The following is a 144179-nucleotide window of genomic DNA, read 5'->3' as shown; positions in this document are numbered from 1 at the left end:
CTGGTGGTGGGACCATTTTTCAAGAGCCTAATTTTGATTAAATCTGAAACATAATTTAAAGCAAAACAGACCCAAAATATATATATAAAAATATTTTTTTTTTTCTGGCCAAAATATATATATATAAAAAAAATAAATAAAAATAAAAAATAGATATATATAGACCAGATTGATTAAATAATAATAATGAAAATACATTTCTGTAAATGCATAAAAATATTAAAAGAAAATATTATGCTATAAATCATAATAAATGTATAATAAAATTTATAATAATAAAAACAAAGTAAATAAAATATAAAAACAAAGTAAATAAAAAATAAAAACAAAGAAAATAAAAAAACACCAAATAATATAAATCATAATACATTTATAATAAAATGTATAATAATAAAAATATAATTTTGAAAAGATTATCTGAAAAAATATTTTTTATGGAAAAGTTTGGACCAGTTTGATAACGTAATAATAATGACAGATTGCCCTTGTCCTATATGTTTTGTTATATAGAGCAGTATTATTTAAGTATTAAATAAAAACTATGCAGCCCATTTTAACTGTCATTAATGTCCTCTCAAAGAGAAACCTGTGGCTGTTTTACAGCTTTGCCACGCTCAATGAAAAACAATCACATCCTTTGAAATCTGGGATTAAGAGGGATTAAGCAGGCAAATATTAATTCCCACAGGGCCGGTCCGTGGGAGAGGCTTGTGACTTCAGATGCCCGCTGATACACACACAGCCAAGTGAGTTTCCTTTAAATACCATGATCAGAGAAAAGTCTGTCCGACTCCTACATGTTCTCTCATGAGGCTCGAGCTGCATTTCAACCAAGTAACCTTTCAATGCTATTACTTTTCTTTATTGAACAATGCAGTGCTGTATGGCTGTTCTGTGTTGTGTGTTCTTTTGGTGATGTAGTTGTGTAGTTGGAGCAGATGTAGGGCTGGAGTGCTGAATCATGAAGTGCTGTGTAAAAGGATGAGCCATGCATCTGACTCAGTGAAGGCCATTGGGGAGCAGTGTGAACTCGAGAAGAGACGTAGGTGTCTGTTCTGTAATGATAGAACAAATCTGAATGTTCAAACATCTATTATTAGACTCTTTCTGTGATGTTTGTATAATTTTTTCTAAGGAAAAAACAGACGTGTTACATCAAATTATGTGGATTCACAGCACAGTTTTGCACAGGCAAACACCACTCACACTTGTCCTATATGCCCTTGCAACTATACTCAGAACACTATAGCAACTGAATAGCAATGCCCTGTTAACCCCCGACAACACCCTAGCGTTGTGCCATACAGTTTTGCATTGGCAATCACCACTCAAATTTGTCTTTAATGCCTTAACAACCAGTAGAACACCATAACAACTGCATAGCAACGCACTACACACCAATTATAACACCTTAGCAACTGCATAGCAATGCCCAGGTAACCACTGACAAACACCACAGAAATGTGCCAGTGAGTTTTGCACAGACAAACATTACTCATATTTGTCCTTTGTGCTCTAGTAAACAGTCAGAACACTATAGCAACTGCATAGCAACATCCTGGCAACCACCCACAACACTATAGCATTGTACTGTTGAGTTTTACACAGACAAACACCACTCACATTTGTCCTTTGTGTTCTAGTATACAGTTAGAACACCATGGCAACTGCATAGCAACACACTAGAAACCACTCAAAAGACTTTGGCTACTGCATAGCATCACCCTGGCAACCATCCATGACACACTATAGCATTGTGCTGCACAGACAAACATCACTCATATTTGTCCTTTGTGCTCTAACAGTCAGAACACTATGGCAACTGCATAAGCACTAGACACCACTTATAACACCTTAACAACTGCATAGCAACACCCTGGCAACCACCCACGACACACTAGCATTGTGATGGTGAGTTTTGCACAAACAAACATCACTCATATTTGTCCTTTGTGGTCTAGTAAACAGTCAGAACACTATGGCAACTGCATAGCAAAGCACTAGACACCACTCAGAGCACCTTAGAAACTGCATAGCAACACCCTGTTACCACAGACAAACACCACAGAAATGTGCCAGTGAGTTGTGCACTGACAAACACCAGTCAAATTTGTCCTTTATGCTCTAGCAACCACTAGAACCACTAGAAACCACCTTGGCTACTGCATAGCAATGCCCTGACAACCACCCACAACACACTAGCATTGTGCCAGTGAGTGCTGCACGGAAAAACACCACTCACATTTTGTCTTTTATTACCTAGAGACTAATGTCAGAGCAACTGCATAGCAATGCACTAGAAACCTTGACTAACAAAGTGAAGTAAAAGTGTAAAAATTAAATCTATCGTATGCTCACAAAGCAAACAACCACAATATTAAAGTTAACAACCCAATAAAAACCTCTGCACAATCAAACACATTACATTTGTGTATATTGATATGATATGTCCACCGTCTCGTCTCATTCGTGCGGTAGATTGAGCGCAGTTATTTATGCGAAGATGTTTGCTGCGTTTATGAGACGTTGCTGCAGTCATGGCTTCTAATGACTGTCATAGCGCCGCAGACCGCCTGTTCTCCTCGTTAGGGCTCGACATTGACAAAATAGGTCATTGTAATTCAGTATATGCTAAAGGACACAGGAGCACTGGAGCGAGGAGAAGGGAACCCATGAGAGAGAGAAACCAAGATCACTGCAGGACTCTGGTTCACATTGGGTTTGAAAGGAATCTGAACTCTGGCTTTGCACAATCACATGCAAGCTTCTGAGTTATTATGAATTTTTTAACAAGGTTTTCTCTCTTTTTTCTTAAAGCAGCCTCATTTTCTTCCCCTTTATTCTCCACTCATTTTTGTTATACAGAGGAAAAGGTCATTGTATAAGTAGCACAGAAAAATATCACTGCAGAACTATTTTACCTCTTATGAAACCAATATTCAGACACTAATTAACCGTGCTGTCTCAGGCTTTTCAGAGACCTGCTCAAAATGACAGATTAATTATTACAGAATGAACCATTTCAAGAGATTTCAAATTGATATGGTGATTGGGTCATTTTCAAGAATTGGTGCCATTTGTGTCCCCATGACTTACTACTGATATAATTACTGGATTTTGAAATTTCCCACTTACAAAAATCAGTCCAATTATATGACAGAGTTGATGCTATTTAACCTAGTGTTTAGTGCAAAATAAAACATTAGTTCGTTTTTATATCAGCAAATGTTCAGGTCCCCATTTATCACAATTACATTTAACAGATTAAATACAAATTTTCATAAGTCATATTTTTTACTTTATTGAAAATGGTCATGCATTTTCTCCCTCGGTTTCTGATCAACCCCGCTTAACTGTGGCAGTCCCTTTTTTCTAATCGTTTTTGACATAATGTTTAAAGTCACCATGACATTGAAATGGACAATTTTTTTTATTTTTTTTGAATATTGCATCATTTATTTTAAAAAAATAGCTTAAGGGATAGTTCACCCAAAAATGAAAATTTTGTCATCATTTACTCACCCTCAAGTTGTTCTAAACCTGTATGAACTTCTTTGTTCTGTTGAACATAAAGGAAGATATTTTGAAGAATGTTGGTAACCAAACAGTTGCTGGTCTCCATTGACTTCCATAGTATGAAAAAAATAAATGCTATGAAAGTCAAAACCTGTCACTCACATGAGACTGACCAATGGCAAACCACAACAATTCAATGAACCAATCAATTCCTGATGCACAACATCAGGTTGTGTCCTACAAGCAACAAGGAAGAAAAGACTATTGGAACTTCCATTTCATGCATTTCACTTTAAAGGTCCCATTGCATGGATTATTTTATTATTTTAGAATGTTTCCTGGGGTGCCCTTATAATGTTAGTATGTTTTTTAGATCAAAAGTTGTTATAATTTAGAAATAAAAGGCATATTTCCTAGCCTGATTTTAGCCTCTGATTTGAACGCTCTGTTTGAAGGGGCGTGTCAGCTGTGAGACTTCAGTGTAAACGCCCACTGCTGTGATTGGCTGACATGCTTGCATATTAAATATTTAGCATTACATGTGGAACTCTCTCGCAAACTTTTACTATTACAGCTATTATACGTTTTTACTATTACAGCTATCAGGATTAATGAATCCCGAAGTTTTTTAAGTATTTAGATCTATTCCCATCACATAAAAGGTTGCAGTGATGAGCATTGAGCAGATGACAGCCATGTTGATCGCGTGAATGAAGATCTTATCATTGCAACGCAGTTTCTGCACTCTCACTGATGATTTCACCAATGCAAACATGAGGTAAGTACAGTAAGAGCTTCGTTGTGCAGCGTAACAGCGTCATTGATTTCATAACGAGTTTTGGCAAGTGTCCAGATAAACTCGTTTATTTTCATCCTACAAAGAGAAACGGCTTGATTTACTGATGCATAAACAGTATTGAACGACTTTGAGAGAAAGATTATCTGTCTGAACTTGAACATCAGAAATTCACATAACCCACTGGTTCTTCAGAGGTTCGGATGAAGGAACTAAAAAAATACTTTTGTGTTCATTTGTACATCCAAACACTGAGAAACTGCCATGTCTCTCGAGGGGAAAAAAACATCGTGCTCACGCAGCTCATTTTCTCTTGGGCGGGCCAAATTCTCTTTGCGGGCAAAGAAGAGAAAGGGGAGGCGACCTTTCCCCTTATGACGACACAAGGGGAAGATTTCTAGATTCGCCCGTCTGAGCTTTCATTTTCTCAAAAATACCCAGGGCTTGGTTTACACCCATCAAAACGTCTAGCAACTGGGGGACCATAGGCAGGCTAGGGAAACTCTTATTAAGGTTAAAAAACCTCATAAAGTCACATTTTCATGCAATGGGACCTTTAAGGTAATGATTTTGACCACATGGTGTGAAAAACATATAAGCATATGAATTCTAAATGACTGTAATAAAGTTAAAATAGCAATTTAGGATTTGGCTTCAAACTACAAAATATACTGTAACTATTATAAAGCTATTCTTTGACTGAAAGTCATCTGGAGTTTTTAGGAAACCTGTTTGAAAACAATTTCGTGTAGTGCAACTTGGAGATATAACGCACAGCATAAGGTTCATGCCATGTCGGAATTACCGTAATTACTATCACATCCTTGTAAAACTCATACTTAAAACATGTAAACTCTGAACTTTTGGAGAACTTCAACTTGTAGCCTACATCTCCTGTACTTTGGGCCTAAAGTGAGAAAATATGCTCTATTCAAAGTTCATTTTCAATGATAATAATTTCAACAGTAACCTTTTCAAATGAAATGCCCCAAAACAACAACAACAATTGTAATACACAAAAAGGCTTCTAAGAACAACCCAATTATCAGGCTTTCATATCTACACGGATAGTGAGCTGTCAGTTCTTAAAAACTAAACATCAGCAGTTAATAAACCAAACAGAGGAGTCACGTATTCAGTCCCCTGATATGCGTTTAGACACATATTTTCATCTTCCACCCTGGAGCGTGCTCATTTAATCTACAGGATTATTGTTGCTGGAGTTGTGGATCCATGCTGAACAGACATAAACCGAGAGCACTTACAGGTGGTGGCTGGGGTAAACAGACTGTTAATTGGGAGTTAATGAGCCTTACTGACGATCTTCATCTGTGGGACCTTGGGTGAGGTGCAATTAAAGCAAACCTGCAGCGTGAAGCTATGAAGTCCATTCATAGCGCAATAAAAAGCAGCGACCCGATGCTCAGGTCTCTTATGAGCATCTGCAGCTGCGCCCAAGGCACCAGGGCAATAAAACAAGGCCTTATGCTCTCAAATATCATTTATTCTACAGTCTCTGCTTTGTTATTTGACATTTACAAAGAAGAATCGTTTGATTTTGGTCCTGCACTTTTATTTGACTGTAACTCTATTCAGTTATTATTCATTGTTATTCCGTGTAGTGATACCCTAGTGTATAGCCTATACTTCACATGCAGTAGGTTTTGATGTAAAGAGAAGTAAGCTGCTATCCTGAACACACAGCCACAGTTCATGAACTAAAAGTTCTACCTGACAAACTTTCTAAAACGTGCTTTATCTTCATGAGGTTATTCCAGGTTCGTATATGCTGCATCTCTTCATATCAACAGTTCTTCCCAGTTTCTCTGTAGCTTACGGCGCCGACATCGTCAACACGTTGAAATAAGCCTGACGCTTTCATCATTCTTTCTGTTTGCATTTCAGCAGAAATGAAAGTGAGTTTTTGGAGGAGTATTGTGGGGTTTGGTTAATCAGCGTTGTCTTCGGGTCCTCCTGCGCCTGAGTCTTATAGCCTGACTTTAATTAATATCTGTTCTCTGCTTCCTGAGGGCTGCTGTCCCGGAGGAGGCATGACATACAAAACAGAGTCCCTCAGGGATTTTTCTTTGGATTTTTGTGTGTTAATTTTCAGTCTCACACCAGGAAGAGGCGTGTAGTATCATCCAATTTTTGAGGTTATGAAAAAAAAGAAGGATTATTTATGGATATCTTGCTCTCTTTGCTCGATCAAGTTTTTTTTGGCAGTTCATGTCTTTGATTTTATCAAGCAAATGACATTTTAAATGACAGTGCTTGTATGGCGAGACCAATAACATTAAATTGTTGTTATACATAATTTAGTAATCTTTTTTGCTATTACTCTACTTGAGGCCTGTGTGTGCGTGTGTGTACCTTACAATCAGTTATAGCCTATACATTTGTGAATAACTGTGTATACTCATTTAAGACATAATAATTCCAAAAAAAATATTTTCTTTAAAAGGTAACCTTTAAAATGTCAGTATTAAAATGTGTGACTATATATTCACACACACACACACACACACACACACACACACACACACACACACACACACACACACACACACACACACACACACACACACACACACACAGAACGATAGATACATTGATTGATAGATAGACAGACGATAGATGATAGAATGACCAATAGATAGATAGAGACTGACAAAATGAATATTAAACAAGGTAAAGAACAAAATAGCCTTTTATTCATTTTTCATATTAGTTCCGAGTCTTTTTTTGTCTTTAGAAAACAAGATTAATATCTATCACATAAACAAACAAAGTAGAATGTGCAGATGAAAAATAGTTTTGTCTCTTTCCAGTACATATAATATAGTATTTAGACAATTCAGAAAAATAAAAGCCTCTCCGTCCCTTTATGAAATAAACTCCCAGAGAGAGATTCTCATCCGGGAAAGGGAGCTCAGGCCGCAGAGATCTGCTTCCCAACAGTCCTTCAGGACCACGTGTTCCTTCTTCACAAGTAGCATACTTTTTTCTTTTCTTTTTTTTACACAAATATATGCGGAGCGCAAGATTTCCCAACACATTATTGAATATAGAATACATGAACAGTTCCCACGTAACATTTCAAAGAGGAAACAACAAGTGAAAAGACTTATTACAGCATCTGGCAACCGCAGATGTTCAAATTCAGTAACTTGAAAAGCAAAATGAGGCAAATGTCTTAACAGTTTCGAGCCACAATCGATTCAACTCCATCTCCAGTTTGGTGCTTGGATTTGTGACTTCATAAGCAGGTAACAAGCATTAAACAGGTTTTCTCAATGAGAAATATTGAAATGATTGACTGTCTTACAATGGAAAATTGTACATGGTACGAAATCTGTGCTGGTATTAGGAAATAATTTAAAGACTCCTTCACAAAGGAGAAAAACCGTCCCAGCCACCATCTCTACGGTCCAATCAATTATTCAATAAATGGCTTTATGTAATGTCATTTGCATAAAGGTTTCAGTGACTAGAACATTTACACATGCTGGTTACCAACAATCATTTACATTTTTTATAACTTGAAAAACTTGCACAAATACAATTTCGGCACAATTTTGGTTCTAATGAGGAAATAGGATAGGGGGGAAAACACTTTTTAAATTAATATTCAATCTGAGCTTTTCTTGTTACAAGCACAATAAACCTTACTCCGCATTAAAATATTCTGGGATGACTTTAGAAAAAAAAAGAACAAAGCTTTTAGAAGCAATTAATACCAGTAAATAGTTCGTCACTGGACGAGCACATACCCAGAAATCCCACTTTAAGGCCTATTTAATGTGGTATTAAGATCTTAAGATCCAAACAGTCTTTGTAGGTTCAGAGACATGCAGCATTAGATTCATTATCTCAAAGGGGGCAGCGATTTCATCAACATGACAAAGGCTCGTTAATATTACAATATTAAACATTGTCTGAACTAACACAATGATTTTTAAATCATTTATTTCTACATTTGTAGAACAGAAATAGTTTTAGATATGGCTCGCTATTTCTGTCTTTTAAGCTTGCTAGTTTGTAAACAACCCAAATGAAGTCATCACTATGTAATAGTTTGATTCGGGGAAGTGTGCTGTCACTGTATTGATCGGTGCTGATCTACGGTAAAGGTAACAACAGCATCATAGCAGGGGAAAGAGGAGGAGGAGGAGTCTAGCTCAAAGACACCAGCTGTTAAAACGCATTCGCAGTGCATTACAGAGCATAGCTGCACAGACATTCAGAGGCACAAACAATCCCAGAAATCCAGACAAGCTTGAGAAGACGGCTGGAAGCAGTATGCAGACTCACCACACTGCGTTAAAGATCACGAATGGGGAAAGTACTACTCGCAAATCACTAAATTCATCGTCACAGTGAGTTATTTGATATTGCAGGCTTATTATTTTGCCCAATGCATGGCGTAAAAGAACCACAAGTAACTCACCGATGAAAGTCAATTAGTTTTGTGTGAATCTGATCACATTTAAGCTGATATAGCAGGTCACTGTGCTTAACACGCGAGGAGGCGGCGACTCCCGAAATGCCTCCTCGAACCGAACATTCAATGTGTCGACTTCAATGTGGCGCCCGTGACATCATATGTACACATCATAGCCCACCGAAAGCTGTGGTGAACAATTACTGATCTTCGAGGCCTTTCTCAAAAGCTTTATATTAACAAACAGTCATTCACTGAGATTAGAACAAGTTCGCATTGGTTCCGCACGTAACAAAATCAGTCATGAGTCGCACAAAATGCAAGAGAGAACAATCTGAGGACACGTATAGGCAATTGCAGCATGCTACGAGAAAATCCTCCCGAATTGATTACAATTACGCAGATATAAAACAACAAAAGCACCAAATTAAAGAGCTGAAAGACACTGACCATCCAAATGTTTTTTTTTTTTTTTAATTGAAAAGAAGTATGTTATGCGTGAGTTTAGCAAACTCAGGTCAAATTAAACGACAGAAAAGGCTGCATGGCGTGGAGGCAGTTACTGTCCATAAACACTGACTACAGCTTTCTGTAGAACGCTATATATAACCACCATGATTTCCCCACAGGAAACTTGAGCTTCATACACAAACTACAGGCGCTAGAAAATATGCAAATAATCGTTGGCTTTGTGTGTCAGTAGGAAAGAGTCGCAATGTATTTGCGTGCCAGCTTTGACGCGTCGAGCTCTTGACAGCTTTGAGGTAACAACCGTGAGTGTGATTTTAACACATCAGACGAACATAGCATTAGAGGCCTGCACAAAACTACTAACCATATCAAAAGCAGCTGCATAAATTACTTTGACTATTTACAACGCTTATTGAGTTTCACACTTATAGCTGGCCAGTCGATGTATCAGTTATATACAGTGTCAGAACAAGAGAGCGTTTTGGTTGTGTGAAGGTTCTTATAGCCCTTTGATGTGGCAGAGTAAAAAATAGAAACTCAGCGTGAGAAAGAGACTGAGAAAATGTGAAACGAAAGAGAAAAAAAGGATAGAGATGCAAAGATGGATTGTATATAAACAGCTGGTCTTTGGTCTCCTCTGGCATTTTCCTTAAAAAAAAAAAAAAAATGAAGCATGAAACTGCAACGCTTCGCCATGACACTTCTGAAACCTTTGCCTGCTTTGCCAGAGAAAGGGCTCCTTGAAAAGAAATATTAAAAAACCAACAACAAAAACAGGAAAATGAGAACCAAAAATTGAATCTGTCAAATCTTGGAATGGGTGCAACTTATATTTACAAGAAGGACGTTTTGAAACAAAGGAATGATTTCATTGAAGAAAAAGATTGACACATTCCAGATCTTGATATCATTCTGAATCTCTTTTGTGTCCTTTCCTCCCTGGTTCCACCTCTTCAAATCCCGGGAATGGCCGTGACATTCCTCTGGCATTTTCAATGCCTCTTGGACTCCTTTGTCCATGGAAAAACACAAAATGTTTAAAACAACAGTGTGTCATATCCTTTTAAAAACTGATTTGTGTCTTTGTAATGGCAAAGAAAAAAATTATCTTGCACTTTAATCTGTCAGATTTCAAATGCATGCTTTCTATTTTCACAAAAAAGAAAGAAGTTTTTAAGAAAGCAATGCTCCGTCTGTAAATGGCATTTCATGCCTTGATTCAATCAGAGGTTACCTCGTCTGGTCCATAACTCATAATGTTACGGTGAGAAATCAAAAAATAAAGTGAGTTCCAAATTCACAATCTGAGCATTCCGGAATGCACATCACATGATGCACCAAGAAACATCAAAAATAAATAAATAACCGTTGATGATCATCATATAAAAGGCAAAGGGAAAAACAAAAGAGCAAATAGTCTATGAAATACCACCATGAAGCCCAGAAGCGGGCTGCTCTGTCAACCAATCGTAAAGGACAGCTGAGAGCGCACTCCTCTTGTCGAGTCGTCATTGGAGCAGAGGCTCCGCCCAACTCGAAGCAGAACTTGTTATGGAGTGTCTCATCTTTCATTGGTCGTCCTCAGCGTCTTATTGGCTGGGGAGTGAGCCAATCACCACGGCAAGAGACAAATGAATTAAATGGCAAGTCAAGGTTTCTGTGGTCCAGGGGAGAGAACGACAGGTGTGGATAGGCCGTCCACGCTCAGTGCCGGGATCTGGATCTGATTGCTTCCGTTGGAGGGGAACTGCAAGAATAACAGCACGGCATTAATTAGGATTTAAGCTTGAAGACACTTTTTAATGTACTGCATTCATGGCTTGCTATCAATCATTTTTACTCATTTACAGTAATACATTTACATTGGAACATCTAATCAGTAATTAAACTGGACAATATTCAAGAGACTATAATAAAAATGCAAAACTAGGTGATGTAGGGTTAGGTTTAATGGCCCTGTTCCTGTAAAACTAACAGCGTGTAAACCTTCCAAACTCTGCACTGCTGCTATTGTCCAGCAGAGGATGCTCACATGTTTCTCTGAGCAAGAGTCCAATAAAACCAAAGCCTTCATAAAATTAAGCACACTAGATTTGACATCCACTAAAGGAATAAGCAAAAGACAACATGGTGAAATCACTACAATGCAGAGCCTTATTTAAGGCTTAGTTCATTTCTTTTTAAATGGGAGCAATATGATAAAAGACAGTAATAGTAATTAGTAATAATTATATTTATTGTTATTATTAGTTATTGAGAATGGTAGTAATAATAATAAATTAATTTAATGAACTAATTAAAAAAAGGGGGCAACAGAAATGTGATAAGACACCAAATTCAGTAACAATGACATTTATTATAATTAAATAGCCTAATAATAATAATAAAACTGTAATCGACAATTAAGAGTGATGAACTGTTATTATTATCATTAGTAGTAATAATAAGTTAATTAGCCTAATTGTAGCTTAGTTTTATTGTATTTTATTGTAAACAATAATATAAACAACACATAATTCAAATAATGTGTGATCATAAGTGTGGGAATCGCTGGCTAACTTACAACAGCTTGAAACTTTTCTCATCCATTCAGAATTTACAGAACCATTTATCATCCAAAAAATCCTCCATGTAATGCAGTGGTTCTCAGAGTTTTTTGGTGACGCCCCCCTTTAGACTTTTATAAAATCGGGGGCCCAACCCCACTTCTGACTACCAATTTCACTAAAAAGTATGAAAATTTTAAGATTTTTTTTTGTGGGAAAAACTGCAATGAAAAACACCTGCAATTGTTTCACTTTGTGTCGCTGTTGAAACATTAAAAAATATAAAAATAAGAGAGATTATTAGACCAGAACTAAATAAAAAATTCCAGTGATGTGGTGTTGCATGAACAATACATAACCGGCCGCCTCACAAGCTCAGCTTCTTGTATGTCTTCCAGCCAGAAAACGGCAGGGGAGCGGAGAGTTCATAAAAAACAACTAGTGATGCCGTCCGCTGAAGCGGTTGCCACGGCAGTTTTTTTTCCATCTTTTTCTTCCCCCACCCCCACACACACACTTTGAGAACCACTGATGTAGTGACATTAATTTCCTTGTATTTCAGCATAAAAAAATTATCAAAAGAATATTTTAGGGTGGGAAGTCATCTTTTGGCTCTCTTTATTTCTCCTCTGCTCCAGCTCGTTTCCTAATCCAGCTTTCTAATGAACCTGCCATTGGATGCTATGAATATTGCAGGCTCTGTGACAGTGCGTATGTATCTCTATTGCAAGTAGCTTTGGATAAAAGTGTCAACTAAATGTGTAAATAAGATATCGGGTACCATGACAATTAGAAAAGTTTAGAAAATATGTCATATGTTGTGATGCATTTGATGGTTATGATGAATGGAGTGGGCAGAGAGTAAATTCTCAGCCATGCGATGAGCCGAGGGAGTGTGAGGAGACAGATGGTGTGCTGCTGCCATGCTGTGGACAGAAACTGTGTGGACAGGAAGTCTCACCTGGAAGGAGAGCTTGGCAGGGCTGCGTGGAGCGATAGGACTGAGCGTGCTCCAGAAGTGAATGGTTGATGGCAGCGGACTCGGTGTCAACAGCACTGGAGTCTAAGTGAGAGAGAGATTTGAAGAGGTTGTGTGTGTGTGTATGAACAATTTTCCAAGGTCATTGTGCTGTATCTCTTTTGTTCTTGGTTATCTGGTAACACAAGCATTCGTATCTCTCTGGCTTTGTTAAAATCACATAGAGACTGTGTGAGTAAGAGCTTGGTACATGTGAAGCATCCATTCATACCACGCATATGCTATTGTTGCCTTAAACAAAAAAAAACAAAAACAAGATATTGCTGATAATTATAAAAAGTTTCACAAAAGCAAAGATCTAGCTCTTAAAGCACAATTCCACTGAAAGACTAATATAATGCTAAAGCTCTGTGATCACTCATTTAAAAGTCATCTCTTTGTGCCTTGTATGTGGTAAAAGAGGGCATTGTGTTGAAATCATGGCTGTCAACTGCTTAAAATAACTATTTTTATATTTTCTGAGGTGTTCATGTGGGTTTCATCTTAACAATGCTATTGCAAGCAGCACTAATTCAATTCCATCAAATAGCGCAAATGAATTTAAATTTAACTCAATTAAATGCATTAAAAAACATACATTTACATGTAAGCACGTTTTTAAACAACCATAATAATGAACTGGATGGCTCACCAGGGAATGGGAGGTGATGACTGTGGGTGTTAAGGTGTTTGTGGCACTGCCAGAGGCCAGCAGGCTGTTCACCGCAGCATTGACCTTATCCAGTGAGAGTCCAATAGGCAGCAGTGTAGACGAGGATGGCAGCTCCAGCACACGTGGCTTCTTTGATTTAGGAGGCTGGACTTCCTGCATGCTCTCTGAGAAGGAGGCTGATGAAGTATTGGTGTCCTCTGAAAACAGTTTTGAATGAAGGGCTGAAATTGGCAATTGATTTTTAAACACTGCGGTCTTTGTTGACCTATAACTATGTTGAATAACTGTAAAGCATTCCTTGAAGTTGTTCATTGTTTTTATAAAAATGCGGAATCAGCAATATGATAAAAGATATATACATTTGATAAAGAACTAATCACAATAAATTCTTCCACCAATATACACTACTAAGAGTTTTTTTTAAAAGGAAATGATGCATTGAATTGATCAAAAGTGACAGTAAAAAATGTATTAAGATACAAATGATTTCTGAATAAATGCTGCTCTCTCAAACCTTAAAATCATTTTGAAAACATTTATCATGGTAACTGTTTTTAACATTGATAATAATAATAAGAGATCTTTCTTAAGCATCTAATCTGCATATTTAAAGCTACACTGTATTTTTTTTTGTTGATTCTTAGCAAAAAACACTTAGTTCTTTCAAAAATATATGTGCTCATTAATGTATATTTACTTCTTTCAAGTAATAAAGTATTCTCGTAAGTTTATAATCTGCCATTGAAAGTACATACGGGTGAGGGGTTCGAATGCCGGTCGCCATGTTGCCCCTCCATCTTGAAACTACATTAGCCAAAGAGGGACATACCTGTAAATTCAAGCTTCGCCTTTCGCGCTTTACACTCAGACGAATGCGAGGGGGAGATTACTCGCGACTGCCGGCAGATTTGAAAGATTGCTGATGAAGGATCGCGCCTATTTTCGAGGACATGTAGCAGAGTCGCCAAGGAAGCGAAAGAGAGAATTAAAACGTCAACGCGACAGGCAAATCAGCAAGAACAAAGTCAATACTGGAGTAACTTTTCCCAGATGGAAAGAGCTCATGAGGAGCAAAGATTTTAAAACGGACGCCGAAGTTGCCTGCTTTCTTCTCGACAGGTAATTCAGCCTATTTGTGTAAATTCAAAGTTTTATAGTTGCTTGTCTAACCATAGCATGGTTGTACCATAGCACGCCAGAATGACCTCTAGTATAACTTGCGTTACTTTTCCTCACGTCAATGGTGAAAAAGTATTGTTTACCTTGTAACATGAATCTGTGCTGGATCACAGGTGATAGTTTTAAAGGCGCAATTGGACGAAGTCGAACTGAAAGCCATGTTAATCTTGGAATAATATGGCCACCGTAGGAGTTAAAACGCCCTCGAAATTGAAAGGAACAGAAACTAATATTCACTGGGTAGTCATATATAATTTCACCGCTAGATGGGGGAAAATATCAAACAGTGTAGCTTTAAATGATTTCTGAATGATCATGTGACACGTAGGACAGGAGTAATGATGCTGAAAATTCAGCTTCGTCATCACAGGAATAAATTACATTTTAAAATATATTAAATTAGAAAACAGTTATTTTAAATTGTCATAATATTTTACAATATTTCTGTTTTTTGATCTATTTTTGATCAAATAAGTCAGACTTGGTGAGCACAAGAGACTTCTTTCAAAAACAGCAATTAATTAGCTAAACACCAAGCTGTTTGCAGTTGCCAAGCCATCTGAGCTCAACGTCTTTTTAACAAACCAGAATAAACCAGAACATTTAATCAACCAGAACTTTTGACTAACCAGGTAACTCAGGATTCTCTTCCACTTCCCCTTCTCCAACCGGCTGGGCCACTGGCTCCACGCAGGGTGACGGGGCATCCACAGGGATTGGGGCATCTGTATCTCCAGGGTCAGGCACTGTGGACACCGACTGAGTATGGCAAATAAAATAAATAAATTACTCTTGCATTTCATTCCAACCAAACACACAGAATAATTCCTAAATGACTGTGACATGTCTGTTCACCTCATCATCTGTTTTTTCATCCAGATTGACAATATCCAGCAAGTCTTCGTCATGCGGGAGACTAGACTCTTTGGGCAGCCCGACAGAAGAAGGCTTTATGACCACAAACACAGGCTGAGAGGGGTTGACAACACATTCGCCATGAGCCAGAGGAATTAGCGAGGTCAGAGAGCTGGGATCGGACAAGTAGATCTGTGGTGGGTCACCCAAACTCTGGCTCTTCTGTGCTTGAGCATTCTGTGGGATGGATGGATAGATTCATTTAAAACAGTGTTTTTATACACAGATGTCTTAATAACAACAGTATTTATCATGGGTGTTGGATTTCATGCTGATTAGCTGAAATTTAGGCATTTTCCACTAATCATAATACATAATCTTTTATAAATCTGCCTAACAATGTCATGTTGACCAGGAGGCTACAATGAGTGCTTCAATGAGCAATGGATAAAAACTAGTTTGTAACTCTTTTACATCCAAACTGTGACATTTTCAAATGCCACAAACTATTTTTTTTTTGTGTGGGACTTGATTTTATTAATTGGGAAAAGGGCTTGCATGAATGCAATGCAATTTCTGACACTATCAGAACTTCGTCAGAGGGTGAGATACACTGTAAACATGTCACACAAGGCAATCAAAGACTGACGATTTTGCCCAAAACAAGCCATTCTTACTGTGGTTGCAGTGGCTGAGCCAGAGGGTGTCTGGGGGCTGAGAGCGGGTGTAGCACATGGCGAGGAGTGGGTCACTATCACCTGCAGACTGCTGCTCTCCACAGTCGACTGGGCCTGAACCGTTCCCTGCTGCCCTTCTGTCTGACACATTCGTATCTGCAACATACACATACATAATCACTGTGAATCAAACACCTGGTTTTACAACCCGTTGATGACTCGTTTAACTACCGGTAATAACTTGTGGCATCAGAACAGAGACAAAAACATGAAATCCAGAATAAAGCTGACCTCATGCACTGTGTTGTCCAGAGGGGCAGGTTTGGGGCTGCCGTCAATCAAGACGTTCTCTGTTTTGATGAATTTCGAAGTGCTTTTGCAGGGTGACTGCAAGGACTGGATGGTGAAAGTAGAGTAGAGACCAGACTTCATGTAATCGTTGCGGGAGCTGCGTTGCACCGAGCTGGGGGAGGAGCGCTGAACCTGCAGGCTCTTGGAGAGACACGGGCTGGTGCTGTTAGCAGCACCTAGAGGTTTGGTCTGAATGGACAGCTCCAATTTGTCTCCCGCAGTGGCCCTCTGTGAATCCTCAGGCCCTCTCAGACCATCAGCAGAGTTGGGGTCTGGATAGGTCACAAACTTGTAGACGAACTTCTGGCCGCTAACTTTCTTAATAATATTCTGTGGGAGTATGAAAGCAATAATAATATTCACCATATATTAATCCTTCCTCTTATCTTTAGTGTGTTTTTTAAATCTTTTTTTATTGTGGTCATACAATACAAAATTCCAGAAATGCATCATTTATTCATGGGAAAATAATAGTGAAAGATTGAAATATTGTCCAGGCTGATTAAATGGTTGAAATTCATGAATTTTGAGTAAATAATGTCAATTGTATGTTTAATTCCATTTATTTAATCTCATTTGCAATCATTAAATTAATATATAAAATATACAGGCTATTATACTGTTCAAAAGTTTGGTCAGTAAGGTAACAGGTTTTTTGAAGGGAGTCTCTTATGCTCATTATTGCAGCATATATTTGATCGAAAATACAGTACATACTGTTTATAAACAGTACTATTGTGAAATATTATTACAATTTAAAATATCTTTTTTATTTGATTATATTTTAAAATGCAATTTATTCCTGTGATGCCAAGCTGAATTTCTAGCATCATTACTCCAGCCTTTTATTCCACAGGGATGCTTTAAAGTGATCATAGCCGACAAACTTTTGACCACTTTAATGCATCCTTGCTGAATAAAAGTATTATTTTCTTATAAACAAACAAAAAAAATGTTTTTAATAGATATAAACAAAAATTATTATTAGGTCTAAGGCTGGGTGGTATGACGATATATCTCGTGGCGACGATATAAAGAGATTTATTGAACGGTCAGATGCACATAGTTATGTCAAAACGTTGTAGTATTGTAGTATGTGTGTAGTATTCACTTAAACACAGTTGGTTGTCTTAAGTGAACTTAAACATTTTGGCGAAAACCGGATATGAGTCAGGACTCAGTTGATTAGATCTGTGCATTAGGTCTTAAAGTGATATCAGCTTAATAAACCTGCTACTGTGTCATTAATGTTAATCAAACAACAAAAGACAAAGAGAAAAGCACTCACTACTCTTGACTGAATGAACTTATGTATCTCTAATAAGAATCAATTTATATTTCATTTATACAGTAAAGACTATGCAGTGTTTTATTTGTACATTTCTTCAATTTCTGTAGCATTTCTTACATCTTAAATAAATCTGCTGTACATAAAAAAAGAGTTTATTTATTGTATTTGTCCTATATCATCTTTAATGTCTTTTAATGTCTCTTATTTTTAATAACAAAGATATCTATGGTCATACCACCCCGGATAGGGCCAAATGAAACCGACCAAATGCCTTATTCACAGTCATAGTGATTCCTATGCATACCTTGTCATAGTAGTAACGAAGTGCCCTGCTTAGTTTATCATAGTTCATGTTGGTTTTGTTTTTGCGAAGCCCCCAGAGTCTGGCCACCTCCTCAGCATCCAGCAGTTTGAACTCCCCGTCCCCAGACGTCCAGGAGATCAGGTGCTTCTGACTCTGATCCTCCAGCAGGTGTAGCAGGAACTGCCACAAAGTAATGGACGGATCCATCGCTATAGGGCACAGAAAACACACTATGTTAGCCAGGTAGTATTTGTAAACTACTGTTTAAAGTTTAGGGGTGCTAAGTAAGTGCTAAGTACCATGTTAAGATTTGAAAAATCCACAAAGGACAATGCAATTAGTTCTAACTAAATGTAAAACAACCTGTGACTACTAACTTTTTACTGAAATATATGCCGATATCTCACAATCAAAGTCATATGTGCTGTAAAAACAAAGGCACTGGTTTCACTAGCTATGTTGCGAAAAATACTGCATCTAAAATACCTAGATTTCACTATCATGGTAAATAGGTTCTGGAACTGCAACCATGTTAGAGAGAAAAAACAGCCTTTTGGGATTTAACTAAGTACAGTAAATTACAGTAAATTAAATCCTTTCTTTAGGCATTTTTTATGGTTGGATTGAGTAGATGAGTGTAAATGGAGAGTGAACATTTTATCTGCAGTGACATCGAGGGAAAACAGGCATGAATTAATGGCGCTACAGTCAGCAGAGGACGTGTATCACAAGTTCAGGAAGAACATGTTGAGAATGCAAATGAACCCGATTACCATTCCCCCCCTTCATTTACGTAACTCATAAGCAACACCTTAGAAACGATCACCATGGTAAAAGCATTTAAGCAACAGTTTCTAAGGAATATAAAAGACCCCGCCACCTTTTAAGCACACTGAACCAAATAAATATCAGGGAATTGCTGATGACAATGAAGGGAACCGTTTCCATTTGAACTCAGCACACAAAATCTCATTAACTAACACATTAATTAATTAAAATGTCATTAAAAATGAGCTGTAAGTGATTTAGTGAGTGCATTTATTTACAGTAAAATGTCTTTAATAAATGGTGTCATTCTAGGCCTGAAACACCAGAAGAATATCCTGTGGGCAGCTTGTGCAACCACACACACCAAGGCAAACAGAGGGTTTTACAAAGCTGTACTTCAGGATTTAAATTGTCATATTGTCCTGTTAGCCTATTATCTACACTTACTAATCAAATCAACAACTCATTGCAATACTGCTGAAGTTACTCATTTCCATACAGGCTGACAAAAAAGTGGAACATTAAAAATATGTTTTTTGAAGACATTTCTATTAGCACTTTTCATAATTGTTCCTGCTAGAAATATACACATTAATTATGCATTGAGAACATGTAGATTGGCTTGAAAGTCGAATTAATTTGACCAATAATGGTGAAAAAGAATAGCACTCAATGTTATTCATCCATAAAATATTACATGAAAGATTTGTCTGAATACATATCACTTTAGTTTTAAGCAATAAATATGAATAGATCAATTAAAAATGTGTTAAATGTAGAATTACGCCATATACATATAAAATATAATAAAAGTGCTTGTGTAACTATACTGTAAAATGAACACAAAGAAAAAAAGTAATTTTTTTATAGATGAACAATCTGTACCATACCAGTTATTTGTCAATATTATTTGTCTAAATAGTATTAGTCAATATTGTATATTTTATATTACAGATTTCTTTAGCTGCTATATAATTTTAACATGAAAAGACAGCATTGAATTTCAACAAATATTTAAGAGTCCCACCTATATTATTATCGGAATCTATCATCTCCACATTTTACATTTTTCATCAACTATTCAGCTCAAAATTTATAGTTACCAATATTTTATTCTGTACTTTATAATATTGTGATGTCTAAATTCACTTAATCATCACAACATTGATTTGACATTGACAAGAATGACTGGTTTTAGTTTATAAGTTTAGACTTGTTAATAGAAAGTGCAAATAGTATAGATTAGAAAACAGTATAGACTTAACATATCAGACAGAATTTTTATCTAGTTACTTCCCTAAATAAACAGCCATTGAAAAAACAAAGCCAGTTGTTTACAGTGCCCCTATTCATATTTGCATAACGTCAGTCCTTGGTCTTCATTGGCTGCCTGTGAACGTCTACTTTGACACTCAAACACTGTAGTTGTAGCTGAGACTGGAAGAGTTTAGTTCGTGTTGTCGTCATGTCGAGTAGACGCTGTTTTTCAGCACTGCGAATCCACTTGCACGCACCTCCAAAAGATGAGGACTGGGTTAAAACCAACATTACTGTTCCTATCAATGTGTATCAAGTGCTGAGGAAGCCTCTGGAGATGAAATTCAGATATGGGAATGGGCATTTCATTTCCGACACTCGCTGTAAGTGATAAACCAATCACAACAGACTGAGTCGTCTGACCAATCAGAGCAAGAGTAGGCTCTCGGTAAGGAGGGGTTTAGAGAGACTGAATCTTCGAACGAACCGTTTTCAGACTCTTTAATAAATGAGGTGATGCTGCAATTTATATTATGAGGAAATTAAAGTGTTTTTTGACCTTGGATGCATGTAAATCTATTGCAGGAGATCTCCAAAACAAAATAAGGAACCTTTAAAATAGCATAAAAGGGGCACTTTAAAAGAATGAGTACCATCTTGAGAAACTCCTCTGTAATGCAGCAACATAATAAATAATGGTATAAACATTATAAAGCACTAACAGCAGAATCTACTGAACTGTTTAGGCCAGTAAAACAAACAGCTTCGGATCTTCCCAAAAGCACACTAACACATTGAAGCTGTCATGAAAAACCTATACTGCTATGTTGATTTAACCACACATCTACACCTTCATTACTAAATTCCGCCATCCAAATCTAAAAGCAAAATTTAACCATAGGGTCACTGTATTTAAGATAAAAATGTCATAGTGGTGCCAAAACCAAAGAATCAGATGCACGTTTGTCTTATTTACACTTTGATTATTCCCTAATTTTCCTTGCAGTGTTACTTTCTAGCTGAAGAGCTCCAGCATGACTAATCAAGGGACTAACACTGCACAGCTTGCCTTAGTCTAATGCCTCTTAAATCAGCCTGTACATCTGAGAAAAGCAAATAAAAACCGGCACTGAACAACACAGATCCGTTTCCCCCCGCCTTATTGCCTTAAGACTGTTTGGGGACCTCAATGCTTAATAGTCAATTATCTTGAGTTCTCAAGGCTGCATGATGACTTATAGCCAATGAATGAATTGCCATCAGAAAGGAGGAGATAGCCAGACAGGACCGTGATGTGTGCAGAATTAATCCAGTGCTAAAAACCAAACAAATCCCCAATAAAAATGTACTCTTGTCTTAAGAAGGGCTTCATTGCAGATCCTGGAAGGTTCAATGTGCCCACCCTGTCTCCTTGGGTTAACATGCTGTCTGCTGGTTAATATCAAGATGACACTGGTTTTATTTACACAAACAAACACAGTAGAGACAAGCTGACAATGTGCATTGCACAATCATGTTCAATGCACGTTTGGAAAGCAGCAAGTTCTTATGCATTTGCATCAAAGTTGTCAGAGTAATTAAACGCCTTGTTGTACAACAGGAATCGAATAATAGAGCGATAAGGTAATACTTTTGTTTTATATATAGCACCTTTACAAATACAACAGGGCACGAGCTTGTTTGACAGCTCTGGCACTCAATATCAAAATATTTAATATACAACAACAATTGAAACAAATGCAATTCTGTTCAAATATATCCTAAATCTTTTTGCTGGTTAGTACAGAAATAAACACGGCAGCTAAACATACTGTATTTGATTCAGAAAGAGCGGCATGTGGAGACACTGTCAGACATTTGGATTTGAAAACATGTACTCAAACACAGTTGAAGTGCATCAGGCTTCCAACAGGTTTTGTTAACCCACCCTGACCCAAAGTAAGGAGTAAATGCCACTAATGTATATGGTCCCTTTAATACTTTTTGGACAATTAACGTTACGTTGATTTGAACACAACGTTCTGGCTCACACCAGGATTAAGCACCATCCAACTCATGGACAAATTAACCGTGAATAAAACAGAGCTTGTTGTGAATATATGTCTTTATTTGACTAACAACAAGCACTTTATTAAACTCGAATGCAATTAACGTTACTCCTCCATGTCCAACCTCCTTGAAGTGGAATAAAACTTACCGCTGATCAGCGGGTTGGACTCCATCTCTCCCAAATAAATGTCTCTATGGGCGGTTTTATTCTTTGGAGATTAAATCACGTCCATTACTGTGCTTGCTGGGTGTCAGAAGTCGGCGATTTAATTGCGTTTGGTTGTTATGTAACACATGCACCTCTCCCTCCATGTTAGTTGACATTAGCAGCTAAGTCGCTAGCTCTCGTTAGCTCACGCTGCCTGCGCGTGCACCGTTCCTGTCAGACGAACTGAAGACTTCTTCAAACGTCAAAATACTCCAGTAAAATCGACTAGGGCCGCGGTTTAAAAGGAGGAATGTCACGCCCTGCCTTTAAAGTAATTAAGAAACAGTAATGTGGGGTTCATTCCAGTGTGGTGGACGGTCAGGGAGGGCAAATAAAACGAGACTCCTGATCAGGTAGCCGTTGCTCCGTCCACTTCGGCGCGAAGCGCGCGATCTTCCCTCACTCAGCGGTGTCCAGGCAACGGACGGAAAGTCAACTAGCCAACCGCAAGCGCGGCTGCACTGTTGGACCAAAGAGCTCAAAATAACGGGGTAGTAAAAGACAGAGCGCTCCCTTCCGAAGTTTTTTTTCTGTAACAACAACAACAACCTCCGCTCTGCTTTCCCCCTCTTTGCTTCCTGTTTCCACGAACGCCTCGACTACTTGTTTCTTTTTTTTTTTCCACCTCTCTTTGGTCCGCGAGTCCCCTGTGCGGCCGTGACGTCACTGCTCAGGCATGACGTGAGTCAGCTGTAGAGCAGAGCAAAATGAATGAAAGGACAAACTTTTATGTGTTGCTTTCTTCTCGGAAAGAGAGACTTTTTATTCAGCACCAAGGTCGAATGAAAATCTTTGCACAAAGAAAATGCGTAAATTCTCTCTCACCCACACACGCACACACATATCAACTAGGTTTTATACCTTTACGTAGACGTAATGGTTTTTATACTGTACAAACTGTATATTCTGTCCCCTAACCATAACCCTACCCCATAAATCTACCCATTACAGACAACTTTCTGCATTTTTACATAGAAAAAACCATCACTTAGTATGATTTAAAAGCTGTTTTCCTCGTCATGACCAAAAAATGGCCCCACAGTGTCAAAATGTTCACATTTTACTACCTACCTACACACACACACACACACACACACAGGTTGCTGCTGCAGGATTGCCCGGAAATGTTGCATGCGGGGGTTTTCCAGGGGGGCCGCAAGAGAGTGCTAGGGGGTCCGTGGAGAAGTTTAGAGAAAAACAGTGTTAAACATTTCATAAATACATTAACTATACATAAATAAACGTGATCAAAAATAAATAAATGATTAAAATAAAAAAATAATGTACATTTGATTTGAGTAAATAAATAAATAATACATCTAACTGTACAGTACTATAGTAAGTAGAAACTAAATTAATAATGTAACAATGTAAACAAAATATTTTCCATATATATTTTACACAGATTTATGATAATTTTTCACAGTATAAAATGGGTCTTTAAACAGGATAATTTATAAGCTGCCAATTTAATTTTAGGATTGGGGTCCCTCGCACAAAGTTGATCATATTTGGGGGTCCGTGACATCTAAAAGATTAAAAAACCCTGACATAATGTATGGCCAAAACAATGCATACTGCATATGTAATAGAATAATATAGGAAGCATAAATTATCTTCAGACACTGATTCATAGGAAATCGTGTGCACAATAAAGGTCTCTGTAAATACTGAATAATATATAATCAGTAATTCCACAGCCAGTGCTGATACTGTCACATTATAATGATTGTCATTGTGCCCAAATGCGGCAGTGAGTCTTTGTACAAAGAAAAATAATCTATTTCAGGAAAGCAAGTCTTACAGTGCTGCCACAATTCAACATCCAGTTTCCATGGCAACTGTTACTAGTGTGACAGGGTAGCCATCATATGGATGCCGCAGAAACTTAACATTAACCACTGTCTTCGTCAATCAGAACAGCTAAAATAAAAGTTGAATTAATAATCAATTAATTTCAACGTAATTCTTGAATCCCAAATGCAGCCCAGAACTGATTATATACAGTTTATCCTCTTATTATTTGTAGATACAACCAACAAATAAATACTACTTGTATTTTAGATTCGATATTTTTAGATTGATTTTAAGCTGAAGTTTTTTTAAATCCAGAAACAGCTTGTACTCACATTACCAGGTGTTTCCCCAAACATATTTTAATGTTATATATACATACAGTATGGAATAGCTGCATAGTATAATGCTGAAATTACTGGTAGACTCCATTACATTCTTTTTTATGTAAGAAGTCCATGAACATTTATGAAGATTTGAACAGATCACGACATTCTTCATTTCCAATAAAACAATTTTAATAATAAATTGCTTGTCATACCTAAACAAGGTAAGCCTAATTTTTCTACATCATATCTATTCACATAGATCATCTCATCTTATATGAAGGAACTTATTTGTTTTAGTGTATTGCATGTGCAAAACAGCGATATAAATCTAAAATGATCACAATGCCACAAAGTTGCACTGAAAATGTTACAATTTATTCAGCAAAATTTTCAAAACAACAGTATAACCTGTTAAAAGGCAACGTTCCTCTGAACTGATTGCCATAATGTTCACATTGTTTGAAACAAACATTACAGTCATATGTGCAAAAATAATACACTGTGTGTGCTGTGATTGATTAATGTACTACAACACCTCCCTCCTTCTGGTCTCTGGAAGATCCTTCAGACCTTGCAATTCCCTCAATCCCTGTGAGAACAGATCATTTTTTACTCATTACAATAAACTGTAAAAGGAACAAAAAATAAATAAAGCAGAATAATTTGTACCTCCAGAACCATGCGGATGTTGGCCTTTATCTTTGCTGCATCTTTGGTAAGAACCTCGGTATACCTAAAGAATTAAAATAATGATAAACATCTTTGGGCAAACATGCAAATTTCAAAACGATCAAAAGATAAAACCAAAAGTCTTACTCGGTTAGCTGATTCGTCTTCTTTTCTATGAACTTCAAAGCCTCTGCATGGGTGAATTCGACAAAGAATCCATAACCAACTGCCACATATATTTTTGATGCATCAGGTCTAAAACAAATTAATCATTTATGAGTTTGCTCTTTCAAAATATTAGACAGAGGCATTGAGGCACAGTGAGCCGACATCAGACTTGCAATACTTACACATGAGCCTGCACATAGAAATGGCAGCCAAGGTCAACATCAGTTTTGAGTTCTTTGCTGTCAGTTTCCTAAAGATTAATAAAATATAGCAAAACAACATATTATAAACACATAATACAGAATGAGAGCAAGAAAACACTCATATATATATATATATATATATATATATATATATATATATATATATATATATATATATATATATAGAAACGCATAAGTGCAGGACTTTAGAACAAGCTCAAAATATGGTTTAGTGGATTTAAAACTACCTGAATGCTTTGTATTGTATTCTTCAGCTGAAGATATTGTGCTATTTTCTCATATACAGCATCTCTTTGCTCCAACACTTTCCTGTAAGAATCGAAATAGCAGTAAATAAGCTTTTAACATGTAAATTTTTAATATGTAGAATAAGATATACATTAAGATATACATATAATAAAACTACAATAGGTTATAATAATATACATTATTGTGCACTATGGGAATTTATTTGGTACTCAGTGGTACCACAAAGAATACCATGGTATTACCATGCTACATGTAAAAATATGGTATTGCGATTGAACTCATGGGATTACCATGGTACAAACATGGTAATACTATGGCAGCCTTTGTACGTGCAATACGCAAATGTATTTCACCAAAGACATAATCAAGTGATGATACTTACTGTAAGTCTTGTTTCAACACTTCACTGATAAATGTCTCATACTGCAATACTTTTTCATCAATATCTGGCGTCCCAGAAGTCATGATGTAACCAGAAAGATGGTTGCAGATAGACTATAATACAGAGATACTTTCTTGAAGAATAATCAACGTTTATATTATTAATCTACATCAAACATCGGGGCTGGCGCAACGATTAAAATCGTATAGATGACAGATTATTTTGTTTTAGTGTGAAAATACTCGTCTGTGCAAAGCTAACCCGTCCTTCTGTCTGTCACGTGGCTCTCCACTTGTTTACAAGATACACACGGAAACGTACTCGAAACCGGAAATGGCGTTAGCTAACTTTTTCTTTTTCTTCTTTAAAATATATAAACAATTTTTAATATGTAAGGCATATTTTACCTATCGGTTAGTGATATAAAATAACTGAATAATAAAACATAAATGCATACGTTAATACGTCATAGTTCAAAGTAGTGATGGGACGACGGTCCGATTCATTTCTGCGAATCGGTTCTTGGAAATAGTTCGTCTCAAGGAACGGGTTGAAAACGTTTTGATCTCATGATGTGATCTCTCAGAGATCCTCGCGTGGCATATTACATACTCAAAACGTCAGTAAAGCTATATATATAAATATGTATGCATGTACACACATAACTATTTATTAAAACCAGCTCTACTATCTTAGTAAAACTGTCAAGTTCAAAAGAGACTCGGTTCAATGAGGACCCGAGAAGCGACGGACCGATTCATTCCAATTCGTGAATCGTCAACATGTTCAAGATCCGACTCAATTGAACTCGTTCACGAATCGCACATCGCTACTGGTTCAAAGGTTAAACAGCAGCTGCGCAGAAGGCGCATGTAAATGCAGCAATGTGCCGTTTCTTTCGTATAAAAGTGTAATAGTTTTAACATAGTTTGAATTTTCACCGTGCTTTTATCTCAAGCATTATAATAAACTTAAAAGTGTCAGTGTTTTGAGTTTAGACAGTTGTAAAGGATAGTTTTGGAGTAGTCAGTATAGGAATGGCAGGTCCAGAGCTGCTGCTTGACTCCAGTATTCGCCTGTGGGTTGTTTTGCCCATAGTCTTCATCACTTTCTTCGTCGGAGTTCTGCGGCATTACGTCACTCAACTGATTCATAATGAGAAGAAAGTGGATCTGCAGCAGGTGTCTGATAGGTGAGATCACTGATGCAAATCTTCAGCCATAAACATATTATCAAACTCACAACATTTACATAGAAAATAGATAGTAAAAACATTTGCAAATATAATCTTAGAATTTACTTAACGTAAAAAAATTTTTTTATCTCTGCAGTTAAAATAAGTAAAAGTTGTTATTGCTGTGTATTCTGCATTATCAGGGAATAAACATGTATAATTAATTATGCAAGATACAACTGAATTGAAAAGGAGACATTTCCTAAATTCAGAACTTTGCCCAGACCTGAACATCAGAACTTTTTAATTCATCCCCATTACGAAATATGGAAATGGAAATGCAATGATTCAATTTAATTTCTTGCAAGCACATTGAATCCTAGAGAAGTTATTTTTAAGAGTTTAATAACTTAGTGCTGCAGGAAACATTTTGAGGGAAGTGTGTTTTAATCTCATTGGAGCTGTTGCAGTTTTCACACAACACACATGCATTTATCTAATAATAATCAAAATTCAAGCTTTTTAAACTACTTGAAACCTTTAAACTTTAAAACTATTTAAAACTTCCAACTGCTTCAAACTTCACGATTTTTAAACCACTTCAAACTTCCTGGTTAGGCATTCTCAAGCCAACACAAAATTTGTCTCGACTAACATTTTAATCTATTCTAATCTCATTACCAGAGGTGTTTAAGACTTTAATTCATTTGTTGTTTTAATCCACAGCCAGGTGTTGCTACGCAGCCGCATTTTGAGAGAAAATGGAAAATATATTCCCAAACAGGTATTAATTACTTTAATTATGAATAAGAGTTCCCAGGATATTTGCGTGGAGTCAACTTTTAAAACTTTCCCCTGGTTTCACAGACAAGGCTTAAAGGATTAGTTCACTTTAATTACTCACCCTCATGTCGTTCCAAATCGTAAGACTTACGTTCATCTTCGAAACACAAATGAAGATATTTTTTAATGAAATCTGAGAGCTTTCTGTCCTTCCATTGAGCTACGCAACTACCACTTTGATGCGTCAAAAAGTTCATAAAAAGATTGATACTAATCCATATGAATTGAGCGGTTTAGTACAAATTTTCTGAAGAGACTCGATCACTTTATATGATTGAATTTAAGCTTTTATTCCTATATAAACATTGATCAGCGAACATAAACAGAAGCCCAACCGAACCTGCTTGACACAACATGAATGAACCTCATTGGTTCTTGCAGAAGCTCAAACGTGCTGCGTAACACGAGAATGAACCTCATTGGTTCTTGCTGAAGCTCAAACGTGCTGCGTAACACGAGAATTAACCTCATTGGTTCTTGCTGAAGCTCAAATGTGCTGCGTAACACGAGAATGAACCTCATTGGTTCTTGCAGAAGCTCAAACGTGCTGCGTAACACGAGAATGAACCTCATTGGTTCTTGCAGAAGCTCAAACGTGCTGCGTAACACGAGAATGAACCTCATTGGTTCTTGCAGAAGCTCAAACGTGCTGCGTAACACGAGAATGAACCTCATTGGTTCTTGCAGAAGCTCAAACGTGCTGCGTAACACGAGAATGAACCTCATTGGTTCTTGCAGAATCCCAAACGTGCTGCGTAACACGAGAATGAACCTCACTGGTTCTCACGCATCAAGCGAATATGCTTGAGCTTCTGTTTTTTCTGTTAATCTAAGCCCTGTCTGTTAAACCAGGCCTTTATTTGTTGATTTAATGTGTCACTGATAAGCGATGCTGTCCCGTTGCAGTCATTCGCCATGCGAAAACACTATTTCAATGACCCTGAGACTGGATTCTTCAAGACGGTCAAAAGAAAAGTGATCCCCAAAAACCCCATGACCGGTGAGATGATACTCTAACATCCTAGAACTAGAAGAAATGACCTTCTATGCTTCATCACTATGTCTGAAAACCTGTCCCTTTTTCGCTCCCAGACCCCAGCATGTTGATGGACATGATGAAAGGGAATCTGACCAATGTGCTGCCAATGATTCTGATAGGAGGATGGATCAACTGGGCCTTTTCTGGTTTTGTCACAAGTATGAGCTTTTGTTACTTGCTAGAATTAAAATGCTAAACTAGAAGAGAAGAATCGAATGATCATGTGCAAATGTGGTCTTATTCCTAAAACAATCATTTGTCAATGTGATCGAATTCAGGGCTGTAGGAAGGATCTGAAATGTTAAGGGAGTCATTCTAAACCTTAACAGCCGGCTCATGAATTTTAATTGGGTGATGTAACGTTTGCCCAGTACATTCATAACTCATTTTCTGAAAGCCAGACGTTGGTAAGTGGGCGCTAACCATAGTAGGATTACTTCATACGTGCCTATTCAGTGCACTGCTGATGCAAGCGGCTGGCGGAGGCTTGTGTTTGGTCTTAAAGTGGTTACAGTTAGCTTTTTCTCAATGTTACCAAGCAAAACTGAACTCTTAAAGTCCCACTGTAGTCAATAATTGTATCCCTTAAAAACTCATTTTTGATCACTAAAATGACACATTTCAAAGTTTTTTCCTTTAAAAAAAATTCTTCGTGACTTAAAATAGCTTGAATGTAACTCTACACCCTTGCCCCATTTAGTATAAGTGGTTCCTTGAATATGCAAATGAGCCCCGCCTCCACTCACTCGCACCAGCTCAGAGATGCACTCGTTGACCTGATTGGTTACAAGGTAGTTTGTGACGTCAGAAACACCAGCGATTTCATATCGCATTTTTTGAGACTGGTTCTCTGCAGTTTTAAGGAGAAAATACTCAGGAATGGTGTTGACTTATGAATTTACGCATAGTTTGTCTTAAAGCATATTAAAAACACCACATAGACATATAAACAACATTAAAATATTTTCACCACAGAGGGATTTTAAAATGTAACTATTTAGGCAGAAGGGGACGACTTTAAAAATGTCAAAAAGTTATAGTGGCTGATTAAATTACAAGAGAATGTTATTTTATCAAGAAGCATTTTTTGTTGCTTTTAATATTTTTGTGTAAACTGTGACCATTCAAAGATTTGGGGTAAGTAAGATTTTTTTAATTAACTCATTAAATTGATCAAGATTTCTATTTCACATAAAAGCTGTTCTTCTTTTGAACTTTACATTCATCAAAGAACCCTGAAACAAATGTATCACTGTTTACTCAGAAATATTAAGCAGCACAACTGTTTTCAACATTGGTAATAATAAAATAGCCTATTAGAATGATTTCTGATGGATCATGTGACACTGAAGACTGGAATAATGATGCTGAAAATTCAGCTTTGCATCACAAGAATACATTTTACAATATATTCAAATAGAAAAGTGAAAAATATAAATAGAAAAATTTTAATATTATTTCTCATTACGGTATTCTATGATCAAATAAATGCAGCCTCGATGTTGTTTTAATGTTGTGCCGCTTATTTCCTTTCAGCTAAAGTTCCGTTTCCTCTGACTCTGAGATTCAAGCCCATGTTACAGAGAGGAATTGAGCTGCTCTCTCTGGACGCCTCATGGTACAGTATTGATGTGATGTTTTTTTAATTTGTTGATAGAAGCTGAAAACTATGCATAAAATCTGAATTTTTTCGCTCTTAGGGTCAGTTCAGCTTCATGGTACTTTCTCAATGTGTTTGGGCTCAGAAGCATGTACACCCTCATCCTTGGACAAGACAATGGTTGGTTGTTTTTGTTTAAGATATTTAGACCTTTTTATGACATCAACTACATATACATATATATATATATACATATACATATATACACATATACATATATACACATACATATATACACATATACATATATACACATATATACATATATACACATATATACATATATACATATATACATATATATACATATATATAATATATACATATATATATATATATATATATATATATATATATACATATATATATATATATATACATACACTTCCCGGCCAAAATAAGTCACTGTTTGGATTTAAATAGGCAAATGCTTAAGAGTGTGTAGCTTTTCATTTCTTAAACATCCATGAAGGAAGACACATCATGGCCATATTCCAGGATGATAATGTCAAGCTCAAATTGTGAAATAATGTTGTTCCAACCCTGTAAGACTTTCGTTCATCTTCGGAACACAAATTAAGATATGTTTCATGAAATCTGAGAGCTGTCTCACTCCTTCATAGGCTTCTACTGTATGTAATCGATATCTGCCATCCCAGAAAAGTTAGTAAATACATCGTTAATATAGTCCAAGTGACTACAGTGTCTCAATCTTAAGTTTATCAAGCGACGAGAATACTTATTGTGCGCAAAAAAACACAAAAATAACGACTTTATTCAACTCTTCATTTTCTTCTGTGTGGGCCTCTGACGTGAGTTCACGTAATGTAACTAACTTTTCTGGGATGGCAGATATCGATTACATAGATAGAAGCCTATGGAGGAATGAGCCAGCTCTCAGATTTTATCAGAAATATCTTAATTTGTGTTCCGAAGATGAACGAAAGTCTTACGGAGTTGGAACAACATGAGGGAGAGGAATTACTGACAGAATTTTCATTTTTGAGAGAACTATCCCTTTAAGCATTTGCCTATTTAAATCCAGCTACTTTGGCCCAGGCAGTGTGTGTGTGTAATGTGTGTGTGTATGTATATATATATGAAGAGTTCAGATGCAAAAGCCTCTAAATGCCATCTGAAATTTTCTTATAGAATGATCATTTTTATTAAGCTTGTATATTTAAGTTCAGTAATTTCACTTAAATGACAATTAATAGGTAATCTTCATTGCCATTTAAGTGAAATTATTGAATTTAAATATACAAGCTTTATAAAAATGATCATACTATAAGAAATTTTCAGATGGCATTTAGAGGCTTTTGCATCTGAACTCTTCACACACACATATATATATATATATATATATATATAGAGATATAGAGATATAGATATAGAGAGATATATATAATATATATTAACAAAAAAAAATGTAATTTACTTTTAATCTTAGTTATGGCATTTGAAATAAGCTTTAGATCTTAGATATTTGAACTAAAAGTTGTTCATTTTTAGCTGCAGATCAGTCAAGAATTATGCAGGATCAAATGACGGGGGCGGCGATGGCGATGCCCCCTGATCCTAACAAAGCATTTAAGGTGAGTAGAACATGATTTTCGTCAAGTAAACCTGTTATTATTATGTGATGGACATCTTTGTTTTTGTTATTTTATCAATATGAATTCTTTTTCCATGACAAACATGCACAAACCAAAACTTTCACAAAAAAAAAATCCCAGCAGCAGTTATTTGTGGTTAGCACAAATTTAGTTAAAAGTACATTTTCTTGGGAAATCACGCCTACGCTCCCAGTGGACGGATTGATGTATGCAACAGCAGCCTCAATGTGGAAACGTGCTCGCTTTCATTTCATAACCTTATCATCTTAAGATAATTGTGAAACCTTAAACTTTGCTGTTTTGAAGCTCGCATAATTACAGAACTACTGAAACCCATTTCTTGTGGAACGCAGATTGTATTAAGTGCAATAAGTAGATGCAGTTCCATTACATAATATATATATATATCATACACAATAAGATCTTTTGGTCTTCATTTACTCACCCTCATGCCGATGTAAACCTGCATGGCTTTCTTTTCCATGTGGAAAACAAAAGGAGACGTGACGTTTAGCAGGATGTGAAGCTCTGCAATGCTCTGAATGTCTTCTCCTTTATGGTTGTTTCAGAGCGAGTGGGAAGCCCTGGAGATTGTGGAGCACAAATGGGCCCTGGAGAACGTTGAAGAGGAACTCATGTGTCAGGATCTGAACTTCAGAGGACTCTTTAGCTAAGATCTACAGTAAGAACAACCATGTTCTGACGTCTGCCTGATTACAAACCACCTTTTGATATGAAACAGTGCTGTGCATTTTGAAACCAGCTGTTATTTCTTAATATTATTCAATTGTTGGTACTTGTTGACTGCAGTGATCCTGATAGTGTTGAGTTTCTTTTGGTCACCCATGTGAATATCCTGCAAAGAATCTACAATATGTTTGAAATTAAGTTTTTTGTGAACTGTGAACACTACACATTTAATTTGATACAGTCACAGTAAAGATCTAAATGATAGAAATTAAGCCAAAGAAATTAATAAAGAATTTCTCATGTTTTATGTCTTAATAGTTTGTGTGAAATGGTGCCTTGAAGAAAAAAAATATTATATATATATATAATTTTTCTTTCTTTTTTTCAGTTAAAATGTCAGTGCATTAAATGGTTGCTATGCAGTTTTTCTCCTTTGTGGTTGGTGATCATCACACAGTTCCTTATTGACAAGCCATTATTTCAGACACAGAGATATTATAACAGCAAATTGAATGTAAAAACAGATTCTATTTTGGTCTCTGTGCTAGAGAGGAATGTAATAATTTAATAAACATTATATGGAACCCTAAGGTGAGGAGGAAATCAATTTGTGCTCGTCTCTGATTGAATCATTCGAGAGGAAATTGAGCCGGAAGATGGTTTGTCTAATATTGGTGAATCATATATTTAACACTTGCATGACTCCACGTTTCAAACACAAACCTGTTTGAAATTATCATATTCTCATCATGTTGTAATTGGAGAAAACACTACATGTACTCAAAATTCAAATAAGCTTTTATTTGATCACTTTTTTAATTTCTATACAGAAAATGCCTCCACAATGCAAAATCATAAATATGAAAATTTGGTGACTATATGGTGAAGTCTACTGTGAAACGGGCTTCAGAATATTGAGAAATTGTGTGTTGCATTGACTGACTAATTCTGAAATTAAACTAATTGAATCACTCAAGCAATTCAATTGTTCATACACAGCGGACCATCTCATTAATTTCACAAAAACATGAAACGACTGCAGGTCAAACAGTAGCTCTAATAAATATTTGGATTTAATATTTGAAACGCTTGCATTAAAAAATTAGGCTGTATGTGACTTTTTGAAGCTGCCTTTTCCAGAACTAGCTAATTATTTTAGATTTAAATACTAGGATTAAGCCATTTAATTACTATAAAATAGTAAAGCTGAAACTATCTTTAAATAGATTGTTGCATTCAGTAAACTTTGTACAAAATGGAAGACTATAGGTGAGAAATAAATGTGCTTAATCTTTGAGGAATTATTTTAAAAACTGTCCATTTGTAAAGCAGATTCTCACCATTTTTTGTCACAAGTTTTTAAATCTCACAAACCAAGTCAATAACATATCCAGGTCATTTTCAATTTACTGCAATACATTTTTTAATATTAAATATGCATAAATTAAAAGGAGTAAACAAATACTACCATAATGTATAAATGAAAAAATGTATTATATAAAAATATAATTTCATATGTTTGCCTGGTTTTGTGAGATTCCCATGTGATATTATATTAGATATTAGAACATCCTGAAGGTATTAAGTGCTCCTGTCACATACAGTGATATATTTATAGAGCAGTGAACTGTGTACATTATAATCTGAGGAATGCAATAAAGCGCTCACTTAATAGGAAGTGCAAATGAAAAAGCATTTTCTATAAGATCGTTACGCGGTGGGCCAAATTAATTACAACGCTGCTGAGAAGTGTTCATATGCAGTCTGGTACAAAACAAATGAATGCATTTCCCATCGCCAAAGGATCTACGCGTCCTTTCATTCAGAGGTAAAACAACGTAAATGGAAGCCAAATGTGTCCAATCTAACCTCGACTTTATAGTCATTTATTCATATCAAAAGATTGTGTATACAATTATATATTCAATCTATAATTATTAACAAAATAAAATGAAAGCGCCCCATTCCCCAGCATCTGATCCAAATGATCAAAGATAATACAACATTTATTACAATACAAAAATACTGTACATAGGTGCCTTAAAAATCATCATGTAAAGAGCTCTATCCAGAAAGCACTTTGCTGAAATATTCTCATCGCTCCAAAGAGTTTATAAATTCAACACAGTTAGTCAGAAAGAATGTAATGTTTAAATCTTGCTGCGCATTTTCCTTTTCATTTAAGATCAAAAAAGAAGCAAATTCTCGCTGGAAAACAGGCCTCCGTTTGTGTCCCGCAACAGAGGGGCTTTTCCCAGACCTTACGACAGACGGAAAAAAAAGCATCACGTGAATGAAGATTTCTAGAATTATAACCATCTCTGTTTCTCACTCCACATCAGCATCTGGCAATTACGAAAATAAATAGATCACGAGTGAGTGGACAGACTTTACTAGAAGATCTCAGAAATCATAGTGAAAAAGGATTTTTGATCACGATGTCCCTGATATGATAAACCACCTCAACCATCCCTGCTAATAGCGCCCTCGCTGAAAGCCTGATGGAATAAACAGGAGGCCTGATTCGTGATGCTAAACGGTGCAGATTTCCCCAAGGTTGGGCGTTCAGACATCACCATTGTGGACAGCAGCTTAGCTAGCTCAGAAAAGCAAGCTTAGGAAAAAATAATAAAGAACACAGTTGGTGACGATGAACAGCGCAAACCTCATTCTCCGAATTCTAATCATTGCTGAAGCGATGCAGACAAATCGGTATGCGATCTATGCATCCGCCACCACCAGCTTAACCCGTTTCCTTGAGTTCGTCATTAAGAAAAACACAAAAATTTGCATTCCCACCCCATGATGCTTGTGCACCAGCCTGAGAGAGTAGCCCCGGCCTCGCCAACTTCCTGTCGGAGTCAGAGCAGAGGCCGAGGTTCAAGTTTCTGTAGATTAAAGATTAAAGTTGGAAGTGATAAGAGTGAGAAAGAATGAAGGGGGGAGTAGGAAAACGGCAGAAATCAGTCCGTCTCCATGCTGACACAGGAAGAGGCTCCGTCCACGGCATCATGGGTCTCGGACGTGATGTGGTTCTCTGGGACGGGTGGAGGGACGGTGGGCTGGCGGATCTTGTCTTGGCGCTGGTAGAACAGGAGGTAGGCGGCACTGGTCTACAAGAGCAGATGGAGATCGAACGTTTCAGTGACTGCTTTTCAAGGCTGCATTTATTTGATCGAAAACAGTGAAAACAGCAATACAGTCAAATATCATGACAAATTAAAATGTGTTTTTTAATTTTAATGTTATTAAAAATGTAAATAAAACAGATTTTTCCGCATCATTACTCCAGTCTTCAGTGTCACTTTATCCTTCAAAAAAATCATGCTGATTTGCTGCTCAAGAAACATTTATTGTCAGTGTTGAAAACAGTTTTGCTGCTTAACATTTTTGTGGAAATCGTGATTCTTTTTTTTTTCAGGGTTCTTTGATGAATGGAAAGTTCAAAAGAACAGCATTTATTTGAAACAGAAATCTTTTGTGACATTATAAATGTCTTTACTGTCATTTTTTTTTTATTAATTGAATGCATATTTGCTGAATAACAGCATTAAAGTCCCCATGAAATCAAAATGGACAATTCTTATTTTAGGGAATACTGCAGTATTTATTATAAAATGATTTATCTGTGCACATAATTATATATATATATATATATTTTTTATTTTTATTTTTTTTTTTATTCCTCATCATTTTTAATCAAAATAACTTCCCCTTCCTTTTGCAGAGACATCTCTTCACCGATGATGTGTTTACTGGCGGGACAACGTGTCACTCACATGACATCACAGCAATAGAAATCATCCAATTAATTCCAAAATCAAGTCCCGCCCAACATTTTTGCTTGTTTGAGAAGCCGTTACACTCTGATTATTCATCACGTTAGGAAAGAAAAGACTATCACAAGTTTCGTGCCAGCTTTAATTACCTTTTTTTTTATTACCTTTTAATCATCTTAACCCTGTAAAAGCATATAGTAAATTTACAAATTGTATTTTTTTTAATGATATTAATATTAGTCAACTCCCAAGATGTGGCTGGACGACATGTGATCTCAATCTGGAGGCCACCATGAGTTTATTATGTAGAATAAACCAGCTCTAGTCCACTGATATGACCATTTCAAAAGGATATATTTTTTTTTAAACAGATCTGTCTTTTTGGACCCGTGCGGCCATGAGGCAGAGAAAGTTATTGTGTTTTGAGGAAAAACAAACATTTAATTTTGTCTAGGAGAGAATGCACTGATGAATCATGTACAGCAAGGCCGAGAAAATTTATTAAAAAGTAAAAAGGGTCTGTTTTGATTTCATGTTGACCACTCAACCCACAGAGAAGCATCAATCTCACCACAATCTGTTCCTCCCTCGCAAAGGTCACCTTGCTGTCGTCAAAGTAATACCACTGGCCGTTGTCCTTGTTCTGGGCATAACTAGTATCTAGAAGGGATAAAAAGGGACATATTTTTGTAATGTTATCACTAAACAAAAAAGCTAGGAATGCACCTATACCACTTTTCTCAGAGTGAGTCAGATACTGATACTTTCATTTTTGGCACTCGCCGATAAACAAACAAAAATAACGACTTTATTCAACAATCTCTTCACTTCCATGTCATTCTCCGCCAGCTCATTATTGACCGACTCTGTTCACGTGAGCACCACGACACATGCGTGTGATGCTGACGCAGGAGCTGGCCAATAATTAGCCGGCGTTCTGATGTAGAACCAGGAAGCGCTGCACTGTTTACATTACGTGAATAGCGTAGGAGAATGACATGGAAGAGAAGAGATTGTTGAATAAAGTCATTGTTTTTTTGCACACAAAAAGTATTCTCGTCGCTTCATAACATTACATGTGAACCACTTTTTCACATGGGCTATTTTAACAATGTCTTTACTACCTTTCTGGGCCTTGAAAGTTGCAATGATGTTGCGGTCTATGGTTGGTTCAGAAACCTCTCGGATTTCATCAAAAATATCTTAATTTGTGTTCCGAAGATGAACTAAGGTCTTGAACTAAGGAACTAACGACATGAGGGTAAGTAATTAAGTAACAGAATTTAAATTTTTGGGTGAACTATCCCTTTAACTTGTTGAGCAAATAGATGTTTCCTTCAGTTATTTTCTTAACTGCTTAATTATGCCAGTTAAAATGTATAGTATGAGCTTCTGTTATTGTTTGTTCTGTTCATTCTATTGCTCTATCATATTTCATCCACAGCGCCGCACATTTAGAGCCGCTCCAGTGCAGTGGCACTGTAATAATCACGGGTTTCCTGTAATAATGTAGGGAACCATGTTATACATAAATCATGTAACAGTTCATGTTTTTACTTAAGCTACATATACTATTTAGTTTTAATCCAGCTGTCGCGTGTTCTGAGCAAGCGATCAGCAATCAAGCACATGCAACACACTTTACTTTCTTTGCTATTGACACATCCGACTGAACTACAAACTTTTCAGCGATGTCTATGCCACTGCGCGATCAATCCACTTAGTGTGCTTCACTTATCAGCTCGTGCACAGCAGCTATACAGGCGTAAATGTTGAATCTATGCTTTATATTAATGCTATTTATTTAATAGACATCTTTAATCTCTGATATCTCTGTTTGTTCTGTTGTCTGGACACAAACACTGTACTGTACACATGCTGCATGGTTTTGGTATCGGTGCATCCCTAAAAATTGCATACCATTTTTGGCATGACATTTTTATTTGCGGTTTAATAAAAGCTGAGAAGACTGATGCTTACAGTGTCCATCTCGGAGTCCGCCGTAGTGGTTCGACACAGAGATCAGGTCATATCTACAGGGAGGTTCAGTACTGTTCATGGTCTTCTTTAGGAGGAAACCTGAGAAGTCCAAATCCCTGCAGACAGAGAATGAGACATATGAACCAAATGGAAACAAATGCAATAGTGTAAGAATCAACCATTGAAAATAACATGAATATTAACAGGATGTGAAGGAACATTTATTACTCACTACGCATCTATTTCCACTTTGAGTTATCGGCACCATTAAAACAACCAGAACTATACAAATGTACACTTCCGGTCAAAATTTTGGGGTCAGTAAGATTTTATTTTCCTTTTTTTGAAAGAAATTAATACTTTTAATCAGCAAGAATGCATTCAATTGATCAAAAGTAACAGTAAAGACATTTATAATGTCTCAAAAACTATATACATTTAAAATAAATGCTTTTGAACTTTCTAATCAAAGAATCCTGCAAAAAATTGAACAAAAATATTAAGCAGCACAACTGTTTTTAACATTGATAATAAGAAATGTTTCTTGAGCAGCAAATCAGCATATTAGAATGATTTCTGAAGGATCAAGTGACTGAAGACTGGAGTAATGGCCCCACATTTTTGAATGGTAGTGTATGTACATCTTAATCTGACAAAACAGTACTTCATCTTACCGTAAGGGGAACTCCACAATAGTATCCAGTTTCTCTCGAGAGTACTTTGTGTAGGAGAAACGCTTTAAATGGATGATCAGAACCTCTGGCAAAGACCACAGATCCAATTTCTTAGTAGCAAGCTGATGCCTTTTACATGTCGGACAATACCTACAAACCACATAAACAAACACAAACTTACATGTGTGGAGGATTCAGTCCTGTTCTTTAAATACATCACTAGAAATTATAAAACAAATGATTCTGGCTATAAATTCTGCAACAAACAACACAAGATGTTCCCCTTCCTTCATAAAGTTTGTAGTTCAGTCGGATATGTCAATAGCAAAGAAAGTAAAGTGTGTGGCATGTGCTTGATTGCTGATCGCTTGCTCAGCACACGACAGCTGGATTAAAACTAAATAGTATATGTAGCTTAAGTAAAAACATGAACTGTTACATGATTTATGTATAACATGGTTCCCTACATTATTACAGGAAACCCGTGATTACAGTGCCACTGCACAACTAGTAAGCTTTCTTGTAAAATGTGTACCTTGAAATGCAATACAAGTCGTTTTGGATAAAAGCATAAATGTAATAAAGGATAGACTGGAATTAAAGCCTAGAATCGGTGATAGGTCTAAGAAGAAAATTACCAGGGGTTTTCCTCTTCCAGTGTCTCTACCGTGGTAAAGAGCTCTATACATTCCTGTAGCTGCACTGTCGTTTGCAGGTGAGGGACGTCCATGCTCTGATGCTTTATGTATTTCTGAATTAACACAAAAACAACATGTTTTTGCAATAGAAATGATGCAGTTTGCATAACTTCAATCACCAAGACGGAAACAAAAGATCATTAAAAACAATGAATTTTCATGAATGAATCAATTTCATACTGCATTTAAGCAAATTAAGCACATCAAAAAGCTTTAAGACCAGTGGTTCTTGACTGGTGAGTAAAGGTTTGATTGAAAAACCATGCTAAATGCAATTAAGAGAATGTTCAATAATTTTTTAGGATTGCAAAATAACAAGGCTATTACCTAGGGGGTAAGAGACACATTTTTATTTTATTACGTTATTACTTGTGCCTTGATGCCATTTTGGGTTGCTGCAAAACCAGTTGAAAACCACTTGACAAAGACATTGAGAAAAACTAGGTAATGCATACAACATTATGAGGTTTTCATATTTATAGCAGTGACACAATACAGATCACACATCACTGCAATAGGAGCTATACTTTAAAATGAGCATGAAACTAAACCTCGAATAGAATTTACTGTATTGAGCTTTGTATGAGAGGTTACATTCATTTCCTAGTGCAACAACAGACGCAAAGCATTTCTTAAGGATCAAAGAGCTCATTAGCAATCTTACCTCGGCTTCATTCTCATTGTAATACTTCTTCTTTATATCAGGGTCCCAGTCGATGGCAATGTATGGCTGAGCTAAACAGAAACAGTGAGTCACGCCATTTGGAGAAGGAACATTTACACTTTTGTATTCTCTGATTTAAAAGACACCATGACATCAGCTCTTCAACTTTGAAAAGGTGTGAATTGAGCAGCCGGATAAATAAGACATATGATCTCACTTTGTTATGACCCTCGCTTGTGCGCACATGACCCTGAAGTTGTACAAAGGCATCAGAAGTAGAGAGGTCTGTAATAAATTGAGTTTCTCATTAGTCTACTCACAGCTGAAAGAGAAGCCGCTGCCCGCCTCTGCCATCCCTCGCTCCGTGGTGCCATTAGAGTTCACCGCCTGAATGGTGAAGAGGGCTTTTTTCCGTCTCTCGGTGTAGTGCCGTCTGCCCGGTACCCTCTTATTTGCCTGCGCACAAGTTGCTGCCCCTTCCCCGTCTTCCTCCTCCTCTTCTTCATCCTCTTCCTCCTTTCCCGCAGGTTCTGCGGCAGCACTTTGGTCCCCATCATTGGCATCTTGGGAGTTGGTGTCAGTGCTGCCGCACGCTGATTGGCCCTCTTCTGTACTGCTGGCCCGGTCCGGTTCACTGCTCGACTCTTCCTCCTCAGCTCGCTGCTCCCCCTCATTGCTCGGGCCGGCTTCTAACGGGCCGTTGTTCTGCCCATCCGCCTGATTGCTCTCTTGAGTCTGTTCCTCTTTCTTGGCTGGCCCCGCCTCCTCCGAGTCTTCCTCACCCTCATCTGTTCAGAAATGAATCATTATAAGTACCATACTGTTAACAAGTTTGGGGAAAGTACAATTTCTTTATGATTTGAAAGATGTCTCAGTAACATTTTACTTAAAGCCTTTATATATAATTCATTATAAAAGTAATTTTAATGCATTAATTATGCCTTGTAATGCACTTTATAATGCATATCATGAAAAATTGTAACCACAGCTATAATTCATTATAAATACTTCTCTATTCGTTGTTACACCTTTAGAAAGTATAATGCATTAAAACACGACAAACAACCAATTATTAGAAGTAACAAGGAATCTGCAAATATTATAATGCATTTTAACGTTGGTTACGTTTATTTATGAAAATATATAATGCAACCATCTTTATTATGCATTAGACACAAAGGCTTTAAGTAAAGTTACCAAAGTCTCTTATGCTCACCAAGGCTGTATTTTTTTTTTTTTATCAGATGTACAGAAAAAACTGAAATATTATTACAATTTAAAATAACCATTTTCTATTTGAATATATTTTCAAATTTAATTTATTCCTGTGATGGTAAAGCTGAATTTTCAGCATCATAACCTTCAGAAATCATTCTAATATACTGATTTACTGCTCAAGAAACATGTCTTATTATTATTATCAATGTTGAAAACAGTTGTGCTGCTTAATATGTTTGTGGATTTTGAAGAATGTAAATTTCAAGAACGAAATCATTTGTAACATTATAAATGTCTTTACTGTCAATTTTGATCAAATTAATACATCATTGCTGAATAAATTAATTCTTAATATTGTTACTTTCTTTAAAAATAAAATAAAAAACCTTACTGCCCCCAAAAATGTTTAACTTTAAGAAAATGCAGTCATACCATCACTAACTCCGTTGGTCTGTGCCGTGTACAACTCTTCATCCTCATCTTCTTCTTCTAATTCTGAGGGATCTAGGGGATGGACATAACGCCTGTGTAGGGATATAATCATGACACATATGAATGGCAACCCAACTCTGGCTAAAAAATATAAAAAAACAGATCAAGACAACTTTACTTTAACTCAAAAAACAGTGATACGCCATACGATCACAGAAGTAACAGGAAGTGGTTATTTATCAGATGCAAAGGAACTTAGATAATAGAATGCAGATACAGATGCAGTTTTGCAGTAAAAATAACATCATATAAGTACAGCACATTGAAAACTAAATGATCTCGAAAGTCTAAACTAGCTTGTGACAAACCCTGTATGACCGGTTATACTTACGCCAGTCTTTTCAGGAGGAGCTGGTAGAGATCTTCCCGAGTGCACTGGGCGCGTGGCACAGACATCAGCAGCGGGTGGCCGAACAGGGAGGTGCTGTAGCTGTTGCTGCCTGAGCCGTAATCTCTGTAATGTGAGCGTTCACGCATGTAGATGGCCAGAATCACCTCCTCATCAGCCTGATCCATACAGCCACTGTTCAGCTGATACCTGCAGAAACACACCAGAAAAAACACAGTCAGACACACACACACACCTACCTCTTCCCCTATAACCAGTTTATAAACAGTTACAGTATACAATATTACCTGTAAATTATTTCATAAACAATATTGCTATAAGTTAATTAATTACATCTGTGTGTGTTGGTGTGTTAGTATTATTAAGGCTGTTTACTCAATCCTCTCTTACACAAATATATCGTCCCGGTCCAGTATACAGCTTAAGGACTCCTCAGCTTGGTATATCCTATAGAAGCGATGATTGAACACGTCAGCGACAGCCATCTGTGCGGAACAGATCAATTATTAGCTCAGAACAAATGACAGGGTCATATGATTGACCAAATCTAATAACTGAATTGTCAGAACAATTCGACAATGTTTCAATAGTTGAAAGAACTTGTTTGAACCTGGCTGGGTGGGACGTCTGTTGCCTGAGAGAGGGCCGTGCACAAGTCAATCACTCGGCCAGCTTTAGGGACAATCAGACGATACTGCAGAGGCAAGTCACACACATTCATCAGTCATCAGGATGAACAAAACTCAATGTAAAGCATCCTTACTAAGCGCTGTTCAACAGAACTCTCAGACTATTTTGCCCTTAGCAAAACTGGTTCTGATGACAACATCACACACCACCAGCTGTCTTCCTGTTTACAGATGTGCAGCACTACATCATTCACATCTGCTAAACTCATAGCATGGGCTCACTCATAATGAGCATGTCTGCCGTGCTGCACATATGCTGCGTTTCCTGCTAGAAATGACTGAGCATTACGGTATTTTGCTGGGTTTTTTTTGTGTATATAACATAATACACACCTGTGTCGGTTTGGCCATGGGATCCAGTGAGACATAGAACACCTCCATGACCCTCTCCTTACTGACTGGTAAGGGCACACTTAAGTAGCAGAAGGGGTCAAATGTGACAGAGACCTTGTTGCACTCAGGGCACACCAATGTCGACTTAAACAACCCATGGAATGTGTCGACAATGACCGAATCGTTCCGCCGCAGATGGTTGCGCCACGCTTCCTCAGCCACTTCCTGTAACACAAAAATAAACATGTGATTCCCATAGTAACACTTTGTTTTGTTTGTAGAGTTCTAAACACGTTAAGAGGTCAACCAATAGTGGTTTTACAGATATTGCTAAACTAAGCTGGAAAACTGGCCAATAACAATGTTTTTAAAATCATTATTCAGGCTGCATGATTAATCGAAATAAAACCGAATGCGATTTGGCAAAGGCTGCGATTATTTTATGCGCAGCTTGTCAGTGCAGCACGGCTTATCAGTAGTATATTCTGCTCCATCTGAACGCCAGAGGGCACTCTCACGCAGACACACCAAATATGCCCCACCGCAGAAGTAGACAGGGCATAATACTATTGCTGTAGCTGAATAAACAGAAGATTGAAACGCTTTGATTGATTTATTAAATGTTGTTTTTTGTTGGACAAGAGGTTCATAAATGCATTTCATGTTTGGAAAGATGTTTGACAACGTGTTGCTTTTTCAAAAGCACGTTATATGCTCAAACTCGCAGTGCTTTCCGATGGAGCAGCATTTACAACTGATCACAGAGCCGTACGTCACTGACAAGCTGCGCATTAAAAATATTCGCAGCCTTTGCGATTTCAAAAGTGTAAACAGTTTATTGTTATATAATTATATATATTGTTATATGTTATAAATGGCATGAGGTACACACTATGCGAGTTATTCTTCGTGTACTACAGTGTTCATGTGTAAAAAGCACCTGGTCAGGTCTTCCATCAGCATCCTTGAGTTCAATATACTCCTTCTTTTTGACCCGGTTGAGGTCTTCATGAAGACCGTCCAACAGGAAAGACAGCAGCTCCTGAGAGTCGTGTTGCTGGTAACCCAGAAACTGTGACGCAAAGTGGCCGACCTTGGTCTGCACAGACACACAAAGGCAATGCTGGTTAATTTCTGCACTACTAATGGAGAATTAGCTAAAAACAGAACTCAAACACACATAATTACCATGTTTACAGCCTATAAATGACTTCAATTGATCAAAAGTGACAGTAAAGACATTTAAAATGTTACAAAATATTTTTGTTTCAAATAACTGCTGTTCTTTTGAACTTTCTTTTTCTTGAATCCTGAATAAAAATGTATCATAGTTTGCACAAAAATATTCAGCAGCAGTTTTCAACATTTACATTTACGCATTTGGCAGACGCTTTTATCCAAAGCGACTTACATTGCATTATCCTATACATTTATACATAAGTATGTGCAATCCCCTGGGATCGAACCCACAACCTTGCGTTGTTAACGCAATGCTCTTACCACTGAGCTACAGGAAACATAAATGATAATAAATGTTTTTTGAGCAGAAAATCTGCATATTAGAATGATTTCTGAAGGATCATGTGACACTAAAGACTGGAGTAATGATGCTGAAAATTCAGCTTTGCATCACAGGAATAAATTACACTTTAAAATACATTCAAATAGAAAACAGTTATTTTGAATGGTGATCACGTTATTGTAAAGTTTGCATATTAAGATTTTTTGATTTACCTTAATTAATATGAAAGAAGGGGGAAAACGGACTGGGAATTGTTGCAAACCAGATTCGAAATGGACAAAATGATTTCAGCTCTGCTGGTGTTCGCAAACAAGTTTTGCACTAAAAATGCTAATGCAGAGTGATCACTACAATTACGTTACCTTAAATACCCGAGGAACCACAGAATAGTGCCTCCCTGACCACATCTGTTTGATGACATCTGCGTAGGCTTCTGCAATTTCCCCCTTCATGCCCAGAGGGTTAGTGAAGTTCAGCTCCTCCAGATACAAGTTCATCAGGAAGTACTCCGTCAGTGGCGGCGTGTTACTCAGACACTATGGGAAAAAATGCACACTTCATTTTAAGAAGAGCCTTATAGATATTTTTGTAAAAGATGATCATGACCTCTGACCTGTAAAGCTGAGTTCATGAAGCAGGTGTTGCCCAGGTTCGTGAGGCCACACACTCCAGGAGGCCCTCGATACGAGTCCTCGTCAGCAGAGTTCCGCCTGGAGACACAAAATTCCATATTAATTCCAAATATTCAATAAAATGTTTCAAAGCCCAGTGAACTGGCCATCTAAAGAGCATTTCTGGTTATGATAGCCACATACCAACTTTTGATTTGAAAGTTCTCTACGAAAATGCTAGCTAGGTTAATTCTTTTTGAGTTTTTTTTATGACTATTTTCCCCTCTCTTTGATGACTAGAATAGGCTAGGTTTGATTACCTTTAGGAATTCAATGTAAATGCCATCTGCTATAATTTTAGCTGATCTAAATTTATACTATGCATTACGTTTTTACTATTTTTATATATATTATATGACTGGCTCAACACCCAATATATGACTATAATATAGTGTATTTCTACACTGAAATAGAGGGTAACACTTTATTTAAATAGTTCATGTCAACTTCTTTTACTAACCCTAACCTAACAGTCTACCAATACTCTAATGAGATTTAGTTGGTATGTAGTTGCAAATGAATAAAAGTTAGTTGACATGTAGTTGCAAAGTATAGTAAGCAGAATGTCTAAAGTGGACTATCGAAATAAAGCGAAACCAAATACAGCATTACAATATAAGGTTTAGGCAGTGCAGATCAAGAGATTTTTGCAGCTTAGGTTCAATATTTAGGGATAACTGGGGATGAATAGCACATTAAGCTCCTTAATTCCAAAAAAAATCATATCAAATTTGATTCCTCATGATATGACCTCTTTAAAACATGTCCCATATCTTTTTAAACTGATCTGTATTGGACAAAATCTCCTTTGCAACCGACTACAGTTGTTTGTCTGTTTATAATTTAGCACCATGCCAACAACTATGGCTATATTCATGGTTAGAAACAAGTGAAAAATTTAAAAAGTAAAAAATAAATAAATAAAATCTAACCTTTATATAACCAACCAATAAAAAGACAATTTATAAAAGATTTTTATTTATTTTTTATTAAGAAAAATCTAACACTAAATCTGCCCACACTTTATTAAAAATATTTTAATAAGAATGAATCGAAAAGTAGAGGCCTAGAGGAGTTAAACCATTACAGTCAATCAAAATATGCTTCAGAGATACTGGACTCTGGCATAAGGGGCATATAAGAAGATCTTTGTCACTCTGGAGATAATATGATCCCAGCCATTTTCAGAAAGGACATGTTTTTCCCAAACTACGAGATTGATCTTGTAAAGTTTATTTGTGCTATACTGATCCCATTTTCCTTGCCATTTTTGAAGTGTCTAACCTACTACTACACCTAGTTACAGATTTAAATAAATGCGGCTGATGAAACCAGTTTGGATGACTGTGTGTTTTGTGCTTTAGACACGTGACTTTCCATTTACCTAAACAAAAAAAGAAAGTAAACTTGCGCCAGTGCACGAGAGAAGGAAGCTGGTGCCTTCATACTCACATGATCTGAGGCCTGGATGTGGGCCACGTACCGTCCACATTCCTGATCTCCATAATCACCGTCTGTGGAGTGTGGGTAGAGCATGTTAAGACACAACACACCCACAAACACAAGCAGGGAAGCAGGGTGGCCCATGACAAAGCATTCTTCTTCTTTTTTAAGTACTAGTGGAAACGTTTGTCTATATGACAAACCAACCGGGTGAGGTGGCCGACAGTGCTTATTGCATAACCGTTTGGTGACATTTACAGTAATATGATGGATGATCAGAGTTAAGGAGTGTAAATGATAGGTGTGTATTTTACCATGCCGGAACTGAGGCAGGCGTCTAGGACAGTCATGTTAAGGTTGCGTAGCCTTTCTGAGCTCGTATCCGTACTCCTCATCCACAGTCGGCTCTCAGCAGTCTCTGACACAGTAAAATGCTGCCGTATCTTTTGATGTATAGTGTCTATGAAACACAGATACACACGATAGTGATTTACACACAGGAGAAAACACATTCACAGATCTGCAGCTCAGGCTGCCAAAGTCCTGAGGGGTTCCACACATCCGTTTACAAAACATAATTGCACACCAGATATAAAATAGATCTGAGAGAACAACATTCTGTAAAACAAGTGGCAATCCAGAGCTTGAGCTAAACCTTTGATGCTTTGATGAAGACATTTAGAAGCAGTTTATCAGGCATAATTCATTGTTTATAGCTATGAATTAGTATGAGCAGAAAAAATATGGTGTAGAGGCTACTGTCATCTAGCTTGATAACATTACATTTAACAACATAGACTAATTGTTCAAAAGTTTGAGGTTTGTAAGATTTTTAATGGAAATAAATAAATACTTTATTCAGCAAAGATGCATTAATTTAAGCAAAAATTACAGTAAAGACATTTGTAATGTTACAAATAAAATCTATTTTAAATAAATGTGGTTCTTTTGAACATTCTATTCATGGAAAAATGTTAACCCTGAAAAAACTAAATGTAGAACGGCTTCTACAAAAACATTCAGGAGCAGTTTTTAACAATGATAAATGTTTCTTGAGCAGCAAATCAGCATATTAGAATGATTTCTGAAAAATCATGTGACACTAAAGACTGGAGTAATGATGCTGAAAATTCAGCTTTGCATCACAGAAATAAATTACAAAGTTTTTTTGATCAAGTAAATGCAACCTTAGTGAGCAGAAGAAAAAAAAAGAAAAAAACGTTTGAATGGTACTGTATGAATGTCATTCAATAAAAGAAAATATAAAACCATGATGAGTTAACTTAAAGAAAGATCATAGTACAAGCAGCTTTACAAGCAGAAGATTTTACTACAAAAGATTATCTATTAAATGATAAAACAATGGATGAACACTGGATCTGTGCCACCCGCCATATGCATGTGAATGCATGAGAGAGGAAAAAAAGCACATGCAAAGAAGTTTCTTTTTTAAGTTTGGATAACTCTGTGAATTTGTCTAACAAAACATACACACACCAGTAGATCTAAACGTCACAAATTGAGCTCAATACAATGAATGAAGTGGACTAAACTCATTAGAATTATTATTATGATGTTCATTGCAGTGATTGGACATAGCAAAAGCCTAGTGAGACTGCATCTTTAAATGTCCAAATACTTGTCTATACATTAACAGCCGTTACTCACGTATCTTGTCTGCTCGACTGAACTGTCCAGCTACGGTACTTTCCAAGTTACTAGAGAGACAGAGGTAGACCTCCACAGGGTACACCTCTACTTTAACAGTGCTGGGAAGATCAACAACCTGGAGAAGAGAAAGATGAAGACTTTCACATCATATTCAGTTAATGGCAAACACTGCCTAATTGGACTGACTTCAATACAAAGAAAAGTTAACACTACCTTTCGTTCCAAAGGAGGCTGATCATCCATCAAGTCATACCATGACAAGAGTTTTTGCCAGGCTTCTGATGGGACCAGGATGAAGTCCTCATTCTCTGACAGCCTCTCTTTCAGGTGGTAGGAATCCAAATCTACAAAAAGCATACAAAGTATTTCAAACATATTCTTCACCCACAGTTATTAAAAGGCAGGGTAGGTGATTTGTTCCATTTGTTGTGCTGGTTGAAAGTCTCTTCACATCCTGATAGCAATCACTAAGTTAAGTGATTTAAATGTATTTATATGTACATATATCGTAGGACCATAAAATGTTCGTCCAATCATTGCATTCGGTCTAAATGCAATGATACAATGTCCAAGCTGCCTGTCAACATGTGTATCTCCATACCTCCGGAGACATCAACATCAGTCACCGAGCACCACAGCCGAAACATCAGCTGCTTTTTACAGTTCCTCCTGAACCAAAACAAGCTAATGCTGCGTTCACGCCATAACTACTGTGATTTGATAGATGGAAACCTGTGACGTTATACTCGGAGCGGTTTGTGACTCTTATGCGTTTCAGTGGCAACTTTGAAACGCTCTTTAATAGGGCTAGGACGATACACCTATCTCCCGATTCGATACTATCATGATACTTGTGTGCTGATACGATATGTATTGCGATTCAATATTGGAATATATTGCAATGTTTTTAACACTAGACCATCGGGAAAAGTTAAATCATACACTTATACAGACTGTACATGATGTAGGCCTATATAAGATGAGTCACATTTACAAAAACAAATCATCACATCTTTCTGACTTTTATTTCAGAAGCATCATACAATTCTACATTCTATAGAATAAATGATTCAATAACAAATAAAAATTTTAACGGTCACTTGTCGTCACTTTAGTGGCAGAACAATGTAATCGATAAATGCGTTATTTTAAGCACCAAGTTTCTATCAAAAGCTGATTTTGATCGCTATAGTAGACGTCTGTGTTCATATTTGAACTTTAAACTTTTATCCAAGTACTTCTTTGATAATTTTTAACTATTGTATCTCAGAAATAATGATACTATGAGGTTGAAAAGACTGTTTGTGAAGCCGTTTCATGACAACTCTCTCCGGGTCAGCGGCAGCGCCAACACAGATCTGATTTCGTCAAAGTTTAATAGACAGACGAATTGAAAGATCGCGTGGGTGTTTGAATCGAGATCACAGTCTTTTAAAGATGAATCGTGCAGCTCTAATGTCTTATCTCTCTCTCAGCACATGAGTCGCGCGAGGGCTTTTCAGTGCTTTCAGTCTCACTCTTCCACGCGTCCACTTGGGATATTACGCCACAAAACACTCATAGATAACGACACATTTCATCCTCTGTTTTTGGAACGAAAGTGGCTAACTTCTGTCAACCTCATCCACAAGCAAGGACAAAAATAAAACAATTGAATTTGAATTAATAGCAATTCTGGAATAAAAAAATCGATTTTAGAATGGTAATAAAAAAATTCTCCCAGCCCTACTCTTTAAGTTGTTTACGTACATTATTATTGTAATGTTATGTGCTTTGAGACATGAGGTAGTTTAACGCCGTCTCTCGTGACGCTTTTTAATCCCTGCTGTACGTGCTCATGTATTTTGAAGGAGGCGTGGCTTTGGAAACGCTCTGAAGGAATCTTATGTTTTCAAAGCTAGCTTACTATTGCTAGCCTCTCTGAAAATTGCCTACCCTGCCTTTAAGGGAACAGATTTACAGAGAATGAGACATTAAACATTTTCATGGGGCAACTATTTTCGTGTATGTGTGTGTGACACTGTTTTATGTGTATGCTTGTTTGCTGCAACCAAATTGCCTTCGGGAAATGAATAAAGATGAACTGAACTGAACTGAACTGAACTATGGTATCGTGTTCTAAAAGTCAGAATGAACCGGAAGTTGCAATATTCTTTTGTTTCATATTGTGACATATATACAAATGAAAAAAAAAAGAAGTAAAAAAAAGTCGAAAAAAAAAGTAGAACAGGACTTGATTTCGTCCATCAGGAATTGATTGGTTAATTTTAATGGTTGTGATATGATATTGGTCGATCTCATGTGATTGACAGGTTGCCCCGCCCTAACTCCAATTGAGGGCAAAATTATTATTTTTAAATAATGATGTGCACAGATAAATTATTTAAAGAAATACTGCAAAACTCCATATAAAAACAAGAATTGTCCATTTATATTTCATGGTGACTTTAACATCTCAGAATAGCAAAACGTACCTTCAAAGAGCTCAGTGTTATCAATCTTTCCGGGATAAGAGGAGGAATTTTGGTCACCGGTGTGCACATACTCTTTCCACTGATCAAACCATCTCTTGTCCAACAAATACCTGCAATACAAGACACTTGCACCTGTCACACATTCTGCACTGCTTATTTATATCAGCCCAACATCATTTAATGAGCTTTAGAACAAATCTGTTTAATGTAAACTGCACAGGGCACCAGTGAAAGACACGGATTAAGACACCAAACACTTGTCTTTCAGGACGAGAATTACTTTATGGCTGATCTGCCTTTCCTTTCCAAGGAACGAGCAGAAACCGAAAGTAACTTTCCCACAACAGACTGACATACCTTCCAGAGATGGAAGTGAAACTTAAAGCAAGTGTGTTAATACATTTGCTAAATGAAAATGAAATGAAAGAGTTTAAAGCAGGCAGAGTTGGGAATGTGGTCAGACAACCAACATGTCAAAACGTAATGATCCTTAGAAAGCTGTTAACCGGGTTAACAGATCTATCAGGCCTGAAACCTCACCTGGATGTTAGTTTCGCCCTCTTATTTGATCTTTAAATCATTATTAACTGTCTTAATCATCTTGGCAAGGCTACTACTGAACATGGAAACCCTCAAACAACACAAACCCAAACATGTTATTAGGTTTATAGAGTTATGTTAGAGCTTTATCTGTGTTGATGTTGTTTATTGAATGTTTGTTTGTTTGTTATCTAGGCTGAAGTTTCTCTTACCAGCTGTCTCCGGCCCGGAGCTGCTGCTGGTTCAGGTTGTCGATCTCCCGCCACTGGGTCTCTAGTCCCGGAGGCTCCGTAGCCGAACCGGTGCTGCAATTCGCAGCCATAATCACTCATAAAATCCGAAAAAAAGCGTTAGAGCCGCATAGACACACCGGAATGTTTTGACGCAGGAAGTAGGAAGCGGTTAGAATGACAACTTCCGCCTTGCGAAAGGGGGCGGAACTCCAAGGGAGAGAGGGCGTGTGTGATGGAAGAGAGAGTTTAGAGTTTGAAACCAAATAAATAGATACATAAATGACCAATGCGATAAATACCTTACCATTTTCATAACATTTACACTGAACTTATGTTGTCATATTAATGTTGTCTTTTATTGAATTTTGCAATTTGTAATATGTAATATACCATCCCTAAATTGCACATAACACGGTGACTTCACATTCCTTTTCCTGTGTGTGAAACAGTTCATGGCCAAAAAGTAATTCGGCTTGCCACACCAAATTGTTATAAATTGAACAAAACCTTGCAGGTTTCATAATTCGCGATATCATCACAAAACGAATTAATAACTTGAATTAATTATCGAAATTAATAATTAATGCATTAAACAACTACAATAAAAGTATATCCAACCTTACTCAGAGATTTCTAAGTCACGTGAAAATTCTCACCACTAACAACATATGAAGAGTTCAAATGCAAAAGCCTCCAAGTGCCATCTGCAATTTTCTTCTAGAATGATCATTTTTATCAAGCTCGTATATTTAAGTTCAGTAATTTCACTTAAATGCCAATGAAAAATACCTATCAATTTTCATTTAAGTGAAACGCCTGTATTTCTTTTTCTTCTGTTGAACACTCTTTAAAACATCTTATTTTGTGTTCAACAGAAGAAAGAAACTCATACAGGTTTGGAGCAGAATGAGGATGAGTAAATGATGGCTTTTGGGTTAACTATCCCTTTAAGTAGCTTTTATAAACATGCCTTAAAAAAAAAAAACATTACTGATGTGCATCTTGAGACAAAACAATTGGACTGACATATTTTAAGATACATCAGTGCAAGTTGCTTTCAGTTAAAACAGCTCAAACATGCATTTTAATCTGGGACTAGGTTTAAACCTTGTATGTGAAACCGGGGGTTAAAGTTTTAGCTGTAGGACAATGCAAATGGCACAAGGTGGCAGTGTTTGTCAAAAATACACAGCCACCAGTGACTCAAGTCACAGAACTAATATAGACAACCCAAATTCTCCTGATATAGAGGGGTTTTTTTTTTATCAATCAAGGACATTTTAATCTGATTAAAACTGTTAAACTGTTCAAATTTGCCTAGAACACTTTAAAGATTTTTTAAGAAAAGTCATTTAATAAAAACAATGTAAACTAAAATGGTCTAAAGCTGATGTTCTCGAGGCTGCAGTGCTTGGGAATTGTTTCTTTCCTTCTGATTCTAAAGTGATACAGTAGGCCTAGGTCCTGTGGTCGTGTTGACAGTAAAATTGATGTGTAGACTGGACAAGTGGCTTTGAGAACACACATTCCCAGAGTCTCTTATTTAATACAATGAAAGTAAAAAAAATATTTTCTTTTATTCTATTCTCTGGCACAAAAACAACTTGAACTTCTCATTACCCCTGAATCTTTAGGCCAGCAAATGTGTCATTGTCATAATTCCTAATATTTCATATTTCTGACTGACGACTGATTGATTTGTGAGCAGCTGATAATTTGGTGAATGTTCACTCTGTAGAGCAGTCTGTGTTTAGTCTTCTGTTGCTCCATTATCAGATGTCATAATTTCTTCACCTCCAGCGCACATGTCTGTCAACTGGGTTTAGTGTTAAGGCACTCAGACTGAGTAAACTGAGCTGCAATAGCCTAATGGTTCCTCGTCAACATAGAGAAAGAGAGATCACATGTTGTAAAAGATAACAAGATCCACCGTCTTGCAGGTCCATTAGGTGTTTTTTCACCTACATACTGTCGCACATGATTTGAGCACTTATGTAAATAGGGCAGAATGATTCTCTTTAATGCACATTAATATTTATACCTAAGTAAAGTGGTTTGTGCATTGCATGTGACAATGCAATATAGTAGTGCATGCAAAATGCATGAGAACTTGGACTCTTAAGTGTTAGCATGCATTATTATTATAAGTGATTTTTTCTCTAGTCTTAATAGAGAGAACAATACTGTTAGATCATGTATATTTAAGATCTAACTTAAATCCAGCTAAAAGGCAATGTTCTCAAAGCTTTGGCTATTTTTCTGGCAAGTGTCACGGGTGGCTGTATATAGAGCACATGAAGATGAAGAATGCAAGAAAATAGTCGGTTTATTTCGATAGTCCACTTTAGACATACTACTAACTATAAGTAACTTTGCAGCTACTTGTCAACTAACTGGTATTACTGGTAATAACTAGTATTAGTAGACTGTCTGCTTAATATCTGCTAACACTTTATTTTGTTGGTCCCCCAAAAGACATTCCACTGACTATAAGTGTAACGGTCACCAGCTGGAGTGCCCTTGAGAACCACCAGAGGGCACTCCACACCAGACTCTCCTATTCACTCACTAACATTTCCCATAACACACTGCCCGGACTCATCATCTCTGATTGCATTCACCTGTGTCTCATCACCCTGTTAGTCTCAGCCTATTTATACCATGTTCACTCATTCACACACTGCGAAGTTCTGTATGTTGTTGCACTGCACTTCTGAGCGTTTTTCCCTGGTTTTGGGTCTCTTGGTTTTTGGATTTCTTGCCTGTTCCGTGGATTACTCTCTTGCCTCTGACCCCTGCCTGTTTTGTTTTGTTCCTGCGTGTTTTGTTTGTTTGGACTGCCTACCTGTGTTTTGACCCATTGCCTGTACTTTGGATTACGCCTTTGGATTGCCCCTCAAATAAAAGCTGCATTTGGATCTCTACCTTCGTGTCTCGGAGCAGTTTGTAACAATAAGTAACTTGGCAACTACAAGTCAACTTATTCTACTAACCCAAACCCTAACACCTAACCATAACCCAACAGTCTACTGACAGTCTACTACAGTCTACTAATACTCTAATGAGAGTTAGTTGACATGTAGTTGAAAAGTTACTTATAGTTAGTAGAATGTCTAAAGTGGATATCAAAATAAAGTGTAACCAAATAGTCTTTCAATTCAATAATCCACACAGGGCAGAAACATGGGGTAACACATCCACATCACAAAGACGAGACCGGACAAAGAACTGAACGAAATAGGGAGTATACACAGACTCAATGAGGTAAATAACAAACGACAGGTTAACAGAATCATTAATCAAACACACTAGGGCCCTTAGTCATCCCCTATTCCCTTAAATAGGGAATTATTTGAGGGGACTGCCATTTGTTTCTGGTGTCCGAAACTATAGTGAACGTTATCGAGTGCACTCATTCAATCCCACAATGCACCGCAATAACGAATGTACAACCGATGTACGCTCAACGGCTAGAGAATACCCATAATTTAATCCCGCGTCTGACCAGAAGATTGTGCCTGCAGCTGAATCATGCATCCATCCATTTTCCAAACAGCTGGTCTAATTTGGGTACAGCGATGTATAATACAGGTATAAATAAATGTTTACTTGATTAATAAATTGTTTAATTAAGATGTATACATGCAACTTTCCATGACAGAGTTCAAGATGAATCTTTTCATTACTGGAGCTGCCAGTTTGCTAAATTTCAAATTATTATTAAACAGCAAGCACAAACTATGCAAAAGCGGCAGCTCTTCCGGCGCACTCAGTGTCTGAATTCCCTCCTTCAAGTGGATTATGTAAGTGAAGTAATGCAGGGAATAGTAAATGAGGATATAGGGGATGATTTTGAACACAGCCTAGGAAACTGGGTCAAATTACAGGGGCACACAGGCAAACAGGAACAGAACTAAAACACAAAGAAACTAAGCCAAAACAGAACATATATGTGACCGTACACCCCCTCCAAAGAAAGAGGCGTCCTCGTGCCGTAACAGTCCAACTGAGGAGGGTTGAACAGGAGAGGGAAAGACACCGTCCGGGCAAGCAAAACACTCCATGGTGTAGCAGAAGGAGGGAAGAGCCATGGTGGAGAATCACGTGATGATACCATGTGATGCCTGATGGAGATGGACGAGTCCCAGGAGGAATGGAGGAGATGGAGACCCAAGGTGAGGGCCTAGGTGGAACTGCAGGCTCACGGGACTGAGGTGGAGGCGGGTGTTCGGCAGGCCGGGCGGAGCCGGAGTAAGCGAGGACCAAGGCTACGCTGGAGGGAAGGAGGAGCCCGACATGGCCAGAGGGATGGAGGGATGAGGCGCAGCCAGAGAACTGGAAGACTGTGGTGTAGTGGAGTTGACGCCTGACCAAGGCGGGCTAGAGGGACGAGGGAGCCAGGTGGAGTCAGAGGACTGATGGACACGTTCCCAGTGGAGCTAAGGGAACGTGGAGCCAAGGAGATGCTGAAGGGTCGTAGGGTTGAGGTGTAGTCAAGGGCTTGGAAGACTGATATAGAGCAAGGGGATCCCCTTGCCAGGAAGGAACTGGTGACTGGAAGCTCAAATGCGCATTCATGCAGCGCAGCAGGGTGGATGGATAAGTAGGGGAGCAGGAGGGGATCAGCGAAGGTGGGGAAGATGCACTAGCTGGCTTTGGTAGAGGAGATGGGAGAGGGAGGCTGGGTGGGGACTCGGAACTGGACAGAACCAACAGAGATATAGGAGAACTGGGGCTGGGTGGGACCAGAGGGAAAGGGAAACACAGGGCAGCATCCTATTTAAACTCATTCATGCCATGAATATCCACAGAGACTGGACTCAACATTCCCTAGACTGCGGTGGTGTGTGCGGGGCTCCACTCCATGCCCTCGAACTCCACGAGCAGCCCCACGGGAACACACCTGGTCAGACTCTCTGTGAGACCTTGGCTCTGTAAGGGTGGATTTCCTGCAGGGGTTCAAGCTGCAAGACTGTCGAATGACTAAAGAAATGTTATTAGCACGATGGTAGAAAACTGTACGTTTCTTGTCTATTCCACCCACTGCTACTTATACCAACGACGGAAATAAGCAGTTACAATAGCTTAATATGTGGGAGAGCGTTGCTATAGAGAGTGACAATATATTGTATTGCAATGTGGATACTTCAAAGTCAATACCAAATCAAAACTATTTAGCACATTATTTGTAATTGAAAAGGTTTAATGACAAAATATGGTTATGGTTACACTTAAAATAGTTACAAAATAGGTGCATGAGATGATGATAACTTATACCATTAATCTTACCCAGCATGTAAAATGTTACCTGAGAGATAGATAGAGAAAGAGAGAGAGAGAGAGAGAGAGTGTGTGTGTGTGTGTGTAGAGAGTAAGAGGAAAGAGGAGGTAAAGAGAGAGAACCCCAAGAAAGGGACCCAGAGAATAAGAGAGCCAGAGCACCAAAGAGCCAGAGCAATCTTCTTTTATCCCTTCCATGACCATGTGACTAAACCCAAATTAGACATTCAAACTGACCAATCAGATAATTACAACTTCCCCCACCGTATTAAAGGTGTGAAAATTCATCGACCCCCAAAGTACACACATCTCGGCCTACAGGCCTAGATCACTATCAGCCCATCTGTGCCTTTAGGAACTCCAAATGGTCCTTGTGGTATAAAAGGGGGTGGAAAACAGTAAAGCAAATGTCTTGGTTCATTTCAAATATATTGGATTATTTTCAATACTACAGCTCTGACTTCTCACTCGAGGCAGACTCAGGCACTCAGTCTGCGGTGGGCTCATGCGTAATCTCTGTCACGATCATGGTTGATGGCTGGCTGGTCTCTGGGTGCGGAGTGGGGCTGGTGATGTCTTCCTCGGCCAGGCAGATGGTAAAAGCTGATCCGTTAAATGCCAGCACCCACTCCACAAACGTGGCGAAATCTTCCCTTGGACCGCTCGCTACGGCTGGTGTAAAAGAAAGCAGAGAGCGAGCGGTCTGGATGGCGAGTCTGGCACGCCAGGTCCTCCAGTGGACGGTCCCTTTGCTCCATGCAGAGTACTTGAACGGCAGGTAAATCCATGAGGGGGGAAAAAGAAATCAAAAGGTGAGAAAGAAAACGTGGCAAAATTCACTACTGTTTTGGTCCGGTCTTTTGTGCCTGATGAAGACCTGAGGGTCGAAACGTTATGCTATTAATAAATTAATTTGAAGCAGCTATTCTCAGTGTTCGGACTTCACGCTACTTTTTTCGTTTATGTTACTTAGTTGTCCTGCACCTGAGCCCAGTCTGGGTGTTTGGGATGTGCACACCAGTTTTGCATTGACCAGTCCGGTCTTTTGTCACAGTGGCAGTACATAGAGCACCCAAAGACGAGGAAGGCAATGAAATAGTCTTTTAATTCAATAATCCACAAAAGGGCAGAAACACAGGGTAACACACCCACTTCACAAAGACGAGACTGGACAAAGAACTGAACGAAACTCCGCTATTACCTTAAACAGGGCATTATTTGAGGGGACAGCCATTTGTAGTGGTGTCCGAAACCATAGTGGACGTAATTAAGTACATTCATTCTATCCCACAATGCACCGCAATAACGAGTGTACATCCGGTGTACCCTCAACGGCTGTCAGAATTCGCTCACTTGTTTTCATTCACTCCTTCAAGTGAACTGTAGTAGTGGAGTAACCTAGGGAATAGTGAGGGTTTAGAGGGCAATTTCGGGTTCAGCCACAGATTAAATTAGGTAATTAACGAACGACAGGTGAACGGAATCATTAATCAAACACGCTAGGAAACACAAATAATCTAAGCCAAAACAGAACATATGTGACAGCAAGTTTCTCTCAAAGTTATGAACTTACAGTAACATTACTGGAAGAAAATTGGCCAGTAATTGCTAAAACACTAAACCCCATTCTCTGAGTCAAATCTTCAATAGCCTCAACCAAATGGTCAAATAAATCCCTCTTTTTTCAAGTTCAGGCAGTTAGACACCATTTGCAAATCTCATGCACTCTTTTTGCAAAACTCTAAACAGATTCTCACTCACTAAAACATATCGCACTGTGATGCACTTGTGTTGCAAAACGCTAAACACACGGGCAGGCAAACGTTAAACACAACTACAACACAGTTGTCATCGTTTACACACAACGACTCAAAACTGTTCACACTTATTTCTAATGTTGTGATTAAACCAACTGTACACAATAAGCCAGCTCAGAGTGCACAGGTGCACTGAATGTTGATATGAACAATGGATGGAAACAATCTGAGAGGGAGAAGAGGAAGACTGTGCAAAATGTGGTGGACGAGGAGGAAGAGGATGAGGACGAGAGAGAGCAAGATGTGGACAGTGTGGTCAAGGCTGGATCCGACACACAAGGGCTTGTGATGTGGACAAAGTCCTCAGGCTGGATCCAGAACAAAGACGTGATGCTGAGGCAGAATGAATCTCTCACTGACTTTGATTTTGCAGTCGCACAACTCTTTTGAGTGGACTGTAACACTTTCATTTTTTTAACCTTTTGGGCTTTTGCAGTTGGACTACTGTATTTCTACAGTATGCATTGCTGAATGTACAGACATTCCGTAATATTCAGTACAATACTATACTTGCAGTGCATAGAGTATACAATTTATTCACCTTTTACTTTTCACCAAGTTACTTTTTTTATGTAATTGCAAAATTAGTTTACTGTTACAATTTTTTTTTCTGTAACTGCATACTTTGGATGCTGTGTTCTCCATTTTTTTATGCATTGTCTAATGAGAGATCTGTAGTATTTATATTTTGACTGGCTGTGTGTATAAGATCTGAAAGCATTATTTGATTTTGAGCACAGATAAAATGTTTTTAAGGCAATTGTTTGTGCAAAAGTCAGATGTTCTCTGAATGTAGTTTGAAGGTTTGGTTTTGAACATTCAGAGAACATAAAAAAAAAAAAGTTTCCTTTTTTTCTTATTTAATATGAACATTGGCAAACGTTCTTAGAACATATTTTTGTTAGCTGGGATATTGTTAAAGGAACAGTTCACCCAAATAATGAAAAGTCACTCTTTTCCACGCAATCACAATGAATGGGAACTTGAGCTTTCAAGCTCCAAAAAGGAAAAGCATCATAAAATATCATAAAGGAAGTTCATATGATTTGTGCACTAAAGTCTAAGTCTCCTGAATGGCATGGTTTGTGAACTGGATTTTTTTGTGGATTCTCCTGTTGTTTTTCCATGAAAAAGTAACAGCATATTGGTTTGGAATAACATGAGGGTGAGTAGATAATGACTGTTCATTTTGGATGAAATATCTCTAAGTCAAACAGCTTTTGCAAAATATAATTTATAGAAAGTGAACAAATGTGGATGTTGCATGCACTGAAATAAACAGAAAAACACACCTAGACATCCTTAAAACAATGATATGAGCAAAGAAAACAATATTAAAACATTTCTTTTGTTCTCAGTCTTGCGTGGAAAGAACACACCGAACATATTATTTTCCATGTATCAAACATCTTGCTGTAGGGCTTTATTGATGGATTTTTGAGAACAGAAACACTGAACTAAGAAAGATTCTCAGCAGCGAACCACTGTTGTTATTTCATAAAGGAATTCTTGTGACTTTCTGACACCAGCATTCATTTTAATTACAATTGATTGTTTTGCTCTTTCTGTTATGGATTGTACCATTCAACATTTATACTGCTTCAAATATGACATATTCATATAGACACTGCCAGTGTTGTAGTGTTGCATGTCCTAAAGCAATGCAGAGCATAAATGAACCCAGCCGAATATATGTACATCCCAAAAACATTGATGTAAAAAACTGAAAGACGTTAACTGACATTTAATTAATGTGACGTGGGCAAAACACACAGCAGTCATGTTTACTCATGTAACACAATAAGACTGTTCAGATACAGTTTCCCATGCATGTTGTCAGTCAAACACAAAACAACCGCTTCAGAACACACAAAATAATATTTACATCCATTAAAACTCCAGAGTCCTCTATTTACAATGTTTAACAAGTTGAACTGTACATTATTCTTTAATATGGTGCATTCCGGATGCTCTATTGATATTCAGTTCTGAAATCTTCTTATTCTTTTTTATATCTCTTTATAAAAGCACCAACATGTCTTTGGCCGAGGAGATCAATCAATCATTAAATAAATATACATACATTATATGAAAATAAATAAAAATGAATAACATCTACTTAGAATCGTTTAAATAAATATGAGATATATAAGATGCACAAAGCTATCAAATGCACAACTGCCTCAAATAGTGTCTAATTCATTCTTTGAGCTTACAACCTAAAATTAAAATTGTGTATATTATGACACAGTCGGAGATGATAAAACAGTGACTTTGCTGTACGGTTAAAGGTGAGGAGAGTTTTTCTTCGGTTTCTTCTGAGAGGTTTTTACACTGTGTGCACGTCCAAAGTTGCACCACTGTAAACATCTCATGCTAAAACCTTAACACAATGACCACACAATAAGCACGTTCTGAGGTAAAAATGGGATTTTTCCAAATCGCCTTGTGCTATCCGCAAAAATCTTCTAGACGAGAAAGGCTTTTGGACACATTCTATCTATGAAGCATTTCAAGTGTTGGACAAAGATGCTCAATAAAGTATTTTCGGTTCGCAGTGTTAGCAGTTTGCTCTTCACAGTCAGTAACATCGGCTTTATTAACTTCCTCACCTGGCATCACAAAATACAACACAGCAAAACTCTCCCTTTGACCCTGTTCCTCAGTGATTTGAGATCCACACAGCTGTTCCAAGGGTCATCTGTAAGTACAAAGACAGATCTGTGAATATATGAGAAACTCAGCAAAACTCAGCAAAAAAGTAGGTTGGCACTTTATGTGCGTTTGTGCTTTTTAAAGGGTTGCTACAGAGACTGCACATCAAAGCAGAGACAAACTGTCTGCAAAACATATAAAATAGCCTCAAACCAAGCAGCAAGGATTTCCTGGTAAGCATGATATTGGCAAAAAAAGAAAAAAAGCATCTTTTTTTATTGATGGCCATACACTCACCTAAAGGATTATTAGGAACACCTGTTCAATTTCTCATTAATGCAATTATCTAATCAACCAATCACATGGCAGTTGCTTCAATGCATTTAGGGGTGTGGTCCTGGTCAAGACAATCTCCTGAACTCCAAACTGAATGTCAGAATGGGAAAGAAAGGTGATTTAAGCAATTTTGAGCGTGGCATGGTTGTTGGTGCCAGACGGGCCGGTCTGAGTATTTCACAATCTGCTCAGTTACTGGGATTTTCACGCACAACCATTTCTAGGGTTTACAAAGAATGGTGTGAAAAGGGAAAAACATCCAGTATGCAGCAGTCCTGTGGGCGAAAATGCCTTGTTGATGCTAGAGGTCAGAGGAGAATGGGCCGACTGATTCAAGCTGATAGAAGAGCAACTTTGACTGAAATAACCACTCGTTACAACCGAGGTATGCAGCAAAGCATTTGTGAAGCCACAACACGCACAACCTTGAGGCGGATGGGCTACAACAGCAGAAGACCCCACCGGGTACCACTCATCTCCACTACAAATAGGAAAAAGAGGCTACAATTTGCACGAGCTCACCAAAATTGGACAGTTGAAGACTGGAAAAATGTTGCCTGGTCTGATGAGTCTCGATTTCTGTTGAGACATTCAGATGGTAGAGTCAGAATTTGGCGTAAACAGAATGAGAACATGGATCCATCATGCCTTGTTACCACTGTGCAGGCTGGTGGTGGTGGTGTAATGGTGTGGGGGATGTTTTCTTGGCACACTTTAGGCCCCTTAGTGCCAATTGGGCATCGTTTAAATGCCACGGCCTACCTGAGCATTGTTTCTGACCATGTCCATCCCTTTATGACCACCATGTACCCATCCACTGATGGCTACTTCCAGCAGGATAATGCACCATGTCACAAAGCTCGAATCATTTCAAATTGGTTTCTTGAACATGACAATGAGTTCACTGTACTAAAATGGCCCCCACAGTCACCAGATCTCAACCCAATAGAGCATCTTTGGGATTTGGTGGTACGGGAGCTTCGTGCCCTGGATGTGCATCCCACAAATCTCCATCAACTGCAAGATGCTATCCTATCAATATGGGCCAACATGTCTAAAGAATGCTTTCAGCACCTTGTTGAATCAATGCCACGTAGAATTAAGGCAGTTCTGAAGGCGAAAGGGGGTCAAACACAGTATTAGTATGGTGTTCCTAATAATCCTTTAGGTGAGTGTATATTGATATATGTATGCTAGTACTGATCAAACGTTTGGGGTCGTTAATTTTTTATTTTTATATTTTTTTTTATATGTCTCTCATGCTCACCAAGGCTGCATTTATTTGATCAAAAACACAGTAAAAACAGTAATATTGTGAAATATTATTACCATTTAAAATAACTGTTTTCTATTTGAATATTTTTAAAAGGTAATTTATTCCTGTGATGGTAAAGCTGAATTTTCATCATCATTACTCCAGTCTTCAGTGTCAAATTATACTTTTATTATTTATTTTACACACTTAAAGCAATATCGTATCGAATATCGCATTATTTAACGTTATCGCATATTTCTTCAATATCGTGCAGCCCTAATATATATACATATTGTGTATATAGGCTATATATATATATCTATATATACAGACCCTTTCCAAAAAATTCGAATATCATGGAAAAGTTTATTTATTTCCATAATTCCATTCAAAACGTTAAACTTCCATAGATTATAGATTCAGGGCCCACAACTTAAACGATTTCAAGTATTTAGTTGTTTATTTGTACATAATTTGGGCTTCCAGCTCATAAAACCCACGAAAACAGGATTTCAGAAAATTAGAATATTACATGAAATCACACAGTAATTACACAGTAATACCATGGTCATTGAACCAGGTTTTGGTTCTTTTGGCAGTGTGGGCAGGTGCAAATCCTGCTGGAAAATGAAGTCAGCATGAAGTGCTCTGAAAATGTCCTGGTAGACGGCTGCGTTGACTCTGGATTTAATAAAGCACAGTGGACCAAAGTCCTCTTTTCTGATGAGAGCAAATTTTACATCTCATTTGGAAACCAAGGTCCCAGAGTCTGGAGGAAGAATGGAGAGGCACACAATCCAAGATGCTTGAAGTCCAGTGTGACGTTTCCACAGTCTGTGTTGGTTTGGGGAGCCATGTCATCGGCTGGTGTTGGTCCACTGTGCTTTCCACTCAACGCAGCCGTCTACCAGGACATTTCCAGAGCACTTCATGCTTCCTTCAGCAGACAAGCTTTATGGAGATGCTGACTTCATTTTCCAGCAAGATTTGCACCAGCCCAAAGAACCAAAACCTGGTTCAATGGCCATGGTATTACTGTGTAATTACTGTGTGATTTCATGTAATATTCTAATTTTTTGAAATCCTGTTTTCGTGGGTTTTATGAGCTGGAAGCCCAAATTATGTACAAATAAACAACTAAATACTTGAAATCATTTAAGTTTTGGGCCTTGAATCTATAATCTATGGAAGTTTAACATTTTGAATGGAATTATGGAAATAAAAAAACTTTTCCATGATATTCAAATTTTTTGGAAAGGGTCTGTATATCTCTATATATATATATAGTATGTGTGGACGGACGGAGACGGACGGAGACAGACAGACAGACAGACAGACAGATAGATAGATAGATAGATAGACAGATAGATAGACAAATAGACAGATAGATAGATAAATAGACAGATAGACAGATAGATAGATAGATAGATAGATAGATAGATAGATAGATAGATAGATAGATAGATAGATAGATAGATAGATAGATAGATAGATAGATAGATAGATAGATAGATAGATAGATAGATAGATAGAAGTAAAGCAACAACTATGGACATGAAAAGTGTGACTTGCTGACATGTTGTTTATCTCTCTTAACAACTTCCTCTTGTTGTAAGCGACACCCACGAATGACAGATCGGGAGAGAAAGCAAGATGTGCCATCACATCTACTGTGTCTGCTCTGAATAGATCTCTGCTGTTTTTTAACATCACGCTGCTGAATGCTCCTTTGACAAACCCCCCCCCCCCAAAAAACCACACACACACACACACACACACACACACACACACACACACACACACACACACACGAACGCTTCTTGTGGCATATGTGGGTGTTTTTCCTTTATTACTCAAGTCCTGGAGGGTTTCGGTCACATTTCCCATGAATGCAGTATGGCAGTTATAATATGCCTTTTTGATAGCAGTGAGGGAATACACTCAAAATTGTGCCTCAGGCAGAAGAAATATTTCTCAGGGATGACGTGCGATTCATTTTTATACCATCATTTGCAATCGTAGTAGGATAACAATGGCAAATCTGAATATTACATTTTGCCCATGCATAACTCACCGACACTTTTGGTGTGAAAGGGCCTTTAAATTTGCCAATTTTTTTAATTCATTTATTATTCATTAAGCTATTCAAAAACAAACAAGCAAGCCCAGGTGAGAAAAAAGTAACACAAAAGTAACATAACACGTTACTTTCCATAAAAAGTGACTACGTTTTTAAAAGAGTAACGCAATTCTTTGTATAATGCATTACTTTTAAAAGTAACTTTCCCCAACACTGACCTTTCAATAGTAACAGTTTAAGAAAAATTATTTATCAAATAACAGAAGATGCAAGAGCCTGTAAATGTATATACAATGAGGGTCGTTACTTTAGCAGATGCCTTTTTGTCCAGTGATCTACCCTGCGCTGACACGAGTAACTGTCTGTCTGTAGTAGCCGGGGGGGAAATCTCTTGTTTGACGGCGCAGGAGCGATAGGGCAAGTGTGAGACAATGCTAACTCTCCTCTTCAGGGATCACTGCAGCTAACAGCACACACATCACTGGTTATGACTGTCAATCAACTGTCCAGCTGATGATTTGCACTAGCATTTGTTTCTGCAATGACTGAACCACACATCTCAGAGCTGGTGCTTTGCAAACTGGTGTCTCCTTTTAACCAGCTTTAAAAATGCAAATACTAACACTAGCACTTTTTATTCAGCAAGGACACATTCAATTGATCAAAAGTGACAGTAAAGACATTTATAATGTAACAAAAGATTTCTGTTTTCTGATTTATTTCAAGCTTTCTATTCATCAAAGAATCCTGGAAAAAATTTTTTATTAAGATTTCCACAAAAATGTTAGCAGTTTTCAACATTGATAATAAAGAAATGTTTTCTGAGCAGCAAATCATCATATTAGAATGATTTCTGAAGGATCATGTGACACTGAAGACGGGAGTAATGATGCTGAAAATTCAGCTTTGCATCATATTATAGGAATGAATTACATTTTAAAATATATTCAAACAGATATTTTAAATTTCAATAATATTTCCCTGTATTTTTGATCAAATAATTGCAGCCTTGGTGAGCAGAAGATACTTCTTTCAAAAAAATGTAAATTAAAATTAAACATCTAACCGACCCCAAACAGTTAAACTATTGTACACATAATTAAACAAAGGCAAAAATGTAAAAGAGAAAGGAAAAGTGACACTGGGACTAATTGTCACATGGCAAAATTATATAAGGTCTATATCTCAGTAAGGGGAGAGAGGAGAAAAAGAGCACTCATAATATATAATTCAGCATTTGTTTTATTAATAAATGCAATCATTAAGTCCATAAATGAATCATATTCAATATTTCTATCCACATGCTTTTTATAATTCATTTTCTACTTCCAGTTTCTTCGCTTGTGCACCCAAATATTGTTGCAATGCCTAGAAATATCCATTTCAACGAGCATCATTTCAAGAATTTCGTGCAGGCTTAGTGATTTTTTGCTTCCAAAAGCTCAGTAATATGAAAGTAATGAGATGTGCTGCTTCAAACTGCATGTGTTGAGGAAGCAAATGTGTGCTTGCAGAGATAGAGAACAAGTGGAAAATAAACCCAAAAGCATTTCACCGCAATTTAAAAAGAGGGAGAGAGAGAGGGAGATTTTATGGATATAAAAATGTGAGGGGGCACTCATTTCAACTCACGTAAAAAGATTCAAGGTACCTTAAATATTGGATTTAAAGCATCGAGTTCCCTAACAATCCCATCCTGGAAGCTTTGAGGTTAGTTTATTACAATGAAATATATTACGGAGCAGTATTTCTCAGCAGATCTCCAGGTATAAGTCATTCAAAGGCCATAAAAAATCTTTTCAGCAAATATGAATTCACAGCAGAACCTAAACACAGTATAAAAACACAACGCTAAAGGGTTGTTGGCAGGGCTTTATGATTACAGTGTTTTTAGTGCATTGCTATGCAGTTGATTGGTGGTTATGGTGTTGCTAGATGGTTGCTAGAATGATCAGACTATAATATTCTAGTCTCTAGAAATGACTCGGTTCTCTCCGTCAATAGACGCCAGGTTAGAATTAACCATGGAGTTTACAGCAGGGCTCAGACTACAAGAGTTTCAGGCCGACATCCAACCTCGCCCACATCCAAGTGTGACGTCAGAAGCCATGTACTAATCTTAGTATTGTTAATCTCAACATTTACTAATACATTATTAAAATCAAATGTTGCATTTGTTAGCATTAGTTAATGCACTGTGAACTAACACGAACAATCAATGAGTAGCTGGATTTGTATTAACTAACATCATCAAAGATTTACTGTAACAAATGTATTGCTCATTGTTAGTTCATGTAAGTTACTACATTAACTAATGTTGACAAATGAGACCTTATTGTAAAGCGTTACCATAAAAGCCCAGCTCTGAAGGCATCAGTCATATGACCTTTTTGGTTCTAATTGGAGCCTAAAGAGTGATTTTATGTCATTTAGACAGGGCGATTTATTTGTGTCATTCTTCCAGGCTTTAATGGCATCTCATGAGATTCAGAACAGACTTTTCCAAGGGTCTGAGAGAGGCTGTTACCTGCTACTGTGACCTGTCTGGCTCGATCTTGGTCTCTCCGTTCTGCTTGTCATTGATGGATTTCTGCGAGAGGCGCGAGGACATGGTGGCGGCTTGCACCACGGCCTTGAAGCTGCGCTTGCGCTTCTGCACGTTCTGCTCCGGGTGGAAGATGATGACGTAGACTTTCGGTATGTAGAGCATCCCCAGAGACACGGAGGCACTCAGACTCATGGACACGGTCAGCGTCGTCGTCTGGATGAACATCTGGATCAAACACGGGAAATGAAACGCCAAGAGTTATAGATCACAGGATAGAGTTATACATCACTTTTTGATAGACCCATATTATAAAAGAAAGACAAGATCTCACTTTAAATGAATAGTTCACTGAAAAAATGAAAATTCTCTCATCATTTACTCATATGACTTTCTTTCTTCAGATAAACACAAACGATTCATTCACACAGACATTAATTCATCCACTGGGGTCGTATGGATTACTGTCACGATCGGTGCGTTCAAGCGTCAACCCAGTGGCAGCCATTATATGGACTCACAGAGATGGATTATTTTCATAAAACAAATATTGTTTCTGAAGAAAAATATACATATTGGGGATGGCATGGGGGTGAGTAAATGATGAGAGAACTTTTGGGTGAACTCTCCCTTTAGACATAAGACTAAATGGAGAAGAAATGGAGAGTTTTGTCGTCTTTTTCTTCTTGATGTTTTTCTGACAAACAGATTCTAGTAATCTCAGAGCTACAGAAGAGATCTCAACAATGCTAAGACTAAGCTAATTTGCAAAACTCAAAAGTCATTTCAATATAGTCACGCTTGGTTGCACAAATCGCACAACGCAGGAGAATTACTAGAATAAGCCTTTAATCGCTATTCAAGGAACGCAGGAGAACACAGGACAGTTATAAACAACAACCAAGTAAAACTAAGACGACACGGAACAATGAACAGAGGAAAGGGTATAAATACAAAGAGAATACTAAATGAGCAACAGGTGAACGTAATCCAATAAGAAACCATAAAAAACGAACTAGCAAACAGAACTCAAACAGAACTCAAACAAAACCAAAACAGACCGAGACCATTACAAATATGAACTCAAACATTTCTCATCAGCTTCTTCCAAGACCAAAGTATATACTTTTTCAATTAAATTATATATATATATATATATACAGTACAGGCCAAAAGTTTGGAAACATTACTATTTTTAATGTTTTTGAAAGAAGTTTCTTCTGCTCATCAAGCCTCCATTTATTTGATCAAAAATACAGATTTTTTTTTTAATATTGTGATATATTATTACAATTTAAAATAATTGGTTTTCAATTTATTATACTTTAAATTATCATTTATTTCTGTGATGCAAAGCTGAATTTTCAGCATCATTACTCCAGTCTATCACATGATCCTTTAGAAATCATTCTAATATGATGATTCATTATCAAAGTTGGAAACAGTTCTGCTGCTTAATATTTTTTCATAACCTGTGATACTTTTTTAGGATACTTTGATGAATAAAAAGTTTAAAAAAAGAAAGGGAAAAAAAGAAAAAAAAGAAGCAAATATTTTAAAAATAGAAATCTTTTGTAACAACAATATACACGACTGGTCAGTAATTTGGGGTCAGTAATTTTTTTTCTTTCTTTTTTTGAAATAAATCAATACTTTTATTCAGCAAGGATGTGTTAAATTGATCAAAAAGTGATAGTAAAGAAGATTTATATTATTAGAATTATTATTTTTTTGAATAAATGCAGTTCTTTTTAACCTTTTATTCATCAAATATATTAGGCAGCAGAACTGTTATTAACACTCATAATAAATCAGAATATTAGAATGATTTCTAAAGGATCATGTGATAGACTGGATGTCCCATGTGACACTGAAGACTGGAGTAATGATCCTGAAAATTCAGCTTTGCAACACAGAAATAAATGATAATTTAAAGTAGGCCTATACTAAATTGAAAAACAATTATTTTAAATTGTAATAATATATCACAATATTACATTTTTTTTCTGTATTTTTGATCAAATAAATGCAGGCTTGATGAGCAGAAGTAACTTCTTTCAAAAACATTAAAAATAGTAATGTGTCCAAACTTTTGGCCTGTACTGTATATATATATATATATATATTTTTTTTTTTTTTTTTTTTTTTTACACATTTTAAAGACAAAGAAATAATTATTAATTCAAATGAACATAATTATAAAAATAAAATTAGAAACAAATTACTTAATTATTATAATTATTAATTAAAACATTTATTATACACTACCATTCAAAAGTCTGTTTTCTTAATGTTTTTGAAAGAAGTCTCTTCTGCTCACCAAGGCTACACTTATTTGATAAAAAAATACAGTAAAAACATTAATACCGTAAAATATTATTACATCTGTTTTCTATTTTAATATATGTAATTTATTCCTTAAACAAAGTTGAATTTGGTGCTCAAGAAACATTTCTTATTATCAATGTTAAAAACAGTTGTTTTCTTTCCAGCATTCTTTGATGAATAGAAAGTTCAAAATGAACAGAATTTTTCTGAAATATAAAACATTATACTGTCACTTTTGATAAATTTCACCATCCTTGCTGAATAAAAGTATTAATATTTAAAAAAAATCTTGTAGACCCCAAACGTATGACTGTTTAACTTATGAACTGCATCGCTCTATATACTCTATCATTTGTTTTTCTAAAATGAACAGAAGAAACATCAAATGTGATGCTTAAATAAAACATCTAACGCCTCCTGAGCTATGAAAACGCTACCTTTGAGTAATAAAATCCTCCTTTGGACAGGCCATGGCAATGCATCAATATAAACATTCACAATGTTCATCACATGTGGCTGCCAAAGGCAAATAAAAGAGCACCTGCCCACCCAAGAGTGCTCACCAGGAAATGACACGTATAGTATTAGCGCGGCGCATTAAACGACATGTCAGTGGGAAGCTACCTGGGTCGTTTAATCTGTGCAGCAATAACTAATGCTCTAATTCCTAATTCCCGCTGACGAGGCTTCTGGCTTTATTAGGATGGGTAGACATTGTCTTTCAGGCTCCCAAAGACTCTCGTTATCAACCTCCTCCCACAGTCAAACCCCCGGAACCTCATTGGTGGGCGGAAGAGTCTTTGTCTCTGTGTCATGGTGTGTCTTTGGCAGATAAAGGGGAGAAATGAAATGTTGTTTTTTCTCATCTCATCCCTTTCCATGTCTGCCATATCAAAGGCCTCTTCAAAAGAGAAACTGTGAGCAATTCAACTTGGACTTGTTATCGTGAGCCTGGCAGGTTGTTGCTTACTTCAATGGCTTCATATTGAAATGACTTCATTTCACATAATTTTCTACTTAAGGACTTAAATGGTAACTAAGCTCTGCTCTTTTGCTGCTGGATTGGAGCAGAACTGTGCTGTAAATACTGGAAGTTGTTTCAAAGAGAGATGGTGTTGCATTTCTATATATTGTGTTTTGAAGATGGAAAAGACGACATCCGAATATTTCATGTGTAGCATTTGCTCTCCGTCCCATTGCATATGTATAAGGAAAGCCTTACGGTTTACGATAGAACAGTCATAAAAAAGCAACTAGCAACACCACCAGGTAATGATGAAAAACACTTCTATATAAAACAGCATTTGCAAAATAATTTGTTTTCATGATATGGCAAATTCGTGAATAAAACGGTATATTCAACAAGAAAAAAAGATTGGGAAAGTGGAGGATTACTCCTCTAACACCACTGGAATCCACTTCTGAGGAGGCTTTTTTTCATCAGGACATGGAGAATGAGGTCAAATTCAACCTCAAACCATCCCAAAGGTCTCATTTTCACTTCTGCAAGTTCAAACTTGCATATCGTGTTCGGTTACACGTCAATGACATTTGAATATGCATATGCATATGCTAATGAGATTTGAGATTTGAGCATTGTGCTGAAGCACCATTTAAACAACAAACAGTTTCAGTTTTTGTTCCTCAAAAAAAGATTTCGTATGATTTCAGAAGATGTGGAATATAAAGTACAACCACTTTTATAGTGCATTTTGTCACTTTATACACTACCATTCAAAAGATTGGGATCGGTACGATTTTTTTAAAGCTTCTAATGCTTTAATGCTTATGCAAAAATACAGTAAAATCAGTAATACTGTGAAACATTATTACAATTTAAAATGTTTTCTATTTGAATATACTATAAAATACAATTCCAGTGATGCAAAGCTGAATTTTCAGCATCATTGATCCAGTCTTCAGTGTCACATGATCCTTCAGAAATCATTCTAATATGCTGATTTGCTGCTCAAGGAACATTTCTTATTATTAATGCTGAAATGTTGATTAATATTTTTGTGGAAACAGTGATATATTTGATGAATAAAAAGAACAGCATTTATTTGAAATATAATTCTTTTTAACATTAAAAATGTTTTTACTGTTACTTTTAATCAATTTAATGCATCCTTGCTAAATAAAAGTATTGATTTCTTTCACAAAAAAAAAAAAAAAAACTGACCCCAAACTTTTGAACAGTAGTGTACTTGGGATGAACAGTCATCATACAAAATCATACAGGATTGGTGCGACATGATGTTGAGTAAATTATTTGCATTTTTGGGTGAACCATTTGTTTAACAACATTAATAATCACATTATAACGCACGTCTCACCTTCTCAGTGGACTGTGCTGTGCCAAAGAAAATAGGCACAAACGCCAGCCAGACGATGCAGGTGGTATACATGGTGAAGCCGATGGGTTTGGCTTCGTTGAAAGTCTCAGGCACGCCTCTGCTCTTGACCGCATAGACAGTGCATGTGACCATCAGCACGATGCTGTAGCTCAGGCAGCAGATGAGCGACAAATCAGACATGTCACACTTCAGGACGCCACGTGCCAACTCTGGATTGGGCGGCCGCTGCTCCTCGTAGTCCACGGTGGTGTGTGGCGGCATCACCCCAAACCAGACGAAAACACCCACAACCTGCAAGAGACGGGAGGAAGTAAAAGCTTATCATTAACGGCGAGACAGAGTCAATCAGAAGGTCAGACTCATTTGTCAAGCGCTGCAGTTAGATTGATGCATGTAGAATATAGTGTAAAAAGGGAATGCGTTTTAGCCAGTCTTCAGCAGACACGACTTCGCACAAGATTACTGGTTAAAATAGGCCACCTATCAGCCTGATTGCTCTTAATGATGGGTTTTAAAGTGCTTTTTTACAGACACAAAAGAAACTATAAGATCCTCTCCTCGCTTAATAATAACGTGCCTAGATTTCTGAAACGAAAAAAAGGGGCTATGTCTAGTTCAGCTGAAATGTAGCATTTAAAATTTTATGTTTTTAATTCTGAATTAAAAAGGGGAACAATTCAAGTTTTGTGTATTTTGACCATAATGTACACAGAAAACAAGGCAGAAACAACTACACATTGCACTACAGTTCAAACGTTTGGGGTCAGACATTAATCATTTTATTTAGCAAAGATGCATTAAAGTGATCAAAAGTGACAGTAAAGATATTTATATTACAAAATATATATATATTTATACTATTTACGTATATATTTACTGTATATTTATGCATTCTAATAAATGCAGGTTTTTTTTATTTTTTTATTTTCTATTCATCAAAGAATCCTGAAAACTTGTCATGGTTTTATTAAGAATATTAAGCAGCACAACTGTTTTCAGCATTGATAATAATAAGAAATATTTCTTGAGCCTCAAATCAGCATATTAGAATGATTTCTGAAGGATCATGTGACACTGAAGACTGGAGTAATGATGCTGAAAATTCTACTATAAATAACATTTTAAAAAATATTAAAAAAGAAAACAGTCACTTTAAATTGTAATAATATTTCACTGCTCATTTTACTGTAGTTTTGATCAAACACGTGAGCACAAGAGACTTCTGAAAAATAATTAACTTTATTTCCATGTCCTATTGGGTGCAATGTAGTATAAATATAAATATAAATATATATTAGTAAACATGTTACTGGGTCAACAACATCCCTATTATTTCAGGTTAGGACTGTCCATAGAAAAGAAAAATCACAATAAAACTTTTCTTGACTCAAGTGAGATTAAATAGACAGCAAATGGAGACTTAAATACTCATGTGTCTTTAAGTCTCTAAAACTCCACCAATTTGCCGTCTGGCAAGTCTGCAATCAAAAGTGAGATCTCACTAAGAACTTGAATATTTCTCATCATATTCAGACAGACAACTTCAATGAACTTGAGACATGGAACTACGGTCTTGATTGTCTTGAATGTCTTCTGTCCTTACTTTAGATAGAACATTCTGTTTTAGCATTCTTCAGACATAGTAGGAATGTTCCTTTTGAATGTTCTCTGAACATTCTGAAACATTCTAAAGTAGTAACATTTCTAAACTAAAAATTTCTGCAACAAAATAAAATAAAAAGTACCATGAACAATGTTTGAGAACATTATTAAAGACCAGGGCCCGGTTCCCCAAAACGTTCTTATCACTAAGTAGTTCTTAACCTATTCCTTAACCTCTCTCTTAACATGGCACGATTCCCGACACGTTCGTACGCTAAGTATATCCTCTGTAAGTCACACTTTCGTAAGGTTGGTCTGGACCACTCTTAGCTTTACCTTATCACTGTTGCAGGTCTATATGAATATAATTCTGAAGTTTTAATACACCCAGACAGTTCATTTAGGCTAATTCAAGTGTTTTCATGCAAAGAATAAAATTGTCAATCACACTGATTGTTGTTAGAATTTTAATTATATTATTATTATATATTATATTATTAATTTAATAAAAGAGCGCTTTTAAAGGCCAGTGAAAGCATAGGCTACTGTCAGTTCAGTTCTATTCGGACGCTAATATTGTTTTTCTCATGGGCTCGTCCGGTATTTTAAACATTTACAGGGGTAAGTCGGTGATTTTAGTGCCGTCCGAATAATATCAGTGTTTTTTCTCACCCAACCCGCGTAAAAATCCCTGGCCAAATTAGTACCTACTGTTTTTTGACAAACAAGTCGTGTGGTCATTTAATTGCCGTCTGAATCCACATCTCTGAGTTTACAAGAAGAGATTCAAAATCCACTGTTTAAATCCTTTTTGATCACGAGCACCGTACATAAGATGTAAACTTTTATAACTGAAATGCTGGAAAGTATTTACAAGAACAATATTTCATCGCAGCTCCACCTCAGCGAACAAAAATGGGAAAGAGAAGAAAGCACGTACAATTTTTGAAATGGTTAATATGGCAGCAATATATGATACAATTTTAAAATATGTAGGCTAGGCTATTATAGTTTGGATTATTTTTTATAATATCCAATAGTCCTAATAAATGTAATTTCAACTATTTCTGAAGTGCTTCTTTTATAAAGAACACCACTTTCTTGCATATAACAGTGAAACAGCGCCTGGACAAGAGAATAATTGATTCTCGAGTCATCGATATCAACAGATTCAGCGCCATCGCCATGGACAGCGCCGGGGTAACGTCGCACGTAAGAAGGGATATCTTAAGCAGCTTTCTAAGGTATAGTTCGGGGAACACGCCTAGTAATGGTATACCTTTAGTTAAGTTATACCTTACGAGTCTTCGTAGCGCGCTAAGAGATAACGTTATCGGGAAATCGGGCCCTGATCATTTTCTATAAACGTTACTGGAAGAACGTTGGTTCATAACTTTGAGAGCCTTTCCACAACATCAGCTAAAGTGTGGAGAAGGTTCCCTTTCAGCTGGGAAGTTACTATTTTACATTTTGAACCGCAAATATAAACAAGGACTTTTCTAAGGATGGCTAAAGGGGGACGTATGATTACCATAAATCATAATGTAGCAAAGTCATTCACCATGTAAGTGCGGAGGGTCACCGGATGAGAGCAGCTGTTAGAGGCGTGATTTAGAGAGCGTCCTCTGCACCTGTTCTCAACTAGAACATTCCGACTAGGAAGAGACTGATCCTGAGTGAGGGTGCTCATCAGGTAAGGCTCAAACTTTCCCAGAAACTTCTGCGACTGGGAGGAGAACAGAACAGCAGCCGGGCAGCCGGCGTGTTGTCGCGGAGACAGATGTTGCTGTCAGAATCGCTCGGCGGAGTTCCGTTCTCAACTGAGCATCGGTGTCACATCTGCCAACATGTGCTGGAGGAGGTGCTGAGAAACGTCCTGCTGTCAATCATCCTCCCGCTAACGTCCTGTTAATCTCGTCTCCCCCACGCAGTTGCCAGTGAGTCATGCGCATAATTCTGGGGCTAAGCTTGAACTACAAAAGCGTTTAAAATATTCTTTTGTAAAAGTTCCAATCAGCAGTTTTTAATCGGAGGAGAGGTGTTTATCAGCAGACACAATGTGTATCGACAGCGGAGGAGCTTTCTTGTCACCTGTAAATCACTCAAGCATTTTTTCCGCCTTTACTGATGTTGAATCTGTTGCTTTCGCACATTTGCGTGGCTGGCACGTTTGCTAGCACAAGCAGAATGAAGCCAGAGCACTCAACATGATGAGGTCTGCAGGCAGCTTATCAGCTTCGGCAGAGTGTCCAAACACAGGAGAATCTGCTTGGCTGGGAGACTGCTATTGACTAAACCTCAAACAGGGACATACTGAGAGTGGGACAACAGTATAGGGGCTTTAGTTACCATAACCAGTGGCTCTGTGTCGCTCACGAACCCATGTTTGGCTAGGGTGAGACAGAGAGGTTCATGTACGTTTCAGTAAGATAAGGACTTCCTAAGGTGCCTCTCGACAGAATTCTGGATCAAGTGAAGAAGAATTTTCTTTACAAATTAAATTAATAATTCCTTAATTCAATAATTTGACCTCACCGAAGCTACAGATTTTAATAAATGCATGAAGTTAAAAGTTAAAGGTGATGTGTGTTATTTTGTTTTAAATACTTCTTCTGTGCAAACTTAATATGCAAGGTCTATTAAAAGGTTCACAGGACAGAAAATATGTACACCAACATTCAAAAGTTTGGGGTCATTATGATTTTTTTTTTGTGTGTGTGAAGAAATTAATACTTTCTGCAAGGATGCATTACATTAATCAAAAGTTACAGAGAAGACATTTATAATGTTACACCTTTTTTTCAAAGAATCAAGAAAAAAAAGGGAAAAAATCCAGAGCAACCGATTAGAATGATTTCTGAAGGATCATGTGACACTGAGGACTGGAGTAATGATGCTGAAAATTCAGCTTTGCATCACAATAATAAATCACATTTTAAAATATATTCAAATAAAAAACAGTTATTTTAAATTGTAATAATATTTCAGGATAAAACTGTTTTACTGTATTTTTGATTAAATAAAAACTTTTTTTTAAATCTTACTGACCCCAAACTTTTGAACAGTAGTGTAAATACTGTAGCGATTTTAAAACAGCCCAACACAGTAACCAATTCCATGAGATTTGGGACTTAAAGAACATGGGTTGCACCCTGCAGGAAGCAAAACAATAAAACAATTATCCCTAAATTGCTTCAAGCTCTGATTTACCACGTTTACCTGTACTGAGATCAGAATGAAGGTTATCATAACTTGTGAAGTGGGGCTGATGAACTTTGGAGGCGTGACGGACTTCTTGCCCTGCTCGAAGATCCGATAGATCCGGTTGGTCTTTGTGAGCATGGCAGAGTATGTAATGCTCATGCCCAGACCCAGCAGAAGCCTGCGGAAAGCACACACCACCGTTCCCGGCTCAGCGATCATGAGGAAGGTGATGAAGTAGATGAGGAAGATCCCGGTCAGGAGCACGTAGCTGAGCTCGCGGCCCGCGGCCCTCACGATGGGGGTGTCGTTGAAGCGGATGAAGGTGACGATGACGGACAGGGTGGCCAGGATGCCAAGAATGGCCAGGAACAGAGGGATAACGGCCCAGGGGGAATGCCACTCCAGCTTGATGATGGGAGTTGGCCGGCAGGCCGTGCGGTTGAGGGTCGGCCGCATGTCGAAAGGGCACATCTCGCAGTTGAACTCGTCAGCTTGGAAGTGATACCCGTCACAGAGCTCACAGTGCCAACAGCACGGGACACCCTTCACCATCTTCTTCCTCTCACCTGGCTGGCACGGAAAACTGCAAACAGAGTCCGGAATTTGACGGTTTCCACCAGTCCACTGCATCTCTTCTACCTGATGAAATACAGAGAACATTTAATGAGAATTAAACTAGAAAGAAAATGTTAAAGGGTTAGTTCACCCAAAAATTTTTATTCTGTCATCATTTACTCATCCTCGTGTCGTTCCAAACCTTTAAGACTTTCATTCATCTTCAGATCTAAATCTGAGAGCTTTCTGTCCCTCCATTGACGGCTATGCAACTACCACTTTGACGCTTAAAAAAGTTTATATATATATATATATATATATATATATATATATACTGTATATATATATATATATAACCTTTATTTAAACAGGAAAAGTCCCATTGAGACACAGTCTCTTTTACAAGGGAGTTAATAAAGAGATCGTAAAACTAACCCATATAAATTGAGCGGTTTAGTCCAGATTTACTAAAGGGACACGTTCACTTTATATTATGAACAGTATTATTTAAGCTTTTATTCACATATAAACATTCAGCAACTCACACATCACAGTTGTGGTAAACGGAAGCTCAAGCATGTTCGCTCGATGTGTAACAATCAATGAGATTCATTCTAGTGTTACGCAGCACGTTTGAGCTTCTGCAAGAACCAATGAGATTCATTCTAGTGTTACGCAGCACGTTTGAGCTTCTGCAAGAACCAATGAGATTCATTCTCGTGTTACGCAGCACGTTTGAGCTTCTGCAAGAACCAATGAGGTTCATTCTAGTGTTACGCAGCACGTTTGAGCTTCTGCAAGAACCAATGAGGTTCATTCTAGTGTTACGCAGCACGTTTGAGCTTCTGCAAGAACCAATGAGATTCATTCTAGTGTTACGCAGCACGTTTGAGCTTCTGCAAGAACCAATGAGATTCATTCTAGTGTTACGCAGCACGTTTGAGCTTCTGCAAGAACCAATGAGGTTCATTCTAGTGTTACGCAGCACGTTTGAGCTTCTGCAAGAACCAATGAGGTTCATTCTAGTGTTACGCAGCACGTTTGAGCTTCTGCAAGAACCAATGAGATTCATTCTAGTGTTACGCAGCACGTTTGAGCTTCTGCAAGAACCAATGAGGTTCATTCTAGTGTTACGCAGCACGTTTGAGCTTCTGCAAGAACCAATGAGGTTCATTCTAGTGTTACGCAGCACGTTTGAGCTTCTGCAAGAACCAATGAGATTCATTCTAGTGTTACGCAGCACGTTTGAGCTTCTGCAAGAACCAATGAGATTCATTCTAGTGTTACGCAGCACGTTTGAGCTTCTGCAAGAACCAATGAGATTCATTCTAGTGTTACGCAGCATGTTTGAGCTTCTGCAAGAACCAATGAGGTTCATTCTAGTGTTACGCAGCATGTTTGAGCTTCTGCAAGAACCAATGAGATTCATTCTAGTGTTACGCAGCACGTTTGAGCTTCTGCAAGAACCAATGAGATTCATTCTAGTGTTACGCAGCATGTTTGAGCTTCTGCAAGAACCAATGAGGTTCATTCTTGTGCGTCAAAGCATGTACGGTTGAGCTTCTGTTTATGTTCACTGATCAATGTTTATATGTGAATAAAAGGCTAAATTCAATCTGTTCATCATATAAAGCGATCAAGTCTCTTCAGAACATTTAGACTAAACCGCTTAATTCACGTGGATTAGTTTTATGATATTTTTCATTAAAAATATATATAGATTTTTTTGTTACAAAGATGAATGAAAGTCTTACAGGTTTGGAACATCGTGAGGATGAGTAAATTATGACAGAAATTTCATTTTTGGGTGAACTAACTATTTGTCAATATTATTAATCTGTATGCTAATGAGCAATTGGAGTCAATTTACGTTGAGTCGGAGGTTATTGGTCCACTGGCCGATGACTCTGTATCCTGGACTAGAAGTGTTGGTCATCTGGTACTGAAAGATGTCATAGCGTCCAGGAGCATCACCGTTTTCATTAAACAGAACGGCAGTGCCGGCGCTGCCTGATAATCAAAAAATAAACATTCATATAATGTTATCATACAACAAGAAATATCATAAACGTCATTATTTTCCAAAAACAAATTCAACTTATTTGATTTGATTGTTTTGCTTTCATTTTGTCTTTCGCATCTTTATTAAATATAGCAAGTTGGGGAATGACAATGTCAATTTTATTATGCAAGCTGATAATCTTGATCTGTTTCCTGAAAGAGAAATATTGCCAATTTTAAACACATATTGTTACTTCTGTCAGCCTTGAAGAAGATGATCTCAAAGCTATAAACATTGACTAAAAGCCCAAAAAACGATTCTGATTTCATTGGGTCTTTAAAGAAATACATTACAGAGGTGATAGTAAATTATAGCTGAGAGGATGAGCGTGATCACAGCTAGATATTTAATAAAGAGACGTTCTAGCTATAGCTCCTCTTCCTGTCACTCCTTATCCACTGAGACTCTAAACATCTTCACTTCGCTCTACAACCATCTGTCATATACTGTAGATGCTCCATTCATGCATCCTTTATCCTCCTGCATATTACATGCAGCAATATCTGTTTTTAGTCCACGATTATATTTGAATGGTAAACTCTGAATGCACTATGGACAAACATTCAACTCTGTGAGTGCTTTGAGTCCGTCTTTGTCAACCTGAATATGTGTATTTAGTTCAGTCATTAGATCCCTCTATGCAAGAACACATGATTAAACCACTGGATGGATGAGGATTTGTCTTTTGCTTGTTTGTCCTATCCTGTATAGGCGGAAGACAGCTTCATTTGAAATTCTGGCGTAGAAAAAAGGAGTGATTTTCTCCTTCACAATAATGCATATTGCTTGTTCAGCCAATTCCCTCCAGGCGAGCTCCCAACCAAATGTTTGCAAGTCACTCTTGAGAAAGTGATTTAATGGGAATTCTTTCATGGACAGCTTCACAACACCAGAACAAAGTTAGATTTACTTGGCAGAACTTTGCCATTTTTAAAGAGACTGTTCTTCTGTTTTCAAACTATAATGAGCTACGCCTCGTAGTACAGTACACTGGTACTGTGAAGCACTAAGCACATTCTGTATTTCATCGCAACAAGAACAGTCATTCGCAACACATTTAACTTCAATATCGTGACATATTGCCAAATTAAACTGAATATTCTGCATAATAATAATGTAGGGCGTGGCTTGATTTCACCTTTTAGGATTTGATTGGATTGTGAAAAGTAAATTACTGGTAAATATTATTTGCCTTATTAACTGCACTGCCTTGGTTACAGAAATAGAAAATAAATGTCATTTTAGAAGTGGAAAAATCAATTAAGAAAAAATATTTCTTTTTGAATAACATGCACCCATGAATTATAGACAATATGCTTTTTTATTATTATTAAATAATTAAAAGAGTTGATATTTGTATGATTTGTATTTTTTTTTAAAGAAATGAATACTTTTATTCAGCATTAAATTAGACAATAAATGTATCAAAAGTGACAGTAAATGCATAATGTTGCAAAATATTTCTATTTCAAATAAATGTCGTTCTTTTGGGCTCTGGGAAAAAATTATGAATAATGTACCACGGGTACCACTAATACATATATTAGGCAGCAACTTTTTTTTTTTTGCATTGATGATAAAAAATGTTTTCATAAGAAGTAATTCGGCATATTAGAATGATTTCTGAAGACACTGAAGACTGCAGTAATGATGCTGAAAATTCAGCTTAGCCATCACTGGAATGAATTACATTTCAAAATATATTAAAATAGAAGTCTTTTTAGAATTAAATTATTATAGAAATATTATAGAATTGTAATAATATTTCCCAATATTACTGTTTTTACTGTATTTTTGATCAAATATCTGAATGTTTGTGACCACAACTTTTCTGTAATTTTGGGGAAATTGCAGTTTAAACTTCTTATACAGCACAATACATTTTTTAGCTTAAAAGTGCTCTTACCCTACACTGTGATTATATAGAAAAGAGCTAACATTCTTCAAAATTTCAACTTTTACATTAACATTTATTCATTTAGGAGACATTTTTAAACAAAATGACTTACAAAAGAGGCACACAACAAAGAAATGTTCTCCACAATTACTAAAGTTACTGTATGCAGGTTTGAAACAGCATAGCAATGAGAACATGATAACAGAATTTTAATTTGTGGGTAAAGTTTTCAAATATCCCAGGGCAGGCCCATGTCAACATGCATGACACTTGTGCTCAATCCAGATGAGCCTGCGAGGCAAAACTAAAGCTCTCTATGGGGTTTAGTTTGGACCTTTGAACATCTTTTGGCATTGATAATGGCATTTCTGATGCCAGTCAGGTCTCGTCTTCAGTGATTCTGATCAAGTGTGTCAACTCACCATTGAAGTTGACGGCGCGGATGTAGCTAAGCAGCAAACGTCCCTCCACTGGGTCCATTTTATCACAAACACCTGTGGCTCCCAGACACAGATCCTGGTGCATGTTGTGCAAAGCATGAGCCATGGCATACACCGCATCAATTACAAACTGAACCTTGCCCTCTTGCTCGTAATGAGAATCACGTTTGATCCGTTCTTCTCCTGAAAGGCAAAGAGAGAGAGAAAAGTTGAAATAAACACAGTGAGACAGCAAAGTGTTGAATGAAAAGAGTAGGTGAACGATAAGCAAGACAGAAGACCTTTTAATAAGTAAGACCTAGACATTTTAAGGTGACCTGTCATTGCTCCAAACATCAGTTAACGGCTATCAGGAGCTCTCACCTGTGCATTTCTTCTTTTCTGGGTCGATCTTGATACCTGGACGTGTCAGTTTGCACCTAAAGTCGTCCTCCCAGAATTCAGCGAACCAGATATTCCTGCGATTGTTCTCCAGGGATCGAGTGATGAAGTACTGGTCAAACCCTGATCGAAAAGCAGAAAAATTACCAATTTTATGTTTATAGTAGAATCAAGTAGAGTAGAATTAAGTGCAATTGTAAGATACACTACCGGTCAAAACTTTGGGGATGATTTTTTTATGTCTCTCTTATTAACAGAATTTATTTGAAATGGAAAACTTTGGTAACATTCTGTACTGTAACCTTTGATCAAGTTAATGTATCCTTACTGAATAAAAGTATTCATTTCTTTAAAAAAAAAATCAGTAGTGAAAATCTGTACTTTTGAGTATCGGTACATGGCAGAAATAGAAGTTGCAACCAACTTTACTACCATATTGTGACAATTCTCAGTGAAATAGCTATTGAACTAGAAAGAAATGTAGGACGGGATTAATTTGATACTTTATCAGTATCTAATTCGATTGTGAAAAGTGAGCAATGCATATTGCATTGAATACATCGCAGACATCAAGTGAGCATAACACAGGAAGAGCAATTTTCTTATAAAAATAAAAATAATAGAAGCACAAATTATCGTTTTAAGTAACATCCATTTATTTTATGGCGACTTAAAATATGCATATAATATTTCAAACCATCAATAGATGCTCTCTTGGGCAGAATGGTGACGGCACCCTCAGCCACTTCCTCCTGGTCCAGGATCGGAGAGCTCTTGGCACCCCAGCTGTCTGATCCCACAAATTTAAAATGACCAGTCAAATTGGACTTCCTCGCAGCCTCCAGGACCTGCCTGGACAAGCAACCGCACAATTACACTGTTTATACTGAAAATTAGTTACAAATTATAGTGAAAATGTGGAGAACATCAACTTGAAACACCGTTAACAACCCCATTGCACTTCTATTATGTACATGAGTGCTCTTTTGTGTTTTGTCTTTTCAATATGTGTTGTCAAATTAGACTTTTTAAATCCGTCTATGTCTAACATTACTCAGAATTACCTTTGTTTGAACATGCACTAATGAATTTGTTGCCATTGGCTTGGCTTGCTTAGTTGGGGACATTCAATTTAACATTTAATTCAATATTCAACAATAATATTGATCTGCCTGCATTGACACTATTATACAAGAACTGAACTGAGCAGGACGATGACTTCACGGTTTACTCCAGAGCGGCTATATATATATATATATAAATGAACTAAATTAATAACTTTTTTTTAAACAAAAATGAAACATCACTGAACTTACTTAAGCTTTTCATCTGGGTAACAAACTTTTTTGCATTATTTTCCTGTTGAAACAATCTGGATTGTAAAAAGCGCTATATAAATAAATGTGACTTGATTTGACTTGAATATTCTGAATTATGTGTTTATATAACACAAAAATAAAATGTAACAAATTAAAAAAAATATATGAAAATTAATTAATTAATTGCATAATTAATCAATAATATTTTTTATTAATATTTTGTAATTTATTTAGATGTATTTATTTATGTTTATGTATGTGGTTTTTTTTTTCAATTCAAATCAAGTTTATTTGTATAGCACATTTAACAATACATATGGCTTCAAAGCAGCTTCACAGAAGATTTTTGTATTAATAATACATGATATGTGGTTAGTTAACATCAACTATTCAGTTAAGCAGTTCATATTTTGCAGTTTATGTTGATCCAAAGTTGCCATCATTTGGAGCCTTTGCAAGTGTTGGTGAAATATGAAATCTTTACAACTGGAGCTGACACAAATTTTTTTTTGAAAGTGACACTTACATAACCGGAACATAACCAAATTCAGATTCATTAAAATCTGAATATTTTTTTATCAATGAGATTGACAGCATCCCTTAAACATCTCAATGGCCAATTCTTAAATTATTACATTTGCACACAAATGTAATTTGTCCGTAAATGTGGAATAAACTTATAGGGAGAAAAAATACTGTGGACGTTCTCCTGTTTTGTCTTAAAGTACACCTACATGCATAAGCAAATATTAATATAACGTATAAATATGTAAAAGTCTCTCTAAATCAAAAGACCTTCATGAAATTCAAATATCTCAAATTGTTAGTTAGAGTGGAACCAAGTTATTATGAATTAAGCTATTCAGTTATGCATTTGAAGACGTGGTTGACAATTCACGCAGTGCGAGCGACAGCTCGTGTTCACAGGAGTGCTTTAATGAGGGGGAACTTCATCTGCATAGATGTTCTCTACCTCATAACCCTGTCAAAAAGCATCAGCAACAAGCCATATAGATTAGAGACTGAGAAACCCAAACACAGGTTGGCAAACCGTCACTTGTGAGAGCTGACGATAATAGCAAAGTATTGTCTTCACTGGGTGAGTTTGTTTGGTACTTCTGAATTTGCAAGTTCAAATATATGGAAAAAGTAAAATGATATTATGCCAGGAGTCTTGAATACTGTATCCACTCTTATCATATATGAAAAGGTCATCTAAGCTCTGAGATAAAATGATACAGACAGCTTATTTTGGATTTGACACTGTAGCACCTTCTAAGATGACATTTCCCCCTGCAGCTTTAGCACTTCATGGGTGAAGGGTGACACTCCTGAGATGCCCAAAGAGCTAAATCACAGCGGATACACGTCACACTTCAGATTTCCAATCATCATTTAAAATGAAGAAATATTCTGTCTTCCCTTGTTATTTGAGAACCAGTGTAAAAACAGAATATATGTACTAGTCCGTCCCGTGACAAATGAACGAAAGACTCGGAAGGTAAAGTAATTATTTATGTTCCCTGTTAATAATTTTTGACTGCATTATAATGATTTCTTAATTCAGAATATGATCAAGATTGCATAGGTGGATGTGTTCGGGGAATTTGCCTGTTAAAAGTATAACATTTAAAGCCCCTTAAATGAACGAAATGACTCAAAAAAAGATTTGTTCATTTTGATGAACGAGATCGAACAAGAGAGTCAGTAAATTTATCTGAACTTACTAATATGTACATTAACACAGTAGAGGTGTTGAAAAAAATAAAAGTTTTTCAATAATGTTGTCATGTTTTGAGTTCTGAGTTTCTGAGTTAATCTTTTCTAATCTGTTAATTACTTCAGTTCTCCTTCGTTCTCTCTCTGTTTGTTTCTATGGTTACTGACTGTGTTCAGGTGTGTCTTATTAATCAGTCTCATTAATTCCTCTTGTTTGCCTGTGTATTTAAGCCTGAGTTTAATCCTGTCTAGTTGTCTGTTGACGTCACTGTAAGCGTGGTTGTCCTGGTCCGTGTTACATAATTCGAAGTGTCCTGAGTATTTCTGTTAGTTTGATTTTTGCTTGAAATAAAGACTGCTGCTCATAGATCCTGTTTCATCTCTGCTGCAACCAGGACCCGTGACAGATGTTCTGAAGCATTAATCAAAGAACCTTTTTTGTGTAGAAGTCCGAAAGGAATAGTCCAAGCAAAAGTGAGAATTCTGTCATTTACTTCCAGACCTTTATGACTGACTTTCTGCTGAGGAACATAAAAGAAAATACTTTGAAGAATGTTGGTAACCAAACTGTTTTGGTTCCTATTGACTTTCACTGTATTTATTTGACCACACAATAAAAGTCAATGGAAATGGTTTGGTTACCAACATTCTTCAAAATATATTTTACGTTCCACCGAAAAAAAGAAAGTCATGCAGGTTTAAGTTGATAATATGGTTCTTTGTAAATTAACAAGTTCTTGATGTTTCATTATTGGTATTGGTGTCTGGGTTCTATAAAGAACCAATAAATAGATTATTTCTCAAATGAACTAAGGAATAACAACAAAAATAAGAAGTTAAAAGAATAGGAATAGAATAAACATTCTTTGAAGAAATTAAAAAGGTTCTATAATGACATCATTCTATAGAACCTTTACTGGTTTTAATTAGATTCTTTATTTTTAAGAACTTCAATATATTTGTATAGACCTTACACACCAGATAAACAAGCTCACAGCCATCTTTAGAATTGTTTTGTTTGAACTTCTGTTTTTGCAGTAGCTCTGTATATTTCTATGGCATCGCCGTCGAAGATTAATTACATGATTAAGTGGATTTACTTATTGTAGAGTTAACGAAAGTTATCCTGATCATTGTAATGTTTTTCATAAATCTGTAAGATTTTAACTTAATGCTATGGAAATACAAACCGGAAGACAGAACACAACGAGTGCAGCGCTGAAAAGAGGCAGAGCTACATAATGTCGTTATGAATGCAATTTTGGTTTCACATTAGCATGCATTTTACATGCATTTCAGAAATGGGTCAGAACGCAATTCATAACACAGTGCAAGTACATGTTGCATTCGCAGTGTTAAAGCGGGCAATACAAAGCTGTCTTCTACAGTATTTTTTCAGGTGAACTGTTGCCATTACAGTCTCAACAATATAAAGATAATCACGCTGAGCAGGTATGTTTAGTTAAACTGTTGACATGTAGCAAGCTATATGAATAAAAACACATTTAATGGCACAGACATTTGAAGGGAACTCTATCACCCCCTACTGAGATTTGTTACTGTACAGTAACATGTATCAGGACCATGCACTTGCAATGCGTTGGCTAATCATGCATGTTTCTGGCCTATTGTTCCCTTTTCTGGTTCGTTGGTCAGCAGCCAACTCCATTTACATGCATACAGGAGCATGTGTGATGCATTGCATATCAAAAGCAAAGTATCTCATATTGTCTTATCAGTACATCAAAGGGCGTTTTCTCTAAATGCACGCACGTTGCATTTAGTATTTGGTTTATTTTACAAATCTCCCCTAAATGTCACAAATACTAAAAGTTAGTTCAATCATATAAAATAATCCACATGTGCCCTTGTTACCAGTCAACCATTAACAAATCTGTGACAACATTAGTCTGCTCCACAGCGACAGATGGAACGAACAGTTTGTTCCAGACAGAATCATTAAAGGGGTGATATAATTCCCTTTTCACAAGATGTAAAATAAGTCTTTGATGTCCCCAGAGTGTGTATGTGAAGTTTAAGCTCAAAATACCCCACAGATATTTGTATATAGCATGTTAAAATGGTCACTTTTTGATGGTGAGCAAAAACGCACAGTTTTTGTCTGTCCCTTTAAAATGCAAATGAGCTGCTGCTCCCGGCACAGGGGGCGGAGCTTCAAGAGCTCCTTAGCAGCTTTGATTACCTCACACAGACATGCACTGAATTTCAAAAACTTTTAGCCTTTTATGTTCAGACCAGAGTCAGAAAGATGGAGAGACTCAAGAAGAAGTGTAGACAACATTTCTGAATGGTTTGATGAATTTATGTAACTTGTGTGTAGTTATCTTCTAGTCATTGGTTAGCATATTCTGTCATGATAATCTATAAATCACATTCCCGGGGGCGGGGTTTATGTAAATTCTAGAGTTGGTGATGTCACTAACCTGGGAGGAATGTTGTGTAGTTTGTTGTAGTCCTTAAAAAGCAATTTCTTTAAAAGAAAATATCTCCCTTTGCTTTGAACTTTGAGCGTTGTAACTTTGCAGATGTTGTTTATGCTCAAACAGTAACATTACACACTAACTAAAGTTAGAAAAGTGAAATCATAATCAACCACCCCTTTAAAAAAAACTATGGACAAAGCCCCTGTTAGACTGGTGGTGGTAGTGGCGCAATGGATAAGACACATGCCTTAGGTGTGAGAGACCCGGGTTTGAATCCACTGTGAGACACCAATGTGTCCCTGAGCAAGACACTTAACCCCTAGTTGCTCCAGAGGCGTGCGACCTCTGACATATATAGCAATTGTAAGTCGCTTTGGATAAAAAGCGTCAGCTAAATGAATAAATGTAAATGTAAATGTAGACTTACATTATGCACCTGTTAAAGACAAAATATCCAGATTCTAAAGATAAATGTGTGACAATGCTTGTAAACAATAATAAATATTCATTCAGTCCACCTAAAATCTAAATTAGCCCTTTTTACTTTCTTATCACTTCTTCCTGGTCTTCAGTGCACGACACGGTATTGTAGTAAAATCAAAATGTGCCTCTCAAACAACTTTTTATTTTCCAGCTGACATCAACAAGTTCTCTTATTTGTTCACGCCTTCCCACCAACATCCTGTCAAACAGTGAAAACATATATTAAAGAACTGCAATGAGTTGTTAATGTTGCTTCACGCTGACGTTCCTACGTTGACGTTTATAAAAACAATATATAAAAAAAAAGGAAAAAGGAAAAAGAAAAGAAGAAACGCATGTGCAAATCTAGCCAGCAAATTCTCTTAATGGGAAGTTTAAAAGTAGAAACTTAAAGGGATAGTTCACTTTGAAATTAATTTTTGGTATGTTTTAGCTTACCTCAAGGGCATCCAAGATGTAGGTGTCTTTTTTTCCGCAGTAGTTTCAATTTTGATATTTTTAGGTCAAACCGTTCTTGTCTGTCAGTCATATAATGCAGGTCTATGGTCATTATCTCAAAGAGCATGCACAGAGTCCAAATTAAAACAATGGACTCTGTGCATAATAAATAAACATTTATTTCAAAGTGAACTATCCCTTTAAAGCACTTGAAATCTTCCTTTTGAGATGGATGCATGTTTGTTTGTAAAAGGCTTTGGCTAATTTCATTATACTTTCAGAAAAACAAATAAAAAAGTGTAGTTCTCTCAGCTTATTTTATTGTTTACATACAAGTTTAAATTGTTGATTTACTTTAAAGATAATTTGGTAGTTGCTGTTTAAAAAAAAAAAAATCACGGTGTCCACTAAACTTCCATTGTAAGTGCATTAGATGTTTTCCTTTAAAAAAACATAAAAATATATTTTTATATAATTTCTTTTTTGTTACAGGTAGGTAGCTGAAGCTTTTCTCATGGCAAGAGCTCTGTTGAGCTCTGTTGTTTTTCCACCTTTATTGCCACTGTCTTGGCTTGCTTAGTTGGAGACATTAAATGTAACATTTAATTTAATATTCAACAATAATATTGATCTGCCTGCATTGACACTATTATACAAGAACTGCACTGAGCTGGACGATGACATCACGGTTTACTCCAGAGCGGCTATATAAATGAACTAAAATTATAGACCCATTTCAAATCTTCCATTTATGTCTAAAATATTAGAAAAAGTGGTGTCCGCTCAACTGGGCTCTTTCTTGCAACAAAATGATATCTATGAAAAGTTTCAGTCTGGATTCAGACCGCATCATAGCACTGAAACTGCGCTCGTTAAAATCACAAATGATTTACTTTTAGCTTCTGACCAAGGCTGTATCTCAATACTAGTTTTACTTGATCTTAGTGCTGCGTTCGATACTATAGATCACACAATACTCTTAGATCGACTACAAAATTATACTGGTGTTCAAGGACAAGCACTAAGCTGGTTCAAATCATACCTATCTGACCGCTACCATTTTGTCTATTTAAATGGAGAAAAATCGATCATAACTCCAGTAAACTATGGAGTGCCGCAGGGATCTGTATTAGGCCCCCTGTTATTTTCAATATATATGATGCCACTTGGAAATATTATAAGGAAACATGGAATTAGTTTCCATTGTTATGCTGATGACACTCAAATATATATTTCATCACGGCCGGATGAAAACGCTACATTTTCCAAATTGACAGAGTGTGTTAAAGATATAAAAGATTGGATGACGCGTAATTTTCTTTTATTAAATCCAGACAAGACAGAGGTAATACTTATCGGTTCAAAAAACCGCCCACAAAACCTCGCACAATACAACTTTAACATCATAGGATGTCCTGTTACTTTATCCTCTACAGTAAAAGACCTGGGTGTTATACTCGATTGCAACCTGTCTTTTGAAAATCATATTTCTTATGTTACAAAAACAGCCTTTTTCCACCTTAGAAACATTGCTAAGCTACGTAATATGCTATCAGTTTCTGATGCAGAAAAGTTAGTTCATGCATTCATGACCTCGAGACTGGATTACTGTAATGCTTTATTAGCTGGTTGTCCTGCATCCTCAATAAACAAGCTACAGTTAGTCCAAAATGCCGCCGCTAGAGTTCTTACGAGATCAAGAAAATATGATCATATAACACCGATTTTATCATCACTGCATTGGTTACCTATAAAGTTCCGTATTAATTACAAGGTATTGCTACTGACTTATAAAGCCCTAAACGGCTTAGCTCCAGTCTATTTAACGGATCTTCTATCGCCCTATAATCCATCGCGCTCTTTGAGATCACTAAATTCAAGGCTTTTGGTCATACCTAGGATATCCAGAACCACCAAAGGAGGGAGAGCATTTTCACATTTGGCTCCAAAACTCTGGAATAGTCTTCCTGATACTGTTCGTTGCTCAGACTCGCTCTCCCAGTTTAAAACTAGATTAAAGTCGCATCTCTTCAGCCAGGCATTCATATAATCCTACAGTTCAAACTACAATCCGGCCTCTATCCAATGCCAGAGGAGAACTGGCCCCCGACTGAGCCTGGGTTCTCCCAAGGTTTTTTTTTTTCTCCATTAAGGCACCTGATGGAGTTTTAGGACACCATTAGGTCACTTGATGGAGTTTTTCGGTTCCTTGCCACTGTTGCCTTTGGCTTGCTCAGTTGGGGATATTTTGGGGATATTTAATTTAATTTGATCAATCAATAAATTCCTCTTGAAACAAACTTTGTTGTATTATTTTAATTTAATACTGTGAAGCTGCTTTGATGCAATCTGTATTGTGAAAAGCGCTATACAAATAAACTTGACTTGACTTGACTTGACTTAAATTAATAACTTTTTTAAAACAAAAATCAAACATCACTGAACTTACTTAAGCAGGACTGTGACCACTGATCTATATAATGATTCTATAGTCATTCTATATCGATCAGTGACTATGAAGCTATTTTCTTCTGGAAACAAACTTTTTTGCATTATTTTCCTGTTAGCCCTGTAAAGCTGCTTTGAAACAATCTGTATTGTAAAAAGCGCTATATAAATAAATGTGACTTGACTTGACTTGACTTGACAGAGTTAAAAGGTAGTTCACCCGAAAATGAAAATTCTGTCATCATTTACTGACCCTCATGTCGTTCCAAACCCCTAAAACTTTCGTTCATCTTCGGAACACAAATTATGATATTTTTAATGAAATCTGTGAGCTTTCTGTCCCTCCATTGACAGCTCCGCAACTACCACTTTGACACATCAAAACTTCAAAAAGTTCAAGAGATTGTGAAACTAATCCACATGAATTGAGCGGTTTAGTCCAATTTTGCTGAACAGACACGTTCGCTTTATATGATGAACAGATTTAATTTAGTCTTTCTAAATTCACATATAAACATTGATCAGCGAACATAAACAGAAGCTCAACCGAACCTCAATGAACCTCATTGGTTCTCACACACTGAGCGAACATGCTTGAGCCGTTTACCACAAGTGATGTGTGCATTGATGAATGTTTATATAAAAGCCTATTGAATAAAAGCCTATATACAATCTGTTCATCATATAAAGCGATCGATCATATGTCTTCAGAAAATTTTGACAAAACCGCTCAATTCATATGGAATAGTTTTACGATCTCTTTCTGAACTTTTTGAAGCGTCAGAATTGTAGTTGCGTATCGGTCAATGGAAAGACAGAAACCACTCAGATATTATTAAAAATGATCTTCATTTGTCTTCCGAAAATGAGTGAAAGTCTTACGGGTTTGGAAAGACATGACGGTGAGTAAATGATGACAGGATATTCAATTTTGCAGGGAACTACACTGCGACCAAAATGGTTGCATATGCGACCTTTTGAAATGCCATTGCGACCAAATTTTTTAATGGGTCGCAAATGTATCACTGATTATTTTTGTACCTATGTTTTAGGCAATATTCTATGATTTACTATGAGCATTTATTAAAACAGAAATGTGTATTTTAAGAATACGTTTTATAACGTGCTCTGAGCATTCAACACATCAAGTTGGCTTCAGCCGCGCGACCGTTACTTAGATTAAAACGTACCATTGTATCTGTTGCGCGAGCGCTCTCTCTCTCACACAAATACGGACGCGCGCGCACACAGAGAGAGAAGATAATTGTAAAATGAAAATTGACGGGCTATAATTAAAATTTTGTTCTTGCTTGTTTTTTTTCTGTCAAAATGTCGGAAAGCATTTGTATTATCCATCCGTGTTTTTAAAATTCGTTAAATGACGGACGTTTTACAACACAGCCCTCGTTATATGTCGCATTCGTCTAACTTAGCCTACTTGATATTATTTTTAGAATAAGTGATTCGTTATGCTATTATTGGACTCCTGTCTATTCATTGTCAACTGTTTTCTATAAATATGTTTGTATTGGCTAACATTTAATCAGTTAAATTCAGTTATTCGTGTCCTGTTTAAAATGTGCAATGATAAATTAAGTAGCCTATCTTTATTGTACACCTGTTTTTTACTGTTTTCTAGGGGTTTCTTAATTTTAGACAAGTTGACCAGCACACATTATATGCAATGCAATATAATGCATGTGTGTCCTATGTGTGACATATTTTGCACACAGGTAAAGGTGCCCAACATAAGTCATTTCTAAAGTAAAAAAGAAAACATGTTTTGGAAAATATCTCTTTATTTGATTATCAGTAAATTTGTTTTCTATACAGAGATATCGATATCGGCCATAACAGCAATATTAATATCGGTTATTATCGGTATCGGCCACAATTTTCACATCGGTGCATCACTACTTAAGAGTTCAGGAGTCTGCCCATCTGTGCCAACCATAAATCCATTTTGCACTTTATTGTGTACTGTATTTTCTATTGCAGTAAATCTATCCAAACCAATGTTAAAGAAAACAAAAACAAGAAGGCATGTGGTTTAAAAGATGGCAAGTAAAATAAAAAGCACATCTGTATGCAATACAGTTTCATTATTGTTCATTATTATCCAGAGCGGCTTACTATAAATAATTTGTGCGACCAAATCATGTTTTGTGCCAGTAACTGAAAAAGTTAGTAGCGCAAGTGCCACCAGTGGAAAAGGTTAGTGTAGTTCCCTGTTTTGGCTGAACTAACCCTTTAATTTTCTACCAGTTACATAACATTACATTACACTGGTGGTGGTTGAGGAGAGATTCCCTGATACAATTGTAAAGTGCTTTGGGTGCACAGTAGTACATATGAAAGCGCTATATAAATTCCTCATTCATTCGTTCACTCATTCATTACATAAAATAAAATGTAAAAATTAGGTGTATTTTTGATAAAACATACCACAGATGCAGCTAATAGAATTCAAGCTGTTAACCCAGAATATTCCTATAAGGTCTTGCTGATCAAACATACATTAAGCATATCAATCACTTACTTGATGTCGTCCTCATGGGCAAAGATGATGACTCCTCGAGCATTGGGGGTCTCCATTAGTCTCTTAATGATCTTGTCAAACTCTCCTAGTTTGGGCTCTCGTGGGATCTTCATGGACTGAGCGATGCACAGACCTCCTTTGTCAGAGAGAGAGAGAGATGGACACCGATGCTGAAATTTTTCTCGACTAAAATGTGACTCACTTTCTATTTATATTAATGACCGGCATAAATTTCTGGCAGCAGATGGGTACAAATGCATGCAGCTGTCTCAGTCTTTGGAACTTTTTGAAAGATAGCATATTAATGGAAAGTCCAATCTGGATCATATATGCTGCAGTGTGTTTTACATCTATAGACTCTCAAGCACACCAGAAGCTTCAAAGCTTGATGACTGTACAGATACTGTACCTGCCTCTCGAGAGATCTGAATGAAGGCATCTACTCCACTTTCACCATAATTCCCCTCTGATGCTAAAGTGGACACATAGTTCCAGCCCAGTGCTTTCACGATGTCCACCATAGCTTGGGCCTGGTAGGAGTCTGGTGGTACCACACGAGAGAAGAAGTCATAGCGGTTATTGTCGCTCAGCTCTGGCGCTGTGGAGGCGTAACTGATCTGGGGGATCTGGAAGACAAAACGAGAAGAGATTTAAATTCCTTTTTAAAAGCAAGTATCTTTGCTAACTCCCTTAGGTGGGAGGAAAAAGTTAAAATATATATATATATATATATATGTTTTCTTAGTCTGTGTTTTTGTCCTGGTTTCCAGTAGAAATATCAAAACATCCTTAAAACAAGATAAATAGATATGAGATGATTAATTTCAAAGAGCGTTTCTATAATTCCGGTTTTTTCTTTAACCCTTCTGGCAAATATTTCTTGTTTTAAAGCTGCAGTCCGTAGTTTTTCCTCTTTGTCGCCATCTCTGTTCGAAATCTGCAACTGCAGTTGTTCGCAGAATTATCAACTTTACGTGGGTTGTGCCTCGGCATGGCACAGCGCGGATGAATCCAATGTTTTGAGGAGAATGTGCGGCTGTCAGTCACCGCGCCGGTGTGGATACTGGCATTCGCAATCACAGATTCTACTTTTTGGAAGTATGACCATTGACCAATATAAGAATTTTGGTAACACTTTATTTTGATGGTCCCTTTTGAACATTCTGTTGACTAAGTAACTTTGGAACTACATGTCAACTAACTCTCATTAGAGTATTAGTGTACGGTCTGCTTAATATCTGATAACTCTTTATTGTGATGGTCCTCCAACAGACACTCTACTGACTATAAGTAACTTTGCAACTACATGTCAACTTATTCTAACCCTACCAGTCTACTAATACTCTACTAATACTCTAATGAGAGTTAGTAGACATGTAGGTGCAATGTTACTTCTAGACAACAGAATGTGTTAAAGGGACCATCAAAATAAAGTGAAAACAGAATTTTCACTGGAAAATGTAATCTGAACAAGTAAGTAACATTCACTTTTGTTCTGACCAACTACGGGGAAAAAAGCATTGCAGTAAATCGCGCTGATTAAATCTAACGATCACTTATCATATCATGTCAAACCGTGCAAATTATACTTTGTTCTCAAATTGTTAATGTTAACAACATCAGCATTGCGTGACTACAACCTTTCTGGATCCGCCATCAAATTACTAAGTTTAATTATATCAAGTGCTGTGAGAAAAGGCTATCTCCACCTCCAACATCCTCACACGCAATATAGCCTACTAGCCGAGACTCCTTCTTTATGTGTACAGATGTGACGTAATGACGCAGAGACATGCTCGAATTTCCCGCGGAAATCCACCAATACCACTGGAATTAAAAACATTATTACAAGCTTACCGTTTTGAATCAAGCTAAGGCAAGCAGATAGTTTGAACACTGGCTGGTTATGTACTTGTTCAAAAAAGAAAATGTGGATAATTTTAACCCAAAAAAGTTACGTACTGCAGCTTTAAGCATAAACCTTATATTGTATGCTTAAAACTTTTTTAAATCCTTGAAAGGATTGGCTCCTGTATACATTTCTGATTTATTATCCATCCACAATCCTGGAAGGTCTCTTAGGTCATCCAACCAGAGACTGTTAAATGTTCCTCGGGTTAGATTGAAAACGAGAGGAGATCGAGCTTTTGACGTTGCTGCACCAAAACTTTGGAACAGCCTACCTGTTTTTATTAAAACGGCCTCTACACTGCATGAGTTTAAAGCAAAACTCAAAACCTATCATTTTTCTTTGGCTTATAATGGTAGCTGATTTGTGCTGTGTCTTGTCTGTTCAGTGTTCTGTTTTTGTAATTGTGTTGTACATGGTTTTAAATGCTGACGATATCTGATAGTGTACAGCACCTTGGTCAACAATTGTTGTTTTTAGTGGTGCTATATAAATAAAGTTGAGTTGAGTTAAAATAAGACTTAATTCAAAATCTTAATTCAAAAATGAACTCTTCAAAAGTTGGTCAGACTTCTTTCAAAAACATTAACACTTATGGAGGCTGCATTTATTTGATCGAAAATACAGTAAAAACAGTGATATTGTAAAATATTATTATGACTAAAAATAAGAATATATTTGAAAATGTAATTTATTCCTGTGATGGTAAAAGCTGAATTTTCAGCATCATTACTCCAGACATCAGTGTCACATGATCCATCAGAAATCATTCTAATATGCTGATATGCTGCTCAAGAAACATTTCTTATTATCAGTGTTGAAAACCGTTGTGTTGCTTAATATATTTGTGGAAACCATGATACATTACATTCAGAATTCTTTGATAAATAGAAAGATCAATATAACAGTATTTATTTAAAATAGAAATCTTTTATAACATTAGAAATGTCTTTAATGATCAATTTAATGCATCGTTGCTGAAAACAAATGAAATCCCCAATAAAATGTGACAAAAAAAGTTGTTGCTTTGGCTCAAATGAGTGCTAGCGTGGTACTTCATACTTTCATAGGCCACTCAAGCTTTGACAACAAAATGTTGTAGTGAATTATCAGCACTATTACATCATTTGTCTGGAGCAAACGCAGATGCCCGCTGTTGGTGTCATCATGATTGGTCGCTCGGTTCACCCAGTGACTGATAAACCTAGATCGACTCCCTCTTTTTATAGCAGTGAAAGTGGAGCAACGATTGTGTCTCGTCAGCTAATGCACAGAAGGTAAGCGAGGTCTCGGCATGTGGGTGAGCCGTATGGGGCAGACTTACAACAGGTAGATGGATGAATCAACGATCCATTTGACAGATTATCTGTGAGGATAAGAGGGGTTTTAGTCAAATTAAGTTAAGCACAGGAGGAGAGATACAGAGATCAGGAGGGGGGAAGGAGAAGAATTCATTTAACACTGATTATGTCCGGCGGCCCCCGCGAATGAGACTTTAACCTAGCGTTTCACAATCCTGCACATTACAAGTGTCTAAAAAATCTGACACACCCAATTCAGGTCATGGAGCACTCCACTAATGAACTGATGAAATGAATCAGATAACAGGCCTTTACAACAAAAGTACTGTGGTGGTACCATGTTACGCGGACGGGGCGATTACGCAGATTTCACAATCTATTTCACAAGCCCTTTCCTTAGATTCCCATCTCGATTCGATTCATTTGAAAATATTTTAGGTGCGTGTCAATGTTGTCCAGTAATTAATGTTGTAGTGTAAACTGTACATGAGACCCTTTCGCTTAGTACATTACTATGATATTACAGGTTAAAATTGAGAACAGAGCCCAAACAATTATTAAATTTAATCGCTATGTATTTTAAAATATAATAATTAACATTAAATTTAAAACAAAGCTGTTCACAAACATTTAAATTGCACATTACCCAGTTTTTATTTAAACTTTCTGATATTACTGTTTCCACTCCAATTTGTTGTTGAAATGTAATAATTTAAACGGTGTCTGTCATAAAAACTTGTTTCATGACAGATTTGTTCAAAATGTACATAAAAAAATTACTGTAAGACAGTGAAAATATAAATAATATAGCAGTTATTGATTGATTGATTGATTGATAGATGAGACAGACAGACAGATAGACAGACAGAATCGCTGCATGCGTTTCTGATGTCACAAACTTGTAACCAATCACGTCAACGTGTGATCGTCAATGAGTGGATCTCTGATCTGAAGCGAGTGAGTGGAGGCGGGGCTAATTTGCATATTCATAGAACCACGTATACTAAATGAGGCAAAGGTGTAGAGTTGCATTCAAGCTATTTTAAGGCATGAATCTTTTTTTTTTTCAAGGAAAATACACTTAAATATGTAATTTTGGTGATCAGAGATGAGTTTTAAGGGATAAAATGATTGACAATGGACGGTAGCTGTAGCTGCTCGCATCTCAGCTTGCCTGAGAGACATTTCTGGCTGGATGAAGGACCATCACCTTCAACTAAACCTTGCGAATACAGAGTTGCTTGTGGTCCCGGCCAACCCAACACTACACCACAACTTCTCCATTCAGCTAGGTTCGTCATCCATAACTCCATCAAGGTCACCCAGGAACCTTGGAGTCGTGATTGATGATCAATTGAACTTTACTGCCCGGTCCTGAAGATTTGCCCTATACAACATCAGGAGGATCATCAGGATCCTCCTGATGTTCACAAAACTCCTTGTCCAAGCACTTGTTCTATCCAGACTGGACTACTGTAATGCTCTCCTCTCCTGGCAGGTCTTCCAGCTTGCACTATCAAACCTCTGCAACTGATGCAAAATTCTGTAGCTATAGTGGTCTTTAACGAGCCGAAGAGAGCTCACGTCACTCCTCTCCTCACAAAATTGCACTGCTCGCGTCAAATTCAAGTCACTGACTTTTGCCTACAGAACAACCACTGGCTCTGCTCCCTTTTACCTAAACTCATTACTTCAGACTTACGTGCCAACCATCCGTTTGCATTCCCCAGAAAATGTAAAGATAAAAAATGTAAGAAAACACAAGTTTAGAAAGATACGAGGGTGAGTAAATAATGTCAAGGCAGGAAATAAAGCCAAAAAGTCAAATTCTGCCCTAACAGAACTGCTACTCAGACTTCATAGTGTAAATTGTGCTAAATTTTACTGCACCCCATTTTGGGGGTATGATTCCCCACTAGTTTGATTCCCCAGCTGGACAGGTCTCTGGCTCAGACAGAAGTATTTAATATTCTGCACTAGTGACTCCATAACAGCAACGTTCACTTCCTCTCATCAGAGCCGTCACGATCCAAATCCAACCTTTTAATCACAGTAATGGCTGCTGTCTGCCCCTGATCTGTGTCCACGCACCCAACAAAAGCCCTAATTTCAATGATGTGCATGTAGTATTTTTGTATGTTTGTATTTATGTGTCAATGCTTATGATTGTCAATCTGTTCGCCATTTGCAAGAAAATTCACAAAAGAAATCAAAATTAAAGCTCTTTCAATATGTCCTGTACCTAATTTCAGTTTCAATAGGAAATATATCAGCACAGGACAGAAAGCCATAAAGTAATATCATGTGCTCTTTAACATCCCAGTTCCCAGCAAGCAGTTCTGTGTTTAAAAAAGACGTCTAATAGCCGTCCAAACACAGCCTTGACGTCTAGGCTAAAACAATATTGGGCTATCAGTGAAAATGTAATAGACATCTAACCATAGCATAGCCCAAGACAGGTTACGCATAGAACATGTCAAAGAAATGAAACAAAACACCTTGTAATCACTGTTGACTTTGCAAGTTATTTTGGCAAAAACGACATGTAACCGGACTACATCAGGTCTATAGTTAACCGAGACAATGAAATGACGGCTATTGCTTGCTGGGTTGTTTATCAAATTAAATGGAATTCAAATGAAGACTTCTGATGAAGTGTTATACTTTTTAGATGTTTCTATTGAGGAAAAAGATCTCACGTGATCCCATGTATCTCCTCTAAAATATATCGCAAATCTTGATCATGTTTGACAAAACAACAAGAGAAAGAAGAATCAGAGATATCACTAATTTTGTATCAAATTCTTCCAACACCACGGGCCAGTTGTTCAAAGGTAAGCTGATCGGATTTTGGTTATCGGATTGGATCAAATCTTGAAAATGGGTCGTTCAAAAGGGAAAAAAGGAATCTGAAATCAGATTAGATCACGGAATCCAAACCTAGTTTTAATCTAGATCAAACTTTCAGTTTTTGTTGTTCAAAACTTGTCAGTAGGATTTGGATAACTTTGATCCAAAAAAACAGGATTATCCTGATCCCAACAGGGGGTAGGATTTCAAGGTGGATTCCAGGAAGAAAATGTAGTAAAACTTTAAAATTGGTAAAAAATACAACATTTGTATCATGTAATATACACACACACTCATATTTTTATTTTGCTTTTGATTAGCTTAACTGTTAAAGTAATACATTAGAAGTAGACATTAGGCTACATATTAAGCCTTCCGGTAGCCTACTGTAAAGTAAAAAAGAGATTTTGAGGCGCCATTAAATAATCCCCAAACAGCTGTAAAAATCAAACAAAAATATTATATTTAATTCAAAGTGTTTTAGCACTGTTTCTAAACTACATTGGCACAATCATAAAAGATGAACCAGTCAAAAGATCTTTGCAAGCGAACACAACGTTTTTTTGGTGAACACTATACAAAACTTTTCTGAGAGAACGCAAAAGCATTTAAATATTTTTTTTTTTTTTCTATCTCATATTTTTTACATGACCATGTCCCTTTGGGGGTTCCGTAGAGCACCAGTAATCCAGATTTGGTAATCGGAAAAAGTTTACATTCAGATCAGGGTGATCCAATCCAATTTTACTTTGAAAAACCGGCACAAAAGTAAGATGGATTACCTGATCCTGGATAGCAAAACATGGGATTTCCAAATCCAGATCATTCTGATCCAGATTAAACTTTTTGATCAACTGGCCCCTCATGATCTGAATTCCTATCCACATTTATTTTATAGCTCTTACTGTAGGTCAACGATTGTCTGCTATCAAAGGACTTTTAGGAGAAACATCTGAGATATTAAATGTATTCATTTAGCAGATGTTTTTATCCAAAATGACAAGCAAATGAGGAACATCCCAAGCTATTTGTCATAAAATTCAACCAATATTCATTCATAGTCGAGAATGCCATATTTGAAACTATAGATTAGTTCAATTAAGCTAAGCAGAAAGGAAGAAAAAGTGGAGACAAATAAACAAAGAGGATACTTCAATGGAAGAATGCTAATAAGTTTCCAGATCTATGAAAGAGCAGCAGTACAACTATCCTCAAGGAGTTGATCTGTTGTCTGTCTTTTTCTACAACAACAAATCAATCCATCATGATGTCGCCACTGGTCTTCCTCAAATGACCCGAACGCAGTTCGCATGAAGTTTGAGACGACTCTTAAATACCCTTTGCTGAAAGCGCATTCATGAATCATTGGCAGTAGCCTAGAGCAATTTTCTTGATTAATTAGACACGGCAGTTAATTAGAGGCTTTGATCCAGGACTTCTGCTCTCCAAACAAACATATGATAAAGAAAATGCTCAGCATGTTATTCAAAAACTTCACTTTTCGAACTTTTCAAGTTTACCAACACTACATAAGATATTTAAAATGTAGAAGTTTCATGGTTAATACCTACAGTACCTAAGACCTACATTCATTGCTATAAATAATCTTTAAAAAAATTATCATCACAAATCATAACTGTAAACATCCAAACATTTTTTATTATGATATTTGCCCCCTGGATATGCCTTATTAGAGGTTTTTGCAAACTAATGCTCATACTCAAGGTTAGAGTTTTAAACAATAAATACAGGCATGAATGATTCCTCAAATTTCCAAGTGATTAGATGAATTTTAGCTTAGCAGATGTTAAAACAAGCAGAGAAAAATGATTAGTCCTACACTAAAAGAGGGATCCGTACTATTTCAACCTTAAGTTTTCAATACGCAATAAGCTATTGACTGTGATTGTGTAAGACTTCTGATTTCATGATCCACTTTAGGTAGATAACTAGAAGATTGCATGGTCATGTTATGTTTTATTGCATTTTTGTTCATGTTCCTGTGTTTCCTTTCAGTTTAGTTCTCGTTTCCATGATTACTGAAGGTGCATTCAAGCCATGTCGTAATTACGGTAACAATTCTTAAAGGAACACTCCACCGTTTTTTGAAATAGGGCTTATTCACCTTCTTTCCTACATTTAGATAGGTGGGCAAATGCATTTTTGTCTCAGTGCATGCATTGTTTTAGTTTTACAGGGTCGGCGCTAGCTTAGCTTAGCATAATGAATGGAATCCTTTGTTGCCAGCTAGCATGTCCTGAGTAAAAGTGATAATAAAAAAAAAAAACCCACCTAATTACTTCTTGTGACCTGCGTATTCACAACAAGTACAAATAGTGATGCAGATTAACACTAGGCAATTTCCTAGGCAGATATTGACTTATATATTAAGGACTATATTAGGGGGAAGCACAGGCGAAGCACTGCTACTTGGGCTTGATATCTCTGTGCTCAAGTAGCAGTGCTTCACCTGTGCTTCCCCCTAATATAGTCCCAAGTCAATATCTGCATAAAACATTACGCACCTATAAACTGAACACATAATACGCATGCGCATGACCATGACGTCACTGTTTTCACAAATTGGCGTTTTTGTTGTTTACACGGAGATGATAACGCTATCGTTTACAGTAACTTGCACTTTGAAACCCGATTTCAAAAGCTTGCTTTTCAGGCTGCCAAAACGCTGTTGTCATGTAAATGTACGGCAAATACACATACAAAGTTTTCCGTGTTTAGTTGATAACGGTGTCGTGTAAACGTACCCTTAGTGTGGTTAGTGTGATTATTATTCATGTATTTTCCTGTTTATTAAAGTATCTTTGTTAGAATTCTGCGTTATGCATCTCTTGTCAACCACCACACTTGACAGAAGAGTAACAAAATGCAGTAAATTGTAAAACTTGCACTACAACCCAGTGTGTTTATGATAATAAATTGAAAGAAATATGAAAACAAATACCAGGTTGCCGTTTCAAACTGGAGTGGCTGACACCAGAAAACTTGCACATTCAAGTTAAAAATGGCAGCGCATGTTTTTACCTAAAAAAGAGTGATACAAAAAATATATATATCGTAGAGACTTGTGAGCAGACCAACAAGCAACCACACAAAAAACCCACACATTAACACACTGCACACAATAACAAACCCATAGACCAACACAGTGACCATTATAGTCCAATTCATAAACAAATTCAAATCTTTTGAAGCAGTTCATTTTAGTGAATTAAAAACAAATCATACAACCAGTGTCTGATTCATGACCAAATTAATCTTTTGAGTCACTCCTTTTAATGACTCAATCAAAAAGACTTACTAACTCTGTCTGATAACCTTTGATGATTTAGTCTGATGAATCCTTTATTGAATTAACTAAATTCATCATATATAAGGTGATACATCGCATACTCTTGTTTCATAAAAATGCAACTGCTGTTTTCTTGCGACTCTTGTATTAAAAATAACCTGAGAGGAGAAATAATTTCTTGAACTAATCAGTTGTTATAAATGAAACCAAAAAAGTATTGTTACAAAGCACATTTACTGTAAATCTTGTATATTCAAAGTCATCTCAATATTTGAACAATGTTTACCATGATATTGTATAGTGATGTCTTTCTGTCCCCTGTATAGACCATGTTTTGAAGGTCTTGTTCGTCTGTGATTCAATACTGATGGATATAAATCTCTCGCTTGACGGAGGTAGAGACATATTTGCCATAGGTTTACCAAATCCGACACACTATTCTTGAACATCTGAGCAAATGCTTTCCGCTGGCATGAAATGAAGTGAGCTTTTAGCCTATTTCCTTAAAGGAATGTTCCAGGTTCAATACAAGTTCAGCTCTTTCAACAGCATCTGTGCAGTGCCGTCCTTTTCCACAGAAATAATTCAACTCATCCCTCGGTTTGTAAAAACAAGCAAAACAAAAAAAACATTTATTATAAATGAACATTCAATGGAAGTTTTAAAAGCACAAACGTGCAGCGTTTTGTTGAAGCACAGCACTTATATTAATTCTTCCATGCAAAATGTGTTTTTTGAGCTGCAAAGTTGTAATAATCCTTTAAGCGGTGGGACTGTTCGGCGGATGAACTTCTGACATAATGCCTTTGTTTGGATTTTCCTCTATGTAAACAGAGATGGTTTATATGTTTACTGGCTTCACACGCTCATAACAGGCATTGAAATACTGGATATAACTTTACATGAACTTCTATGGTAAATGCATTATATTTATTTATTTTTATTTGAACAGATCGAGTTAAAACTAACAGCATTTCACCGAATCCAGAATAGGCCTATAAGGGTGATTTCACACAAATACATCATTCAATAAGGAGAGACTGAAGGACTTCACACTGGCAAGTGAAAATTGTATTGCTGACAGCCTGATAATTCAGTGTCTCGATGCATAATAATATCAGATGACACGAAAAAGTTCACATAAAAGCATTCCCTAAAGTTCAACAAAAAATAGCCACAATTTTCTCACTTGAATTAACTACCACAGACGACTGTGCAATTACTGACCATTTAACTCACAATAACGGCAATTAGAGGAAACTCTGACAGCTAAGGTGCCTGTAGACACTTAGATTCTTTAGATCAACTAATGCAATGATTATTTATTCACAAAGAAACATGTAGCAATCTTAGATCAAAATATAATCTCTCCATTGACCCATTGCATGCAATTTCTAAATGACTAATGCTCACACATGCACCTCGCAAAGTGATTTCAGTCCTCAAAACTCTTACTGTCAAACATTTGCCCTGGTGATTTGCTTTCACTTTCTCTTACAAACTCAATTTGAGTTTTATGAACAGAAGCCAGCAGTTTATAGTACCAAAAGGTCCTCTAATTTTGCAGCTACTGTAAGAGCCTGATGTGTTTCTAGACCCCCAGACTCGGTTTAACGGCTCAGGGCAAAGACAGAGTAATTAAGGCCAGAAACACGCTTACGCAAGTACGTGAACACAAACACTTCTAAATACACAGGCTCAATTTTATGCATCAGAAGACAATTCATGGCACGATGCAAGAACGAATTGCCACAAGGGGTGCAAAAACATGCATTAACTGGTGGCTTGCAGCAGGTCTGTCCTGATAGCAGAAGGGGAAAAAACATATGCTAAATTGTGCATATTAGGTGTCACGTTTTGGTTTTTAGTTCATGTTTATGTCTTTTATTTTGTAGTTTTCATAGTCATGCTTCCTGATTGTCATGTGATTCCAATATCCCGTCATGTGATCCTGTCATGTGCTTCTGTTATCACTAGGATAGCACATTAGGATAGCAAAATAAATGATAAAATGCTTACAGTAAATGTTGTTCTTCAAACTCTGCTGTATTTGCCGCAGATTCATTCGTCACTTCTATATGTTAGTAATAATGTCAACATGGACAGGTTGTGATGCAAGGTAAAAGAAAAGCTTTGCATTAAATATGGGATAGCCTACTGAAGCAAAGCCAACTGAGAACCACTGCATTAAATTGTAATCTTCTGCATTCAGTTTTCTCTTTCAGCTGAACTGTAATAGTTTGTAGAAAAGCAAGTTTGTAAAGTTTTGTATTTGGTATTAAGTTTGTAAAGATAAACTTTTGACATGTTTCTAGCAACTACTGTACCCCAATAATAAAACGCTATAAAATAAAAAGGTTTAATGTCACATGCATTTAAAGGGAACTCTATTGCCCCCTTAAATCTTGAGATTTGATGAGTAGATTCTAGATGAAGTAGATTCAGTTCAAATCTAGACTTAAAAACACATCTCTTTGACGTAGCATACACATAACACATTATAGACTTCTATAATTCAATGTTAGGCTGCATAGATTAGGTCAGCCGGAACCGGGAACACTTCCCATAATTCCTGATGTACTTGTAATATTAGTCTCTCTGTTTATCCCGAGGTTTACCGCAGTCCGCCGGATCCAGGCCGTATCCAGATCTGATGAAGGACCTGCGCCTGGACATGACGACAACGCAGTCCTGAAGTGTCAACCAGTCCATCCCCTGTGAAGGCCTCCTTCCCCTTCCCTTTACCTCTGTACAGATAAAACGTTGTCGGGATAATTCCGGTTCACGTGGCTACGCGAAAGCGATAAAAATGTATTTATTATAAATGTTTAAGGCCAGACAAGTAGTTTGTTGAGGGTTGGTTTGTAAAGAAGGACTACACGCCTGCGCACATATATATTCAAACACGCATTCCTATAGACTAAACACGTGATGTGCATGAGCACACCGTCAGTGTTTTCACGGGTTTGTGTTTTTTAGGTTTGTGCAGAGATAACCTTTTTTTTTTTTTTTTTTTTTTTTTTTTTTTTATACCTAATGATCTTTGCAACGGAAGTGAACCAATCAATCAAAACTAACTTTAGCTGGACAATAACTTTATTCTAGAGCTGCTGTAAAGCCAAAACAATCTCTGTTACTGTAATTTCCTATTATCACTGTAAAGCTGCTTTGAAACAATCTATATTGTTAAAAGCGCTATATAAATGAAGGTGACTAGATACAAAAAGTATGTGTCTGCATAGGGGATGTTTTTGGCCAAAGCTTATTCATGGAATAAGACCTGAAATGCACTTTATGCAAGTATGCAAATGCAGACGGCCCGATTTTGCTATTTTAAAGGTGCCTAGTTTTGTTTTTGAAGGTCTCCTAGAATATATTTACACAACACTAAATAATTTGCAAAGAGTCTTAGACAGACAAAAAATGCATCTCAATGGGGTTCACCCAAAAAAAAAATCTGAAATATAAATTTTATTCGAATTTCCCACATTGTTTGCTTGGTTCACCTTATTAGGCACAAGGTTTAAAGAAACGCATTTGTTGTCAACAACAGCATACTCATACTGAGTTCAAAAAAGGTCCCCCGTCCCACATACCGTGAATTTCACTGTTCTATTGTTTTATAATCTCATCTGATGCTTTTGGCAAGAGGCAATCAAACTCCTCTGTTCTATAAACATCTGGGTCTCTGGCCCATAAAACCAAGAGTCAGCAAGGGATCTCTGCAGAGTTGTATGCCACATAAAGACGAGCCGTTAAAAATTGAGTACCTGGAGCTGTTTCATGAGCCAGAGCACTAAGTCTTATCATTAAAAAAACATGCGGTTTGCTACCGTGTCCCATCCAGCTAGAACGGCCACAGAAACGACATTCACAATTATGCAACTGCGGCACAGCTGAAGTGCTGATTTTTACTGCAGTTCACGCGGTCTGTCGGGGCTTATGTGGCTCCTCCATTGGAAGGTCTGTGACCGCTTTGTAATCCAACTGAGAGTGTGTATGTGTGTGCATCTGAGAAAAAGATGTCCGAGTGACTCGGAGAAAGACGTGAGAGTTGTGTATGTGTGTGCATGTATGACTCCCAGCATGCTTTCTGGAGCACTGCATTGCATTAAAGGTCTGTGCATGCTCATAGATGTGTCATCTCTGTCCGTTAAGCGGGAAGGACGTGCCGTCTTTAAAGTGAGCGTCTGACGGGGAGAGTCATAACCGTGGGGTGAAGTAAAAGCTCATTTAACTCGGCTGTGATCGCGTTTGCCCTGACCGTGGAAAGCACGAGATATGGCCCCTCTTGCGTCAAGACACAGAGCTAAAAACAGAGAAATGATAACACATGCTGCATCCCAATTCACATACTATCTGTCCTAAACAGTAGGCTATGTGAGATTAGAATTAGTGCATCCCAAATTATAGTTCGTAGAGCAGTGAGCCAAAGGTGCCAGGATGGATTTCGAAGTGTGCATTCGTGCATGCTTTGTTTGGATGACAAAAGCCACAACCCCTTGAGGATGAGAAGAAGAGTTTGTGACTGTGCTATTTTTAATTTTTTCAGCTGTAGAAAAATGGTGTCGAATACACAGATGATACTGTCACTACAGTTTTTAACTGTACAGTTATTAATAATATATGTTAAGGTTTCAAGTTACTGACTTTAAAGTGATGATGAAAAATTCTGTCATCATTTCTACTTAATTTTTGTTGAGTCTACTCAATGAGAGTCAATGGGGTCCAACATTGTTTGTACCCCAACGCTCTTCAAAATATCTTCTTTTGCAGAAGAGAGAAAGTCATGCAGTTTTGGAACATAAGGTTTGATTTAAGAAAAAGATGACAACATTTTTATTTTGGGGTAATCTAACCCTTTAAGGTAATGAATTTAGCTAGATATTAACAGTTTGGAAATGGAATACATACTAAAAATACTGTGCAACATACATTGTGTTTTTAAAGTCACTGTGAAATCAAAATTGACCATTCTTGTTTTTTCATAATGGTATATTGCCATATTTATTTTAAATGTTTTATCCATGCACATCATTATTTTCTTTAAAATTCATGCGCTCTCGTAATCTTTAATCAAAATTCCCAACCCTCTTGCAGCAACATCTCTTCTTTTCTCCGATGATGTGTTTATAGATGTGAGGGGCGGGACAACCTGTCACTCACATGAGATCGACCAATAGCAAACCATAACCATCCAATCAATTCCTGGTTGACAAAATCAAGTCCCTCCCTACATTTTTTTTAAAATATACCACACTTTAAATGGTTAGGGTTAGGGTTAGGGTTAGGGTTAGGGTTAGGGTTAGTGAAACACATTGTTGTTAAATGATCTCAAATGAAAACAATAGTTTTGCATAATACAAGTTTGTGTAAAAAATATCTTGAAATTTGTCAGAAAATAAATTAGTTTGAGCACATTTTGATAAATAGACAGGTTCTTTATGCATGCAAAAATATGCATAATATATATTCTATAGTATGAATGTAGTACATTCTAAAAATGTTATGTAATGTAAATGTAATTTACAATCATAGACAAAGTACATACTTGCAGTGCGTAGCAGAAGTATGCGAATTGAGACACATTCATTCCTGACATGAAGACTTGAATAAACAAAGACTTTCCACAAAAGACAGGTGTTTGGCGTCACAGACATCAAAAGAAATGTCCAGAACTCAAGCATTGTGCTCGCAATCTGTCTCATGATATTTTCATGATGTTCCGACACATCAAACACATTTTAATGATCGACTGTGTAAAAATATCAGTGAAACAACAGGCTTTTCGTATGCAAAACATGGGCTAAATGGCTGTTTGAAACTGTCCCAAGCATATTTAAACAACAAAAACATGATAAATGGAAAGAGGTGGCTGTCGAGCCTTTGTCCACGCTTCAGCGAGCAATCTGTAGACTGGAATAATCACTCGCCGTGGTGCTGTGCCCCTCATCATACAGACGCAAAAAGGTCCGTTTAATGAAGATCCACTGTACCTCTGCTTTTGTTCCACATTCGTTTCAGACTTTATTCCACATGTGTTTAATTAGAGGGTTGGCTACAGACAGCTGTCCCCACAGACTCAGCCTATTGTCTAACACCTTTCTGTCATTCACAACAGCACAATGGGATAACTTCCTGTGAAATTAAAATGCGCTCGATGGTTTTTGTATATTTTAAATGAAATTTGAATTTCAGTCTGTTTGGAAAATATTCAATAGAGAAACATTTTGAATATAGACACCGTGACCTGATTTTTCAATGTTTAATTAAGATTAATTAAGATTCTATTTCAGTCTTTCTACTTCAAAATGTCATGTTTAATTCAATGCATTACTTATTAAAGTAAATCTTACACCATTTTTGGTGTATGCTTACCATAATGTACTAAGCTGGAATCAGATTGTGAAACCATAATACTTTAATATACTGTAGAACTATATTCATGTACCCTAAGGTATTATAAAGAATATCATGGTATTATCATCAGGTTATGTCAATATCATAACCACACTATTATTATAGCAAAAAGCCTGTTTTACCAGTGCCTGATTTATTTTATTTTCTGTAAGGTTGATTTTTCTGCTTTGAAGGCATTTCTGACTTTCATGTTCATGTTTCGTATACCATACACAGTTAAATATGAGAATATACAAATATGACTTTGACATCTTATCATAACCAGCTTATTGGGATCCCCTAAAAAATTTAAATACGCATTTGACAAGGGCAGAAATCAACTTAGGGGCTTAGCAATGGCGCTGTTAATGAGATTACAGAATTTCCATGACAACTGTGAACTGGAAATGCTGGATTTAGGAACAATAAAGCTGTATTTTTTCTTTGATCAATTACAAATAAACACGTAAGGCCTTGGTATTCATGCGATCACTTTAATCTGACATCCAAACGCAAACTCAACTTCATCTCAGATGCTTCCCCTAAAATTCATTTGGAGAAATAAAATCTTTTTGTGTATAATCTTTTTAGATATGGGCCATTCTACAGAATTGGTGCAAACTCGCTGTCCCAGAACCAAAAAAACACATTTAAAAAGCATTTAACTAATCAAATCTTAGATGTTTACTAAGATCCTTCTATTATCTATTGAATCCCACAATCATATTTTAAATATCAGTAAGCTTAATATACAATAAAACCATAATTTATTAGGCACTTTCAATTGGGAGGTGGCTGTCCCGAACCCCAACACCTAAATTTAAACTTGTGGAAATTATATTGAAATAATTTTTGCAATTTTTGCATTATTTATTTTATATTTTCTTTGTAAATCATGAAACTTTATATTTAAAAAATGTGTCCCGCATTTTCACGTGACTACCGAAACAGTGTTTTAGTCCATTGGCTGAGACTGATTTTATCCACACCCCTACATTTTTTATCAAGAAATATACCTGTGTCCCTCTCTCTCATAGCTTCTCTTTCACAGTCGATAGGTACCATCATTTTAAGGTGAATGTATTTCAAAGTCTGAAAATCGGTGTGTAACTTTAGTGAACATCACTACCAAACACCTTTTTTCTACAATTAAGCAAACTTTTTGGGATGTAATTCAATAAAAAAATGTTTTATTGTTTTATTATGTGAGTTTTTCTGTTAAGTTATGTGTTTCCTTCTGTAAAATTCTGCAATGTGATGTGGTCGCTACCAAAACATTACTGTCACTACCGAAAATGTGCAGTCAGAATTAACTGCACAATTACTAAAAATGTGTACCTTGGATATTATACAATTTGCATACATACAAAATCTGTGCAAAAAATTAATAAAAATTGTTAAAGATGTTTCCAACTCTGACTTTGAACCAATTCTGTAGAATGGCCCATATACAAAGATGGTGCAGTCATATTACTATGAATGATAGAAAGTGCAACGCACAATATGACGCAATAAGTTCAGACTTCTAAATAAAAGAGGTCCATACAGTCCAGCCTAAAAAAACAACAGCTTTTTGTAATGATTTGAGCATTTAGAAACCAAATGAATGAGACAGCTGTTGTCAGATTTCATTGGTGATTTCAAATATGAAATTTAAGCTTGATGAACAGCTTTGGACAATTGTACTTGCATGACTGAAATAGCTGCCTGAGAGGCGTTTTAAAGATCGCCACCAACAGAAATGACTTGGCTTAAAGGGACTTTGATCAAAATAGACACAAAGGAGTCCATTTTTAAGTATATCAAGTGTACAGAGTTGTAAACTGAATGTAGAGAGCAGCTCAGAGCATGTGGAGAAAGGGTTCAGTTCATATCTATAATAAGCAGAAGCAAAGCAGAAATGTTCTTGCTGCCTACACAAGAATCAGATGAGATTAAAGAGATCTCATTTGTGGTTTTATTTCCCAATGGTCTCTCTTGAAGGTTTTTTGTTTTGCCAAAGCAGGTCGATTAAGATCAATCGCCGATCATTACGAGCTTTGTTCACAAATGAAGTACAGGCTCTTTATAGCTCAATAATGCACCACAGATGGGCAAAGGGAGCACAAATTGTAATATGACATTCAAAACAGCTTCTCTTGGGGTCTTAACCAGAGTACACTGAACCGTAGAAGGCATATAGAATCCCTCTGACTATGTTGTCTTGTTCCATTAGGGACGAGCTAAAAAAAAAAAGCTTTATTAGTCTGTCACTCGGTCGACTCTCATAAAATCAATTTCCCATTTCACCTTACAAAAGAGAAAAAAAAGCCTCTACATGCACTGAGAACAATATGTCCGATTTTCATTTCGCTTCAAACATAAGAACCATGTAGGAAGGGATTTGAGTCTTGTGGAACCCGAGGATATAGGGAGCAAGATAGCCCTCTCAAAAAAGCTTACACCAGGGGAGCAAATCACACCATTCGTCACAGAGATTCTCTCATTCTCGGGCAGGGTGTTCAATGCCAGGAAGCCATGTGTACTCAGACGAGTCTAATATTGCACTATGAGGGAGCCACCAAGAATGACCCTCTTGGGAGGAAGTTGGAACCGTTTCAGGACGAAAAAAGAATAGTTGTTCGCACTTGTTTCAACCTCCTCCAGCATTTGTTTGCTAAAGGAAAAATGTGCACGGGTTTTGTGCTTTGTTGTGGGAACAATTCTGATCATAAATGCTTGCGGTTGCCAATTATGCCCAATCACAACCTTGTCCCTGCCAAGCTATTCAGTTCTCGCTGTAGTTGTTTCTCCATGCTTTTGTTGTAGCAAACACACAAAAAAAAACTCTGATTACACAAATGTGCTCTCTAATCTTCGTCCAAATTGAGCTTGATCCAACAACAATGCACTCACCAGTTTTTAGACAAGCAAATTGGACACTCTGAGTCACAAGTTCACTCATGCATATGCAAGATTTATTTCCAAGAAATGTTTAGCAACTATTATCTATTATTGGGCTGAGATGATAAGAGGTCATATGATGCACGAGCAATGTGGGGTTTAAATCGAACTGCAAAATTTTAAACATAATAAGCAGTTGCCACAATAATGACAGAATAAAGTTAGTTCAACGATGCAAAGTAAAGTATCACAGGGTTTTAAAGCTCTGCGTGTTTGGATGAGGATCACTAAATATGATTGCTTCTCAAAGTGAATATGATATGCAATGATAGTTTCCCCCACCATGGCAAGCATCACGGGAGGTTGGCACTTCGAGATGCGGATGAAACATTTGTCGCCACAACACATGGAGCTTTGTAATGTCAGCCCAGTGTTATTGCGGTCCAGACGCGAATTCTCCAAACCTTCCCATTAAAATTCAACAAGCGCAGAACGCAAAATTAATGACTGCTGCACCAAACAGCACAAACTACCACTGCAACATCTTTTGAGAATTGAAAGTTTGGTACTGCATAGAATCAGAATCTAGAGCTGTTGAGAATAAAAATTAGCCTAAATGCTTGCTGGATTGAAGACAAAGCCGAACTTATATTCAAAAGCCTGCGGGACACCAAAGAGATAGAGGCTGAATCCATGATCAGTTGGTCTATTTAATCCTCCTCGTCAATTAACGCCAGGTCCTGGCCTGTAGGCATCGAGATCCAGTCAAGCATCCATTTTGATGCAGATTGACAGGTATAATGGGGCAAACCCTAAGGTATGGGAGCACAAAGTAATACAAATAATAGAGTCAATGTGAAAATCAGACAATCAGACTAGACTATCAAACTAAAACTACCACTAAAATCAAAGGGAAATTAAAGGTTGATGTAAACCTAAAATTATTTGTAAAAATCTGAATTTCTGATTTGCTGTCGTTCCAGGAATTCCAGATTGTAGCTCCAGGACCAACAAAGATATTGATCCAGGAACATGTCGAAATCACTGCAAGTTGAAGAAAATACACATATATACCAAAGCTGTGTTTCATTCAGAACATTCCTGAATTTTAATTGGTTATGACTTGAGGTGGCAAACATTATGCAAAATTGCAAATCAAATTGAATGTTAAATTAAATTTATATTCAAGGAATTCATATTACTAATTATGATCATACAATTATATTTTTTAGTTGAATTTATTTAAAGGTTTAATAAGCCTCATGGATGGAGAGAATGATAAACATGGATGGATGGATGGATGGATGGATGGATGGATGGATGGATGGATGGATGGATGGATGGATGGATGGATGGATGGATGGATGGATGGATGGATGGATGGATGGATGGATGGATGGATGGATGGATGGATGGATGGATGGATAGATAGATAGATGCAGATGGGTTCTCACCTCAAACAATCGCAGGACATTGGCCACCATGATGGACACCGAGCTGCCTGACGCCCCTATCACGCCCACCACACGCTCAGGCTTGCGTATGATTGGTTGTTCGCCATTGGAGCAGCGGATGTCAGACGTGTCTTTCTGAATGAGAGCCTGGACAAATGTCAGAGACTGCTCTAGAGCGTAAGTGTCCCTGGAACATGTATCAAGAATCCGGGCCCCTAGTGTGATGTTGGGCAGTAGTTCTGGGTCACTGTTGATCTGGTCCAGTGCATACAGCATGGCCTCCATCCGGTGGATTCCTTTCTCTTTCTTTATTTCTCCACACGGGACCCCTGCGGGACCCCTGGAATGGACTGGGAAAAGGCCTCCCAAGGTGATGTCTCCGGGGATTTTGATGGAATGTGGGTGCGAGTGGTGGTGAACCGATGAACACGGGCTTAGCCACACCCACAGAATCCACAAGAGGAGTGGCCATGTGGTAGATTGACAGCTGCTCCAGCTTAAAACCCGGAACATCCCGACCTGATGGTTCAGTAAGAATGGAGGAGGGTGTGACGTCATAATGAATCAAACACGTTAGTGTTCATCCACTATCTGAGGAACCTGTAGGAGATAAACAAAAATATGAAGAAGAATAGGGGAGCACGTATTAGTGATGCTTTCTTTGACTAAACTAGGGCTAAACGATTGAACGGGGGGGACATTAGAACAATTAGAACAACAAAAAAAACTACATTAGAACTATAAAATTAAAAAACTAATATTTCTGTCTGTCTTCATTTCTTTATTGCAATTTCCATATAAAAATGTCGGCTTTATTTTGATTAATCATGCAGCCATAACTCTAACATATAACTCATGCATACAAGTCCTGCATGCCCTTTTGACTTGACTTTTGACTTTGCAACCAGACCACCAATTCATCCAAATTTTAACACACAAAAAAAGTAAACATCATGATTCAAATTGGCAACCACCTCACATCAGTGTGCTAGAGCAAAACTTGAAACTTTTAACTCTACATTCTTACAATGCACAGTTCCCATTGAAATCAATGGATTCACAACATGCTCTTATGACAATGATTCAACAATAGTGTTTTATGGAAAAAAATAAGAGTAATTTGAATTTCTAGTACTCTCTAACGATTCATGCACAATGTATAACACATCATAAACAAGACCAGATACAATATGCTTTAAAGAACGCAGTTTCATTCTGAAAGCCTCCACTGGGAAAGGCACTGCATTGAAACCCTGTGAATGGAGAGTGATATAGGCTGGCGTGTGGTGAAGCTCCAGGGAATGGATCCCAACTGCTCTGATGTGTACTGATTGTTAGACCAGCTGTGGTAAGAGTGCCTCTCCAAAGGGTTCAAAGTTCAATGGAAGATTGAATTTGCTCAGAAAGCAGCAAGAGAAAAGACAGAATTCAGCTAAGAATGAGAGTGACTGTAGCCAGTAGCTAAATCTTCAATACAAGAAAAGTTAACTTTGAGGTTGAGAGTGTGTAGAAGAATATTGCTCTTCTCTATAGGATGATCATACCGTTACTAATGCAAGAAAGAGTAATCCATCGGGGAAAGATGAACATACCTGTATATGAATGAAAAGACAAGATGAATCACCATGAGAATCAAGATGGTGCTTCTTCAATGATTTTGACTATAAACTAACAAGTTTATTTATAGATGCAACACAGGAGAATTCTGTCACATTTGTCATTTTCCTGAATCAACAAATGTCATCCACAGCATGTCTCTAATGATTCTGTTTCACACTGTAGCATTCTGTGGAAATGACAGTGATTTACTTTACATTTTTTCCATCACTGGAAAGATTTGTCTTTGCTGAGACTAATTTCAAACCAAGCATTTTATGCATCCTAAATAGAAACGATAAAAACAATTTATAAATAATATTTTCTTATTAAATAATAATATTTTACTATAAAACAGTATCTATTACAGCTTGACTTGAATGGAAATGACAATTAAATATTCTATTCACAAGTGATATTTACTTTCATTTTTCTATACATATGGCATTGTTTGATTTTTTTTTTGTTGTATCATTGGTCAAGTCAAATCACTTTTATTTTTATAGCGCTTCATACAATAAAAGGTGTCTGAAAGCAGCTTCAGAGTAATAAACAGGTAACAGGTAACAAAGTAATAGAATTAATGATGCAAACTTCATTAAAAATGAGACAAATTCAAGTTCTGCTGTAAAGAAGCTGTAATAGCGTCGTTATTCAGCTCATTTCAGTTCAATGTTGATTCAGTTCAGCATTATGAAACAAGCTAGCCTGGTTAAAACCAGACCATTCTCAGTAGTAACTGAGTTATGGTCTGGCAAAGCTTCATTAATAACTCATTTCCAAAGGGGCGTCACCAACGGTTGTCGCTCAAATGCCTCTGGGCGCAACTGGATAGACCTAAAACCAATCAGAGCGATCGTCATCGTGTAAAGCCATTTGCTGCGTCCCAATTCGCCTAAGTTACACTACGCCATAAAAGTATGTACTCTTTTTGTGAAGAAAAGGTATTTAGTTTTGAATGTGTAGCAAAAAAGTAGGCAAGCTTTGGGACATACTACTTCGTCATCTTTATCGGACAGATCTGTCGCGTGCATCCTGTCACGTAAACTGCCCTGTCAATCATCTTGTCACGGTTAAAATCCTCTATTAAATCTAATTTCATTTCCTACCGTTTCGGAGAGAAATGTAGTAGCACGTTCATCTGCCAGTGGGTCTTTCATGGAGACTGTCCTCATGTGTTTGCAATTTTAATATAATAATGCATTTAAAAGTTGCTGCGCCTGGCCTGTGCAATTGGATAGACCTAAAACCAATCAGAGCGATCGTCATCGTGTAAAGCCCGCCTCAACGTTTCTGATTGGTGCTGCGATTTCGAGGGATTAGAAATGGGCTTGAATGAGCTCTTTGCCAGACTACTTGCAGAGCAAATCTAAATTTGCCGGAAGTTGTCTGGGTTTTCCCAGGCTAGAAACAAGCTCAATTTTGTTATAAAACAGCTCTACAGAAGACAATAGTGTAATTATTCAGCTTCTACCGATAGTGTCAGAGCAGTCAAATCAATAATATTGCTGAATATTAAGTTCGTAATTTCATAATTTCTTTTTTTTTTAAAGACTTTATTAGGGAAAAGTAAAAATATAAAAGATATTAAAATTTATAATAAAATTATAATAATAATAAATATACCATTGGTGCTCAGACCCTTAAAAGGCGTTTGAGAAGTAGCAAGAAAATTTTGAGGGTAAAAATATTTTTTAGCATCACCTTCCATTCTAATTATTGAATCAGACTGCCAAAGTCAAACTCGTTTTTTGTTTTGTTGTTGTTTTTGCAGCACGCAGTCAACAGTACACAATAACTCCATTCCGAACACAAGCCATGGTTTATGTACGAGAGTGGAAGGATAAATCATTGGGGCTGCATCTGACAGCTTTCAGAACCTCTTAGTAGAGAGGCATTACACTTTGATGAAAATTTTACATTACACTACTCCAGAGCACATCGCTGTAGCGAATGCATCTGCCTTTTGCTGCAGTTGCTTTGCGTTAGCTCAAAACTGCAACATCTACTCAGTGACAGGTGTTCAGCAGGAAACTTCAGATATCGAACGCTGGTGTTTCAGTTCTTTATGAGCCTTGATTGCATTTACAGTAGGAACTGGATATTGCATTTGCTTGGAGTAGCCTAATCAAATCCTAAACCCTTATGCTCTAAACGCCAGCTTCTCGTCCTGCCTGCCAAAGGCTTTTTCTCTTGCCTTCCCTTTAAATTCATTCAGCTAACACGAATCAGATTGAATATCTAGAGCAAAGAAATAATTTGATACTGTACTGTTATCAAAAAAAATTCCCCCTTAGATGAGATGAAAATGTGTGTGTAAAGTGCCAGAGCACCACATTGCTACTTCTGAAATTAAAAGACATACTTAATATTGCAAACTAATTGTTTTGAAAGTGGGTTCATTTCCTTTTGATTCCAGGCTGACACTAAAGTGGCAGAGGCACAACGTCAGGCGGTAATCGAAGGAGACAAGCTTTTCCCTGCGCTCTCTCTGGTAAATATCATTTTCACGGTGATAAAACATCATTTGAAGCTGTTAAACATAATGGGCTGTTTTAATAATCCATGGTGGCATCATCTAATCACAGCAATCACTGTTTGTGAAGGACCTCGCATGGTTGGCGCGCACAGCACAGGGGCCGCATGCTGTAATGTGGCATCAATATAAACGCGAGACCGCTTTGTGCATTCAGACAGGGCGAACGGTTTTCACAGGACGCCTCCCAAAGCTGATCCCATCTAAAGAAAGAGACAAACCTGTAAACAAGCAATAAAGCCACCAATGAAAAAGCAGCATGTTTATGAGGCATTTGAAAAGAGAGAGGAAAACGCTTTCTAAATCATTTGCACATCAGAGACAGCTAATATGACTAGCTGTAGCACTCAATAATAGAAGACTATTATAATAGATTTCTGTCTTTCACTGAGTTTCTTTGCTTTTCCTTCAATATATGCAATTAACTTAAGTATTATATCACTAAGAACTTGAATTAAAGTAGAAACCTAATTATTAGGAATGGCCTTTGCAAAGGAGAAAAGATAAATCATTAATTTCTTAACACAATTTCTTTAATCCCTCAGCCAAAAAAAAAACCACATTTCTGGTATTTTCATGTTCAACCAAAATCCCAATTTCATTTCGTAGTCTGTGAACAGAGGACCAGTTAATGCTTTTTAAAATTCATCAGCTGAAACTATTAATGCCCATTCGGGTGTCTGGGCTGGTGACAAATGGTGAGGTCATTCCCAGCGTGACATACTTACTCAAGATAATGTGATCACTCTTCAGAAATGAAGGGCTGGAATAATGGATAATACAACAAATCATTGGGGGCTTTTTTCCATCGTATTAGACCTAAATCGTGCAGCTGATATCCATTAGGAGCCGTTGGAGAGAAGTTTGAGAGAACTCGTTCTGAAATGATAGACTAGACGAAGTCAAAGTGACCCGCCACAAAAGAAGGTGTCGCATACAGTAACTGTACCTGGATTAAGATGGACCGTTCTGCAATAATGAGGTCAGCAGTTCGGATATAAGCTGAGGGTCTTTGCAATAGACTGTCCATGATAGTTGTAACCGACACTGGGGGTATTTTGAAAACCCATTCATCTTCTTGTTACCTGGATATGAGGGTTCATTCAGGATATAATGGACAAAAGGAACTTTGGCAAATCCTACATTGCGCAGAAAACAAGCTAGAGCCACAGCAAAATGTGGTCCAGTCTCAAATGCCGCCCAACATGAGCATACTTTGGTGATGTAATGATGCATAAAGGACAGGTAATAGTCCGCATCAGGCAAAAGGGCGAATCGAGGGTGCAAAAAGATCCCTTCAGAATCATAAAATGACAAATGAGATGGTCTTGTTGGATTCACTGACACGTACAACATTTGACCATCACAAGAAATGCACATCAAGTGTCTGATTTGGGACAAGGCCTATGTCATGCAACCAGTGCTACACATACACAGCTTTTTGGATACGGAAAAATGTTCTGTTGAATTTCAGAATTTGTGAACAACTAAAACCATGATAAACTTGTAATGTCATATCTGGGCATTTCTGATTGCTGCTAGGAAAACTTAAATATTACAACCAAGGTTAGGTTGGTTAGCCCCTGCTGGTAGACGCTAATACTACAGCGTTGGAGACAAAGGGCCCTATTTTAACGATCTGAAATGCAAGTATCAAGCGCGAAACGCAAGTAACTTTGTGGGCGGGTCTTGGGCGCTGTTGCTATTATACCGGCGGGATAAATGACTGTTGTGCCCGACGCAAATCTAAAATGGTTTGGTCTGAAGTGGCTTCATTACTCAAAGGTGTGGTTTGGGCGTAACGTGAAATAAACCAATCAGAGCGACATCTCACATTCCCTTTAAGAGCAGGCGCGCTTGTTCCATGGCGGATTGCTATTATAACGGCAGATTTGCCAGGCGCGCGCCAGGAGCGGTTCACAGCCGATGAGAGCGACGTTCTCGTAAAACACAGAGAAGTGACATTGTATGGGGATGGGAGAAACACACCCAAATTAGCTTCGGTTAAACAGGCATATGATAATTTGGGTAAATGTGAAAGCTAGATTTATGCCTATTTTTTTCACATCTTCATGGACACAACAATGATTTCCCTCGTGTGTTAATATTTTTCCTTGTAATAATGTATGGTTTTCTAAAAATGAGAACTGCTGCGTCTGTGTGTAGGCTACGTTAGATGAGATAAGCAAAGTGTATGCGCGTTGTGCACACGCTACATTGATTATGGCCAAGCGCCCTTAAAATAGCATATGAATAACATGCGCAACGCGCCACTGACTTTAGACTATGTTTTTCCTGGTCAGTGGCGGAATTGTTTTCTAAACATGCAAAATAGCACCAGGGAACGTTTGCGCCGGAACACGCCTCATCTTTGCGCTAAACCGCCCCCGGGAGCGCAAGTTCATTCCCTAATTTACCGACGTGCGTCTGTGGAAGGAAAAGTCCGCTGTGCACGGGTGCAAAATAGGAATGATACATGCGTCGGTGTACAAAGTCAATTGCGCTGGGTGCAAGATAGGGCCCAAAAACATCTTCCTTCACTGACGAATTCAAAAGTAGCTGTATCAAGGAGTTTTATTTATGTACTAAGTAGTTTTTCTGTTTGTCTCAGAGCTGCCTTGCTTTATTACAGAAGACTGCCAGTCATGTGTGTAATGATTGCATTCAGCTTAAATGGCATTTGTTTTATAATATTAGGTTGACTAAAATGGGAAGAAAAAACTAAATAAATGTCAAGGTTTCAATAAGATTTTTTTCTTCAAGACCTATTAAACTGTCAACTGCAGTCAAGTAGGAAAAGTAACACAAAACAGTAAACTAGAATCAAATCTATGCATATATCAAATCGAAATATGATCAAAAATCGATTTGAATCGAATTGAGAGGTACCAAAAGATTCCCAACCCCATCTGTTTGTACTCCTTGCTTTGAATATTGTGTTAAAAACTTGAAATAAAATATATACAAAACCGTAAAAATTATTTTCCCCATCTTCCTGACATCATGGCAGTCGTCAAAAGCCACTACTGAAGATTTTCAGTCCTTCAAAAGCCACTACTTAATGGGATAGTTCACTTTGAAATTAAATTTTGGTATGTTTTAGCTTACCTCAAGGGCATCCAAGATGTAGGTGTCTTTTTTTCTGCAGTAGTTTCAATTTTGTTGTTTCAAAGTTGCAGTTCATTGGAAAGAAACCGTAGCCAAGGCGACATATAGTGTATATATCTATGCACCAGTCTGCGCACACGTCACACAGCAGGATGCGCGCGCGCCCTCAGATCACTTGGACGTGGCTGTGTTCAAGAGGTAAAAACGATATAAATACTGTTCGTTTTCTCACACAAACCGCTCGTTTCGTGTCTTAGGCCATCAATGTGTACTTACGATGGGGAATTGTTTAATTTGGACGATGGGGAATTGTTTTAATTTGGACTCTGTGCATGCTCTTTGAGGTGGTGACCATCGACCTGCATTATATGACTGACAGACTAGAACGGTTTGACCTAAAAATATCAAAATTGAAACTACTGCGGAAAAAAAGACACCTACATCTTGGATGCCCTTGAGATAAGCTAAAACATACCAAAATTTAATTTCAAAGTGAACTATCCCTTTAAGATTTTCAGTCCTTCAAAAGCCACCACTGAAGATTTTCAGTCCATCAGTCCTGTGTTGCCATCAGCCAATCAGAGTTATCATTACATAATTTTCTTGCTTCTCAACAATATTTGCGTCTCACTATTTATGGCTTTTATGGCTCAGGTGGTTGGCAAAAAAAAATAAAAATCCTGCATATGGAACTTAGTGCCCATGAGTACAAAAGAAAATCACTTCTGTCGTGAAGGATTTCACATGAACTCTTGCTGATTTTTCTTGGGCCATCTCACAGATCACACGCGTTAACAAACAAAGATCACACACTGTGAATTCTTGACATTATGCGAGAGGGCACAGGGAGCAGCTACAACACTTTTTGCAAACATCCCAGACGACACATGACATTGTGTTCACACAAACGGAAGACTTTTAAACGCTGACCTCTCATGCACATACGCATGACACAGCCGACAGGGGGTTCACTGTTGCAATGATAATTCAAAGAGACTCAACAGACCTCTAGCATGGATAAAGAAACTAGGAATCCATCCTACAGGACATGGAAATCAGATAAAAGGAGCTTGAGACAACTGCACAAAAGAGCACAAAAGTCATCTATATTGCTATGGTTGTCAAAGCCTCACAAGAGCACCTTAACTCTTTTGTGTAATCATGATGGACACGTCAAGGCCTATATGAATATCTACATTATGAAATAATGCATCCAATACTGTTAATGCAGACCTATGTCCTTTCCAATGCTTATACACATCATGTGCTCACTACTCTAAATTTGCATAATAGAGGCACATCAAAGTAAACAAAATCCATACAGGATTAAAGATGCATTGATAAAATGATCAGAATGGCTTTTCCCAACAGAGAAAAAAAATTAAATCTCAGCCCATTTCTTTCCATTATGTTTGCCCAAAATCTTGAGATTGCTCTGTTGACTAAATGCAAACATTGTGGAATATCTGCAATTTCCGCAGCATTTGAATGCCATTATCGTTTACAGTCACTATTGAATTTGAGAAAGGCGTATCACATTCTAACATAAAATACCTATAAAACATGATGCCAGAAGTTTCAGAACAGTTGAATAAAGGGTAACACTTTATAATAATGTCCATCAATCACATTAACAAACATTATTTCATTATATAATGCTCAACATCTTTAATGTTGAATTAAAAATGTAATAAAAATTTGATTCATATATTTTATGAATTAATCTGTTAAGTAAGGCTTATTTACCTTTACAAAAAAGTACCATGACACAGTGATGTTATTAGATCATGGTAAATAATACAAATGATACTGAATGCATGATTACTTACCATATGCATTTACCATATACAAGGCACAGTATGTACATTGTATTCCAAGGTACTTCAAGGAATACCATAATATAACCATAATAATAGTTTCCTAAAAGATGTTATTATGGTTCTTTGTCCCAAAAACTGTACATTTCCATGGTACAAATGCATAATATCCTAAGCATATTCAGTTACACTTTATTTTCAGGTGTCATTGTTACATTGTAAATATATATGTAGGCTATGTACTGACTAATATTAATTAACAACATGTAGGCTACTTACTATAGGTTAGGGTAGGATTAGGGTTTGGTTTTGGGTTAGTTGCATGTAGCCTAATTATGCATAATTTACTGTTATTACTATGGTAAGTACATGTAGCCTAACATAATGTAACAAGAACATGTTAAATAAAGTGTTACCGCATATTCAAATATCATGGAATTTACATTGTACTTCAAGGCACTTCAAGGAATGCTATAATATCATCATAGCATTGTCCAAAAGCATAATACCATGGTAGCTTGACGTGGTACTGTATGATTGATATTTAATTAATTTACTAGGCTACTCCATTTACATCGTTTCTTGGGGTATAGCTACCGTGTTGCATTAAAGAAAAAGAAAAGGAAAAAGGTAATAAAAACATGATAATACCATGGTACTTTTTGTTCGTTCATTGTATTATGTTTTCATGACTTAAAAAAAAAACTGACTGAAAACCGAATAAACTTTGTGGGCGCGCGCGACATGTGTTAAAGCTTTACAACACGACAAAAACTTAGATTTACAACATAAACATCATTGTCCGATTATTTTACCTGTTCATCCTGATGTTGAACTTTCTCCAAGTCTGTCGAGACATCCACGACTTCTCCTCAAACCCTCGAATACATTACGACTCACTCAAACCACCTGCAGATTTGGGCATTTGTTTAGTTCTCCTATGACCTATTGAGATCACCTATGACCTGTTTAAAGAAAGCCGGAGCTCTTTTCCATTGTTTCATTCATTCAGTGTTGCGTTCCTCAGTTCTGTCCGCGCGTTCTCGCCTCGCTCTGCGTTTTCACCATGAAATGATATTCATATCGAACATGCAGTATTTCTCAACACTGTGCCGCTTCTAATCTCTATCAAATCTCCTAAAAGCTCGATTCCCCTCCCTACCTCTCGCTCTGTCGCTCTCGAAATGTGTGTGTCTCTCCCTCTCTCTCTCTTTTCACTCCACGTATGCTGTCATGCTGGTCTCTCTACCCCTCATGTTCAGTTTGGGGAGTGTTGCTGTTTATTTTCATCTCTTTTATTGTAATTTTCAGCAATATATTTTGCTAGGGACCTCAAGCACAACTCGTTATTAGAATGGAGTTACATTTCTGCAAAATGCATGAGTAGGCTATGGTGCATGGGAAAAAAGCTTCAATATTTGTTTACTGGGTTTTGATTAGCTCAGACAGGTCTATTGAAATCAGATTATTTAGATGGTAAAAAGTCTAGTTTAAAACATGTGCTAAGGTATTAGAAATGTACTTTTACATTTCTGCATATATCTTTCTTAAATAATAATGTAACCAAGCAAAACGTACTTAAAAATAAACATGTACATACAGCTTAATTATTTATAAAAAATAAATAAAAAAAAACAACAACAACAACAACAACAGAAAAACGTTTTTAAGTCATGAATATTATTACGTTTTTTTTTTTAGGGTTACTCCATTTGACCCAAACAAAATATGCCTTTTCAGAAAAAGGTGAAAAAAATGTTTCGCTCCTTTGTGTCCTCTCTCTGTTCTATGGTTTTCTTGTCAATTTACAACAAAACTGTAACGGTCACCAGCTGGAGTGCCCTTGAGAGCCACCAGAGGGCACTCCACATAAGACTATTATCACTCACAAACTACATTTCCCATAACTCACTGCTCGGACTCATCATCACTTATCACTGATCACATTCACCTGTACCTCATTCACTGATTGCATTCACCTGTGTCACATCATCCTGTTAGTCTCAGTCTATTTATACCATGTTTATTCAGTCACTCACCGCAAAGTCTTGTTAAGTGTTACACTGCATTTCTGAGCGTTTCCCTGGTTTTCTTGTTTCTTGGTTTTTGATATCTTGCCCTGTTCCCTGGATTACTCTCTTGCCTCTGGTCCCTGCCTGCCTGCCTGCCTGCCTGCCTGCCTGCCTGCCTGCCTGCCTGCCTGCCTGCCTGCCTGCCTGCCTGTTTGTTTGTTTTGTTTCTTTCTTTGTTTTGACTGCCTGCCTGTGTATGACCCTAGCCTGTACATTGGATTACGCCTCTGGATTTCCCCAGCCAATAAAGCTGCATTTGGATCTAACCTTCATGTCTTGGAGCAGTTCGTGACAAAAACGGCTTGGTTATGCCATACATTTAAATGCATTTTAATAGATTTATAGATGCAGAAAAGAAAAGAAAAAAATTCATTGTCATTGTCATTGATCCATAGATCCAGTCACATCGCTGTGACTGCAAGCATAAAAACATTAAATGGTAAAGTCAATCTCCACAGAACTTAACAGAGCATGTTATGTGCAGTACATTTGTAATATTTATTCATTGCAAGAAACAGATTTTTAAAAAATCGACATTTGGTTCAAATCTTTGTGATTTATAAATCAGATAAGATCCTGCTGTATAAAACATTATTAATATTTATTAATTTATTCAATAAGCATCTGCTAGAATATCTGCTATTACACATTATGCATATAATATTTGGCACACGTGCATTTACATATGTGCCAGTCAGTAGAGAATGAGTCTTATTGAGATTTTTCTTTGCCACTTTCACCTTTGACTTGTTCACTGGGGGCATTGAGGTTCTGTAAGGCTGCTTTGGAAAAAAATTAATTATTGTGAAAAGGATTATATAAATAAAACTGAATGTCAAATTATGCAAAAAAAAAAAAAAAATATATAAAAAAAATTAGTATTCCCTTTGGATTTTCTTTTTGTGATTCAGTACCTTTAACAACACCGTCTGTTCACCTCAGCCTAACCGGTGTGACATCCTGTCAAAAGCAGACAAATCTCTCACCTATAGTGGCTCCAGGTTGAGCAAATGCACAAAACTGAATAAAAAGCATCTGTTTTCTGTGTAAACACTGAATTGATGACTTTAAAACAACTGCACTGCATCATCAGCCAGAAAGCCTGACTTTGTCATCCAAAAGCTAAAATGAGGTCTAAATGCTGATTAGCAGGAATGGTTGGGAAATCTGATACAAACCAGAAGCCAGGCTTAACTCTAGAACACATTTCGCTCCATGGAATATTTGCAGGTCAAAACTGACATGGGATATAATTTGATGCATATTGTCTGTAAAAAGTTCGTCAGTAAAATAAATAGGCCTATTTAAGATAATTTAGAGATTTTGGATGTACTTAGTTTGGGGACAAATTTGTTGCTAAATTCTGTAAGGGACATTTAGAGATGCCCTTATTTGGAAAACATGATTAATAATTAAAGAATACTCTTTTAGACTTTAAAAATGCACAAGGTTCTCTTTTCGAATATAATTGCGGTTATGTTAAGTCAATGACATGCCTTCATTTAGTTTATGTAACCTAGGGCTGTTCCAGGGAGGTTGTCACTGATCAGTTCACTGTAAATCCATTTAGAAAAAAACATCTGCTAAATGGCATCTTGCCATTTTTTTCCTACCAAATTACATTTGAACATGGACATTGTAGTTTACATGTCTGTCATGACATTTAGAGACAACAGATGGGGAATTAACTTAAAAACATATTTTTTTTATTACATAGAGTATAGAGAAAAAAAAGGGTATTACAGTTTTTCTGAATAAAACACTAAACCCCATTCTCTGAACCAAATTCTCAATAGCCTAAACAAATTTGTCGAATAAATCACAAAACTCATGCACTCTTTTTGAACTCTTCTAAACACGTTCTCACTCACTAAAACACATATCGCACTGTGATGCACTTGTGTTGCAAAAGGCTAAAAACAGGCAGGCAAACATTAAACACAACTATAGCACAGTTGTCACTGTTTACACACAACCACACAAAATTGTTCACACTTATTTCTAATGTGATCAAACGCATCATGCACAGGTGGCACAGGTGCACTGAATGTTAGGACCAACAAAAGATGGAAACAATCTGAAAAGAGAGTATGTGTAAGAGGTGGTGGACGAGACGAGGAGGAAGAGGATGAGGACGAGAGAGAGCAAGATGTGGACAGTGTGGTCAAGGCTGGATCCGACACACAAGGGTTTTTCCCTTTGCCTGGCAAGAGGCGACATTGCCTGTGATGTGGACGAAGTCCTCAGGCTGGATCCAGAACAAAGACGTGATGCTGAGGCAGAATGAATCTCTCACTGACTTTGATTTTGCAGTCGCACAACTCTTTTGAGTGGACTGTAACACTTTCATTTTTTAACCTTTTGGGCTTTTGCAGTTGGACTACTGTATTTTTACAGTATGCAATGCTGAATGTACAGACATTCCGTAATATTCAGTACAATACTATACTTGCAGTGCATAGAGTATACAATTTATTCACCTTACTACTGTAAGTTGTGATTACTATACTTTTTTACGTACTTACAAAATTTGTTTACTGTTTCAATATACTTTTTTTTTTGTAACTGCATGCTTTGGATGCTGTGTCTAATGAGAGATCTGTAGTGTTCATAATATTGACTCGCTGTGTGTATGATCTGAAAGCATTATTTGATTTTGAGCACAGATAAAAAATAGTTTTGAGGCAATTTGATTTTGCCCAAACAGTCAGATGTTCTCTGAATTTAAAGATTTGGTTTTGTGTTTAAGGTTTTGAGAAAGTGGGTGATTGTTTCGAGAAATGTGTTTTAGCAATTCAGAAAAACTGTAATACCAAGTGTCTGGGGTGATGCTGTTACGAATACTGCTCGGAGATGTGACTGTGAGATGCAAACACAAGCTTTATCAAGTGTAATCCATAAAACAGGCATAAGGTAAACACCACAGAGCAAACCATCCAGATAATAACAAAAGTCCAAGGTACAGGCAAACAGGGAAATCCAGGGAGACAGAAGAACAAGACCATGACACGGACACCAGAAGTAGAGCTCAGAAATGCAGTCTAACACCAACAAGATTTCGCAAAGTGTGAGTGGAAACACAGAGCTTATAAAGGCCAACATTTACCAGCCAATGACACACAGGTAGAAGTGATCAAACAATAATGAGTCCAGGAAATGGGTTAAGGGAATTGCTGATGGGAAAGCAAAGGAGATCATGGGCACTTCAGCTGGTGGATGTAACAAACGCATTACAAGTAACATGAGTAATCAGATTACTTTTTTTCAAGTAACTAAAGTAACGCATTCATTTTAAATTTACACTAACATATCTGAGATACTTTTTCAAATAAGTAATGCAAGTTACTTTGTTTTCACATTTATTGACTTTGCATTTTCTTCAGCCTGAGGCTTATCCATTTCACTTTAGGTGTGTAAGAGCCTTTACATTTGCTAGAAAATTTAACTTTTGTTTTTTGGTTATTAAAAACAAACAAGCAAGCCCAGCCAAGGTGAGAAAAAGTTACGGAAAAGTAACGTAATGCATAACTTTCTATTCAAAAATATCTAAGTATCGCAATTAGTTACTTGTTTAGGCAAGGCATGGCAAGGCAAGGCAAGTTTATTTATATAGCACATTTCATACACAATGGCAATTCAAAGTGCTTTACATAGAAGAAATTAAAATAATTAAAAAAAATAAGAATAATTAAAACAGTTTAGAAAAATAAAATAAAATACAGTACAGTACAAACAGTCGGGACGAACAGCGGCACAGTGCTCATTCAGTAAATGCATAGCTTAACAGAAGTGTTTTGAGTCTGGATTTGAATGTGACCACTGTAGGAGCACATCTGATCTCTTCTGGAAGCTGGTTCCAGCATAATAGCTAAAAGCGGACTCGCCATGTTTAGAGTGAACCCTTGGTATTTCTAGCTAATATGATCCTAATGATCTGAGTGATCTGTTGGGTTTATATTCAGTGAGCATATCTGCAATGTATTGAGGTCCTAGGCCATTGAATGATTTATATACCAGTAATAATACTTTAAAATCAATCCTAAATCTAACTGGGAGCCAGTGTAAAGACCTGAGGACTGGTGTGATATGTTCATATTTTCTGGTTCTGCTCAGAATCCTGGCGGCAGTATAAAGTATGAGCTGCAACTGTCTTATGGTCTTTTTGGGAAGTAATGGAATATTGTGACGCATCACTTTTAAAAGTAACTTTCCCAAACACTGGTTAATTCAAATTTTCCCTTTTAATATAAAATAGCAAACCACATTTTAAAACAATATGACCAAAGACACCTTAATGATGGAAATAACAGTTACTTCATGGGAAAAATATAGCAAAAAAAGCAGATGCATTTTAAGGTTAAAGTAGAGATCAGCATTCTTCTGTGAGTCCATGCATAAGTAATTCAAGTGTTGTATTTTTAGTGCAATAAGGAAAATGTGCAGGGTCTGAAGACATTAAAGTTGCATAAACTCAAGGGGGATGTTCCAAGACCTGGAACCACCCGCTTAACACGGAAGCAGCGGATCATGGTTTTCCATGGATAAAAATCTGTTGGAGAAATATAGCACAAAAACGCGTTTCAAGCAAAACATTTCACCAAATAATAATAATGAAACAACTGATATAAGATTTAAAATAAAGTGTTTGATAAAGTGATGAACGATGTGGTTCCTCTGTTAGAAAAAGTGTGTGAACTTGAGGAGAACTGACTTCATACATCCACCAAGTTAATACAAAAGAAAAAGAAAGTCAGTTCTTCTGAGAAAAGCTCTAGCAGCATTTATTTGCAGATGCCACTTCAATTTTTAAGTGTGGCTTAAGTAGTTTTTGGGGCTGCTGTACATCTGATCTACTGAATGAGCACATTAAATGCGTTTTAAGACACATGTCCTGACTCTGAAATGTGGCTCTTCCAGAAAATAGCCAGTTCGATGGTGGGCTCAAGACCTATACCTTTATCTCTCCAAACATGCCAGCAAAGAGTGTCTGAATTATTCAGTGGCAATTAGAGCACCAAACCAGCAACAGAAAGGATCCAGATCAGTTCACACTCTTTATTTTCATTGATAACCAGTGCTTGAAATGGAAAAAATAGCTGCTGGTGCTCCCCTTATTTGTATTGCCTATTCTATCAAATGTCATTCTATCAAAATCTTTGAGGCCGACAAGCAAAATATTATACCCTAATCATAGCTTCACATGCAATCACGTTTATAATTATAATAAACACTAATGTTGGTGAAAATATTTGAGTCTCTGCCCACTAGCGTTTCCCAGAGATACCAAGGCTACTTTTCTTTTTTAACACACATTTCTAAAATGTGCATAATAAGGGCCAGATTTACTAAACAGGGCAAATTAGCTTGTGAACGCAATCCCATAAAAGCACCGATGGGAGAGAAAAGTTCTGCGCGTGATCTACTGACGACGAGCAAAGATGCAGCCGGATCATTTCCATGATGACCAACACAATCTACCAAGAGCAGCGCAAATTAGCATCTGGTTTAAGACATGCTTTTTTTGGGCGTAAAATAATAGCGCAAATACCAGTAAATGGGCTTTATGCACAGCTACACTACTTCTTGAACTTCAGCCAGCTCTTTGTTTCCTGTCTGTCATTATTGGACAAACTGATTAATCCAGGTGTGTCTGATTATTGTTACTGAGGTCAGGCACACCTGGGCTGCGTTCAGCCCCGGCAAAACGTTGCACAACGTTTTTTAAACAGAAACGGTGATGCGTTGAACACACTGTTCTGATGACGCAAGAGTTGCAACTATGGCAGCTGAGAAGGCTCATTCTTTGTGTTCTTTGTGAAGAATTTTCTGAGCCTGATGAAATCGGTATAAATATGTGTTTAATACTACAAAATATGCTCGATGTTACAGTTACTGCACTTGCCGCCCAGAACAAAAGAGAACATCCCAATCGAGTGAAGGGATTGCTGAAACTGAAATGGAAGCACACATCTTACCTAATTCAGACTAAAATACATCTATTTAGCCTCACATACTGACTTTATTTGTAGGTCATACTGTTTTAATACCCTGTATTTTCTTTCTCATTTTTAGGAAAAGCACTTAATTACCATTGTTTATTTCTATACCAAATGTCATACACTTGCAATGAAGCTAAAAATATAAACAACTACATCATTATGTTGATATCCTATATTTTTACAATAAAACTTACGACAAACATGTCTTCTAATATCCTCAGTTGTTGCGTATACCGAGCTGCATCGAACACATTTGTAAATTACTTTCCTTGAACCCATTGTGCAAGTTCACTTTAATACCCCGTGTTTTATATACATGTTGCTGCTGATTGGACTGCAGTTCTGACACACCCACCAAACAAGAGAAAACGTATCTCAAACCCCGTTGCACACCGGTGCACGCCGTTTCCAGGAAACATGACGTTCAACCCGGAAACCGTAGCAAAACGTTGCGCACCGTTTTGAACTTGAACGTGCCCCTGGATTAATCAGTTTGTCCAATAATGACAGACAGGAAACAAAGAGCTGGCTGAAGTTCAGGAAGTAGTGTAGCTGTGCATAAAGCCCATTGACTAGCGCAAACCTTAGTAAATCACCTTGACGATTCATTTAAATACACTCCTCCCATTAATTTTGCGTCTGAAAGGGAAACTCCTACAAATGCATTTGCAATAAGGTCAGCCGCAAAATTACTGTCGATGCCTTTTCAGCGCAAATTTTTCACTGCGTCTTTAGTAAATCCTGACAGTAGTTTTTAACGGCAAAAGAGGGTTTGCGCGGCGTAAGCTGTTAGTAAATCTGGCCCTAAGTGCACAAACTTTTTCGTCACGACTGGCTTGACCGGAGTTCGGCACTCAGCGTCCAGTTTTGATACGCCATGTCAAGTTAAAAATAGCAAAATTCACTTTTACATGGTATTTGAACATAAATGTGTGTCGGCAGTGTGAGTACACAACAACCCAATAATGCTAAAAATCCACCCACTCCTTTTTTTAATCCCCATAAATCATAAGCAGTGTTTCAGAATGTCGTTTTCCCTCTTTTTAAAAATATTATTTATTTTTTTATTGCATTTTAATAAGAACAAAACATAATTTACATACAGGAGTACATAAAACCATACATGTAAGGGGGAAACAAAAGGGGGAAAAAAGAAAGAAAAAGAAACAAAAAACTTGTACCCATTAAACAGCTGTGTAGTTTTTCATGCTTTTAAGTTTTTACATTTGGATATTGTTTCTAAATATATTTTAATATCAATTTTAAATTGTTCAACTTTGACCCCTGACCCCACCCTGAGTGAGCTGTACCTGGCTGTACACAGTCCGCCATGTTTATCTCCTCGCCAGAGCATTTAACAGCAGCATTCAAGTAAGAAACGTATTCTTATTAAAGCTGCAAGTTATTCAAACCCCGAAATCAAGAGCAGTGAGTGATTTTCTGTTTTTATTTTGTTGTTTAACAGCATATACAGCAGTAGGTACAGTATATTACGCTACTTTCACTTTAATACACAGATCTAATACACATTTCTTTACTTGCTGTTTACATTCACAGACAGAACTGACTGTGTTTATGTAAACTTTGTGTGTTTTTATCATAACCTTGTCTCAATAAGACGTGAAAGAGAACTTAGTTTAATACACACGCGGCGCCATCTGACAGCCAGCTTTTTGTGCGCGTGATTCGGTTGTGTGCGCTCAGAAAACCATATATCAGAAGTTTAGACTGATATGGCTTTAAAACGCATGCAGATAATAAACTTTCATGATGATGAAGTACTGTAATGTCACATGAGAGTGACCGCGATAGAGACAATAGTCAAAACCAAACAGATTTTTTAGTTTTTGACAGAGAATCTGAGGCAGGAGTTGTAAAGGCTCCGCCCTCCTCTGGAAAGAGGGGCGGGGAGCAGCAGCTCATTTGCATTTAAAGATATATGCACGAAAACAGCATGTTTTTCCTTCCACTCAAAAATGCATTTACAACATGGTATAATAAATGATCTATGGGGTATTTTGAGCTGAAACTTCACAGACACATTCTGGAGAGTGGGGACACCTGAGACTTGTATTGCATCTTGTGAAAAGGGGCATAATAGGTCCTCTTTAAAAAGAGGCTTTCTCAAGGTGTTCCATTCATTTGTGCTCAAGTAAATGCGTCGCTCGCGAGTAGGCCCTATTATTCCTAAATCCATATTTGGCTCATTTTTGTAGAGATTTACTGAATTTCGACTTGAGTAAAAAGTCCAGTCACGCATAATCATGATGAATATTGTTTTCATTATCGACCATTTGTGCCACTTGCACTCTAGTACTCAGCGTCTCCAGGGAAAGAATGAGTCAAACTAGAGAGACATGGGAAGCATAATCCCTTTTAAAAGTTCATAATTTTTTTTCCTAACTACAAAAGTTTATTTCTCCTTTCTGTGGCGATCGACCCAACAGAGAAGGTTCTCAGAACTTCCCTCACGTTCTGGCAAGGCTCTCTCAAAGTAATGAACAAATGATCTTCCAGTAACGACAACAGAACATCCGTTCAAAGCTATCTGGTCTTTAATAACGTTATCAAAACATTAGCACAAAAATGTTATTTATATGTTTTTCTGCAACCTTTTAGGCAGACGTAAGACCAATGTTTTTTTAAATGTTACTACTTTCTACTTTTTTTTTTCAGATGGTTCAGATAACATTCAAAAGTATACGTTCCCATAATACTTGCAAAACGAGAAAATAGGGAAAACATTTTCTTAATGTTCTCTAACGTTCACATAACCAAAAAAAAAAATGGAAGCTTTGAACATTTGGAGAACATTTAGAAATGAGCAGAACATTCTTAAAACATATATTTTTTTTCTTTTTCTGGAGACCCATCAGTCACTGTAAAGAACTAAATAAATAAAACAAGACCAATGTTGAGAAAGATGAATGCCAGAAGAATGACCAGCTACTGACCACTGCATGTGATCATGCTGCATTTGTTGATTTTCTTTCCACTGCATTCAATAAAGCAACAACTAATATACATTACATGTGCCTATTACAAATGCAAAGCATGTTTGGTCTGCGATCAGCAGTCTTTTACTGTAAAGCGTGCGAGTTCGACTCACACTGAGATAAAACCTCATGTCGTGGCACATTTCCCATTTATCTCAGAGTGAACAGAACCTCCTGCAGTTCAATTGCACATTTCCTTTCCCCCCACCTGATCAATATTTAAAATGTGTAAATAAATCATTAACATATGAAGCCCCTCAGGTAGTAGAGAGTTCATTTAGAGATGTTGTTAGTGTCCACATTTGTGTTTGTGTTGCTTTGCGACTCCACCTTTGCGTGATCGAGTAAGAGCGTGTTTAGAAGGTCAATGCACCTTGAGTTATGTGAAATCCACTAGGTGCTTTGATTAGTGTGTGTGTGTGTGTGTGTGTGTGTGTGTGTGTGTGTGTGTGTGTGTGTGTGTGTGTGTGTGTGTGTGTGTGTGTGTGTGTGTGTGTGTGTGTGTGTGTGTGTGTGTGTGTGTGTGTGTGTGTGTGTGTGTGTGTGTGTGTGTGTGTGTGTGTGTGTGTGTGTGTGTGTGTGTGTGTGTGTATGTGACTCTAACTAGTGTTGTCATAGGGGCCTAGACAGATGGCTCTGTGTTTTATTCTCTCTGGTTCTGGCTGCAGTTATGGATGCTGTTTGAAGTTTGCGGTAACAAAGTCGTAGCTTGCAAACCCATTCAATTACCCTCTCCTAGTCTTCCCATTAATTATGTGGTCTGCTTTGGTGTCTTTGGGGTTTCGGCCCATTAACAAGACATTGTATCAAAAGAGGATAATTTACTAATTTGACAAATTGGACTAGAGTTGTTGTTATATTTTTCATGATGCCTAGATATGCAACAGAAACTGACTCTTCTTGCTTATATATGATGTATCAAACAAATGCAGCGCGGGGATTGAGCTGAAAATAACATCAGCTGGAGTTTTCTTTGTTCTGCTGCATTGCTCTATGCACCCTTGTTGCCTGTCGCAATCTATCCACACCATCATGACCCGTGAGCCGTTTGGTGTGCGTATAAATTTGGTGGACAGTGTACTGTCAGAAATGTGTCTTTAGTTGTCAGTCACACTCTGCATAAAACAAACACACGCTAATATGTTCCTCAAATGATTTCACATCTGTCAAGCGGTTATTGGTGTTTCAACTGGCCAGGAACCAAATGGACCATGAAGATGATTCATATCAAATCAAACTTGTTTTAAAAATGTCAATTTAGGTTTAGTCCATCTTTGTATCACATCACATTTCCTCTAGTCTAGACTGTCATGATGTCAGTGATAATTTCCATGCGCAATGGCTCGGTTAAATAATGTGTCTGTAATCTCTCCCCAGATACTGCATGTCCAAAGCAATTTGCCTTTGTGCACATTATATTTTTTTTTTTTTACACAGAATATTACTTTGCATTTTTATCAACATATGCACTGAAAAAAACTGTAATATTCGTCGGTTGTTTTTTCTGAGCAAAGAATTTAAAAAAGTCTAGCAGTTATAATTAGATCTAAAAAAATGACAGACTGAAAGGAATAATGACATCAAAGTCTAAACAAATCTTTGTGTTAAAGATCTACTCCGGTAAAAAAGATTTTTAATACTTTTCTTCATCAAGGATGCATTAAACTGATCAAAAGTGACAGTAAAGAGACATTTATAATGCTACAAATAAACCCTGTTCTTTTGAACGTTCTATTCAAAGAATTCTGGAAAACAATGTATCACAGTTTCCAGAAGAACATTAAGTAGCAAAAAACTGTTTTCAACATTGATATTAATAAGAATCAATATTAATAATTGAGCAGAAAATCAGAATTTCTGTAGGATCATGTGACACTGAAGACTGGAGTAATGATGCTGAAAATTCAGCTTTGCATCACAGGAATAAATTACATTTCCAAAATATATTCATATAGAATTGAATTTACCTTCATTTTAAATTGTAATAATATTTCACTGTTTTTACTGTATTTTTGATCATATAAATGCAGCCTTATTGAGTATAAGAGACATTAAAACTCACACACAGTTATTGGAATGAAACCTGCCATTTTGCCAAAAAGATAAACAATTATCAATTCAATTGTCAAGGCTAATGTGGAATCTTCCTTGTGTGACAACAAGCCCCGGTCTCCTGTATCACATTAGCTAAAATAAACACTCTCCGTGGGCACAGAAGCAAAGTTTAAGTAGGAAGTGTCTGGTTTAAGGAGGAGATTGCATCTTCCTCCACCATTTCTGATGAATCCCTTGAGCCTGTGGCCCCGATGTTCGGGGTTAAATGTGAATAGACAGATGTGCCAGAGCCAGAACTGCTGCAGAGCTCTCTTTAAACCCAAGCCATCCTCTTCAATAATGCAGGAACCCACATGTGACGGGCACATGGCCATGCATAGAGCCGAGCATCCCTGCAGGGAGGAACACACTCCTGGGGATAACGGTAGACGAGTATGTCTTTACTTCTTTTGAACGCTTCTAAACATCCCTCCCTTTTCATCGTGCCATTATTTTACAGGTCTTTATTTATACCAGCTTTGCAGTAATGAATTTTTGATGATTGGTTTGAAGTTTCCTGTGGCTGAAAGATAAATTAGCGGAGAAGACCTGGGGAATTTGTGACATTTTTGTAGGTTTTTCTTCATAAACTGAGGCTTCTATAAAAATAAACACAAAATTTGTATTTATTTTTTGGTATAGGAAATGCATATATGTTCCAGCAATAACAATCCCATTAAATGCTTTATATTTCATAATGTTTCAGTTGATCCCATACAGTTACATTTTGCTACCAGCAACAGTGTAAGCTTTTATGTTCGACATTCAATCAACAACCTAGTTTAAATTCAAAAGCATCATAACTTTGGACAGCAGAATACAGTAAATATTTTTATACCTATATCTTTTCAGACACAAAAAGATCTTTACTGAGAAAGCTGAATAATTGTCATCACATGTATTTATCATTAAAGAAATGTATAATAATTGCAATTGCATCCATACCACATCCATCTTCTCGTCTTGAGAGTAGATTTTTCTTAATTCTTCATTTTTCTACAATACATTACTGATCAGGATGTGCAAAAGTGCGGGCTACGTTTTAACATAATAATTTGCACATTATTACTTTAGTTCTTTCTTTGATGTCTTTTATATAACGCTGTAAAATGCATTGGCTCCGATAGTTCCTTTTCCCAATATTTACTTCCTGTATTTTGTCGTCCTCTACTGTTTAATATGAAGACTACAATAAAAGAGTGCCTTAAATAATTTTCCATTCCCGTAGTAATGCCTGGGATATATCAAATGCAGATAGGTTAAGAACATTATATTAAGAATATATTTTACATTAAACAGATTCGAATGGATATTATTGGACGCATTATATATTTTAAAAAGAGTTCTGTCTCTTTAAGAGAGTCCATTCTGTCTTCTTGACGCTTGATTTAGACGTCAGAGCTACTTTCTGCGCCGCATGTGTTGAACGAGTCGATTTATCTCTGTAGTTTTCCTCAAAAACATCTTGGAATGGACTCAAATCTTTATGGATAAAGACAATATTTTATAAGAAACACTCTTTCAAAGTAAGAATTACTTCAAATAAAGGTGTTTTTGAAAAGGTACTGACTTGTAGAGTACGTGAACAGATATTACTACAGCGTGACATTAAATATATTAGAGCTGGAACTAACTTTATCTGTTTTAGTGTGATTTTATAAGATATCCTGCATTCTTTATTTCAGTCTGTAATAGTTGTGACATGCAGTAATGGCTCTCCTGGAGAAGAATGACCTAGAAATACAAGCTATGGCCAGTGAAGAAGAGTTAAATGACCCTAAACCAGAGGAGGATGAGAAAGCAAACTGTGTCCAACATGCTGACCAGGAGGAGATGAACTGTGAAGATGGAGATGATGATGATGGTGGAGCTCTTGAAGCGGGGACTAATGAAGAAGATGAGCTTGAGAAACCAAAGGGCAAGAAACTTATTCCAGGTATCGTGTATATAGGACACATCCCTCCGAGGATGAGACCAAAACACATGCGGAATATGCTGAGTGTGTACGGAGAGATCGGCAGGATCTTCCTACAGCCTGAAGGTAAAAAACTACATGACTGAAATAAAGCTGTTGACTTGTCTTTTTTACCTTTTACTTCTTTCTAAAACATCCCCAAACTTTTGAACAGCAAGGTATGTGTGTATATATATATAGGCAGATGCTTAAGAATCAATGATTAGGTCTTTATAACAGTGATTATTATGTTTCTGGCATGTTATATGTTTGGCAACAGTTATTCTAAACAGCTTTTCATTTCTTAAACAATCATGTAGGAAGACATGAAAATGTCAAGATTAGGCTCAAATTGTGAAAGAATTGTTGTGAGGGAGCATGACGAATAATTTTCACACATGAATTGAGTCCAGACCTTTAATTCATTGAAAGTCTTTGGGATGTGCTGGAGGAGACTTTACAGAGTGCTGGACTCTTACATTGTCGAAACAAGATTTTGACCAAAAATCGATGCACATCTTGATGGTAATAAATGTAGTGAAATTATTTCCATCAAGGGGTGCATAAATTTTTCACACTTACTGTGTAGAAAGTGCATGTTTTCATGTTTGACCAACATTCCCACTGAAAATCGGACTCTCTTTTAGATCGTTGTGTAAAAAATAAGAAAAAGAAGGCAGGAAGCAGATCATCCAGTTTCACTGAGGGATGGGTGGAGTTCAGAGACAAGCGCATCGCTAAGAGAGTCTCAACCACTCTGCACAACACACCCATGGCCAACAGGAAGAGGAGCCATTTCAGCAGTGACCTGTGGTCCATCAAGGTACATAATACAGATACACTGCCACTAGGGTTGCCAACTGTCCCGAATTAGCCGGGACGTCCCGTATTTTGGGCCTAATTTATTTGTCCCGTACGGGACCTCCCTTGTCCCGATTAAATAGACTGCTATGCTGATTTAACCACTGGCTGATACAACAGCAACACGACACTTGAGAATGATCATGACACCGCATCATCCAATCACAGCCCACACTCACGCGCATCAGACCATACGAATAACAAATCATTGTTTGATTTGCGAACAGAATCCTTTGCTGTCTGGTCGCTCCCGTTTCGATCCGGACTCGCGCTAACGGCAAATCCCTTTCACTGTCCGGCCAGGTTTTGATTTCGGCAAATCAGTTCTGGTGAATTCAAACAATGCGATTATTGTTCATGAGTCCAACATCCAGCCACGCAAGAAAACATGAAATCTTCCTGAGGGAATAATATGCTGATGTCATTTTCTGCCCAAGAAACATTTCTGATTAATAGTAATGTTTTTTTGTTTTGTTTTTAAGTCAGGATTCTTTGATGAATAGAGGGTTCAAAGTAGATTTATCCGAAATAAAATAGCTTTTGTAACATTATATGTCTTGCTGTCACTTTTGATTACTTTAATGTGTCCTTGCTGAATAAAAGTAGGCTATTACTTTCTTTAATTTCTTTAAAATGTAGTGTATAATGTTACAAAAGCTTTCTATTTCAGATAAATGTTATTATTGTGGTACTATTAACTATGGTTTGTGTGTAATGTGACTTTTTTTTGTGTGAACCTCAAAATTCGTTTTAGAATTAACGTTAAATTGTACATAAATAGGTTAAGCAAAACAAATGTGTTTATGTCTGAGAAAATTTTAAACGCATACGAACCTGAAATGACATATATTATGTGATACAGTACAAATACCTATTTGGAGTGTCCCTTATTTTCCTGTAAAGAACGACGATTGTCCCGCATTTTTCTTTTCTGAAGTTGGCAACCCAACTGCCACAGAGGTGTGTAGAGTACCTGAAAACAGTGAGGTGCTGTACTAATGTAAAATATGGGGGAATTTTTTTTTTTTTTTTTTACAATCAAGCATGAAAGCATTATCTAGTATACTCCAAAACAAAATCAAGACTTTGTAAAAGGGCAAAATAGGACCCCTTTAAGTATTTTACTCATACTGAATGTAGGCTCAGAGATGCACTAGTCCTCAACACCTAAGAGACATGCCTGTGAAAAACAAGAAACAGCTGATTTGTGAGGAGAGCAATCACGTTTATTTTCTAAAATCAAGATGAAACTGAACACCTCAAAACTGCAATCGACACAACAGCCTCTTAAATGTCTACAGACACTCAAGTCTCAGTTAAGCTCAAGTTCTCAAAAAGGGGATAAGGAAACCAATATCCTTTAGAAATTTATTTTCAACATAACAGATCAATGAAATAATGTTGCACTTACACTGGTTTGGGCCTCATCATGGGCTCATCTCATATTTGAAACACCTGCGATTAACAACTACATGCTAATGCACCTGCATTTGTGCAACTTAGCCTTATTGACAAGTTTAGGTAAGACGCACAAGCTATAGTACCTTCAATGACCTGTAGATGGCGATATCTGAATATCTAGAATCTGAAGGATCATGTGACACTGAAGACTGGAGTAATTTTGATCAAATAATTGCAGCATAAGAGACATCCCACACTTTTGAATGGTAGTGTACCTCCCTTGTACAATATAAAATTCATAATATATGACTTTTTTTCTTTTCTCTCTTTCATCAAGTATCTGCACCGGTTCCATTGGTGCCATCTCAGCGAGCGATTGGCTTATGAGCAGACGGTCTATCACCAGCGTATGAGGACGGAAATCTCCCAAGCGAAGAAGGAGACCAACTTCTACCTGGCTAGTGTGGAAAAGAGCCAGAATCTGGAGAAACTAAAGAAGAAGAAGGAGAAGAAGGGAGAGGTTGTAGAGGAGAAGACATGGGACTACAAACAGCGTTCTACAGAAGAAGAGATCCACCTGAAACGGTTTAAGGACAAAGGCATATCCAAGAAGAACCTCCAGAAGGCACAAGAGAAGAGCAAAACCATCCAGGACAAAGCTCAATCAAACGTTTCCCTCCTGGCCAAGATCTTCAGTAGTGGAAGGGCCCAGGAATGATGTGCTGAGAACATTAAGGTTACTGTCAGGTTTTGGTGATACTACAGAGTGGTATTGGCGATTACATCAGATGCATTTCTTTTTCTGTAATTGTTTGCATACTTCTCAACATTCAATCTTTGAACAGATGTTCTACTTGTACTGTGTTTTTTTTTCTGTCAAAGAACAGATGTAAACCTCTTGTAGATTGTTCTGATTGACAGTTTCATACTCTCAGAGTAAAACACTGTATAACTCACACAAGAACGCTCCACCATTGTGAAAACGGTGTTCCATGTTCCCATGAAAAGAGGCTTAATGTCCTCTGAAAGCATAATAAATTGTTTATTCATGAAATTTTACTCTAATTCTACCTCTTGCCTGTTTCCAAAATTTGCTCAAGTCGTTTTTTATTATTATTTTTAGTCTTTTTTTAACATATAAATTCTCATTGGGTGAGTTTTTGGGGGTCATATAAATTATTCTTATTATTTTATGAATAATATTGTCTTTAGATACAAATTGTCCTAAGTAATTGATTGATTGATAGACTTTATTAATCCCACACTGGGGAAATTTCTGCATGAGCTAATGAGCCAAAAGTAATGGTTTTATTTATTGTATTAAAGGGGCTATATGTAGTTTTCAGCGGCCTCTAGCTGTGATGTTTCAGATTGCAACCAATACAAAGCGGAGGTTTCTCCATGATTCAAAAGCCCTGCCGATGTTGATCCGTGTTTTCGTTCGAAGTTGATCCAATTCACAATGTCAATATGAAGGACATCTGTGCTTAGAAAAAAAAACAAGATTTTTAAGAGATTGAATTTCATGTTTATCAAACAATAAATTGTATTGACCTTCCTGAAAAATTGTACAAGATATCACAAGGTTGTATTGTAAAATATCTTAATATCTTTTTTTTACCATAGGTCAGTAGAAATGGTGTACAATGACATTTCACAGCATTACATTGTTGCAGGTTTTTTTTTTTTTTTTTTTTGGTAAGGACAAAAAGATCAGTTTTGTCTGATCCTAGAAGACATGGCATCACAAGACAGAAACATTGGGTATTTTAGAGGAATTGGCTTGTTCTTTTCCCCCTTGTTTCGCCCCTGTTTTACACAACCATTTATGCACATCTGCTTGTAAAATGAGAACTTCCTCATCCTAAGAAGACAGATTTCTCCAGGCCATCTTCTGCTTTGGTGTACTCCAGGACGGACGGGTAGTATCGGCTCTCATAGCGTGGGTTGTTCCTCACATATTTTAAATATTCTGGGGCTCCAGGACAAATGACGTTGTCAGCCAACAGGACAGTGCCTTTTCTGAGTAGACCACAGTCCTGCAATGTCATCAAATAAATACATTTGTAATTTTCCTTATGTTAGGATGATTACTTAAGGGGTTAAAGTACACTCTTAACGGGGTCATCGGATGCAAAATTCACATTTATATGGCGTTTGCATATAAAAGTGTCTTTGCAGTGTGTGGAGAAAACCACCATACAATGAAAAAAATCCATTCACTCCTTTTTTTTTATCCTCAAAAAGTCACTCAATAATCAAGCAGTTTGGATTTTCTGAGCACAATGACGTCTTAATGCTCATGCTCCGCCAATGACCACTGACGGACTGTCCCATATTAGCATATTTCTGCCCTCAGCCATTGGACACTCCCCATGGAAGAGAGGGGTGTGGTGAGCAGTTGCTCATTATCATTTAAAGAGACATGCACCGAAACAGGTAACTGTGAACAAAGCTGTTTTTGAGGAGGTAAAAAGGGTGTTGTTTTACACAACCATTGAGGAATTTTAACCAAAGTATATTACAAACTTTACATGAACACCCTAAAGAATCATACCAACTTGTGGAAAATGGGCATCCGATGACCCCTTTAAAAAGGGAGGTTTTCCACTGGAAAAAAAGGTACTGTAAAGAACATTTTGTGCCGTGGAAAACTTCTATGGATGTTAAAAGTTCATTGGGACCAGATGAAAATATAGAACCTTTATTTTTTAAGTGTGTAACGGTGTAATTTTGGGGCTTCTTACCTCAAGAAGTTTAGTATCTGCAACGTAACGATCTTTCC

The 144179-nt window shown here is 37.1% G+C and overlaps 7 protein-coding genes across 10 annotated transcripts in view; 2 read left to right on the top strand and 5 right to left on the bottom strand.

The window, feature by feature from the left end:
- Positions 1 to 7004: 7004 nt before the first annotated feature.
- On the bottom strand, positions 7005 to 23093 carry elk1 (ETS transcription factor ELK1). Its single transcript, XM_082187565.1, has 9 exons — positions 22344 to 23093; positions 18122 to 18330; positions 16467 to 16856; positions 16176 to 16331; positions 15499 to 15735; positions 15273 to 15402; positions 13444 to 13661; positions 12735 to 12836; positions 7005 to 10974 (listed from the first exon to the last, which is right to left on the bottom strand). The coding sequence occupies exons 1-9, from the start codon at positions 22366 to 22368 to the stop codon at positions 10876 to 10878; spliced, it is 1566 nt and encodes a 521-aa protein (XP_082043691.1). The 5' UTR covers positions 22369 to 23093; the 3' UTR covers positions 7005 to 10875.
- A 1786-nt stretch (positions 23094 to 24879) lies between these two features.
- uxt (ubiquitously-expressed, prefoldin-like chaperone) lies at positions 24880 to 26522 on the bottom strand. Its single transcript, XM_082187567.1, has 6 exons — positions 26219 to 26522; positions 25815 to 25896; positions 25546 to 25613; positions 25343 to 25450; positions 25196 to 25259; positions 24880 to 25115 (listed from the first exon to the last, which is right to left on the bottom strand). Exons 1-6 carry the CDS (start codon positions 26299 to 26301, stop codon positions 25053 to 25055), a joined length of 468 nt encoding a protein of 155 aa, XP_082043693.1. The 5' UTR covers positions 26302 to 26522; the 3' UTR covers positions 24880 to 25052.
- A 525-nt stretch (positions 26523 to 27047) lies between these two features.
- LOC309512138 (ER membrane protein complex subunit 3) lies at positions 27048 to 33847 on the top strand. Its single transcript, XM_082187566.1, has 8 exons — positions 27048 to 27410; positions 28119 to 28176; positions 29142 to 29235; positions 29328 to 29432; positions 30811 to 30892; positions 30975 to 31054; positions 32447 to 32529; positions 33120 to 33847. Exons 1-8 carry the CDS (start codon positions 27256 to 27258, stop codon positions 33222 to 33224), a joined length of 762 nt encoding a protein of 253 aa, XP_082043692.1. The 5' UTR covers positions 27048 to 27255; the 3' UTR covers positions 33225 to 33847.
- A 173-nt stretch (positions 33848 to 34020) lies between these two features.
- Positions 34021 to 52834, bottom strand: usp11 (ubiquitin specific peptidase 11). Its single transcript, XM_082187564.1, has 21 exons — positions 52650 to 52834; positions 51898 to 52007; positions 49637 to 49767; positions 49421 to 49538; positions 48067 to 48212; positions 47762 to 47823; positions 46252 to 46348; positions 46001 to 46174; positions 45057 to 45215; positions 44117 to 44341; positions 43705 to 43788; positions 43485 to 43579; positions 43077 to 43283; positions 42686 to 42777; positions 41356 to 41823; positions 41036 to 41106; positions 40312 to 40424; positions 39674 to 39823; positions 39000 to 39115; positions 37591 to 37679; positions 34021 to 36353 (listed from the first exon to the last, which is right to left on the bottom strand). Exons 1-21 carry the CDS (start codon positions 52757 to 52759, stop codon positions 36204 to 36206), a joined length of 2967 nt encoding a protein of 988 aa, XP_082043690.1. The 5' UTR covers positions 52760 to 52834; the 3' UTR covers positions 34021 to 36203.
- Positions 52835 to 61068: 8234 nt separating this feature from the next.
- On the bottom strand, positions 61069 to 125166 carry grm6a (glutamate receptor, metabotropic 6a). The gene is made up of 12 exons (XM_082189142.1): positions 124833 to 125166; positions 114961 to 115560; positions 95264 to 95480; positions 94855 to 94990; positions 84162 to 84316; positions 83447 to 83587; positions 83066 to 83266; positions 80555 to 80694; positions 78145 to 78768; positions 73303 to 73614; positions 68621 to 68866; positions 61069 to 62468 (listed from the first exon to the last, which is right to left on the bottom strand). Exons 2-11 carry the CDS (start codon positions 115516 to 115518, stop codon positions 68624 to 68626), a joined length of 2727 nt encoding a protein of 908 aa, XP_082045268.1. The 5' UTR covers positions 115519 to 115560; positions 124833 to 125166; the 3' UTR covers positions 61069 to 62468; positions 68621 to 68623.
- Positions 125167 to 138569: 13403 nt separating this feature from the next.
- abt1 (activator of basal transcription 1) lies at positions 138570 to 142874 on the top strand. 3 transcript variants are annotated; one of them, XR_014211423.1, is made up of 5 exons: positions 138573 to 138740; positions 138864 to 139219; positions 139780 to 139955; positions 141732 to 142622; positions 142680 to 142874. XR_014211423.1 is itself a non-coding variant. In XM_082189181.1 (4 exons), the coding sequence occupies exons 2-4, from the start codon at positions 138889 to 138891 to the stop codon at positions 142110 to 142112; spliced, it is 888 nt and encodes a 295-aa protein (XP_082045307.1). In that variant the 5' UTR covers positions 138570 to 138704; positions 138864 to 138888; the 3' UTR covers positions 142113 to 142874. The 3 variants fall into 3 exon arrangements, 2 of the variants coding, with proteins under 2 accessions (XP_082045307.1, XP_082045306.1); XM_082189181.1 differs by having other exon boundaries at positions 138570 to 138704; positions 141732 to 142874; XM_082189180.1 differs by having other exon boundaries at positions 141732 to 142874.
- Positions 142875 to 142899: 25 nt separating this feature from the next.
- Positions 142900 to 144179, bottom strand: part of comta (catechol-O-methyltransferase a) — a 12300-nt gene continuing 11020 nt past the window's right edge. For both annotated transcript variants that reach the window (XM_082189174.1, XM_082189175.1), the window contains exons 5-6: positions 144142 to 144179; positions 142900 to 143433 (exon numbers count right to left, since the gene is read on the bottom strand). The exon at positions 144142 to 144179 is cut by the window's right edge and continues 94 nt beyond it. In XM_082189174.1, the coding sequence (XP_082045300.1) occupies positions 143254 to 143433; positions 144142 to 144179 (218 nt within the window). In that variant the 3' untranslated portion in view covers positions 142900 to 143253. The remainder of the gene's footprint in view (positions 143434 to 144141) is intronic.

This window comes from Leuciscus leuciscus (assembly GCF_965113295.1).
Source record: "Leuciscus leuciscus genome assembly, chromosome: 13".
Classification (NCBI taxonomy): domain Eukaryota; kingdom Metazoa; phylum Chordata; class Actinopteri; order Cypriniformes; family Leuciscidae; genus Leuciscus; species Leuciscus leuciscus.
This window is presented reverse-complemented; position numbering and strand designations above follow the sequence as displayed.

What these genes read in the sequence shown, in the direction of transcription:
- elk1 (XM_082187565.1), bottom strand. Translation starts at nt 22,368, where the DNA reads ATGGAGTCCAACCCGCTGATCAGCG. An exon ending in TGGACAACACAGTGCATGAG is followed by an intron (nt 16,332 to 16,466) that starts GTCAGCTTTATT and finishes TGTATGTTGCAG; the next exon opens with ATACGAATGTGTCAGACAGA. An exon ending in ATGAAAAAACAGATGATGAG is followed by an intron (nt 15,403 to 15,498) that starts GTGAACAGACAT and finishes TGCCATACTCAG; the next exon opens with TCGGTGTCCACAGTGCCTGA.
- uxt (XM_082187567.1), bottom strand. Translation starts at nt 26,301, where the DNA reads ATGACTTCTGGGACGCCAGATATTGATGAAAAAGTATTGCAGTATGAG. An exon ending in ATACAATACAAAGCATTCAG is followed by an intron (nt 25,614 to 25,814) that starts GTAGTTTTAAAT and finishes ATTAATCTTTAG; the next exon opens with GAAACTGACAGCAAAGAACT. An exon ending in AAGACGAATCAGCTAACCGA is followed by an intron (nt 25,260 to 25,342) that starts GTAAGACTTTTG and finishes TTAATTCTTTAG; the next exon opens with GTATACCGAGGTTCTTACCA.
- LOC309512138 (XM_082187566.1), top strand. Translation starts at nt 27,256, where the DNA reads ATGGCAGGTCCAGAGCTGCTGCTTGACTCCAGTATTCGCCTGTGGGTT. An exon ending in CTGCAGCAGGTGTCTGATAG is followed by an intron (nt 27,411 to 28,118) that starts GTGAGATCACTG and finishes TTTAATCCACAG; the next exon opens with CCAGGTGTTGCTACGCAGCC. An exon ending in CTTTTCTGGTTTTGTCACAA is followed by an intron (nt 29,433 to 30,810) that starts GTATGAGCTTTT and finishes ATTTCCTTTCAG; the next exon opens with CTAAAGTTCCGTTTCCTCTG.
- usp11 (XM_082187564.1), bottom strand. Translation starts at nt 52,759, where the DNA reads ATGGCTGCGAATTGCAGCACCGGTTCGGCTACGGAGCCTCCGGGACTA. An exon ending in CCATGGCCAAACCGACACAG is followed by an intron (nt 43,789 to 44,116) that starts GTGTGTATTATG and finishes TTGCCTCTGCAG; the next exon opens with TATCGTCTGATTGTCCCTAA. An exon ending in GACCGGGACGATATATTTGT is followed by an intron (nt 43,284 to 43,484) that starts GTAAGAGAGGAT and finishes GTGTTTCTGCAG; the next exon opens with GTATCAGCTGAACAGTGGCT.
- grm6a (XM_082189142.1), bottom strand. Translation starts at nt 115,518, where the DNA reads ATGACGTCACACCCTCCTCCATTCTTACTGAACCATCAGGTCGGGATG. An exon ending in CCGCGCCGTCAACTTCAATG is followed by an intron (nt 80,695 to 83,065) that starts GTGAGTTGACAC and finishes TTTGATTATCAG; the next exon opens with GCAGCGCCGGCACTGCCGTT. An exon ending in TCATTCTGATCTCAGTACAG is followed by an intron (nt 73,615 to 78,144) that starts GTAAACGTGGTA and finishes CGTCTCTTGCAG; the next exon opens with GTTGTGGGTGTTTTCGTCTG.
- abt1 (XM_082189181.1), top strand. Translation starts at nt 138,889, where the DNA reads ATGGCTCTCCTGGAGAAGAATGACCTAGAAATACAAGCTATGGCCAGT. An exon ending in GATCTTCCTACAGCCTGAAG is followed by an intron (nt 139,220 to 139,779) that starts GTAAAAAACTAC and finishes ACTCTCTTTTAG; the next exon opens with ATCGTTGTGTAAAAAATAAG. An exon ending in GTGACCTGTGGTCCATCAAG is followed by an intron (nt 139,956 to 141,731) that starts GTACATAATACA and finishes TCTTTCATCAAG; the next exon opens with TATCTGCACCGGTTCCATTG.